At 37.7% G+C, this 144,179-nt stretch overlaps 2 protein-coding genes across 2 annotated transcripts; one reads left to right on the forward strand and one right to left on the reverse strand.

Moving 5' to 3' along the window:
- Window positions 1-44,541: 44,541 nt before the first annotated feature.
- GALNT5 (polypeptide N-acetylgalactosaminyltransferase 5) lies at window positions 44,542-85,862 on the forward strand (the record flags this gene model as incomplete). The annotated part of the gene is made up of 10 exons (XM_080928096.1): window positions 44,542-45,965; window positions 59,155-59,321; window positions 61,289-61,408; window positions 73,263-73,398; window positions 73,945-74,064; window positions 74,685-74,802; window positions 75,524-75,847; window positions 79,535-79,615; window positions 82,661-82,822; window positions 85,722-85,862. The coding sequence occupies 10 exons, from the start codon at window positions 44,542-44,544 to the stop codon at window positions 85,860-85,862; spliced, it is 2,793 nt and encodes a 930-aa protein (XP_080784222.1).
- An 8,912-nt stretch (window positions 85,863-94,774) lies between these two features.
- On the reverse strand, window positions 94,775-99,360 carry ERMN (ermin; the record flags this gene model as incomplete). The annotated part of the gene is made up of 3 exons (XM_080927871.1): window positions 94,775-95,283; window positions 98,440-98,532; window positions 99,120-99,360. The coding sequence occupies 3 exons, from the start codon at window positions 99,358-99,360 to the stop codon at window positions 94,775-94,777; spliced, it is 843 nt and encodes a 280-aa protein (XP_080783997.1).
- Between the last annotated feature and the right edge of the window lie 44,819 nt (window positions 99,361-144,179).

The raw sequence follows: 144,179 nt of genomic DNA on the forward strand, positions 1-144,179 counted from the left end.
TAGCTTCTTCCTTCTAATAACAATTAATGAAATTGTTAATAAGCTACATATATCATATGCTCTTATAGCAATTTACCACAGAGTACCATGAGACAGATTATATTTAATAATTGTAGAAAATGACTTTGATTATCCAATGTTGTGCAACACCACGTAGGTTCTTAAACTTGTACTTCTCAATTAATTCTCCCACTTATTTAATTTATATTTTATTTTATAATTGGTAAGTTGAAACTCTTGGTCAGGTTTTGCCATGTATTTCTAGTTTATTCATTCGGACTGCTTAGATGAGACACATGCACCATGGTCGTCCTGAAAATTACTGCATTAATTTTATTTTAATTCACAATCTCAATGAAATATACTGTTTTTTCTGAAGAACTTTCTCCAGTTACTGGAAAATTCATATGAAGACAAACCATTATTACCCTTTTATACTATATATAAGATAACAGAAAGCACACACATATATACACATACATATACATCATGATTTTGTATGATCTTGTTTTGAAAATATCCTGAATGGAACATTGCACTGAATGTGCACCCTATCCACAAAATGATGTTGAAGAAAATAATTTGTATCTAGCTAATTTATCCATTTGATTTGTTCTCTCTTAAGCCAATTAAATATGTAAGATACCATTTAACCTGGCTCCAGCACTTGGGAGAGATGTCCCACAACTCATCTAGGCAGGAGAGCTGTCTACCTCTCATCTGGGCAAAGTAGGAGAGCTGGCGTGTTGACCAATTTCCTGCGGCAACCTCTGTCTACCCTTTGACAGAGACTGAAGGACTTATTAACGTTTATTTTTGGTACTTTATAAGAAAAGCACAAGGGCTTGTGAGAAGCACAGTCAGCCGTGTTCAGGGTGCAACTTCCTGCAAGTGAGAATCTCAACATCACTGAGTTCCAGTCCAGCAGGGAATCCACTCTTTTTTTTTTTTATTTTATGAAATTAATTTATATGTTATAAAGAGAAATAATTAGTAAAATTGTCACACGCCCCACTTCCCGCCGGCAGGAATAGGCGTGCAACAACAGGATTCTTCTGTGAATAACCTTTATTGTACAACACTCTGAGCACCCCCCCCCCCCGGAAGAAAAATGCACTGCTTATATATGCCTCGGAGAGTTGTGTCGCCACCTGATTGGTGTACTCTCCAGTAGCTCATTAGTATGCCCTGAGACTGGGCTGTGACATGCGCACTATATCTCTTGGGCTGGGCAACAGCTCTGTTTGCTGAGCCATCAGCGGGAAGCCGGCGCCATGTTTGGGTGCAGCACAAAGGGCTCTTAACATAAAATGTTAAACATTGTACAGTGATCAAAAATCTTTTTTTTCTTAACGACTTTATTTTACAAAACAAAGATAAATGTAAAGATTTTAAACATTTTTTTGCTTAAAATTATACATTTTTGTCAGTACTGTTTTTTCAGACATTAAAATATTTTTTACATAAAACCATGTGAATATATTTTTTAGTCAGTACTTGATTTTTTTCAAGGGCTTGACAGTATGCATTGAAAACCTAATAGTTGCAATAAGCGTGAAGTACATGCAAAACAAAATGCAACATGGAAATAGTCAAAGTCTTCTTGTTTTGTAAATATATATATATATTTTTGTTTTCTTTATTTCTTGGACTTCATACAGTCTGTGAGTTGTTTCTGGGGGAGTGCAAGCCTCTGGGGTTAGCATCCCACTAGGGAATCCACTCTTTAAGGTGTCTTTAGCCCATTTCCATGAGAACATATCCTATCTCATTTGAATTACAAGGGGATGAATGGCATTTGAAGATATTTTTGGAAAGCATCCAAATCAAGACACAAACATGAAGTTACAAAGCATCTAAGTTAGAGGAATTGCTGCTCCCAGCATACTGTGTGTTCCCAGAACTTGTCTGGGCCTGCCAGTCTTGTCTGCTTCTCACCAGACTCACAGGCCGTGATTGTCCTTCTCTGCTCTAACCAAACTTCTGCAACCACGCCCAAACACTTCTTGGATGGTCTGATATTGCCACGAAAGGAGACCAAGTATGTGTTCTCATGAATTGAGCGAAGGTTGGCTGAAGGAGCACAGTGCAATGCCAAGTAGTCTTGGTTAACGTGCTTTTATATACTTTAAATTATTTAGCTCTCCTACTAAGGCCTGTATAGTATTACCACTAGAAAAACAGAGAATTTTAGATAAGTGGCTCAGCAGATAAAGGTGCTTGCCACCGAAGTTGATGACCTGAAATTAATCCTTGAAGCCCACAGAGTGGAAATAGAGAACAAATGACTGAAAGTTGTCACTGATTGTGTCCTGTGCATTATAGTGAGTGTGCACTTATACATAATAAGTAAGGAAAGAAGAAAAGAAAGTGAGGAAGAAAAAAATATAAAGAGAAAGAAGAAAAGCGTGGGAAAGTGGTAACTCAAGAGTTCACTGAAATTACTTTCGTGAGAAATCATCTCCAAAATTGGTATTAATATTAATTTCATACTCCTTAAAAATTACAGAGCATACATTGTCTTCTAAATATCATTCTCTTTTGCATCTTGTCCCTACACTATGAGAACCAAGGCACACCATAATTGCAATCCTGTAATTTCTCAGAAACCAAATGCTAAAATTATATAACACTCCCCCAAGGAAAGAACTTGTATGTGGGATGAGACAAAAAGGGAAAAGAGGAAGCTAGTGGATTGGGAGTAAAAGAAAATCATTCCATGATTACATATCTCAGAAGAATCATACCCAAAGCTATTAAACTTAATCTTCATGTTACTGCTGTATTAGCAACAGCAGGGAAATGACTATATATATATGCTGGGGTAGCATCACTGTGGCCATGAGCACTGAATGGGTTGAATAATATGACCCTAGAAAAATCTGAATATGCATAAATATCCATGTTAGCCTGAGTGAAGCATATAGGGTATGGTTTTAAATTCTCTGTCCCATTTTATAACTTCCCTCTTCATTCACAATCCCTAAGCTTTTAAAGTAACGTACCCCTTCCTCTTTCTTTGTTGTCTTCCTAGCTCTTCCATATTTCATTTTTTAATAATGATACAGAGGAAGGAGAGGATCTGCTGGGGATGACAAGAGCCAGCAAAGGGTGGGTCAGGAATAAAGGAGAATAATGAGAGAGTGGGGATATAATTGCACTGCATTGTCTGCATGTATGGAAATGTCAAAAAATAAAAATAAAAAAGAAGCCTATGGAGAAGTACTAGCTAATCCCTCCATCAAAGTTGACTATGAGAACTAAATGTTAGAGGACTGCACTAGCCCTGACCCATGAAGACCACAATAAAAATGAAGAGAGAAGCAATCTGGCAGAAGCTGACTGCAATATGTGAATACCAAAGTTAATGTTGTGCTCCCTTTCAGCCAAATAGAAAATTAGATAAAATGCTTTTCTCTATCTCTATCTATGTCTCTTTGTTGCTCTCTCCTTCCATATTATCTTATCTCAAAACAAGTGTCTCAGGAGTGAGAAACAGAATCATCAGTGCCAGAAATTAACACAGCAACTTTAAATCTACTCCTCTAGCTAGACCACAACCCCAAGACTACCCCTCTTTATTTCTGTAGACTTTCCCTAAAATAAGCACTCACTGACTTTCACTGACCTTGACAGTGGTTAAAACAAAGTTATTGGGTGCAAAATTTTTTAAATTCCACTCATTGACTTTTGGTGAGAAATCTGATTCCAAGCTGTCAATGACAAAACATGCAGACATCTTGCTTTCCTTGGCAACCACTCAAAATTCAGCAGTTTGGTAGCTATATTCATTTATAAGGAAGGATGGGGCAAGTGTCATGCAAGCGACCAGTATTCCTATGCATCTCTGAAGTACAACATAGACCAGCATGGTACATTAACTCTATGGGTACAATAGCGGTATACATGCTGTGCTGTTGACCAGCAGCTCTCTAGTTGGTCTTAAGACCTGCTCAACAAGGTAAATCATGACCAATACTGAGACTTTACACAATTACCTGATCCTGGTGAGGCTATAGATCCTTGAGGAGAGCCTACAACCATCACATTACTAAACCAGCAAAATTCTTTAACTGCATTCTAAATACTTATTCTTAGATACACAGATAAGAGTAGCTCTCACCCTTCATCAAAGAAACTTCTCTTTACAATAGATGGAGACTATTACACAAAGCAACAACTAATAAAAATACAAAAATCTGATTATGTGGTATCTAGCCCCAATGGATTTATATCTACAGTACAACTACTATATCAAGGGTTGAAGTACATTTGAGTAGCAGGGAGTGGATTGAAAGATGCCAGAGGACTAGGAAATCAGCTGTGAAACTCTCCCCTGGAAATGCCATTGAAGGTACATTGATGACATCTTATCAACATGGCTAACTAGGACAAGATCAAAACAAGGACATCAATATGCATGCTTACATGGGAGAGAAGGCAATCTCAGGGGTCTCAACTCTCAGGAGAAATGACCCTCCCCAGAGAAGAAACCACCAGCTGGTTATCTAGCACCAAGTGATCAGCACTGAGATCATATACAAGCAAGTACTAGTATACAAACTAGGCAGGCTGTACTAATATATTTAAATTACATATGAATAATATATAATTATAATTAACATATATAATTATATATTTAATAGTTATATATAGTATAATAACTAAAAAGATGTCATGAATTAAAGAAAGCAATGTGAGAACATAAGAAAAGTACATAGAGAAAGTAAAAGGGAGAAACTTATTAAATTAAATTAAGCTCAATTATTAATAAAAACAAATAAAAATAAAGGGTAGGGCAGAAAAATTAGGGCAATGGCTTTTCTCACTGGTATTAGTATCCACTGCATCAAAGTATCCTGATGGAAACAACAGAAATCTAACATGTCTAGCATAATCAGTATCAACTTAAGAGTTGCTCTTTGAAAATAAGCAATCTTATCTTATTGTTTGAAAGATTTATTCTATTTTCCTGATGTGAAATCTCAACTCAGGTCTACAATAAGAGCAGCAAGGGCTCATAACTGCTGAGCCATCTCTCAAGCCTCCAAAGTCATTGTTTTTACTGGTAATTACCAAACTGTTTTTGAATCTACAGGAATTTACAAGGCACGTAGAGTCCCTTCCCCTGCATAAATTCTTTCTAATGTACTTAATTTCTGTATAAGGAGTCTTCTGTCTTTCCTAGAATTCAGCTGTTATTTCTCATTAGTGTTAATAGCTGCTGATTCTTACCTGCTCACTTTCAGTACAGAGTTACCTGGTTAAGGATCTGAAAGCTTACCAGCATCTTCTCTGGAGATGCTTGCACTGTTGTTCATCATTTACATAGCTTTTTCATTGACTCTATGATCCGCCATTTGGTTTTAGGCTATGAACTAAAATCTGCCTTCTGGATCCACTGAGGTTCACCATACTGCATATACTATCGTTGATTGTTCAGAGTGTATCATATTTAAGTAGAATGGCCTCCATTCTATTAACATAAATAAGGAAAAAGGAGTTGCCATAAGTTTAGTATATAGCCCAATAGCCTTAGAGAGACACAAGCAGCTTTGAAAGCATCTTAAGTTCCCACCAAAATTAGCATTTAAAAATGAAAAACATTTCATAATACCCTCTTAAATCTGACCAAACCAAATACACACATTGACCACAAACCCTTAACAGAAAATTTTAATATACAACAGGATTTAAGGTGTTTATCATAGACTTCTTCTTACTGACTCTCCATCTTTTCTCCTTTTCATATCAACTGAGCTGAGTTTTCTGAATCAATGACTCCAGATTGATGACTCCTGACTTTACTTGTTCTTCTAGCATTTGAGCTTCAGTTTTGCCAAGGGAACCTGGTTTAGACACTTGTCTGGTTTTATTCCATGGTCTTTTGTTGATAGAAATTTCTTGTTACAGAATCAGGTTTGGGGCAGGAAGCCTCAGATAGAAAAGATGTAAATGCATATATAATCATAGAAGCACACAAAACCATAATCTTCTTTTGATATAGAAAATAAACACCTCATCTCCAGGCCAAGTTCCACTCCAAGTGGCCATTTTTATCAATAGAAGGCAAATTATCTTCTTCAAAAATGAAAGGGCATGAATAATAGGTGACTAGAAAAACGTACTTGGGAACCTTTTTTCTTTTCATATCTATTTAAATACTTTTGAGAGGTTGGGAGAAATGTCATCAGAAACCAAAGAAAAAGGAGAAAAGGCAAATGAGAAGAAAGTAATGTAATCAGAAACAAACAAATAAAAGGTGACTTGGTTGTGTAATAAGAATGTTTAATTTTCAAAATTGCCAACCGTAACTTTCAATAACCGACTGAATAGTTTATAAAATAATACAGGAAAACAGGGGTATGTTGATGTGCCAGTATTGGTTTCCTTATTTCCTGTTGCTGTAATAAACAATCTAACCAAGGCAATCCATGAGGAAATATTTCGTCCTACAGATTACGGTTTATCTTTGAATGAAATTAAAGTAGGAAATCCAGAAGAAATTTGGAGCAGAAATCAAGCACAGGAGAGAGAGAGAGAGAGAGAGAGAGAGAGAGAGAGAGAGAGAGAGAGAGAGAGAGAGACAGAGACAGAGAGACAGAGGGAGGGAGGGAGGGAGAGGGAAGGAGGGAGGGAGGGAAGGGAAGGAGGGGGAGGGAGGGAGGAAGGGAAGGAGAGGGAGGGAGGGAGGAAGGGAAGGATAGAAGGGGAGGTAGGGAGAAAGAAAACAAAGAGGCAGGAGAGAAAGAAAAAAATAGGCAATCAACTTTGAAGATCTAATGAATATCAGCTAGCTTGAACGAACAAAAGTAAGTGAAGTAATATTTGTAGCCTATAATGTGTTACAATGCATCATGTCTTGGAGAGATTGAGAATACAGGTAAATCAAGAGACTTATATTAACACCCTGATTGCCAACATTTTGATTCTGGTGACCCATGGGAAGAGAGCAGAATAGTATGAGATTTCAACTGTGACATTGGCCTGTCTTGGGCAGAGGTTGTGACTAAAAACCCTAGGTTCCCTTGGGACAAGCAAGCATCACTTATAACAGTTGGGGTTGATCAAATTCCGTGAACTCTATCCCAGGACAGATACTTTCTGTGGGATATCTTGAATATCAATGGCCACACTGGGTCTAAAAGTAAAAGGGGGCAGGCAGAGCTGACTGTACCATCATAGAACCTGGGCAGATTCTAAGCAGAGTTTACTCCCTGTCTAAGCCAAACACCCAGGCAGAAATCCTGTGTATGTGGTAACTCACAGAAACCATTTACCTACAAGCTTTATGAATCCTGAACATGCATGAATTCACAGTGGATCACAACTGATCATAAAATATATATATTAAAGAATAACTCATGGTGGGTTGTGCTACAAATACAGGTTCATGCTTAAAATAGTGCCTAAAATCATGTGTAGTAGCATTCTGGCACATTTTGAAATATCAATATTCTATGTTTGAGATAGTTGTAAGGATGAAGCAGTAAAAAAGAGAGAAGGAACTATAGGAAAGCCACAAGGTAGTTTCAACAGACACCAGTAGATGGACTGTGGGCTAGCAAACAGATACTTAAGTCTTAATTTGGCATTCTAAACATGGGTATCAAGGAAGCCTCCATCTTGGCAATGGTCCTGTGGGTGTGGACTGTCATAGATAAAAGGCAAAGTCCCAGGAAGCGAAACCACCATCTACCCACCTGTAGTACAAAGCCTGTCTTTAGCCAGGGTCAATTGAAATACTACACTTACTGGTTAACTGTGAATTTTCCTCTCTTGAAAGCAGCCCTCTTGACTTAATAAAATAAATCTGCTGAATCAATGAAAAGACCATCCAAATTTGACATTTTGAACAAAAGCTAAAAAGCAGGACTGCTGAGTCTAAAGGCAGATTTAGTCTGAAAACAGGTAGAGACCAATGTACATTGTTTATAAGAGGTGGAAAGATTTTTAACTCAAGTGATTTAACATGGTAAAACTCTTTCTTTATAAACAACATGCCTTCCTAAATGTTCAAAATCCACCATCCCTTGTTAGACACAAGTCTCTCCAGTTTAGATGATCCTCCAATGTTGTAATTTTGATTTTTAAGCTGATTTGCATACAAAAAGCAAGCCATATCTTAAACAGACAAACAAAACATTTTGTTTGAACTAGTATGAATTACCTTAAAACATGCCCTAAAAAAGATCACAAAATAATTTTAAAATTCACTAGAAACCCAACAGTTTGGAAAACTATTAAGGAATACAACAGTTGGCATATATGAGAGTTTTCCTTTTTAAGTTAGCTCAAAATGTATCTGAGCTCAGCATCCTTTGAATCTCCATATAGGAATATACCTGCTCATCTTTGTAGCACCAGAAAGTGGGCTTTATTTTTGTAGTTTGAATTTCTAAAAGAGTATCACCATGTCTTTCCTGTTCTCTTTTCATGTTCTCAGGTCTGCTGAACTGGGCAACAAAAAGATGCCTATTTCCCGAGTCCTGGAAATCGCTTTTAAAATATTTAAAATTTGAATAAAAAATAACATGAACCAAGTTTTTAACTAATAAGAGAGTGGTAGTCTGGTGTCCTCAGTGCAAGGTCTACTCTGGCATCCCTTGCTGTGTTTCTCTCTTGGGCTGGTGATGATGTGTTGTAGGGTAAGTATAATAGGGAGGCCCCATTGCAAAAGAACAGGCAGGATTTGGCTGTAGAGATGGTAGAATGGGATGTTCCTAGGCTTTCTTTTTCCTAAAGTCAGACAAGTCAATTTACTGGTATGGGTAGTCAGAACAGGCAACTCTCAATTCACTCTTTACAACTAATGGGTGACTGAGTTTCTACTGGCATGTCCAAATGACAAAGAAAAACAGCAAAAATAAAAATAAAATGTTTGCATCTGTGCGGTACCACCTACATCTGCCTACAGATCTCCATGACGCAAATTGAGAATAGAGTGCGTGTGTGGCTAGGCAGAGGGGGCTGGGGCTCAGAGTGAGAATCTGATTGGCAGCAACACATGTTAGTGGGCTGAATGATGTCTGCCTGATAAACAACATTTGGGTTCTCTGCAGGAGGACTTGGAAAGAGAAGCTGCTCAAGAGGAGCCACAGACCCTCGGGGAGCAAGCTCAGGAGAAAGCAAAATAGAATTCTGTTAACTACTGTTGGTGACTGTTCCAAGATGAGGCTTTGCTGGTCATTGCTCTCTTGGGCGGAGATAAAGAAAGAAACAAAACTCTTTTCTTCAGATAATCATCATTATGCTGGAAGGAGTGTGATGGGAAGTCAAAAGCAACTATAAAAATGTAAACCTTGGAGAATTTTGAAAACATTCAAGATAGTATTCCTCTTCCACAGATTCATCTGGATTAACACTAATTCCACGCTGACACGTGAAGGTTTATTTCTGTCCTACGCTGTGTGTAGCACATTCAAATACACTGTGCATTTATTGAATTGCTGTCTGAAACAGCAATAGTGGTAAACTGAATTATGATTCTAATAAATTGCCCAGTGATTACTGTGTATGAAATCCCATCTTCTGAAATGCAGTGCACATTGTGGGTCCCCCTTAATCATTGCTGCTTTTTCTTGGTTTTATGCATTATCTGACTCTCCCAGACAATTTTTGAGAGGGATCAGTGAATTTCAACAGCACTATGCCAATCCTAAAACCAAAAAAAAAGTCTAGCTTTTTCTACAATGTGTAACACTTATGAGCAATTTGTGGATGTCCTTTATCAAACTAAGAGGCTCTTATCCTCAGAGTTTGGTAGATCTTTGATTATGAATAGGAATTAAATTCTAGCATAGGCTTTTCTGCATGTTGAGATGACCAAAGATTATCTTTTCTTTGCTAGTTTGCTAATTTGTAAAAGTTACTGATTTTCATTCCAAGAAAAAAAAACTAGTAATTACTAATATGACTTCCTTACGTACAATAGTATGTTTAGTTTGCTAACAAACATGCAATGGGTAAGAAGTTTAGTTAATGATTAACTGCACTGATGTTGACGGTAGTCCCATGAGATAGCATCATCTAGTGATGTTATTTTCTTATTTACATTCATGTTTCTTAATCCTCCTTGCATATTGTCAGGTAGGTTTTGCTTAGGAGTACTCCAATCTCACTTAAATGTTCAACCTTATTCCCTGTCTTTGCTCACAGTACTGTATCTTTTCTTGAACAGCGTGTAACAAATGGCATTTAAACATACCTTAATATCATTTATCTCTACACTTAATTCTCTTTATTTACCTGCTCTATGAGCTTTTCTTCTGTTTCTTTCTTTTGACCACCAGGTACTGTGCTGTATAAATCTCTCTGTAGTGATTCCTCTCACATTTGTTCTGCCATTAATCACCCTTTACTTCAGTATGGGTAAATCACCACATTTGGAGATGAACATTTACCTTTTTTGATTTTTAGATATTCTTTTGAGTTATGTTTATTTCTAACTTCCCACATGACTTTAATCATAATTTCTTGGGCAACTAAAATGTTGTGATGTGTGATGTTGTCATTATTTTTTTGTGTGCACACTGCAATTCTCATGGTCCTTTTTTATACTCGTGAGTTATATGAAAGTTTGAGGGGTTAGATTTATTTTATTACTTTATTCAATTAAATGTTAAATGCTGTGTCCCTTCTCAGTCTCCTCTCCAAGAATCCTCTACCTCATCCCCTCCCCTTTGGTCCTAACAGGGTTCTTCCCCACCTAGCCAATCACACTTCATACCTTTAGCATCTCCCTTGTGTGGGGCATCAAGCCTCCACAGGAACAAGCACTTCCCTTCCCACTGATACCAGATAAGGCAACTCTTTGGTTGTTGGTTTAGTTTCTGGGAGCTCTGAGAGGTCCAGTTATTAGATACTGTTGCTCTTTCTATGGGGTTGCAATCCCCTTCAGCTTCTTCAGCCCTTCCCCTAACTCTTCCATTGGGGTCCCCAGACTTATTCCAATGGTTAGCTGTGAGTCTGTGAGTATCTGTCTTAGGTGCTGGCAGAGCCATTCAGAGGATATCCATACCAAGCTCCTGTCTGCAAGTACATCTTGGTATCAGCAATAGTGTCAGGGTTTGGTGTCTGCAGATGGGATGGATCCCAAGGTGTGGGTCTCTGGATGGCCTTTCCTTCAATCTCTGCTCATTTTTGTCCCTTAAATTTCTTTAGACGAGAATAGTTCTGGGTTATAAATTTTGAGGTGGATGAGTGGCCCCATCCCTCTACTGGGGGCCATGTTTATCTACTGGACTTGGTCTCTTCAGGTTCTAACTTCCTGCTGTTGGGTATTTGGGCTAATGTCATCCTCACTGGGTCCTGGAAGACACTTGTTTTCCTGACCTCTGGGACTTTCCATTGGTTCCCCAAGTTTACTACCATCCATGGCTACTTATTTCTATTTGTTCTCCAGCCCTTTGCACTTCTCTCCTGTTTCTTCTGATACTTGGCCCTGCCTCCCATTTTTTCCTTTGCCTCCCTTCTCCCACCCAGATCTCTCCTTCCCTCTGCTTCCCATGATTATTTTATTCCCCCTTCTCAATGAATTAAAAACATTCAGACTTAGGCCTTTCTTATTGTTAAACTTCATATGGTTTTTAGGTTGTATCGTGGGTATTCTGAGATTTTGGTCTAATATCCACATATCAGTGAGTACATTTCATGTATGTCCTTGGGTCTGGGTTACCTCACTCAGGATGATATTTTCTAGTTCCATACATGTCTGAAAAATTCATGAAGTCCTCGTTTTTAATAGCTGCATAGTACTCCACTATGTAAATGTACCATATTTTCTGTATCCATTCTTCCACTGAGGGATACTGGGTTGTTTTCAGCTTCTAGCCATTGCTAATAAGGCTGTTGTGAACATAGAAGATCATGTGTCCTTGTTATATTGTGTAACATTGTTTGAGTATAAGTCCAGTAGTAGCATAGCTGGGTCTTCTGGTAGAATTATTTCTAATTTTCCAAGGAACTGCCATATTGATTTCCAAAGTGGTTGTATGAATTTGCAATCTCACTCACAATAGAGAACTGTCACCCTTTATCCACATCTTCACCAACATCTTCTGTCATCTGAGTTTTTGATCTCAGTCAGTCTGATTGGTGTGAGGTGGAATCTTGGGGTCCTTTTCATTTACATTTTCCTAATAGTAAAAATATCAAACATTTTTAGGTGCTTTTAAACCATCCATGATTCCTTGATTGAACATTTTTTAAAGCTCTGTATCCCATGTTTAATTGAGTTGTTTGGTTTTCTGGAATCTAACTTTTTAAGCTCTTTGTATATTTTAATAGTAGCCCTGTATCGAATGCAGAGTTGGTAAAGATCTTTTCCAAATCTGTAGGTTGTTGTTTTGTCCTATTGTCGGTGTTCTTTGCCTTACAAAAACTATTCCATTTTATGAGCTCCCATTTGTCAATTGTTGATCTTAGAACCTGAGCCATTGGTGTTCTGTTCAGGAAATATTCCCCTGTGCAAATGTGTTTAAGGTTATTTCCCACTTTCTCTTGTATTAGACTCAGCATATCTGGTTTTATGTGGAGGTCATTTATTTACTTGGCCTTGACCTTTGTACTAGGAGACAAAAATGAATCAATTTGGATCTTCTATATGCAAGCCCATTAGATCAGCACTATTTGTTGAAAATGCATTTTCCCACTGTGTTATTGTACTGGCTTGTTTTGTGTCAACTTGACACAAACTGGAGTTATCACAGAAAGAGGAGCTTCAGTTGAGGAAAGGCCTCCATGAGATCTAGCTGTAACGCACTTTTTCAACTAGTGATCAAGGGGGGAGGGCCCAGCCATTGTGGGTGATGCCATCCCTGGGCTCGTAGACCTTAGTTCTAAAAAAAAGCAGGCTGTGCAAGCCAAGTGAAGCAAGCCAGTAAGTAACGTATCTCCATGGCCTCTGCATCAGCTCCTGCTTCCTGACCTGCTTGAGTTCCAGTCCTGATTTCTTTTGGTGATGAACAACAATACGAGAAGTGTAAGCTGAATAAACCCTTTCCTGTCCAATTTGCTTCTTGTTCATGATGTTTTGTGTAAAAATAGAAATCCTGACTAAGACAGTTATTTTGGCTTCTTTCTCAAAGATCAAGTGAATATAGAAGTTTGAGTCTATTTCTGGGTCTTCATTTTTATTTCACTGATCTACCTGTCTGTCTCTGTACCATTACTGTGTGGGGTTTTTCACTACTGCTCTATAGTGCAGCTTGAGGTCAGGGATAACAATTCCCCCAGAAGTTTTTCTTATTTTTGAGAACTGTTTTTGATATTCTTGGATTTTTGTTATTCCATATGAAGTTGAGAATTGATTGTTCTATCTCTGGCAGAATTGAATTGGAATTTTAATAGGAATTGCATTGAATCTATAGATTGCTTTTGCTAAAATGGCCAATTTTACTATGTTAATCCCACTGATACATGAGCATAGGTCATCTTTCCATCTTCTAAGGTCTACATTTTCTTCACTCAGTTCTTGTCATATAGATCATTCACTTGGTTGGTTAGAGTTAAAGCTATATTATTTGTGACTATTGTGAAAAATATTGTTTCTATAATTTCTTTCTCAGCTTATTAATTATTTGTGTAGAGGAAGGCTACTGATTCATTTCAGTTAATTTTATATTCATTCACTTTGCTGAAGTTATTTATCAGTTGTAAGAGTTCTCTGGTAGAATTTTGGGGGCCATTTATGTTTACTATCATATCACTCACAAATAGTGATACCTTGATTTCTTCCTTTCCAATTTGTATCTCTTTGACATCCATTTGTCGTCTAATTGCTCTGGCTAGAATTTCAAGTACTACATTGAATAAATAGGGAGAGAGTGGGCACCCTTGTCTATTCTCTGATTTTAGTAGGATTGCTTGAAATTTCTCTCCATTTAATTTGATGTTGACTGTTGTTGTGCTGCATATTGCCTTTATTATGTTTAGTCATGGGCCTTGGATTTCCAATCTCTCCAAGACTTTAAACACGGAGAAGTATTGCCTTTTATAAAAGGCTTTTTCAATATCAATAGGTGATCATGTGGTTTTTTTTTTTTTGAATGTGTTTATATGTTGTATTACATTGATAGATTTCTTTATATTGAATCATCCTGCAACCCTGGGATGAAGTCTACTTGATAATTGTAAATGATCATTTTAATATGTTCTTGGATTTATTTTTTTGAGAATTTTATTGAGTATATTTGCATCAATATTCATAAGGGAAATTGGTCTGAAGTTCTCTTTCTTTGTGTGTGGTTTAGGCATCAGAGTAACTGTGGCTTCAAAGAGTTAATTAGGTAGTGTTCCTTCTGTTTGTGTTTTGTGGAAGAGTTTGAAAAGTGTTGGTATTAGGTCTTCTTTGAAGGTCTGATAAAATTCTTCATTTTTTTGGTTCAGAGACTTTTAACAACTGCTTCTATTACCTTAGAAAGTATGGGACTTTATAAATAGTTTACTTGATCCTTATTTAACTTTAGTATGTGGTATCTGTCTGGAAAAGCATCCATCTAGATATTCCAGTTTTGTTGAGCATAGGCTTTTTTAGTAGAATCTGAATATTTTTTGAATTTCTTTAGTTTCTCTTGTTATGCCTCCCTTTTCATTTCTGATTTTTGTAATTTAAATAATGACTCTGTTCCCTTAGTTTGGGTTTACCTATCTTGTTGATTTTTTCAAAGAATCAGCTCCAAGCTTTGTTGATTTTTTGTTTCATTATCTTTGGTTTTTGTTGTTTTGTTTTTTTACTTTTTATTGGTTGACATCAGTCCTGAGTTTGATTGTTTCCTGCCCTTTACTCCTTTTGGGTATGTTGCTTCTTTTTGTTGTTGAGCTTTCAGATGAACAGTTAAGTTGCTAGGGTAGGATCTCTCCAGTTTCTTTATTAAACCACTTAGTGCCATGAGTTTTCCTCTTAGCAATGCTTTCATTGTATCTCATAATTTGGGGTATGTTATGCCTTCATTTTCATTAAATTCCAGAAAATCTTTAATTTCTATTTTTTATAATCAAGTTATTATTGAGCAGAGAGTTATTCAGTTTCCATGAGTATGTGTGCTTTCTTTTGGTTTTGTAATTATTGAAGACAAGCCTTAGTTCATGGTGATCTGATAGAATGAGTGGGATAATTTCTGTGTTCTTGTATCTGTTGAAACTTGTATTATGACTGATCATATGGTCAGTTTTGGAGAAGGTACCATGAGTTGCTGAGAAGAATGAATATTCTTTTATTTTAGGGTGAAATTTTGTGTAGATATCTATTAAATATATTTGTTTCATAACTTCTGTTATTTTCATTGTATCTCTGTTTTCATTTCCATAACCTGTCCATTGGTGAGATTATGGTGTTGAAGTTTCCCACTATTATTCTATTATTATGTCTATTATTGTTCAATATGTGTTTTGAGGTTTAGTAACTTTTTTTTTTTTTACAAGTTTGGATGTCTTTGTATTTGGTGTATAGATGTTCAGAATTGAGAATTCATCTTAGTGGATTTTTCTTTTGATGTGTATGAAGTGTTCCTCCCCATCTCTTTTGATAACATTGAAAGTCTATTGTATTGAATATTAAAATAGCTACCACAGCTTGTTTCTTGGAACCATTTGCTTGGAAGACTTTTTATCAGCCTTTTACGCTGAGGTAGTGTCTGTCTTTGTCACTGAGGTGTGTTTCCTGTTTGCGGAAAATTACTGGGTCCTATTTATGTTTAAAGTCTGTTAGGTTATATCTTTTTATTGACAAATTCAGTCCATTGATGTTGAGAAATATTAAAACCTCGTGTGTAGGACAAATGGAAACAGCCACCTATACATGAATGTCAGGGGTCTGCACAGCTGTAAAGGCATGTCCTGCAGGAGGAAGTAAATAATGACTGCCTGGGATCACAGGTTGCCAGCCAATCAGGAACTGCTATTTAGAAGTGATGTTTTCTTGGGACCAATGGGGTGAAGGTGGAGTAATTGAAACTTGTGGCAGCATTCAGATTAGATTGATGCAGTATTCTCACCTGTTCCCAGAGTCTGTGTAATTGATTCTGTGCCATTTCCCTCCAACCCCAAGTGCAGATAGTATCAGGCATATAGTAGTTCAGGGCACAGGCAACAAAAGTGATTGTTGGTTACTGTTATTTTTATTGTTAGAGATGCTAATAAGTTTGTGTGGTTCTCTTCTTTTGGATTTGTTGTGAGATAATTAATTTCTTGGGAGTAATTTCCCTACTTGTGTTGGAGTTTTCCTTCTGGTATCCTCTGTAGGGCTGAATTAGTGGGAAAATACTGTTTAAATTTGGTTTTGTCATATAAGATTTGTGTTTCTCTATGGTGATTGAGAATTTTGCTTTGTATAGTAGCCTGTGATGGCATTTGTGTTCTCTTTGGTTCTGCATGGCATCTGTCCAAGATCTTCTGGATTTTAGAATCTCTGTTGAGAAGTCTAGTATAATTCTGATATGTCTATCTTTATATATTACTTGACCTTTTCCCCTTACTGCTTTTAATATTTTTTTCTTTGTTCTGTGTGTTTAGCGCTTTGATTTTTATATGATGGGAGACTTTTCTGGTCCAATCTATTTGGTATTCTGGAGACTTCTGATACATTTATGGCAATCTCTTCTTTTTTTTATAAGAAAGTTATCTTTTATGATTTTGGTAAAGATATTTTCTGGTATTTTGAATTAAGAATTTTTATTCTCTTCTGTTCTATTATCCTAAGGTTTGGTCTTTCCGTTGTGTCCTAAATTTCCTGAATGTTTTGGCCTAGAAGCTTTTTGTACTCTGCATTTTCTTTGACTGCTATGTCAGTATCTGCTATAGTGTCTTCTATGCCCAACCTTTTCTTTTCCACCTCTTGGATTCTGTTGGTGATGCTTGCTTTTATATTCCTGATCTAGTTTTTAAGTTTTTCATCTCCAGAGTCGCCTCCATTTGTGACTTCATTATTGCTTCTATTTTCTTTTATAGATACTAGACAGTTTTGTTCAATTCCTTCGCCCGTTTGATTATGTGTTTCTGTATTTCTTTAAGAGATTCAGGTGTTTCCTCATTAAGAGATTTTATCTGTTTATCTGTGTTCTCCTGTATTTCTTTAAGGGAGTTATTTATGTCCTCCTTAACATCCTCAATCGTCTTCATGAGATGTTATGATTTCTGGTCAGAGTCTTTTTCTTGAAGGTAAGTTAAGCTATCCAGGGCTTGCTGTGGTAGGAAAACTGGCTTCTGATGGTGCCAACTGTCAATGGTTTCTGTTACATTTGTTCTTATGTTTGCCTCTCACCATCTGACTCTCTTTGGTGTTACCTGGTCTTGCTGTCTTTGACTAGAGCCTGTTTCTTTTTATAAAATGGTGGAGCTCTGTGAACTGGCCTTCTGGGAGTACTCTCTGTGGTTAGGTGGAGAAGCCCTATATGCCAGAGTTAAGACAGGCCTCCTGTGAACCTGGATATGGTAGCTCTCATGGCATATGTTCACACATACATACATACATACATACATACATAAATACATACATACATACACACATTAGGAAAGGCAAGAAAGAAATGCTACTTATTTAATTTATTGTGGCAAAATGAATATTCAATAAAATGGGTAATGTGAAATGCTTATATATGTGCAGGCTAAATGTTACAAATGCTTACTACTTTTCTAATAAGACCTTATTTTGACTCCTAGTACTCCTTCAAACAGTTCACAACTACCTTCAGTTCCAGCTCAAGGGCATGTAATGTTCTTTTTGGGTCTCTGCAGGTATTTTCACTCGTGTGCATGTAACTATCCATTTCCCACAACACATACCAATAATTAAAAATAAACATAATTTTAAGATAATATATATCTGTTAGTGTGCAATCAGCAGCACTTTCTACAGATGCTTCATCTTGCAAATCTTACACTCTTTTTCCATTATATGATAGCTACTCAGACTCTTCCCACTAACTCCTGCTGGCAACTACTCTGCTTTCTGTGCTGATTTATTATTTTGCATTTCACAACTAAGTAAAATAATATAATCCTTTTGCTTCTTGGTTGGCTTATTTCACTTAGCTTTATGTCCTTAATGTTCTTTTTGATGTTGTGGTTTTTAAATATTTGTATTGGCGTGAAGAGAGTAGCAAATACCTGTGAGTAGAGATATAGATGCAGAACTCAACTCAGGTTTTATTTTTGGGAACACTGTCCACTTCCCTTAACATAGAGATTCTCATTGCCTTGGAGCTTACCAGCTAGGCTAAATTGGTCAGCGAGTCCCAGGAGTCTGCTGTTTCCACAACACTGAGATTATACACACTACCATTACCTTGTCTATATTAATTTTGTGAATTCTGAACTTTATACAAGTAATTGTATATGTGAGGAAATTGTTTTATCAACTGAAGCTTCAAGCAAGTCTCCTACCTCTTCTATAGCTAAGTAATGTTATTGTGTGTCTATATCACATGCTCCCTCTCTATTTTTATATTGATAAACCATGGCTAATTCCATGTTTTAGCCATTTTGAATGATTGCTATGAATTTGCAATAATACTATTCTGAATTAACCTCTGCTTGCAGGCATGCTGAGATGCATGCCTCACAGTAGAACTGCTGGAGCATATATCATTTTTAAAGCCATTATAGTTTTCTATAGCACCTACTTGACTTTCCACTTCCACCAGTCTGGCATAAGTGTCCTAATTATTCCACAAGAAAAGATACATTTTTTTTTTAAAAAAAAGACATATGTTTATTTTATTAATTTAAAAGTTTTGCATATTTTTGTGTTCACCTCAGAAAGTACCATGTTTATTCTTCATGTATCAACTGTCTTTGGCTACTTTTCTCATCTTCTGAACAGTGTAAGAACTTTGAACAATTTTAATTGAAATCCCTAATCTCCTCTATATTGTATGCCAATGTTGTTTGATATTGTAATTCTTTTTATATTTTACACTAATGAAACTGCATTATTATTCCTGCTGCATTTTACAGCTTTATTAATTTTTTTTGGTCCCTATTCTCTTTCAGATCTCAAAGTTTATACTCAGCAGTCTCATGTCTCAATAATATCTCCAGTAATGCCTGTTTGCACAGTCTGTCTGCTATGAATCATTCCCCTATGTAGTCTTTGGAATTGTTTATTTTCTGAAGATGTTTGGTTTGGTTGAAGTTTTCTTCACTAGCTATGGAATTTTATATTCTTATTTTTTTATTTTGTGGTTTTAGAAATAAATCAAATCATCTCTGATTTCATGAGAGATGATCTTGCTTTGTTTGCTTGTTTTGTTTGGAGAATTCAAAACAAAAGATTCTCCTTCAATTCCATCTCAGGTTTTCCTATTCCCTCTCACCTTCGGCTACTTCAGTTGACTCTTTCTTGTCATTGTTGTTTAAATTTTATACAGTTTCTTAAACCTTTGGCTTGATGACTTTTGTCAGTTTTGGTAATTATCATATTCACTATGTCCCTTTTCTTCTCTTAGTACTGAATGAAACATTCATTAACCCTTCTCTTGTGCTCTCTAGTCCTTGTCAATTCTCTTTGTATTTCATTTTTTCATCACTTTGTCTCTTGACATCTAAACAGCTTCTCAGTCTCTCAGTCTCTTCTAGAAGCAAGTTTCCCTTCCAATATTATCTTTTAAAACGGCTTCACTCGATTCCCACCAAATTTTCTCAGCTTTATCTCATCTTGTTACCCACCCAGCTCAGATTTTGAATTCAAAATAATTTAGGCAAATTTTGCTCTTAAATATTTTAATCATAATAATCTGGATTTCCTCACCATGGACATAGATCTTATATATCTTGCTACTCTGGTTTTACACTTACAGTACATAAATAAAAACTTACTAGGTTCTTAGACAGTATCTCCCTATAGGTCAGTCTTCATCCTGAACTTTGAGAAGACATCCAAAGTTAAAATAAAATCATGTAAATAGCATAATTTATTAGATGTTCTTAGTGTGTGTGTGTGTGTGTGTGTGTGTGTGTGTGTGTGTGTGTGTGTTAATCCTAATGCCCAATGTTTGAGGAAGCAAAATATACCTGGCTCTCCATGTGTTGAAAACTGAGATATTTGTTTCAGTGTCTTTGTTTTCTTTCTCCAGTGCCCACTGTGACCTTGTCATTGCACTTTGGGGAGCAGCAATGACTCAAGACAATCTCCCTTTGCCTATGAGGCTATTAATGTGCTAGAAATTAGATAGGAAAAATTAAAATGTTTTATGCCTTGTATTAAAATATCAAAATTAGACTTTAAACATTGTGAAGATATAGTGGAGATTATGCTTGTGGTATTTTATTCACCTATCCTTTAATTCACATCACCAAAGTTATGCCCTAAGATCTCAACAGGATATACATATAATAATACCAGCTAGTAATAATCAGCAACCCCCAAATAGCAAATATTTCCCATAAAATTATGTACCTTATAGACACTGTCCTATTTCTTCTCCATGAAAGCTAGGTGACAACTTGCCCATAGTCACGGTTAAGATCAAAGTCTTTGATGTGAAAATCCATGCTCCAGGTGTAGACATGAGAAATGAAAGTATGCATAACACTTCTTTTCAAACTTTTGACTTTTCTCTAGTATTTTATATTTTTGTAATTTAAATAAATAATTCTGTCTCCTTAACATTTGATTAATTAGAAATAAAAGTAATAGTTGGCCCACTGTATTCCTGTATTAATGTCTATGATTTAGAAGATAGGTAGACATGAAAGGCAATGGAGAATCACAAAGTCAGGGAAGAACTGTGGGAAAGGAGGAGGAAGCCTTGTCAGGCCAAACAAAAGTGATCAAGGCATTGGTCAAAAGAGTAAGCATTTATCATTCTTACTAGCAACCAGTAAGTGTTCCCCATTCCCTGGATCCTCTCCAGCATGTGATGTAATTTTCAACTGATGATGGTCATTTTAATTACACTAATATGAAATCTTAAGGTAGTTAGGATTTTTATTTCCCTAATGCATACCTAACATAGTACCCAAGGGTGTTAGACAACTTTCAGCATTTCTTAGCCATTGGTGTTTCATCTTTTGAGATCTCTGTTCAATTCACACCCCATTTTGGATTGAGTTATTTGTTTCCCTGGATGTTCCAATATTTCAGTTCTTTACATATTTCTTCTTTCCCTCCTTGGGAATTCTCCTGCCAAATTTCCTTAATATATATTTGACTATTTATATATGCCTCCATCAGCCATGTTTAGGAAACATCCAGAAAACCAGAACAAAAAGTCATTCTGCTTTGATGTCTCAAGTATTTAGTTTCAAACACTATGAAAGAATGAAGACACTAAGAATAAATGAATAGCCCTTGCATGCGGACCAAAAGCTCAGGCTATTTGCCAACAGGGACAGCGAAGATTCAGGGATGTAGGCCTGCTGAGACTGCACTGCAAGTAGCCGGGTTGCAGAGAGGGCTAGGCCGGGTGGACAGAAAGCACGCCCCCCCCCCCAGTGGTTCAGGGGAGCAGGAACTCTGCCATAGGGATTCGGTTTTCACTGGGAAGGCCTTTTTGTGCGGGTCAAATGCTCAAGCCATATGCCACCTAAAACAGCCAGCATCCAGGGACACGGACCAGGTACACGGGAGAGAAGGGAACCAATCACTGACAGCAAGACCACATATAATCTCAGACAACAAGATGGCAAGAGGAAAGCGAAAGAACTTACCCAATGGAAACCAAGATAACTTGGATACATCAGAACCAGGCTCTCCAATCACAGCAAATAGTGAAATGCCAAACACTCCAGAAAAAGAAGACTCAGACCTGAAATTGTACCTCCAGATGATGATGGAGATATTAAAACAAGAACAGGAGGAAAAGAATTAAGAAATAGAAGATTTTAAAGAGGAAACACAAAAACAATAAAAAAAATCAAGGAATTAGAAGAAAACAGGACGAAAGAGATGAAGAAAATGAAGAAGGAATTTAAAATGGAAACAGAAACAATAAAGAGCACACTAAAAAACACAACCCTGGAGGTAGAAAACCTAAAAAAGAAATCAGAAGTCACAGATGCAAGCATCTCCACAGACTAAAAGAGATGGAAGAGAGAATCTCAGGAGCTGAAGACAACATTGAAAACATAGACAAAACAGTCAGAGAAGATGCAAATGGCAAAATGCTCCTAACCCAAAATGTCCAGGAGAACAAAGACACAATGAAAAGACCAAACCTAAGAATAATAGGAATAGAAGGGGGCGAAGAATATCAATTAAGAGGCACAGTAAATATTTTCAAAAAAAATCATAGAAGAAAACGTCCCTACCCTTAACAATGAGAAGACCATGAGCATAAATGAAACCTACAGAACTCAAAATAGAGTGAAGCAGAAAAGATATTTCTCCCGACACTTAATAGTCAAAACTCCACGTACCCAAAACAAGGAAAGAAACCTAAAAGCAATAAGGGAAAAAGGTCATGTAACACATGAAGGCAGACCAATCAGAATCACATGCGACTTTTCAACAGAGACTATGAAAGCTAGAAGACCCTGGACAGACTTTTGCAGACCTTAAGAGAACAAAAGTGTCATCCCAAGCTGCTATACCCAGCAAAACTCTCAATCACCATAGATGTAGAAACCAAGATATTCCAGGACAAAACTAAATTTACACAATATCTGACCACAAATCCAGCACTACAACGAATTATAGAAAATCCAATACAAGGAGGAAAACAACATCCTACTACAAAAAAAAAAAAAAAAAAAAAAAAAAAAAAAAAAAAAAAAAAAACACCTAAGCAAGAAAACCAAAGGAAGAAAGACACACAGGCACAATTCTACCTCTTAAAGCAAAAATAGCAGGAAATAGCAACCACTATTCGTTAATATCTGTTAACATAAACGGACTCAATTCCCCAATAAAAAGACATAGGCTATCAGACTGGATACATAAACAGAATCCAGTATTTTGCTGCATGCAGTAAACTCATCTCAGGGACAAAGACAGACACTATCGCAGAGTAAAAGGTTGGGAAAAAACCTTCCAAGAAAACGGTCCCAAGAAACAAGCTGAAGGAGCCATTCTAATATCGAATAAAGTAGATTTTCAAACAAAAGTTACCAAAAAAGATAAGGAAGGACACTTTTTACACATTACAGGGAAAATTTATCAGGAGGAACTCTCAATCCTTAACATATATGCTCCAAATACAAGAGCATACATATTCATAAAAGAAATCCTACTAAAACTCAAAAAATACATTTCACCCCACAAAATAATAGTGGGAGACCTCAACACCCCACTCTCATCAATGGACAGATAATGGAAGCAGAAACTGAACAAGGACACAGTGAAACTATCAGAGTTTTGAACCAATTGGAATGAATAGACAACTACAGAACATTTCATCCTAAAACAAAATAATACACTTTTCAGCACCTCACAGCCCCTTCTCCACAATTGACTATATGATTGGCCACAAAACAAGCCTCAATAGATATAAGAATATTGAAATACTCTCATGCATCCTATTAGATCACCATGGACTAAGACTGGTCTTTAATAACAACAAAGACAACAAAAAGCACATATACAAATGGAAACTGAAAAATGCTCTATTCAATGATACCATGGTCAAAGAAGAAATAAATAAGGAAATTAAGGATTTTCTAGAATTTGATGAAAATGAAAACACAACATACCCAAACCTATGGTATGAAATGAAAGCAGTACTGAGAGGAAAACTCATCATTCTGAGTGCTACCAAAAAGAAACTGGAGAGAGCATACACGAGCAACTTGACAGCACAGTTGAAAGTTCCAGAACAAAAGGAAGGAGATATACCCAACAGGAGTAGACAGCAAGAAATAATCAAACTCAGAGCAGAAATTATCTAAATAGAAACAAAAAAAAAAAACATTCAAAGAATCAACAAAATCAAGAGCTGGTTCTTTGAGAAAATTAACAAGATTGATAAACCCTTAGCCAGACTAACTAGAGGATAAAGAGAGGCTATCCAAATTAACAAAATCAGAAAAGAAAGTGAAGACATAACAACTGAAACTGAAGAAATACAATAAATCATCAGATCCTACTACAAAAGCCTATACTCAACAAATCTGGAAAATCTGAAGGAAATGGATTAATTCCTAGAGATATACCACAAAATAAATTTAAACAAGGACCAGGTAAACCATCTAAATAATCCCTTAACACCAAAGAAATAGAAGCAGTAACCAAAAGCCTCCCAACCAAAAAAGGCCCAGGTCCAGATGGGTTCAGGGCAGAATTCTATCAGACATTTATTGACCACCTAATATGAATACTTTCCAAACTATTCCACAAAATAGAGTCAGCTGGAACACTACCTAACTCATCTTTCCAGGCCACAATAACCCTCATTCCTAAATCACACAAAGACCCTACAAGGAAAGAGTACTTCAGACCAATCTCACTTATGAAAATTGATGCAAAAATACTCAACAAAATTCTTGCAAACCGAATTCAAGAACACATCAAAATGATAATTCACCGTGATCAAGTAGGCTTCATCCCTGGGATGAAGGGATGGTTTAATATACAGAAATCTATCAACATAATCCACCATAGAAGCAAACTCAATGGAAAAAAAAAAACATGGTCATCTCACTAGATGCTTAGCAATCATTTGACAAAATTCAACACACATTTATGTTAAAAGTCTTGGAAAGAACCGGAATCCAAGGCCCATACATAAACATAATAAAAGCAATATACAGCAAACCAAAAGCCAACATCAAACTTAACAGATGGAAACTTGAAGCAATCCTATTAAATCAGGGACTAGACAAGGCTGCCCATTCTTGCCCTACCTATTCAACATAAAGTCCTGGCTGGAGCAATTAGACAGAAAAAGGAAATCAAATAGATACAATTTGGAAAGGAAGAAGTAAAAATATCACTGTTTGTAGATGACATGATAGTGTACATAAGTACCCCAAGACTTCCACCAGAGAATTCCTACAGCTGATAAACAAGTTCAGCAAAGTGGCTGGATATAAAATTAACTCAAACAAATAAGTAGCCTTCCTCTACTCAAAGAATAAGCATGTAGAGAAAGAAATTAGGAAAAAGATACCCTTCACAATAGTCACAAACAATATGAGATACCTTGGTGTGACTCTAAGTAAGCAAGTGAGGGGACTTTATGACAAGAACTTCAAACCTCTAAAGAAGGAAATTGAAGAAGATCTTAGAAAATGGAAAGATCTCCCATGCTCATGGATTGGAAGGATCAATATTTTAAAAATGGCCATCCTACCAAAAGCAATCTACAGATTCAATGCAATCCCCATCAAAATTCCAACGCAGTTCTTCATTGAGTTGGAAAGATCAATGTGCAATTTCATATGGAATAGCAAAAGACCTAGAATAGCAAAATCTATCCTCAACAACAAGAAAACATCTGCAGAAATTACTATCTCTGACCTCAAGCTATATTACAAAACAATTGTGCTTAAAACTGCATGGTACTGGTACAGAAATAGGCATGTGGATCAATGAAATAGAATAGAAGATCCAGAAATGAGCGTCACATATATGGTCACCTGATCTTTGACAAAGGAGCTGTAAACATTCAATGGAAAAAGGACAACCTATTCAACAAATGGTGTTGGTCCAATTGTCACTCAGCATGCAGACGAATGAAAATAGACCCTTTCTTATCTCCTTATACAAAGCTCAAGTGTAAGTGGATCAAAGATCTCCACATTAAACCAGATACACTGAAACTATTAGAAGAGAAAGTAGGGAAAACCTTAGAACACATAGGCACAGGAGACAATTTTCTGAACAAAACACCAATGGCTCAAGCTCTAAGGTCAAAGATTAACAAATGGGACTTAATGAGATTGCAAAGTTTCTGTAAGGCTAAGGATATTGTCAAGAAAGCAAAACAGCAGCCAACAGAATAGGAAAAGATCTTTACCAACTCCACATCAGATAGAGGCCTAATATCCAAGGTATACAAAGAACTCAAGAAGCTATACACCAGAGAATCAAACAATCCTATTAAAAAATGGGGTACAGAGCTAAACAAAACGTTCTCAATTGAGGAATATGGAATGGCTGAGAAACATCTAAGGAAGTGCTCGACATCCTTAGCCATCAGGGAAATGCAAATCAAAACAACCCTGAGATTCCACCTCACACCAGTCAGATTGGCCAAGATCCAAAACTCAAATGACAGCAGATGCTGTCAAGGTTGTGGAGAAAGAGGAACACTTCTCCACTATTGGTGGGGTTGTAAACTGATACAACCATTCTGGACATAAGTCTGGTATTTCCTCAAAAACTTGGACAAAGTACTACCTGAAAATCCAGCTATTCCACTTCTGGGCATATACCCCAGAGACACTCCAATACACAACAAAGACACATGCACCACAATGTTCACAGAAGCTCTATTTATAATAGCCAGCAGCTGGAAGGAACCCAGATGTCCTTCAGAAGATGAATGGATACAAAAATTGTGGTACATATACACAATGGAATACTACTCTGCCACCAGAAACAATGACTTAACCAAATTTTTAAGAAAATGGTTGCATCTAGAGAATAACATCCTGAATGAGATAACCCAGTCACAAAAGAACAGACATAATATGCAGTCACTGATAGTGGGATGCTATCCCCAGAGGCACAGACTGCCCCAGAAGGAACTCACAAACTGTGTGAAGCTCAAGAAAAAAAAAGAAAACAAAACAAAAAAACAAACAAACAAAAAAACACCATTATGCTCAATCCTTACACAGGAAGAAAAGGTAGACTTATTCCGGGTTACATCCTGTTTTACATGTACTTTTTGCTCATTGTAACTAGTAAGACCTTAATGCAGAGTATCAACCCTTAAAAAAAAAAAATAAGAAAAAAAAAGCCAAGCACTGACAAAAATGTATTTGTATACATTTATGCAAAAATGTTTAATTTTTTCTTTTTCTTTGTTTTTTAAAATAAAGTTTAAAAAATAGAAAAAAGAAAAATCATTATGCTTAATCTTTACACACCAAGAAAACTTTGACTATTTCCAGGTTACATCTTGTTTTACTTTATGCTCATTGTAACTAGTAAGATTTTAATGAATACTGACAAACCTTCAAAAAATAAAGTACTGACAAAAATATTTTTATATACTTTTATGCAAATATGCTTTTAGAATCTGTACATTTATCTCTTTTTCTTAAATAAAGTTGTTCAATTAATAAGAATAAATGAATAAATGAATGACAACAGATAAAAGGAAAACAAAAAATTCAGATATAGCTGGGTTGTGAACTAATTTCCTACTTTAATATTACTCATTTTAAATGTTGGAAGCCTAGGAACTGAGAGCATCAGCAACTATCAGCACAACACTGGCATACTGTGACTTTAAATGAGGAAGCTATTTCTGTATTAAGATGAAGGATGAAGCATTTTAGAGATAAAAGTATATTTCTTCTACATACAAAGGTCTTAATTTAATTGTAACTTTTTATTGTCTTTATCTTTTCATTTAAAATTATTTTCTGGAACTGGTGTGACAAATTATTCAGCAAAATAATAATAATAATAATAATAATAATAATAATAATAATAACAGTAATAATAATAATAAGGCATTTGCTACTAATCTTGGCTACTTAAGTGGAATCCCTGGGATTTACATGGTAGAAGGACACACACATATACACACACACACATCTACCTCTATGTAAATATAAATGCATGTAATAATAAAGTATCCTCAGGTTATAGAAGTCCATTGAGATGGATAGTCATTAGCTCTCATTAATTTTATATGTGGTGCTTTTATTTTTGTCAGTTCTTTTGGATAAAGTTTCACTTAAAAATTTTAAGTGAATAAGAGAATAGAAAAGGCTTTTTAGAAACAATGACACATTCCATCTGTTTCTAATTTCTTCAGGGCTTTATTATGAGTACATATTGAACTTTCTCAAGTGACTTTAACACATCTATCAAGATGGTTCTGAGTTTTCTGTTCTTATGTTTATGGATACATTGTATTACATTGATATATTTAAATATATTGAGCCAACCTTGCATTTTTTGTGTGAATTTTAATTGATAATGATAAATGATCTTCTTAATGTGTTCTTGAATCCAATCTTAAACAGCTAAGAATTTTTTAAAGATTTATTTATTTATTATATAAAACAAATATATATATATATATATATATATCCCTGCTATAACACTCTCAAGCATATACTTCAAGGACTCCATATCCTATATGAGTCATTGTAGTATAACTATCCATGGTTATAACAAAATAAAGGGTCCAGTGTGGATACTCATCAACAGAAGGGCAGAGAATTGATTTTGGCAAATATATATAACATATATAACAAACATAAACCTACTTGTCTCGAGCCCCATGTCCCACCGGCAGGAACAACGTGCGACAACAGGATTCTTCTGCGAACAACCTTTATTGTACAGCACTCTGAGCAGGGGACCACGTGGAAGGAAAATGCACTGCTTATATATGCCCAGGAGACTCGTGTCGCTACCTGATTGGTGCGCCCTTCAGTAACTTATTAGCATGCCCCGAGAGCGGGCTGTGACATCTGTGGTATATGCGCACTATGTCTCTCGGGCTGGGCAACAGCTCTGTTTGCTGAGTCATCGGCAGGAAGCCGGCACCATCTTTGGGTGTGGCTCTCAACACCTACTACCTGATAAAAAAGGAAAATATGATATTCTGGGGGAAGTGAATGGGTCTGGGAAGTGTTAAGCATGGTGCCTCAGACTTATGAAGATTAAAAAATTGTGCTTTCATTTTTATATGCAAATCTTAACCTTAATGTTGAGATATATATATGAAAGGGGATAAAAAAGTAGATATGAGCAATGGGTCTAGACTGGAAACCAGGAGAAGAAGAAAGAGGTGTTAACACGGAAGTGGAGTAAATGGGCCATGTGTGACATGAAAGCTGAATATACAAGGGGGAAAAATGAAGAGTAACAATAAGTAAAATTTTTTATTTGAAAATCAACATTTTGAACTCTAGTGTTTCTATTCTAATAAAAGCAAATACAAACAAAAACTGAAGAGAGAGAGGGACAATGCCATTGAGCCAGACAGCTTTCTGAGGTCAGCAGTTTGGCCTACCATCAGTAGCTTTTAATAGGTATCACAAGACTTCCCTCTATACTATTACACTTTGTCCTCCTGGCCTGAAACCTAAAAACCATTTCTATTACTGTGGCCAAACATTCTCCCGGAAAGTACTGTAGACTAAGATGCTCCATAGATATGCACACCATGAGTGTTTGAACAAAATGTCCTCCCTTGAGGAGAAAGTTGCCTTTACTATGGACAAGCCAATTAGTTCAGACCACATGATTGTAACTGTAAAATAGTACAACAGGTCCTGATTTCAACACTCAAGGATGAAGCATTTATAATTTAAGGGTCAAATTACTCTTTAAGTTAGAGACCATTCAGAATGAGGCCAAAAGCTCTTACTGCTATGACTGAAGTGGTGACCAAATGCTTGACATAACACAAAGGAACAACAACAAAATGATAATAAATTTCTCACATCAAGGAGTTTGGTGATCTTCACTGGATATGCTGACCTCCTAAATTGATGGTTTTAAATCTATAGGTGATAACTCCTTTAGAGGTCAAATGACCCTTTCACAGGGTTAGCTTAGACCATCAGAAAACCAAGATGGTCTACATTATAGTTCATAACTAGCAAAATTACAGTTATGAAGTAGCAACAAAAATAGCTTTCTTGTTGGGGTTATTCCAACATAAGAAACTGAATTAAATGACCAGAGTATTAAGAAGGTTGAGAGTCACAGTTATCTGACTGAAATGAGAGCCATGGTGTTTAAAATTTTAAAAAGTAGTATAGGTTTTGATTTACATATAAAATTTGCTTTTACTACAAATGAGAACATGCAATCAGTGCAATATTATCAAGTACAAATAGTCTCAACACTCTTCCAACACAACTCCACTCTCCATGGCTCAGTTGAAACTAGCTTTAAGTCAAGAACAGTATTTTATTTTATTGTAGTCACCATGGCTTGGTAGAAAGAAGACTGTGATGAGCATCACTTTGAGGAAATAATGAGAAAGCACAGATCAAGTGTCTTGTTTAGGGTTTCCATTGCTATGAAGAGATACAGTGACCAAGGCAACACTTACAAAATACAATATTTAATTGGGGCTGGCTTCCAGGTTGTAAGGTTCAGTCCATTATCATCACGGCAGGTGATGCAGCAGTGTCTAGGTAGGCATGGCACTGGAAGAACGGAGACTATTATATCTTGTTCTGAAGGTCAACAGAACACTGGCCTCCAGGCAGCTTGGAGAAGAGTCTCAAAGTCCACTCCCACAAGGATGACATGCTTCCTCCAAAAGCCCACACTTCCTCAGAGTGCCACTTTCTGGACCAGGGATATTCAAATCACAATATCAAGACAACATAGAATAAGACAGGCGAAGCTGAGGCAGACAAATGTTTTGTGCTTATGAACATGCAAAAAAATTCAAGAGCATCATCTTTAAACATTAATGAAGTGATTGGTAGGATCTTCTGTATGATGAGATGAAGATCCTATTCAACAATTTCTAGGAAAGCAAATATTACATCTGAAATACGTAAAAGTGAAAAAGAATTTGAATCATGATGAAGTCAGAAGTTCCACAGCTATAAGTAACATTGTGAACATACTAGAATGTAGGAGGGATGCTGGATTTGTCCATCTTAGTGTGGTTTGATAACTTCTTTAATTAAGACATGAAAATATAGCCATTTCTGAAATTTGTGTTTTGAAAAATTATTTTTGAGAATGTCATAAATAAGTACAGTTTTTTACTTCTCCTCCTTCCAATTCTTCCTATGTGTTTCCCACTCCTCAAAATCATGACTTATTATTCTTAATTTGGAATTGTTGCTTATGTATGTATGTATAAGTGTATTAGGTAAGTATATATGTTTATAAATATAATGCGCCAAGATTATTTAATGTTGCTCATATGCATCTAGAGGTAGCCTGTTATGTCTGGATAACACATTAGGGGATCAACACTGGAAGAAATTAATTCTCGATCTCCTAGCAACCATCAGTTGCCTATAGTTTTTCTCCTAAGACTGAAGCCCTGAAGGCAGAATCCAATCATTCACATTGGCATGTCAACTGGTGTTATCATTTTTAGGTCTTCTTTAGGAAACCATACTGTTGAGATTTCTTGGGTGTAGCTTCAAAATGAATCCAAATGCAGCAGACAGAAGAAATAAGAAAAATTAGAAGAAATTAATAGAAACAAAGAAAATCTTACAAAGACCTAACAGGTGGTCTTAGAAAAGGAAAACCTTATCAAGAGATTATTGGCCTAAGGAACCAAAGGAGGCAAAGATATTACTCAAATGAAAAGAATTAGAGATGAAAAAGATGACATGACAGAAAAAAATGAATTTCAACAAAGTAATTATTCAACTTACCAAAGTCCTTAGATTGAGATTTTAGAAGAAACCAGACGTCCTTGCCTTTGTTGACTTACATTAAGTTTAAACATTAAAAAAATTTTGACACTCCTGGGTGTGATGGAATTCACCTGTAACCCAGCACTGGGGAGGAGGAAAAAGAAATTATTGCCCTGAGTTAGATACTGTACTGGCCTAAAACAAACAAACAAGCAAACAAAACTAATTATTTATTAGAGAACATATGGTCTTTTCATTTCAATGGTATCTTTCTTAAAGATAGAAAGAAAGAACAAAAGAAGGAAGAAAAGGAAAAAGATAAGAAAGGAAGCAAGCAAGGAAAAAAGAAAATGTTAAAGTTGAGTTGAAACTTAACTTATTGTATACTTAACCTATTGGAAAAAATGTAAGTTGAAAATAAACAAGAAATGAGAGACAATGAAAAATTCCCAGTAGAAATATCATATGCAATAATCCTCTTCTTGGAGCATCATGCTATTGAGCCAATAAAAGCCATTAATGTCTGATGATAAATTAATAGGATAGATGATGTAGTCAGTCACTGATGTGTTCCTGGCAGGTTTGGCTGGATTTGTTACTGTTAGAAGACAGTTGCCTGAGTCAGGCAATCTCAGGAATGACCTCCATCTTTCTAGCAGCATCAAAACTGAGTTCATGTTCTCAGGCCCCAGAGCCAACTCATATTCTGCTTCTTCGGGTGTTTAATGTTTGTCTGCTAACTAGTAAAGATTGTAAAGAGGAAACTTGCCAGTTATATAAACTAAGGCACACAAGTCATAATTACATTGCCTGTTATGACTTAATTGACTACCCGCAGCCTGTCCACTCCAGGCCAGTAGTCCACCACAAGACCACCAAGGCTATATGAATCAAGGGTCTTGAAACTAGGTGACCAGGATAAGGCCCAGTTGCCAATGCTTATCCCCTTGCTTAATCCTGTGTGTTAAAATGTGATTGGACAATGCTACAGCCCACCCTGCTCCCACTTGCTTTATCATCTCATCCTTTGAGATACTGTGCAATTTGTCTTCAGGGTCACAGTTCAGCTCCCAGTCTGTTCTGTGGCCATGATCCATCAGTAGCAGCCTGAGTACAATAACATTTTGCCATCTGCTTAAATACTTACTAAGATGAATGTTCAAAGATGCAGTCAGCTTGTGAGTTTATGCTGTTGTCCCTGGCTGGTCACTTTTTGCTCCCCAATTCAAATAATGATCTGGCTTTTGCTGGACTCTTGTGACTACTTGGGTCATTTTGGTTCCTTGAATTCCACAGTTATAAAAGATAGAGGCAGATGATGGAAACCCATCATATGAGACTCACACCCACAAAGATGTGTCAAATGTGAAGCCATAGGGCTAGAGTCTTGAGACCACAGAAAAATTCAAGAAGGTTCTTCCCTGCTGAAACTAACATAGCCATTTTAGGAGACATTAGAAAATCTCAATACAGGCCAAGGTGGATGAGGAAGCACCTGTAGCATAAGCCCTGGCTCCTGCTTCATTCATTACAAGCTTTATTTATTTCCGTTGACCTATCTAACACAAACATATTCTTCTGTGTACACCTATTACCTGTGACATAAAGCTTTCCCTAGCATCTATCACTCATGGATTCATAATGCTAATCCACTAGTCTAATACATTTGACCTTAAGTCATATTCTTTACATTCCTCAAATAACAGAGCCACTTTAACTTTTAAATATTTGAACAATAAAGCACAGATTTATAAATGACTTATTCTGAAAATAGACAGAGTTATAAGTTAATTGAGACTATAGGGGTAAATCAGGACTATAAGGGCTCATGGACATATTAATATATCAGTGAGATCAGGTCTATCCAATAACTTGCTGGGCACAAAGAAAAGGAATAACACCCTCATTAAATCCCATAGTGATGGAGGTAAAACACTGCATTGGAATGACTCCATACCAAACTATCATCTGAAACCCATTGTATATATTGAGGACGAATAAGCAGAGGATTCCTTGACTATGACTAGAACTTTGTCTCATCTTGGTCCTTTTGGTTGATGCAGGCTACTTGACTCTATGTTCCTCCATCTATTCACACATCTGGATCTCCACCAGAGCCATTCACTGTTCTCTGACTAGTGTTTGGCCCTTCTTTATCTAGCAGTTGAACTCTGCAGTGCAGGTTCACCCTCAAACCCTGACTCCAGAAGTATTCAGTGCCTTCTTTCTCACACCACTGCTCAGATTCCTTATCTCATCATTCCAGATTCTCTTCACACACTGCTGAAACTGTTAGAACTCTGTAAGAAAAGTTCTGATACTTCTCAATATATATTCATAAAACATTCTTGAGTTCATAACAGTCATGACATAAAACAAATTGTATGGTTCTGTTCTGACTTGTATGTTTACTTATGTTTCCTTCCAAATTAGCTGGTCAAATGGGAAGGGGAAATTATTTAAACAGATGGGGAAACTGAATAGAAAATATTGTCATTAAACCAAAGCACACATAATTAGGAAGCATCTCTAATCTGTTTTCACAAAACAAATTAAAAATAAAAAGCAAACAAACTGATGTCAGGGATTTTTGTTCTAAAACAGTTTTTATAGCATTACTCTCCTTTAGCGGATTCCACTTAATCAAACATGCCTTCTCCCAGGATAATCATTAAAGTCTGAGACTATGATGTTGCAACATTAAACAATCATAAAACACCTCTTTGTCCATGTGTTAAAAATTGTAAAATATTCTCTATCAGTGTAAGAGTAAGACAAGAGGCCCTTCTTAGCTTCCATAGCTCCTCATGAAGGGAAGCTATGGCTGTGTTCACTCTGAGTATATGCATATGTATTTATCTGTGTCAACAGTGGGAGGATAGGGGGAAATAATTGAGTCTTTATTTGCATATATAAGCAGAGATGAAAGAGACCATTAGTTAAGTTCAATCTTCTTGATGTCAGTGCATGCTTAAGTTTGGAGTCATATAGCACAGAAGTTTTATAACTTCTTTTGGTGTTCCTATTTAAATTTTATCCCTTCCATATACTATTTGACACAAAGAAGGATTTCACACTCAACATGAAATATTAATCTAAGTCATCTTATATCAAATAATATCAGAAAAAATCAAAATCCTTGCCAACATTTGTTGAGCATCATATGTCTTCTTTGAACACCTACCTTTGTGAAACCATTTATCTCTTCAACAGTGTAAAAAGGGCATTCATTAACCTTATTACACAATCGTTAGAGCACTTATTCAAATCATAATGCTAAAAGAGGTACACACCCGAAACATAGAATCTATCTCCCTAAGTTTCTCTAAGCTGTACATAGGGATTTTGTTGTTATTTGGTTTAACATGATACTTTATTGAGTGTGATTGACCAGCACTTTGCAAGATATTGAGGATCCCTTCCCCTTTCCAACTTAATAACCAAGACTGATCCCAAGCATCACCATTTCTAAACATCTGCTTGTGAATATAAATTTTCCATGTTAGAAATACCACAAGCCAGATTTCACAGGCAATATCCCATTCAGTTGAGGATTCATACTTGCAAACAACACATCGGCAAATGTATGTAACTTATAGATACTCAAGGATTGAATAACTCTATTTTCTTTTTCAGCATCCCCTCTGCCTTCTTGACAAATGTTCTTTTGCTCCAGTTCTTATGCACGAAAGCCAGGATTTTTTTTAAGGAAAAAAGAAAAAAATTATAAAACACAAAAACTGTGAGAAGAGGTGGAGGAAACTGAAGCAATATAGAACATGGGCAGAATAGTACTGGGGCCTGTCGAGTCAGCAGACTGAAAGAGGCAAGCTCAAAAGACCAAAGATTGACGCACATGTGCTTGGTCCTTCTATTTTGTACCATGAAACTGTCCTCAGGTTTTTACCTCCAGCTACATCTTCCCAAAGGAGGTGCGGATGTCTTGTATTTGTTGGGCTGTTTGAAACCTCTCTAAATCGAAAAATGTCCCCTTACAATTTCTGTGACATTTGGCTGATCATCCTCTGCCACATGTCACTTCCAAGAGCAGACATATCATCAGCTACTTTTAGAAAGAATCTACATCTCTTTTCTTTTGTCCTAATTGACAGAAAGGCATCTCATTAAAGACATCTGCTGTGCCTCAGCCTCTGTTCTACCCTCTGGAACCATATGGAATGAGCTAAATCCTCCCACATGAGATTCCTCTGAAATTCTGAAGTGGCTGTGTTGCCTGAGTCCTCCTTTACCCTAAATAAACATATGTGGACCGTATGATCTGTCCTTTAAAATCACCATGCCTGGTTGCATGGCCAATGTCCTTAAAAGACTGACTTCATTTTCACATTTGTTGTAATATCACACACACACACACACACACACACACACACACACACACACACATTATATATGTATAGTCATATATGTAGTCAGCATGTGTTTTCTGTGTATAGTTTGTACTAACTCCACACATAAACTTATGTATAAACATGAATTTATACACCCAAGCATTAACTAGAGTTTATACTTACATAAAAATTCACATACACAGCCACATGCATATGTATAAAAGTTACATGCTAAAAGCTCCTCCCTCTTAGGTGCTCCTATGTGCCTGTATCCAGTGCAGTCTATTAATTCACCTTTCTATGGGCTTATTTCATTCCTTCAAATGTAAGATGAGCGCTTTGTATCTGCACCTAGATGGCTTAGCTCAGTCAGAGCAGTATGCACACTCTGCCATGTCTGCTTAGCCCTGGGTGGATCTCCATCACATTCCAAAACTGAAAGAAAACACTCAGATACTTCACAAAAGAAGAGCCTAATATCACTGCCCGTATGTAATAATGTAATAAATAATTGCTGATCATAAAAAATAACTGTAAACTAAACACCAACCTTTTTTTCATAGCCTCTCTGCTTCTTTTCCAACTATACCTGCTTCTTTCTTTTTTCAGGCTGTGTTAGGTAGATGCTTGTCAACCTGACTTGGGGTAAAATCTTCTGAGAGGAGAGAAATTTAGTTAAGAAAATGTCCCCATCAGAGCGCCTTGCATGCAAGCCTGTGGGGCACTTTATTGTTTAGTGATTAAAATAGGAAGGTCCAGACCAGGATTAGCAGTACATTCCTGTGAAAATTGCTCTGGGATGTACAGTAAAGGTAGCTGATCTCCAAATAGAGAGAACATTCATGAAATTTGTCATTCTGGGTCTAGATTGCCTCATTTATTATGATCTTTTCCAACTACATTTTTTTTTACATACTTAGGCCATGATTTCCTTTTCCTTTACAACTTATTAGTAGCCCATAGTTTATATGGGCCATAGTTTTATCATCTATCTATAATCTATAGTGTATATGGGCCATAGTTTTAGTATATATTCATTATTTGTTCTAACAACATTTAGGTTGATTTTATCTCATAGCTAGTATGGGTAGAACAACAACAAATGTGTTCTGATACTTGTGGCTGACAAAGTATCTGTGGAGTAAGATATTGAATCCCTTGGACATATGACAAGGCATGTGAGAGCTGGGTTACATGGTAATGGTCGACATTTTCTTTTTTTGAGGACTCTCTACACTGATTTCTATAGTGGTTGTACCAGTACCTAATTCTACCTACAGTGAATGAGTGTTCCCTTTTTCTAACATTCCTTCTAGCATTTGTTGTCTACTGTTTTCTTAATCTTTTCCATTCTGAATTGTGTAAAATAAAATCTCAAAATTGTTTTTGATTTCTCTAGTTGTTGGGATGGTGAGCATTTTTGAGATGTTTCTTAGCCATTTTTTTTCTTTTTTGTCTTTTGAGAACTCCCTGTTCAGGTCCACGGTTCATCATTTTTGATCGCCTGCTTCTTCTGAGATCATTACATACTCTGGGCAGGAATCTCCCGGAGGTCACAATGTGCACCTAGGAAAGAGGCTCTCCCATTCTGTGGGCTTCCTCTTTCACAAAATTCATTGTTGCTTCATTTGTAGAAAAGCTATTAAATTTTATGCAGTCCCACCTGTCAATTATTGTTTACCTTAATTCTTGGGCAGACCTACTCAACGTGGGTTATACTGGAGACCTACCTAACTATCCAGGGTTAGAGAATGCATTTGTCTTGGAGGAGAACCTACAACAATCACCTTACAAACCATAACTACATTCTAAATATTTGTCCTTCTCCCCACAGATAAGTATAATCCTTAACCCTTGTCCAAGAAACTTCTCAATGTAACAGATGGGAACTATTACAAAAATCTATAATTAACCAAAAATCCAGAGTTGTGGAGCACAGTCCCAGTGAATACATCTATAAAACAACTCCTACTCAGGGAACACTGAAGAAGGTGGAGAGAGAAAAGATTGTTAAAACCAGACAATCAGGGACTTTGCTGTAAAATTATGTTTCCAAGTAATGTCACAAGTTACACTAATAAGACTCACCAACAGGATTTCCTAAACATGAGCAAAATAAAAACAACAATAGATATGATTAATTGAATGACAAAAAGACCTCAAGGCACCAACCCTGCACAAAGAATAACAGGCTATCAAGAAATGCTGAGACCTTGGGGAAGAATAACACCATTTGATTATCTAGTACCAAATGGTCATTCCTGGAAACAAAGATACAAAGAACATTATATAAATTGACCCAGTTATATTTAGGAGACACACACACACACACACACACACACACACACACACATATATATATAACTAGTGAGTTCATCATTTCATAATATATGTCAAAGCATCAACATATAGACATGCAATTTTCTTATATAGTTGAACAATTATTTCAGTGGTTCATCTACAGATAAAAACTTTCTATAAAATATAGGAATATATATATTCTCATCTATAGCTTTATAAATAGAGTTGAACAATAGGATAAATATTTTAAACCAAACCCAAATATTAGTTACCAAGAATATTCCCTTATAGACAAGAACCAATGAATTGTCTGAGAGACTGACTTGGACAGTGTTTAAGTTACTTTTCTATTACTAAGAAGAGAAACCATGACCAGCACAACTTATAAATGAAGGCATTTATTTTGGGTCTCACTGTTCCAGAGGATTAGAGTTCATAACCAGCATGGCGGGCAGCACGGCAGCAGGCAGGCAGGCATTTGATCCACAAACACAGGGCAAAGAGCGCTAGTGAGAATTTTTGGTGTGGACTTTTGAAACAGAAAATGTCACCCAGGGACACATCTTCTCCCTCAAGGCCACACCTTCTAATTCTTCCCAAACTGTTCCACCAATGGGGTTACCAAGTATACTGGCTGGTTTTGTGTGTCAACTTGACACAAGCTGGAGTTATCACAGAGAAAGTAACCTCAGCTGCAGAAATGCCTCCACAAGATCCAGCTGTAAGACATTTTCTCAATTAGTGATCAAGGGGGGAAGGCCCATTGTGGGTGATGCCATCCCTGGGCTTGTAGATTTGGGTTCTATAAGAAAGCAGGCTGAGCAAACCAAGGGAAGCAATCAAGTAAGCAACATCCCTCCATGGCCTCTGCATCAGTTCCCTGCCTCCAAGTACCTGCCCTGTGTAATTTCCAGTCCTGACTTTCTTTGGTGATGAACATCAATGTGTAAACAAAGTGTAAGCTGAATAAACTCTTTCCTCCCCAACTTGTCTCTTAGTCATGATGTTTTTTGCAGGAATAGAAATCCTAAATAAGACACTAAGCACTCAAACATATGAGCATGTAGGGTCCATTCTCATTCAAACGACTATAGATGGAAAGCCATAAAAACAGGTGCTAATATTTCTAAGATGCTGCATACTCATTGAAGGTTTGAGGCTAGAGATAAAGGTTCATTTGCCATGTTCACACTGAGTGACTGTAAGGGTGATTCTGTGACACTCATTGTGGACATAGAACAAAAAGGTTCATGTTCTATTTTAGTTACAGGGAGTCACCCAAGAGACTTTTGTTCTGGCTTGGAAAAATCTAACGCTGTGGGTTTCAATGTCAAAAGACCCGCCTAGAGCTGAATGCTCAGAAAGTTCTCAATAGATAGTTCTTGTTAAGGTTGCACATTTAGGCAAAGCTACATGATATTGGTGGGGCAGTGTTTCTGCTCTTATACTCCTTTATACCTATCAGACAGAAGCTAGAATAAATCTTTATGTCTAAATACATAGTTCTAACCATGTGAAAATTGGAACAACATTCTTAGAAACTTCCCAAGTATCATTGATATAATTTTATGCATTTACACTAATATCTACTCTAAATAAATATGCACAGAATTTTGAGAAATCATGTAAGCAAATCTTCCAGGACTAACCAGCTTTGCTTTCTGTACTTACTTCTCTTTCAAAGGACTCAGGTTCAGGTCCCAGCATCCACATTAGGAGGCTCACAAATACCTGTAACTTCACTTCCAGAGGATTTGAGGCTCTCTTCTAACCTCCACAGACACTGTACACACTTTGTGGTCATTTGTTGAGAAATGCCCACTATTGTCTTAGTCACCTGAACACTTGGTCCCCAAGTGGTGACACTGTGTGGGAAGATTTATGCACTGGAAGAAGTATGTCCCTGAGGATGTTCTTTGAGGGTAGAAAGCCTTCTCTACTTTTGTTTCTTCTCTGATTCATGCTTTTTATTAAAGATGTGATCTCTCAGCTTCCTGTTCCTACCACCATGCCTGCTGACTGTTAGCATTAGCATGTTCTGCTCTTCCCCATTCCTCTAGAAATGGAAGCTCTAAATGAACCCTTTTCTCCTCTATGTTGCTTTGGTCATGGTGTTGTATTAGAGCAACTGAAAAGCAACTAGTATGTGTGTGTGTGTGTGTGTGTGTGTATATATATATATATATATATATATATATATACATTCATATGTATATATAAAACTTCTTTCTCATTGTCATAATCACACTGGTCACCTTAACTGAGGTTCTCTTTTCCCGTGGAGATCTAGTTTGTGTCAAGCAGATAAAAATAACTAGCACACATATACTTTACCCTCTTATACTATATATTATCACTAATAATTATGAAATCAAATGTATAAGCTCTGAAAATACTGAAGATGCTCTTCACATACTATAGTACCAAATATTCAGCCAAATTTTAATTACTTAAGATAAAATAAGTACACCTACCTCACTAGTATGTGAATTTGCTTTTGTCTTTAATAAGTGGTATAATTATATGCATATCAAAGAATTGCATTCAGATATGTTGCTTTAATATATATGCCCCCACATGTAAATTTTTCTTTGGTGAAGAAATTAAGAAGCTATGAGTTCCAGAAACAGCTCTCTGTAGCATTCAGCTACATGGACAAGAGAATCACACTGTGCTATCTCCAAAAGCCTGCTCTTCCAAGCCCCGTTGTAAGGCACTTTGCTGCTCTTCATTTTCATATCCAGATTACAGAACAAGCATTGTAATTTTATCTTTCTCATGTGCTATTATTGTAAGGACTAAATGTGATACTCAAAGAAAAGAGCTGAATGAAGTGCTTTGGTACATAGTGTGGGAAACACACATGTGCTAAAGCCAGAGTCTATGTGCTGTTTTCAAAAGCCGTGCTTCCACTAAAGCCACACCAGTCTGTCTTTACATCCATTTGTTTGTAAATGTATCGGTATTTTATGGTTCAGTATTTCTTCTCTGGACTACAATATAACAAGACAACATAATTGCATTCTAATTTTAGCCTTCAAGTTTATAAATACACTCTTTAAAGAAGATCCATACTTCCTGAACTATGTTACCCCAAAATCTCAATGTTGTTTTTTCATACTAGACACTGTATATTAATACCTCAAATGTTATTATCTCTCTATGTCCACTAAAGCCTATGGTGTCTATAAAGTTAGCAAGTATGTGTGTTTTTTTTTTTCTATTACACTTACTTACGTCCCAGGATCTACTAAGAAGAGCATAAAAATAAAGCCATATGTAGAGAAGAAACAAGTGAGATCTAATGCGATGGGTCATGTGGATATTGTAATCCAGAATGGGAAGGCAGGTGCCAAACAAAGGGGAAAATCAGGGGCTAAAGAAAACTATTCCACATCTGCATTATCTCCTTCTGAGAAATGTATGGAACTTGTTAAACCACTGTAGAAGGCAATGAATAAGTATAAGGAATTCAGAGTCCCCCCCACCCCCACCATGCCACGTTTACCTCAAAACATAAGATTATTGGTTTTCTGGAGTAAGGGACATCATATCGTCCCAGGGTTTCTCAGAAAATTGCTCCAGAGCAGTGGTTTCATACTGGATGCCCAGTCTTTATAACTAGAAACAGCAAAAGTATATATTCTGAGTCGCATGTATTGTAAAACATAGCTATTATTAGGTATCACTCTGAGAAGCAATTTTACAAAATGAGGGGGTTATATTCCTATTTAATTTCTCATTGCTATGATAAAATACCCCAACAAAAGCAACTTAAGAGAGAAAGGATTTCTTTGGCTCACAGTTGCAGTGTGATTCACACCATTGTCTGGAATTCAAGATGGCTGGTCACATTCCAACCTCACTCAAGACTGAAGAGTAGAAAATGCATAGCCGTATGCCAGCGTCTAAGTCATGCTCCCCATTTATTCAGTCAGTCTCTAGCCCACAAACTGGCAATGCCCACAAACACAGTGGGGCTTCCCACCACAGTTCACCGAGAGAGTTAAGAAAATTTCTCATAGCCTCAGAGGCCTGTTTACCAGGAACTCCTAGTGTTTTTTTCCTAAGTTAACAGCAGTAAGTATCATAAGGCTATAGCCAAGGTTACCCAGAGAAACATAAACAACAAATAGAGTGTATAGACAAATGAGAGATAGACAATAGAGGACAAGGGACCCAGTAGGAGTATTGTTTCACAATTATGGATGCCAAGACTCAGTCCCATAGTAAGCTTGCCATAGTTAGAACTAGAGGGTTGGCAGTGTGGTACCATCCAAGCTGCAAAGCCCCAGAGGCAGATAAAGCCATTGGTGTAGTTTCCGATCTAAACTTAAGGGCCTGAGAAATGAGGAGGCTGCTGTTGTAAGTCCTAGAGAGCAAAGGCTGGAGAACGTGAAGTTCTGATAATTGAGTTCAGGACGAAATGACCACCCTGTCTCTAGAAGAGGAGAATAATACATTTCTTCTGAAATTATCTAAAGTCCTTCTCTGAACTGCTGACACCTGTTTGTGTCTTTCTTCTTCAGTTTACCGGCTCAAACGCCAGTCCATCCCAGACGTATCTTTACTGAGACACACAGAAGTGATACTTTATCAGCTATCTGTGTCACCATCCTTGTGGCAGCACTCAAAGCCAGCCTGGAGGAAGACTGATGCTGGACCAGCGTGTTACAAGTTCGACTTTACATCGAGAAGACCTGTGAATTTCTAAAAGGCCTAATACAAGACAATAAATCATTTCTACTTTCTGCTTCTCAACGGATAGTGTCTAGATGAGATAGGAGATGAGGCATGTCTCTGAGGAATTTTCTAGATCGGGATAACTAAAGTGGGGAGACCCACTTTGAACATGGGGCATCCCTTTCTATAATCTAGTATAGAAGGATATAAAAACAAACAAACAAACAAACAAAACAAGCTAAGAATATGTTGGCTTTTTTTCTCCATGCTTCCTGACTGCAGATGATACATTGTGATTACCGGACTCAATCTGTGGCTCCATGATTTACTCGCCACCCCTTCTAACTGTGAGGCCAAACAAGCCCTCTTTCCTTAAACTGCTTCTGTCAGATGACAGCAACAGATAAAACATCCTATAGAAAGGGATTTCTGAGTGACTTCAAGGTCAAATCTATGAGGTAACTACTGGCTTCCCAGGATCACTCAGAGTCAAGTCCAAGTCTTGACATAATAGTCTCACTGCTCCATAACTTATTATATACTGATATGAGAATATGTCTTAATCCATTCAAGTTTCTATTTAAAATTATAATAGACTGAGTGGTCTTTACTCAGTATAAATTAATTTCTCACAGCTTTGGAGGTTAAGATATTCGAAAAGAACAGACATGGTGTCACGTGAGACCTTGTCACTAGGTTTCCTCAAGAGTCCCTCTTGTTGGGCCCTCACATAGTGACAGGGGCAGCTCACTTGGCTCTTTTGTAAGGACACTAATATAATACATAAGGGCTGCTTCTTCCTTACCTCAGCACATTCCAAAGACTTTACTTGCTAATATCACCCCATCGGTGATTAAGGTTTCCACATTGAATCTGGTGGGGACACAAGCATTCAGATCATAGCAAAGTATCCTGAATTTTGTATAAAAATATGACAAATTATGCCAGTCTACTAAGGCTAAGGATGGGAGAAAAAGATGGACTAGTGTAAAAAAAGAGAGTAGTTGACTTACTTACATAGAAAGATTTCTGTACCTGTTTGCGGAATCCTCCTAAGTAGCTAAATACCCCTCTCTGGCAATTAGGCTATAAGACAGACCCTTCTTTAATCCATTAACCTCTTAGAATTGAAACATTAAGGTCAAGAAGTAATTGCTCCAACTAAGCACTCAAACATCTGGGTAGCACAGGGTTAATGAGTAGGAGCGGGGGTAGGAGGGGTTACAAACCAGGAACACATGTCCTCTAAGTTAGTTTGCTTTCTGTTTAATTGCCCTTAAAACACACACACTCTCACATAGCACAGAAGGTGAGAGCTGAAGGAAGTTTGCTGGGTACTGGCTTGAAAGGTTTTCCTTCTGAGACTTGGTGTTGAGTTACAGCATGCAAAGCACTGGGAGGAGAGAAGCTGCTGCCGCCAGCCCTGTCCTAACCTCACTTTTTCTTGGGTTCTTGGGCTTGAAGGGGGATGCACATGGGCTCTCCGAGACAAGATGCAAAGAACTATCCTGCAGCTGCAGCTGACTGTTCCAGGAGTCACCTGGAGCCAGTGTGTATTAGGGTTTAGCCAGTGCCCGGGAGCGGGCACAAATGCTTCGCTGTGAAATGCCACGCAGGCAGAGAGTGACAGGCAGACTGTAAGGGCTGAGCTTTTCACCCTTGGATGGCTGTTTCCTGCTAGGTTCAGAAGAGAGGGGCCTTGCTCCTGCTCCTGCTCCTGCTGCTGCTGCTGTTACCTCAACTCTTTCTCTCTCCACTCCAGGTAAGCAGAGGGCAAGCTGCAGCAAGCCTTTGTACGATGAACAAGATCCGAAAGTTTTTCCGAGGAAGTGGGCGAGTCTTGGCGTTTATATTTGTAGCTTCTGTCATCTGGCTGCTCTTTGATATGGCGGCTCTCCGCCTCTCATTCAGTGAGATCAACACAGGGATACTCAAGGAAGATATCATGAGGAGGGAACAGACAGGCTTCAGAGTTGAACCAGACCAAATGAAGATCCTTTATACCAGCATCAGAGGGATAAGAATGCCCCGGGATGGAGTGTGGGGCAAAGAGAACTTTAGAAAAGCTGAGAACCGTGTATTCAAGGTTGAGGAGAATACAGACCAAGTCCAGAGGAAAGGGAAAATGCAGATCCTCCTGGGAAGGCGGAAGGCTGTGCCTTTGTGGCATCTTGCACATCTGCAAACCCTCCCAGGGATGCTTCCCATGCAGAAGACCCAGGGGAGAGACAATGAGCCTGAAGTCATCTCCCAGCACACGATGATCAAGCAGACCACAGTGCTAGGGTCTGAGAAGACCCCACTCACAGCATCAAAAGGAGTTGCATTGTCCAAAGTATCAGAACATACAGAAACCTTCGATAAAAAACAAGAGGCCCCAAAGAATTATAATCTCAGCAGCGATCCACCAAAGCAAGCATCTGAAAGGGTCCTGAATAGAACCATCAGTGTCAGGACTGAGAGATCAAAGCAGCAATCACAGACAGTAACAAAATCGAGGATGTCCTTTGCCAGCCCTCAGATCCTGAACTCTGAGGAAGTCACAGTCATAACGAAAACTGAGGCTCAGCGTGAAGATCTAAAACATGAAGCCTATAGAGTGCTACCACTTCTTAAGTTCACTGCTGATGTGAGCCATTTAAAGAAGCAATCTATAAACGACACACGGTTAGAAGAATTGCTAGAAGATGGTGGGGCCAAAGTGGCACCAGAGAAGAAACTTAATTTCTCTGAAAGTCACATTGTGATTGTAACTAAAGAGGAAGACCCAAAGACAGACATGGAAGAGATACCTAATTCTGAAACCCAAACTATCTTTCCTAAATTACTGGGTGAAAGCCAAGGTAAACATATCCCCAGGAATCAAAACAGGACCTTGTCCTCTCTGCTAGCTCTAAAGAGAGCAGTGTCTCAATCCAAGCCCACCTTAACCGGGGGACTCCATACAGTAAGAAGGAACTTGACTGCCGAGATCCCAACTGTGGGACACCAGCAAAGCCGTGCAAATATCTCTAAAAACCCTGGAAGACACCAGGTGTTCCGGATCGATATGACCCTTTCTCCGAGGGATATCAGTGCTCCCGGTCAGTTTGGGCGCCCTGTGGTCGTTCCCCCTGGAAAGAAGAAGGAGGCTGAGCAAAGATGGAAAGAAGGAAACTTCAATGTCTACCTTAGCGACTTGATTCCAGTGGACAGAGCCATTGAAGACACAAGGCCTGCTGGGTAAGACCCATTTCTCTTCTCCCTCCGTGTGCTAAGCACTGTGCTCATGCACAGAAATCTTTTATTGCTATTTCTTTTTGTGTGTGAATTTTGACCAGCTAGGGAATTAATTTGACAGGAGTTATTTGGTGGTAGCCAAATAGTCTACCCCCCCCCCCCGCGCATACAGGGAAAAAGTCTACTATCAGAAATGTACTGTTCTCTCTTCTTATGCTCACATCTCAGCTTCCTTAGCTTTCATTTTCTTCCATTTGTTAAAAAGAAAAAACTGCTTAAATGACATGTGTTCACTACCCATTGATTAGCGTAGCTCTAATTCCAGCTTGATGTTCGGTTCCCTAAGCCAAGCCAGCCTGGACAGTGGAACCCGAATGTCAATTTGAGCAAGTGTAGTACATAAACAATGGCCTTTTTTTTTTTTTTTTTTTTTTTTGCCAGGGGGTGGGGGAGAAGGTGGGGGGGAGGTGGGGGAGGGGCTTCTTCAGAAAATGTTTCTTTTGTACCTAGGTAGTTGGGGCGGGGTTTCTGACAGGATTTTCAGAAAGGAGGCATGCACAGATGAATCTTTGCTCCTGGTAGCAACCCAATTCTTGATCATCTCTAGCCAGGTAGTAAAATGCAAGGCATAATTCCACTGTAAGAGTGAGAGTGGGAGTTCTCATTGTTCTCATTGCTTCTCCTCGGCTCGGCAGGAGTGCTTTGGGCAATGTTGGTCTCTACCCTGATAAGCAGCCTCCTAAGTCTCCCTGAAGTTACATCTTAGGAAAGCCATACGTGGTGAGGACTAGGGGGAGAGATGGTTGTTCTCTAAACCCAACAGTCCTTTTGTTGGTGAGAATAATACACATTCCTGCATTCTGCCATGTGGGGCAGTAATGTTGGGAACAGTCGGGAGCTTCGGGAGCAGGCTCAGAGTGTCTGCGTTACGGGAGTCTGCACCTATGAAAGGGAACGTTCCTGAGCCTGAGAAAGGAAGGGTCTCTAACCTGACTTGTTGGATTAGGGCACTCATGTAATTAGTGTCTTCCTAATGCTTCCCATTAGATGTGAATCACTTGCCCACTTTAGTAGACCCCTAAAGCTTCCCAACGGACCTTCACATTCAGTTCTTCAAACAATAAAACTTAATCCCCCATTGCAAAGTGGAGTCAGTCACAGAAATGATTCCAATTTGGTTTTGGACTCTCTTTGGTATATTTATGAGTGAGGATACTTTTAGCCCTGTGTTCACTACCCATTAATTTGTAATGTAGCTCTGATTATAACTTGATTCTCAGTTCTCTAAGCCAAGCCAGCCTGGAGGCTGGAATCCACAAATGGCAAGACTGAGACTTTGAACATGTGTAGTAGATAAACATTCTTTGGCTTCTTCAGAAAACGTTTCTTTGGAGTCTATGTAGTTGGGGCAAAGATTTTGACAGGGTTCTCAGAAAGAAGGCATGTATAGATGACCCTTTACTCATGATAGCAAAAGAAGTGTATTCATTGTGATGCTACTGTCAAAGAAGGCAGTTTGATCTCTCAGCCATTGACACAGAGCTATTATCTATGTGGCAGTGGCTTGTTGAGACTAGTCACTATGCTCTCCATACTCCCATGAGAACACAATAATATTCCCAGAGGAGGGAACTGAGGTCCTAAGAACTTTGATGTCTCAGATCACTGACCTAGTTCTTTTAAGAGAAGCAATTAAAATTCACATTCAAAGCTCTCTTTCTCCTGTCTCTTGTATATATTATTTTCCAAAAAGAACTCTAAACTGTTAGCCCAGCTATACCTTGAAATCCCACATTTTGCAATATTGAGCACTGGCTATTGTATTCCACAAGGAATTCAGGAAAAGAAAGTCTCTTTTTTTTGGGCAGCTTTGATAAAGTGGATCCCTGGTGTCCAGCAGATGGCTACCAGCCTGGGGAAGAATCAGGTGGGGCACAGGAACACAGGATACAGCTCTAAATAGAAAAAAAGGAAGTATCAATGTGTGAGGCCAAGAGCAAACACTAATGCTATCACCCAGCTGATTTATTGAAGGTCCCTTGCTTTCCAGAGCTTGTTAATTTATAATTTCATTTGGGAAACTGGAGTCCTACAGCCTAGGAAGGTTGCAATTGGACTCTGTCTTCTTCAGAAGATTGTGCAGCTGCTCTTTCTGAAATTGACACGTGGGCTTGAGATGATGAGTCAGAGAACATGTAGTCAAGTCCCCTCCCTCTTGCCACACAAACCGAACCACCTTGGATAAATATGCGGGTGTGTGTGTTTGTGTGTGTGTGTGTGTGTGTGTGTGTGTGTGTGTGTGTGTCTGTCCCTGTCTGGGAAAGATGCCTCGCTGGTGCTCTGTCCCTGACCCCAATCAGATGAAGATGTTAGACATCAGAAAGCCTACATGTGAAACCCTCAAAGAATTTCTGGTCCTTCTGTACTGTTCTTCCTTAAAGAAGGATAAATCATTTTTCTTTTAATTTACTCACACTTCCAAATTATTTGTTAGCATGAATACATTTAAAAAACAATACTAATAAAAATATGTGGTATTTTTAGGTAGGCAGGATTTGGAGGAAGGATATTTTGTAGTGTTTTTAAAGCTTTAACAATATTTTTCTTCAGCTTTGATCAAAATTATCTAAAATGTCTTAATCATGCATATAATAATGTTTAAAATAATAAACTTTAGTTATTGTACAGAAAATTATCATAGATATAGTAATAAAATATATACTTTCTTGCATGTGTGTGAGGGTAGGGTGCTAGTAGAGCCAGGCCTAATAATTAGCTTAAGTGCAGACCACCATAATCTTCGAATTTCAAAACATTAGGAATAAGTTCCAGATGTTAATATTTTAAAACAAAACTTCTCTTACAAATTAACACAGCGAATGCCGTATTATAATTTTCTGTTGAATATAGATGGAAAAGGGATTAAAAGCCAGGATTTGAAACATTCAAATTTCAATTTCATTTCCCTCAGCCCAGATAATGACTAGCTTCTAGTTAACTTCTTAAGGATAAACTAACTGATTTGCTAGAACAAGGTTGACATTGAGTAGAAGAGACAGGGTTGCCAGGACAACATCTCCCACTTTAGCTTTAAAGTTAGAATCTCTTTTCCAAACCACCTCTTTCAGCTTCTTTCATCTATAATTCAGAGAAACAGTTCTCAGATATTACACTATCTCAAGGTCTTATCCAAAAACATAGGACCCCTCTCTGCCACCACCACTGCTCATATTGTGTTCTCAGGGTTGTCTACAACCTTTCTGGTAGTAGATATCTATTCTGGTTCACATGTTGTGTTTCCTAAGACACCTCTAGGGTCTCTCAAGGAGGTTCCCTCAGCACTGGGGACCCAGTTTCAGAACACCATAAAGATATTTGTAGTTGATATGTATAGGCATGTATGTTTATTGACATGAGTGTGTGTGTGTGTGTGTGTGTGTGTGTGTGTGTGTAGGCTTGAAGTTAACCCTGGCTGTTTTCAGTTGCTCTCTGCTTCGTTTATTGAATAAGGGTATCTTGTGGAATCCACAGCTTACTGACCCAGCTGGCCAGCTTGCCCTGGAGATTCCATCTCTGCTTCCTCAGTCCTGGGAACATAGGCAGCCATCACTTGGTGGAATCCAGCTCTAAGCATTAATCTTTATGTTTTGCATAGTAACTTTTTTACCTGCCGAGCCGCCTCCGCAGCTCACATGGCTATTTTATTAGTTGATTTCTCCACAGTCTCCCTCTGTGACCTGCTTACATGGCCTCACCATTTTTACCCTCACATGCTAACACAATATTAATCAGAATCCCAGTGTAGCATACCTAGTCCTGGGCCATGACCTAGCTACAACCATTAAATTCCAATAGTGTTGAATGTATGCAGCCTTCTTCTCACCGAATCACTTTGGTTCCTCAGTAACAAGAGCCTTGAGCATATTTTTGCCTCCAGATAATGTTCCAGGCCTCTGTGGAAAGGTTTTGAAATTTTACTTTGTACTTCCTGAGGGTACGGCACAGAGACTCACATTCCAAAGATAAAAGTTGGCACAATACTCATTTTATAAGCATATTTCTCTGAAACCATTCTCAAAATTAATGCTGCTGTTAAACAATAAATCAATAACAGGTTTCAGTTCAGATGAAGCTTATAACAAGTTACCTCATAAATTCTTCATTATGTCTTGATTTCTCATGTTGAATATGTTCAGTGTATCACCATTTGGCTTAAGGTATCTATGTTCTATTTTATACTAAGTTAATAACTGATTCATGTTTATTCATTAGTACATATTTTTATTCTCTTAGTTTTGGTTTCAATGTTTTGACGTTCAAGCAAGGAAATTGCTCTTGTTTAGATATTTTTCATTCAATAAATAAAGTGGGATTTCATTTTCACCTAGAATACTTACATTTAAAAGATATCAAAAACCAAATGTTTTTGACAGTTATGTTAAACTACCATATTCAGTCTTTCATAAGTAAAAACTTAATCATTGATGTCTTTGTTCTTAGTTCTTGAAGGTGTTTGCATCAGCATTAATCAACATTCATACATATTTCATATGCACATATACCACATGCATCACACACATACATATATATACACATACACAAACACACACACAAACAAACACATACCTATTGCTGAGCCGAGGTCCTTCCTCTCAAAAACAGGGCCATTCTATTTGGAAAAGCCTGTTTTAAAGCCTAATGGTTAAAATAGAACTCCAGAAGATAAATTATTTTAAGAGTCCACTTCCTGAATCTATACTTGGAGAAAGAAATATTTAAAAGAATTTTTTCCGGTCAGCATTTAGTTGTTTAAATATAATAAGAATAGGGGCTGGAGAAATGGCTTATCAATAGAGACTTATCATTGGTCTTGTGGAAGACACAGATCAAAACTCTAGTACCACATGGTGACTAACAATCATCTATAAATCAAGTCTTAGGGAGTTGATGCCTTCTTCTAATATACAGGGACACCAGGTACACACATAGTACACCCCCGACACACACAAGTACACATGTGCATGTATAAAAGCAATAAAAGTCACAATGCCCTCATCTATGTCTGCTGTGTAGTAACAGTGCTCAAGAGTCTTCCTTAATGCTGGCTGCTGCTACAGAATTCTGTAAAACTCTCCCACAAGGCCGTTGTCTTTGCTGCCTTAGTTCAGAGCTGAGACTGGGAAGCAATTCTTTTTGACAAACATAAGAAGCAAAGAGAATAGCACTGAGTATTTCCTACAAAACTGCCAAAATTACTAAGGGTAAAGTTTCTGGAGTCTTAATGTTGACTGTAGAAGCTGAAGAAAGCCACCACTAAAGTAGGAGGAAGATGGGGAGGAAGACAGACAGCAGCTGATCATAGACCCTCCCCGTCCCGAGGCTCCTTGAATGTTATCATGCTGAGAGAAAATAAAATGTTAACGTCAAATAAAATTCAAGGTTTTATTTTCATACTGATGAATATTTGTCTTAGTGTATTGGGGTGATTTTGTGACTAACAGTGACTGGAAAACATCATCTGGTAGATGGGAGAAGCTGTGCTATTTCCCAGCCAGGGACGAAGCCATCAGTGATAGGAAAAACAGCACCTAAAAGGCTTCCCTCCTGATTTCACATGTAAAGGTGAAAGCACTCAACTATGCTTCTTCAACTGCATGTGTATTGGTGCACGCACACTTGCATGTGTATATGAGACGGCTTGGGGCTCTGTTTCACAATTTAGAGAAAGAGAGAGCAAGATAAGAAGGAAAGTATACATATATATTATATACATACATATGAAACACACACACACACACACGTGTGTGTGTGTGTGTGTGTGTGTGTGTGTGTGTGTGTGTGTGTGTTTAAAAAGCAGAAGCTAGACCATGACAGGAATGGTTAAACATGGCTGAGAAATAATTCTGAAGCCTTCATATGTCTCTCTTTGTCACATTCACCACTAACATGAAACAGAAAGACAGAGGAGGGAAAAAAATGCATCTCAACCATTAATTCAAAACAAAGAAAGTTGTTACATGGATCCTTATTAATATAACACTGAGGAAATTAAAGCAGGTCAGGGCACATCCTCCCAAATGCTGCCCTTGGGAGGGCATAATGATTAGGTACAGGACTTTAAGCCTATTCATACAACTTTCACAGATATCTCAGCCAGGGCCGAATTTAACCACTTTTTTATCAAATAGTCGATGTAATATTTGCCCTGGGGCCTCCTGTCCCACAACATAATTTTCTGTCCTCCCTGGCTGACCTGTTCCAACAGAGCTTTTCGAAGAGAAGAATGAATCTGCACACTTTCCCGAACAAGGGTAAGAAAACTTAGAAAAAAGCAGCAATCTTTACAAACCTTGTTTTGTTTTCTTTCCAAACTAAATGGAGATACTTAGACTTCCCTGGAAGAACATTGCTATTATGCCTAACTCCAGTACCTTTAAATGGGCTTGCCTTTGAAATGTGCATGGCTGTGAGAGAGAGGAGATGGAGAACTGAACATTGGCCAAGTTCTTGCCACTTGAATTCTTATTTTTTCTAAGGGGAAAAAAAAAAATCAAGGTTGTTATGGTCACCATCACCCCAGCTTCATCTACAGAGAACCTGGGGCATTCACATTATGGTGGTAATTCAGGCAATGGCCATTGACTTCATCACACAATGCATACCAAACTTTATTGTTGGCCAAGAGCCAGCAGACTGGGCCAGGCAGCTGTTACCCTTTATCTTTCATGCATGTCATCTCATTTTACTGATAAAACAGCCATGACAGACTGATAATGTATTACATCTCCTTATTAACAAATAAAGACATAAAATAAAGAAATAGATGTGTATACATACACATACTACCACCCCCCTTCTCATGTGCACACACAGAAAGGCAAGAGTTCACAGCTCAGCAGTGTTGGGTTGGATACCAATGCTTAATCTTATGATTTGCCATCACTAAGTGCAAATTCTGCTTCAGCAGTCAGGTTCCTTCTGACTCCAGCTAGTCTACCTCATCGTATTCCTAGGCGTCTTTTGTTTGTCAAGGTTCCTTGTGAAGGAAAACCTGCGTCTTGCTGAGACTCATGAGAGTCTACTCTTATGAGTTAACTCTATTAGACAGTGATACGTGTGTGTGTGTGTGTGTGTGTGTGTGTGTGTGTGTGTGTGTATGTGTTTGTCTGTTTAATAATAAGTACTTGGAGCAGCAGTAAGGGTAAGAACCTGCCCTGTATGCTTTAGAGATGAGAACAGTCGAGGTGGATAAAGGAAACAACAAGCGGGTTTGAGATCCAGCAGATTCCCCGGCTTCTCCCTTGACTGCTCTTTCCACAGGCTTCATAGCATCCTTCTTTTGATTCCTTGTAGTCATATGAGTTTTGAAAAAAGAATTAAGATCTCTTTCTTCTTCATGTGTAAGTCAGAGGTGAGAAGGAAAAATTCCAGAAAATAATGACAAAGGGTGAAGAGCCCAAGGTGACACACAGTAGGGCATGCAAGACACATGGCCCACAGATGCCCTGCCCTCCCCCTGGGATTATTTCTATTTTAGAACTCCACCATCTTAACTTCTGCCTCTATCCCAGTGTTACCCTGACAGCTGCCTGCTTAAAATAGACTATTGTTAACATGGCAAGTGTTGGTGTTGGTGGGATGGGTTTGTGAGCCGGAGTCCACTCATTCTGATGACACATTCTTGCCTCTGCAACTGCAACATCACCAGGATAAAGGCTGTAGTGGGGAGTGGGGAAGCTGCCGTCAAAGTTCTCAGTCAGATGATTTTAACCAAATGTCAAGGATCATTTACCCTAAAAAAGAACAAATCACAAAAGTGAAATTCTCATATCCCTATACCCTCTTATCAGCGGGTGGCAAAGAGGCCCAAATAATTTTAAGGTCTCAGGAAAGAATAGAATTCCAGACACAGCACCTCAGCTGGTCACTTGATTCTCCTGATGCTCCTGAAGATACCGGAGCTTAGAGAGTGAAGGGCACCTAAGGCTCCCATGAAAACTGTGGTTGAATTGCAAATGCAAGTTGAAACATATTCTTCAAACCTTCTGTTCAAACCCATAAAAGAATGAGATTTGACCTTCATGATGTGTTTTGCCTCTGCTGGAATAAAATGAAAAATTCATAGAAATAAAAGAATGTTATCATTCCCTCAGTATTCTGATTGTTGAAGCCGGAGCTTTTTGATAGGCTCCATTCAAATCAAGTCAATGGCCAAGGACCTAGCACACAGAAGCTGAGGAGGTAAGCCATCAGTGTTAGAGTCTCTTGATAAATGAGGGAGCACTTGGTAGACTCAGATTAAATCCTGCCGGCGACAGGACAGTGCTCCAAATCAGAACCCGTGAGTCAAGATAGAGAAATGTTTTCAGGTCTCACACAGGCTTTTCAGCGTGAGGCTTGCCTGGTATTTTTATATCCATTGTTTCATGAAATCTGCACTGCTGTTCTGTGATGCAAACATCATAGTGTTCACCCTAAGGTGAAGGATTGCTATAGCAATGCAAACCAAGACTCCCCTAAGCAAAGGACCTTGAGTAATTTTAAGCAGAGAACTGGACTTAAAGATTCTAAACATATAGTTTGTGTAATAAATGATAATTTAGAAAATAAATCATAAATTCTTAATCCCCAAAAAGTTTGCAAACTAAATATCATGAATATAAGTTTGACTTCAGTGGCAATTCCATCTCCTGCAAAAGTATCAGAAATCTGGACTCTGAAAAATCAGAAATGAAAAAATAATTCATTTTACTTGGGTTAGTGGAGAATAATTTGAAGAGGTTCTGCAACCTATAGAATCTAGATAAAATTGGATAGCTGCCTTTTTTTTATCTGCATTAAGTATTACTAATGCTGAGAGCTGGTCTGACCTGTTGTATCTGTAAATAAACAACAAAAATATTAGTTTGTTATACAATTGGCATATGTTTAATCTGTTTACTTATATAGAAGACCGTGCTTTTAAAAGTATGTGACCTAATACTGCCCAGTGTTAGGCACAAGAAAATCTTCCAAATGTGTATGTATAGGAGAGAGTTCTCCTTTGAATTCCAGAGCAGTCTGAGTTATCTTACACCAAAAAAGCAAAGCAAATTACCTGTTGCTCTTTTCTCATTGGAAACCTTGATTTCAGTTGCATCACAGGAGAAGGGGTTACAACTAAAGCCTAACATTTTTAGGAGTAGAAGTACACTTTTTGAAGTAAGGAAATTATATATTAATTCTATATTACACAAATTAGGTGTTTAGAATCTCTAGATCTAGGGGCTGGAGAAGTGACTCATCTTCCAGTGTACCATGATGTGGTTCTATTTTCAGCATCATAGTGGCAGCTCATCACCACCAGTAACTCTATTCTCAGAGGTCCTGTCATGTTCTTCTGACCATATGCTAAGCAGACATACTCACAGGCAAATATTCTTGCATCTAAAAACTCATAAAAAACGTTTAGAATATATGTGCAATGATTAAAAATTACCTGACAAAAAACTGGGTCTTAATCCTCGAATCTGTTATCACACTCCTACCCCATCTCAAAGGAAAATGCATTCTATTCAAGCTTTAAATTTAAGCTCTACTCCAAATCTCTGTCCACGCATCCATCCATTCAATATGATTGATCAAAACTTCAATTTGTGCAAGACTCCTAGGAGCATGTGGTAATACAGGAGCAAAGCAGATTTGACATACGTTCAGGAATTCTGGGTGTAGAAGAGAAGGAAACAAAATTGACAGATAGATGATGTGAAAGAAATTTGGGTAGCTATAAGAGAACAGTAGAACAGCTGGACTTTGGCAGGGTGACTGACAAAAGCTCTGTGCTGGCAATATTGACTCTCATGCCCAAACAAACTGATGAAGCTGTCTACAAGGGCGTGGGGATTGGGGCTCACTGGTGAGACAAAACTGCAGTCCCAACTCTCAGAATCACCTGCTTAGTGGTTATGAAGAACCAGTGTTAAGCTAAGGAAGAAACTGAAGGGAAATAGCCTCCAGGCAATGGGTAAACATTACAAGAGTACGAAATCTCAGGAGACCAGGAAGATATCAAGATAGACTTAAAGGTATAGTTCATGTCCTTAAGGTTGGTCATTGTAAGGAGAACCTGCCCACTTTATATATTTTTTAAAGATTGATTTATTTTATATGAGTACACTGCAGCTGTTTTCAGACACACCAGAATAAGGCATTAGATCTCATTATAGACAGTTGTGAGCCACCATGTGCTTGCTGGGAGTTGAATTCAGGACCTCTGGAAGAACAGACAGTGCTCTTAACTGCTGAGCCATCTCTCTAGCTCCCTTTGAATGATTTCTTACAAAATAGTCTGTAAATCTGTCTGTTTCTACATGCTATCTTAACATTTCTCTAAGTTATAACTAAACCAACTTTTGAGTTAGGGGGAGAGGAGTCCCACATTTAAAACGTATAGATACTCTGCCTTCCAGAAAAACAGCTATTTTCTACTTTGAATCATCATGTCCCTTCAAACATTTATTTACTTCTGAATTCACAGTTTGCAGCAATTCCTTACATGACAAAAAGGTGAATGCTATGTGGCATAACCAGTAATTATTAAGTATAAGGCAGAGGCTGGCAGAATCTGGTCAGTCATGAGAGAAACACCTGGAATTTTTGTCTTGAAGATGTCAATAGAAACAATGTGGACATGAAGGATGTTTGTGAGGGGCAGAAAAAAAGTGATGCACCCTGCAGAGAATGTTCCTACCACCCTTGTGGACATTCATGTTGTTCTGAAAAGATATTGCTAAAGATATGGGCTTGGAAAGTGTTTCTCCTGAAGGCTTGCAGTGATTAAGTGGCACATTGGGAACTGGAGAAGAGGCGATGTGTGTTATGCGGTGGCAGGGAGCTTAACTACATTGTGTCTTATAACACAGAAAAATGAACAGAAATTGGAGGTGATGAACTTGGACATTGGTTAAGAAATATAGCAAGCATGGCACTGAAGGTGTCACCTGGTATCTTCTTTCTACTCAGCAAAATACAAGAGAAGATAGATGAAGTATGGGAAACTTTGGAGCAAAAATCTTAGGTGTTATAGCAACTGCAGGTAATTAATATAATCCTTAAATAAAGTCAGGAATGCTCATATTTTATAGAAATTCTAATGCAGGTGCTCTTTGTAGAGAATAAGATTAATTTAAGCAGCCTGCTATTTTACATTAACATTAGAATTGGATTAAGACATCTGATTGAAATGTGTTATTTTGACTTTGCAGCACCTGAAAATGTAACACATGTTCATTTTAGCCCTCTAATATTTTCTTAAGTTAAATCACATACTATAAGGGGGCTGAAATAGCTTTAATGTAGGAACTTACATTCCCAAACAGATGGGTCAGCGAACTGTGAGTTATTCTTTTTTCTCCTGTTTTGTTTATGACAAGGAACCTCAGTTTCTGTGCAAACTCTCTGCATCTGTTTCTGGGGTTGAAGTTGGGTGTGATTCTCCCAGGCCTTTGTATATTATGTTAATCAATCACTTTAGTAAAAGACTGAAATTAGAGTCCATATATATATGTATTTTATTTATATATATATAAAATCAAGACAAGTTTTTAATCCATGCTTTATAGTTGGCAAATTAAAGTGCAAAGAAGTTATGTAATTTCTTCAAGCCAGTAATTTTGGATAAGTGATATGCAGCCATATGTTTATTTTATTCCCAATCCAAACTCTGTTAGTACAGAAAATCACCATAGACCGATGAAATGAAAACTACATCATGTTACATTCCCCTGAATCTTATAACCAGGAAATGATGCTGGGTTAGTCACTGATAATCCTGTGCTTCATTTTGAATCATTTAAAGAAGTATATGATAATATATTACACATTGCATCTCACGTAATTGCCACAGTATTGAATTAAACTATGTTACAACAGTACATTGACAACCATAAACAAAGAACATGCAAATACTGCTTGTTTAACTGTAGCATTTACTTTTATCTGTGTCTTATTTATTACAGTAACAAAAATGAGCCAAGGGACTTGACAAAAGCTCTGGGTCTCACAAATGTTATATCTGCTGCTTGCTATGTTTATTCTGACGACCTAAATGTCTATGGTTACTTATAGGGCCAGGTTAGGCCAGAGTCTAAGTCCCAGATACAGAAGTGACTAACAGCATAACCAAGAGCTGGTCTATCCAAGACTTCAGTCATTCATCCTGTTAAAAAGGGAAAGAGGTCTGAGTTTTACCTTGAAAAAAGGTGAAGTACTTAAGCATTTATTCCCATGAACCATTGATTATTATTTTACTAAGAATGGGTGTGTTCACAGAAGGGCAAATACAATATGGACAGTCTCACTAGGAGTTGCCCTATGACAGGGACATAGCCAGATACAGAAAATGCCACAATGAGGTAGCGATGAGCTGCAGAGCCTATATGAGACCACAGCCAGCTACAGCCCACCAAACACCTGCTCCCTCTTAGCCTGCCTAGCATCTCCACGCCAGCAAAATGACTTCAAGTATTTTTACTTACTTATTACTCTGCAGACATCGCAGAAAGGGCTTTCAAATAGAGAAGTGGGAGAGAGTGTAATTATTTGGTACATGTACATTGTGCCAAAAATACTTTTGTATGCTAAATGGAGTGAAGGATATCTCTTTTGCCATTTTGCAGATGGCTATTTATATAGGCAATCATAAACCTCTTAGTGACACTAAATAACACAGAATGCTCCCTTCCGGTATATAATTTAATAATGATAGCAAGAGTTTCTGCTTAGTAAATGCCTGTGCCGGGAACTTTGCTAAATAATTTCTATGGAGATCACTGGGCTCTGAAACTCTAAGAGGAACATTACCTTGTTTGGAAGATGTGAAAACTGAGGCACAGAAAGAATAAGTTATTCAAGTTAATTTCTTGGCCGTGGGATTAAAGTAGTCTAACCTACAAAGGCCCATCCTTTACACTTCAGCGTCATTCCTTCAGAGGAGGCCTCGTGTCTGCCATTGTTAGGCCTTTCATCAGATGCTATCGCCCATGCAGACAACAAAATGAAAACGGTACTCATATAAACTGGTGACTTGTAGATATTTGAATGTGTGTGTGTGTGTGTGTGTGTGTGTGTGTGTGTGTGTGTGTGTGTGTGTGTGAGCATGCACCCTTGGTGATCACAGTGGCATAACTCTCTCACTGTGATTATCCTGGCCCAGGTGTGCAGAGCAACTAGTTCACAATGACCTCCCAACCACCAGCATCATCATGTGCTTTGTGGATGAGGTATGGTCAGCTCTCCTGAGGTCTGTGCACAGTGTCCTCAACCGCTCTCCTCCACACCTCATCAAGGAGGTCCTGCTGGTGGATGACTTCAGCACCAAAGGTAAGAAAACCTTGGACTCTATCTTAAAAGTTGATGGAAGGCAATAGCTGCTTTGTTTATCAGGTAATTTAATGAAGCTTAAGCATTTATAAATGCTAAACCATCATTTCATCCACAGCCATGAAAGCATGAATCTAAGCATACTTTTTACTAATTGAAGCTAGAGGAATGGCTCAGCAGTTAAGAGCACTGACTCTTCTTCCAGGGGATCTGGGTTCAACTCCCTGCACTGACATGCTCAAAATTATTTGTAACTGCAGCTCCAAGGGAAACCCAACACCCCTTTCTGCCCTCAACAGGCAATACATGAATGCTCTACCTAGGTGAACATGTAGGCAAAACGTTTGAACACACTAGAAATCCATCTTTAGGAATATCACTGGTAACCCAGGGGTCTGCCTTGCTACATGTCTCAGCCATTCCCACTGGGACCTACCTGCTTTGCAGGAGTTCTTTTCATACTTCAGGTGGTCATTTGAGTCCAGAAGATGATGAAAAATTCATTTGTTCATGGACTATAATGAACTAAATCCATCATGTTCATAGAATTATTTTTCTAGTCAGTCACCAAAGTTAAATTCTATGGAAAGCAACAAAATAGAAATCCCTCAGCTGCCTCTGAAGAGGAAAGAAGATCCTGTGTGCAGGAAAGCTTGGAGAAGACACATTGTCAAAGGCTCATAGCTTTTTTGAACTAGAAAAAAAAAGAAAAACAGCACTCAGGTGGTAATGTTCGTGATAGCCAATCCTTGGTCTGTAAGCATGATAACATGCATGTTATCTTTGCCCCCTTGCTGTCACCATGGCCACAGTGAACCCAAGCAACAGGGAGATGCCAGAAGAGATGGAAAAGTGATAATGAGTGATTTGGATACTGTACACAGAAGTATCAGCCAACCACCAAGCAGATCCACCTTTTGTTTTCTTGGCTTATTTTGTTGTTGTTTGTTTTTGTGAACCCTGAGTCTTGTTCAGTTTTAGGGTCCTCTTTAAGAAACACACACACACACACACACACACACACACACACACACACAGGGCACGCATGCATGCATGCATGCACATACACACAAGTAATAAGAGATGTGCTGTAAATACATTTCAGGAAAAATCAGTGTAGTGGCACATATCTGTAACCATAGTACCTAGGGGCAGAATTGGGAGAACCAAGAATTCAAGTTTAGCTTGGAGTATATTGTGAAATTCAGTCTCAAGAAAAGAAAGAAAATATAGAAATGATTCCTACCTGATAGAGTCATCAATAGCTACAGAAGTGATTGTATCTATATCCTTAAACATTTCTAAAATGTTCCTTAGCTGAACCCCTCTACAGCCCACTTAGAAATAAAAGTGATCTAAGATGAGGTGGAGTCCTTGGTCCTGTGACTAAATCTCTTGTGGGCCATAATTTGGTTAGGCAGGGCTGTACCTATGAACATAGCAGACACTGTGTAGCTGGTAGTTCCTTACACCGTATCTCAGGCTGATTTCCTCAGGCTATACATAAACCAGTCAGGGCTGCTTTCCTTCCCATGGTGAGAATCACAGGCCAAGAAGCTGCCCAGAGACAAGTCACCTCAACCATGCAAGTCCTTCTTCAGAATGGAGACCTCAGCTCTAGTTGTTGCTCTGTACAATGAGTGATCCTTAAATGTACTCTTTCATCACCAAGAAGTGTTAGTGAGAATGGTAGCTCTTAACCACCCAAAATTGTACTGTCTTCTCAAAAATTTCCAAATTTATACATGCAAGTCAGGCTTCTAACTCTGATTTGAGAAATTCGTTAGTTTAGAATATTGAGCCCACATAAAATATTTTCAGAAAGATGACATCAAATAAAATTATAGGCCAACAGATAAAATTTGGCAACTAGAATTGCATCATAGTTTTGGATTCGAAATTGCAAAAACACCCTGGGTAAACCTAGTTAATTAAAGTATTTTGGGTTTGTTCTTATCCTCATATAGACTATCTAAAAGCTAATTTGGATAAATACATGTCTCAGTTTCCAAAAGTTCGGATTCTTCGCCTCAAGGAGAGACATGGCTTGATCAGAGCACGACTGGCTGGGGCACAGAATGCAACAGGTAAGAAACTGCACTGCCCCCCAAAATTGCATTTATCATGACGTTGCTTTAATTTATAACATTTTTCAACAAACAGAATGTGAAAGAATATAACCAGACATATCCACATGTTCCTATATAGATATTAATTTCTAGCTATATGACACAGAATGTCACAGACACACACACACACACACACACATACAGAGACACAGAGAGAGACAGAGACAGAGAGACAGAGAGAGAGGCATAGAGACAGAGACAGAGATACAGAGAGAGACAGAGAGAGGAGAGAGGGGGAGAAAAAAGAGGGAGAGAGAGAGAAGAGAGAGGGAAAGGAGGAGAGAACGGGGGATGGTTACATTAACTGCGTTTTATGAGCCTTTCTAAAGGAATCCAGAGACAGTATAACACCATGGCACCAGGGCACTGTACACCTAAGTTTTCCCTGAGCATTACAGAAAATAATAGGGAGATTATTTTAAATAAGTATACTTTTATATTGAAAACCAGCAAGTGCCTATAAATGTCCTTGCTGACTTTACTCATTATTCCCAGTGGCTTTCCTTTTTTATCATTTAAGCAATTATTTATTTATTTTATGTATATAAGTAAACTGTACCACACCAGAAGAGGACATCGAATCCCATTACAGATGGTTGTGAGCCACCTGTGGTTGCTGGGAACTGAACTCATGACCTCTAGAAGAACCACCAGTGTTCTTTTCTGCTGAGCCATCTCCAGCCCACTCCCAGTATTTTTCAATTCAAGATCTTTTTATATTTCATCTTCTTTGGTTATTTTCACTCTTGGTAGGTTTAGCTATTTTAAATTCCCAGTCTAGTTACCTCACACCTTGCATTGACATACTGTTGCATTATTTTAATATTGCAGACAATATATTTGTAAATTGACCATGTTCTTAATTCTTAGTTTTCATGTCACCTGTAGGATAAATAACTAGTTTGCATGTGGTCTATATATACAGTTTGACCACAGATCACAGAAGTTCCCTATTTCTTGTTTCTTCCTAACCCGTTAGGCTATCTCAATATTGGGTTATACTGAGTTAAGATATCAGCTAGACCGCTCCCTTGGGAATTGGAAGTAACTTGTGGGCTAATCCTGTTTTAGAAGATTAACCCAGTGCTCACACATTTTGCAGAGGAATTTAATATACACAATTGTTCCTTGCTTGCACCAATTATTAGAATGATGGCCTATAAAACAGCTTTTTCTCTATTGTTTCTTTTTTAAAGCTGGCATTTGTGTGTAATAAAGAGAACTCTTCCAGATCCCATCTCTTTTCCTCCCCTTTCTCCTGTTTTACCCAACTCTCCTCCTACCCCTCCCCTAACCTTTGATGCCCTTCTGATGCCCCTGCAACTCTGGTTCTGTAGAGAACTCCTCTCATTCTCTCAAGCTGGTCAGTGAGAATGCAATTACCTGCATCCAGACATCCAAATCTAGAGTCTGCATTTTCATTGACTACATTTTTTATTGCTTGTGGGCATTTAGTGACCACTCCCCCTCTAGAAGCTCTGGCATTGCCTGTCTTCATCGATTTGGAGAAAATAAATGCTGAGGCTAGTCTTACTTCCTTGTTACTGGACCCCCAACATGTTCTTATCATCCCATAGGTTTGCTCACAGTGCTGAGTCCTTTGTATATTAGTCTGGGTTCTCTAGCTGACAAGAACTGATAGACTGAACATATAGTAGAGGGAGGTTTTAGAGTATCTTACACAACACAGTAGTTGTGTATTCAAACAGTGAAGAATCTCAGAGCACAGTCTATGAGGCTGAGCATTTCAGTTGTCTCAGTCTGCTACTAAAGGGCTATAGAATTCCTGAAGAGTAGTTTGTTGTTGGATTGCTGACTTTTACTAGAAAGATAAAACACCAAATCTAGTCACCCAGATAGGGAGTCCGTCCATGAAGTATGGATGCAACCAAAATTCAATTTCATGGACTTAGGAGTTTTTTTTTTTTTTTTCAGTGTAATTTACAGGTTTGGGATGAGGGGTTACTTACAGGAGCAGAAATAAGTCAAAGACAGATGCATCACCAAAGCTTAATCCAGCATGAGGGATGGCTGAAAAAAGCTAAGAACTTGGAGCACACTGCACAACCTTCAGAGAGCTCAGCAGTTGGAGAGAGGCCTTTTCTGGTGGCTCAATTGGTCTGAAACTCTTCCAAGTACCACAGATGGTCTTTGTCCTTCTAGAGATGGTCTTCTTCACCTGGCCTCTACTTTTTCCAGGCAGCGGGATTTGTCTGAATCTCCTCTCTAGAGACTTTTTTTTCCTTACCGATTTATTAAAAAACAAAAGAGGGATACAATTACAGATCACAGATTTTTAAAGGGATTTTGGCATGACATTATATGAATAATTTTGTCAGTACTTAATTCTTTTAGAGGTTTGATCACATGCACAGAAATCGCACTAGTTACCATAAGCATGAAGTACTTGTAGGACAGAATGTAACACGGAAACAAATTTCTTGTTGGGTACAAATTAAGCATAATAATCTGTGAATACCAAAAATAGCCACAAGGCTATTATCTTAGCTCTTGGATTACTAATTATTTAAGGCCCAGGTGTACTACACCCTGAGAGGATGCTACACATTTTTATCACCTAAGCAGGACCGAGGCTTTCTTTTTTATTTTGGCCTTTGTTTTTCTTGAACTTCATATAGTCTGTGAGTTGTTTCTGGGGTGTTCAGAGCTTTCTGGAGTTAGTATCCAATTATCAGTGACTGCATATTATGTCTGGTCTTTTGTAATTGGGTTATCTCACTCGGGATGATAGTCTATAGATTCATCCATTTTCTTAGGAATTTTATATAGTCAATATTTCTAATGGCTGAGTAGTACTCCATTGTGTAAATATACCACACTTTTTGTATCCATTCATCCACAGAAGGACATCTGGGTTCTTTCAAGCTTCTGGCTATTATAAATAAGGCTGCTATGAACATTGTGGTGCATGTGTCTTTGTTGTATGTTGGAAAGTCTCATATCTCCCAGAAATGGAATAACTGGGTCTTCAGGTAGTATTATAGCCAATTTTCTGGGGAACTGCCAGACTGATTTCCAGAGTGGTTGTACCAGTTTACAACCCCACCAACAGTGGGTAAGTGTTCCTCTTTCTCCGCATCCTTACCAGCACCTGCTGTCATCTGGATTTTTGATCTTAGCCATTCTGGTTGGTGTGAGGTGGAATCTCAGGGTTGTTTAGATTTGCATTTCCATGATGGCTAATGATGTGGAGCACTTCCTTAGATGCTTCTCAGCCATTCAATATTCCTCAATTGAGAACTTTTTGTTTAGATCTGTACCCCATTTTTTAATAGGATTGTTTGATTTTCTGGTGTCTAAATTCTTGAATTCTTTGTATACCTTGGATATGAGGGCTCTATAAGATGTGGGGTTGGTAAAGATCTTTTCCAAATCTGTTGGCTGCCATTTTGTTTTCTTGACAGTGTCCTTAGCCTTACAGAAGCTCTGCAATCTCATTAAGTCCCATTTGTAGATATTTGACCTTAGAGAACTAGCCATTAGTGTTCTGTTCAGGAAATTTCCCCCTGTGCCAATGTGTTCTAAGGTTTTCCCTATATTCTGTACTTATAGTTTCAGTGAACATGTTTTAATGTGGAGATCTTTGATCCACTTGCACTTGAGCTTTGTACAAGGAGATAAGAAAGGGTCTATTTTCATTCTTCTGCATGCTGAGTGCCAGTTGAGCCAACACAATTTATTGAATAGGCTGTCCTTTTTCCATTGAATGTTTACAGCTCTTGTCAAAAATCAAGTGACCATATATGTGACAGTTCATTTCTGGATCCTCTATTCTATTCCATTGATCTACTTGCCTATCTCTGTACCAGTACCATGCAATTTTTAGCAAAATTGCCTTATAATATAGCTTGAGGTCAGGAATAGTGATTCCACAGATGTTTTCTTGTTGTTGAAGATGGATTTTGCTATTCTAGGTCTTTTGTTATTTCAGATGAAATTGCACATTGCTTTTTCCAACTCATTGAAGAATTGGGTTGGAATTTTGATGGGGATTGCATTGAATCTGTAGATTGCTTTGGGTAAGATGGTCATTTTTACAATGTTGATCCTTCCAATCCATGAGCATGGGAGATCCTTCCATTTTCTGAAATCTTCCTTGATTTCCTTCATCAGAGATTTGATGTTCTTGTCATACAGTTCTTTCACTTGCTTAGGTAGAGTCAGACCAAGGTATTTCACATTGTTTAAGACTAGTGTGAAGGGTATTTTTTCCCTAATTTCTTTCTCTGTATGTTTTTCCCTTGAGTAGAAAGAGGCTTTTGTTTGAGTTAATTTTATATCCAGCCACTAGGCTGAACTTGTTTATCAACTGTAGAAGTTCTCTGGTGGAATTTTTGGTGTCATTTATGTACACTAGCATGTTATCTGCAAACAGTGATATATTTACTTCTTCCTTTCCAATTTGTATCCCTTTGATTTCCATTTGCTGTCTAATTGCTCCGGCCAGGACTTCCAGTACTATGTTGAATAGGAAAGAGGAGAGTGGGTAGCATTGTTGAGTCCCCGATTTTAGTGGGATTGCTTCAAGCTTCTCATATGATGCTGGCTATTGTTTTGCTGTATATTGCTTTTATTATGTTTAGGTATGGGCCTTGGTTTCCTGTTCTTTCCAAGACTTTTAACATGAAGGGGTGATGAATTTTGTCAAATGCTTTCTCAGCATCTAGTGAGATGACCATGTGGTTTTTTTTCTTTGAGTTTTTTATATGGTGGATTACATTGATAGATTTCTGTATATTAAACCATCCCTGCATCCCAGGGATGAAACCTACTTGATCATGGTGAATGATCATTTTGATGTGTTCTTGAATTCGGTTTGCAAGGATTTTGTTGAGTATTTTTGCATCAATGTTCATAAGTGAAATTGGTCTGAAGTACTCTTTCCTTGTAGGGTCTTTGTGTGGTTTAGGAATGAGGGTTATTGTGGCCTCAAAAGATGAGTTAGGTAGTGTTCCATCTGACTCTATTTTGTGGAATAGTTTGCAGAGTATTGGTATTATGTCGTCAATAAATATCTGATAGAATTCTGCACTGAAACCATCTGGACCTCAGCTGTTTTTGTTGGGAGGCTTTTGATGACTGCTCCTATTACTTTAGATGTTATTGGATTACTTAGATGGTTTACCTGGTCCTGGTTTAACTTTGGGATCTTGTATCTGTCTATTAATTTATCCATTTACTCCAGATTTTCCAGCTTTGTTGAGTATAGGATTTTGTAGTAGGATCTGATGATTTTTTGAATTTCCTGAGTTTCAGTTGTTATGTCTCCACTTTTCTTTCTGATTTTGTTAATTTGGATACTCTCTCTTTGCCCTCTAGTTAGTCTGGCTATGGGTTTATCAATCTTGTTAATTTTCTCAAAGAACAAGCTCTTGGTTTTGTTGATTCTTTGAATAGTTCTTTTTGTTTCTATTTGGTCAATTTCTGCTCTGAGTTTGATTATTTCTTGCTGTCTACTCCTCTTGGGTGTATCAGCTTCCTTTTGTTCTGGAACTTTCAACTGTGCTGTCAAGTTGATAGTGTATGCTGTCTCCAGTTTCTTTTTGTAAGCACTCAGAGCTATGAGTTTTCCTCTTAGTACTGCCTTCACTGCATCCCATAGGTTTGGGTATGTTATGTTTTCATTTTCATTAAATTATAGAAAATCCTTACTTTTTGTCTTTATTTCTTCTTTGATCATGCTATCGTTTAATAGAGCATTGTTTAGTTTCCATGTGTATATGGACTTTTTGTTTTCTTTGTTTTTATTAACGACCAGCTTTAGTCCATGGTGGTCTGATAGGATGTATGAGAACATTTTAATCTTTTTATATCTATTGAGGTTTGTTTTGTCACCAATTATATGGTCAATTTTGGAGAAGGTGTGGTGAGGCACTGAGAAGAAGGTGTATTCTTTTGTTTTAGGATGAAATGTTCTGTAGATATCCATTAATTCCAATTCTTTCATAATCTCTGCTAGTTTCACTGTGTCCTTGTTCAGTTTCGGCTTCTATGATCTGTCCATTGATGATAGTGGGGTGTTGAGGTCTCCCACTATTATTGTGTGGGGAGAAATGTATTTTTTGAGCTTTAGTAGGGTTTTTTTATGAATATGGGTGCTCTTGTATTTGGAGCATATATGTTAAGGATTGAGAGTTCCTCCTGACAGATTTCCCCTGTAATGAGTAAAAAGTGTCCTTCCTTATCTTTTTTCATAACTTTTGTTTGGAAATTTACTTTATTCGATATTAGAATAGCCACTCCAGCTTGCTTCTTGGGGCCATTTGCTTGGAAGTTTTTTTTCCCCAACCTTTCACTCTGAGATAGTGTCTGTCTTTGTCTCTGAGGTGAGTCTCCTGTATCCAGCAAAATGCTGGATTCTGTTTATGTATCCCATCTGATAGCCTATGTCTTTTTATTGGGGGAATTGAGTCCATTTATGTTAACAGATATTAAGGAACAGTGGTTGCTGTTTCCTGCTATTTTTGCCAGGTTGTCTTGGTTTCCATTGTATAAGTTCTTTCGCTTTCTTCTTGCCAGTGTATTGTCTGTGATTATATGTGGTCTTGCTCTCTTCCTTTTATCTGGGCTACCCTTAAAGCTGTTTGTCTACATTTAGGGTCGATCTTCCCAGTTCAATTAACTTGTTGAAGAAATTGCATTGTAAGGTACCTAGCAGTTTGTCTTTTTGGTAATTTTTGATCCCGACAAGTTACCAACTAATGTTATCTATCATACCTTATAGTAGAAATTGTAAATGAATGACAAATGAATCACAATAGCATTGGTGGTAACTAAGATTTTTTTATATTTTTATTTATTCTCATTTATCAATTATGATATTAAGTATTAAATTCAAGGTCTGATACATGTAAATACACAGGTTATGAGCTATGTGACTAGTGTAACTTTAGTGGTTCTTTTTACCATGTTTTCACTGGACAAAGTAATATTTCATTATGAAATTCTATGCATGTGTATCACACTGATATTTCTTATTGCTCATAATCTGCCCCTAACAGACTATGAAAATTTAAATGCCTCTCCAAGGCATTAATTTTCTTAGGATAGTAAATCTATGAATAATATAAAAATATAATAGTTAGCAAATTATTTAGAAAAGAAACTTATCAACTGACATGTAGCTGAAAAAATTTACATCTGCAAGTGTGGCCCACAGATAGGAGCCAGTCACTTCTGAAGGAATGAAGTTCTTATGTTCTGATGAGAACTGACCAGAGGAGTGAGTGGTAAGAGGTTCATTTGGAGGAAAAGACAAACATAAAACTTCTATACAGTTCTGTATGCCAGGCTGTAAAGCCAGTGAAGGTCAGTGAAGAGAGAGCTAAATTGTCTGATTTGCATTTTAAAAGCTTAGGCTGCCTCCATATACAAAATGGATATTAGAGAGATGAAGGGAGAGGAGAGAATTCAGTTAGAAGGCTATTACAGTTGTCCTGGACCAGAGAGAAACAAGGGCAGCTGTACAGATACATAACTTACACTGGGCATGGAAGCTGCAGGAGGCACCATCAGATAAACCATGATGAAAGGGGAAATAAGAAAAATTTAAAACAAAACAAAACAAAAACAACAACAGCAACAAGAACAACAAAATGCCTTGAGCTGGAATCAAAGCCAGTTGATAGATCATGTGACCATAACTGGAGGAGTAGGTGTAGCACTGAGTCCTTTATACCCTGTGTTGCCTTTAAAATGAAAATTAGACATCCATGAGGAGAAACCTAATGAATACAGAGTGAAAACTATGCTACTTATCAATGAGAATTCTCCCATCCCACACAAAGATCAAAGTAGACTGACAATAACCTTCTAAACAGTCCAACTATTAGACCGTGGTATGAGGTGGGCACTCTCTTCAGTGAACTTTGTTAAGAAGAGTGGCCATCGGTTGCAGTTCTCTCCAGAAATCACCATCTTTGAGTTTATTGAATCCAAATGTACAATCTGTGTCTCACATTCATCAATACCCTTGAGAACATTGACTCAGTGCTGTTGTGGTAAATGTCACACTCTTTGACACGGGCTTCTGTTAAGAAATAGGCAATTCACATTACAAATGCATATGTGACCACAGAAGAAACCTCCTCAAATATCATTTGCAGTACATTCTATCTTTCTATTTATGTTAGTGGAAAGTCCCACCATATGGACTGAGTGCTTCCCTAAGGTTCAAAGACCTCCATCTGGATTACCCCAGCTATGAGTATCTGAACTCCTCACTGCTCCTAGTAAGAAGTTCTGCCCAAGGAACCTAAAGAGGACACTCCTGTCACTGATAAGTGTTGCAGTTCTACCCCATTGTAGGTCATGGTAAAACAAATTTGTTTAAGATAAAAATATTTAAATGTTATAGAATACCACAGGTCCATTTTAACACTTAAAATAATTATATATGTACATACATGCGTACAACCCGCCCTCCTTATACATCATCTATGGATTCAATCAATTTTGGATTAAAATATTGTTTTAAAAATTCATGTGTACTAAACACACTCAGACTGGTTTTTCTTGTTATTATTCCCCAGATGGCTTGGTATCGCAACTACTTACATAAGGTTAGGTATTATGAGTAATCCAGGGATCACTGAAAATATGCAGGAAATATTATACTATTATATGTAAGCAAGCAACTTCAGTGCTTGAGAACGGTGTTATGCCTTGTGAATACTGAGAGAACACTGCACATTTTAAACAATAAATAATAAATTCATAAGTTATCTAATTTCTATAGAGATTGAGAACATTTATTTTCACTTTACACTCCTATCTCCTATGAAATGCATGATTTGAGCACAATGATCTGAGCAGTGTTATTGGATGGACAATCTCTGAGACCTTGGAGAAAAACAGAAGGTTTTATCACAATAGCATTGGTAGTGTCCTGACTAAGGATGATCCCTCTCTTCTGGAACCAAGCCTAACACCTGTGTTAAGTTAAAGAATAGCTTTGAACTAGACAGGATGACCTACTAAGTGTATCTTTCTCATTACCCTGAACATTCTCCATACCTGTAAGCAACCATAAGTTGGAAACTGTAAAAGGTCTGAAGACTCCTTAAAAACCAGAAATTAAGAAAGATGCTAAGCAGAAATATACTGCTTCAGAGAAAGAGCTAAAAATTGAGAATATGAGTTCAGTGTCTACATGGCTTTGTTTGTCCTCAAATTATTCACCTAGTAAAATTAACGGGGTGGGGGGGGACATGCATCTGACAAGGATGGGTCTAGACAATCAAGAACACAGAACAATGAAATTCAGACTATTTTCCCTGAAGGATTAACTAGCCTCTTTTGAAATATGAAAGGATAATCTTCAAAATAATCAGCAGCTAAATGGTCCTCTTAAAATTAGTAATGGCGATGGTGCTCAGTGAGCTCAGGGGTCTGAGTCTAATGCACATACAAAGGTTATATCTATAGCTCCTGGCTGCCTCAGGATTTCCAAAGGACCAGCCAGGATGCAAGATGCTATGGGTAGAAGAGCAACAATGTATTACTAAGAAGTATTCACCAAAGAAAGGTGGGGCAGAGAGCACAGAAACTCCTCAGTGAGAGTTCTGGGTCAGATTCTCAATCACTCCATGATACGGCCCACAGAAAAATTCTCAACATTGCCATTAGCATCCCTATACTTGGTTATCGACGTCAACTACCCACCCCCCCCCCCAAAAAAAAAGAAAACTCTTGATCTTCATCAAGGTTTCCTGAAAAGCACTAGAGGGCATTATTCTACACATTCCAAAGTCTGTTTCTGCTGCAGGTTTAAAATGCCTCAGTATTACTTCAAGGTTATTAAGTAAAATTAAATGAAAAGTCAAGCCCATGTTCATCTAGAAACCATAAACACAACTGTATAGCGCTAACTACTTGATGATACAACAGTGTCCATGCATGGGGTGGAATGTCATGGTCACAAAGGAGCTAAAGGTATTTTGCACACTTTGTAACTTGAAGCTGGCCATTTTTAAATCTCCTCCTCCTTCTCCTTCTTCTTCTCCTTCTTCTTCTTCTTCTTCTTCTTCTTCTTCTTCTTCTTCTTCTTCTTCTTCTTCTTCTTCTTCTTCTTCTTCTTCTTCTTCTTCAACATCTTCCTCCTCTTCCTCCTCCTCCTCCTCCTCCTCCTCTTCCTCCTCTTCCTCCTCCTTCTTTATTATCATCTTCCTCCTCCTCCTCCTCCTCCTCCTCCTCTTCCTCCTCCTCCTCCTCCTCCTCCTTCTTCATTATCATCTTCCTCCTCCTCCTCCTCCTCCTCCTCCTCTTCCTCGTCCTCCTCCTCCTCTTTTTCTTCTTCTTCTTCTTCTTCTTCTTCTTCTTCTTCTTCTTCTTCTTCTTCTTCTTCTTCTTCTTCTTCTTCTTCTTCTTCTTTTCTTCTCCTCCTCCTCCTCCTCTTCCTCATCTTCTTCATCTTCTTCTTTTAAATGCTGCTGTTCATAAACCCCATCTCAAAATGAGCCAGCATTCCAGAATATACAGCTCTAGAAACCAGAAAAGTATGCCAGGTTCAAACCAAGATTGTGTTAAGTTAGTCTGAATTTGAGTTTAAACAATTCATCAAAAAATAAAGTAAGAACCATTAGCCATTTGTTTGGAGTAAGTATTAGTTAGATTGTGAAAACCTGCAGTAGGGTAAAGCTCAGAGGGCACCAGTATTTTTGTGTGTACTTCAAACTTCCCACCATTTCCTCATGCCTCTTAGTCTCTGCATCAGCACAGTCAAACATGTGATGATCCCACCACCATTAGAAACACTACCGGGATGCTATGCATGGGACTCCTTCCTTTCTTATCTAACACAATCCCGAGATTGTTATTTTAAAATAAAATATCTGAAAGTGGAGCAATGGTAATCCGTGTGTAGGAGATTCTCCTCTTTCCCCAAATAAAGCAGTATAAAATTCCAAAATATGTTTCAGGCAGGTGCTTCTTCCCTCAGGTTCTGGCAACAGATGAATGAGAATATCAGCTAGGTAGGATCTGGGCCAGGTAGGGAGGGAATGCAGATTTAGAGCCCCATCTCGAGCTATGTAATGAGTTGTTTCATACCATTACACGGCACCCGAGGTAAATTACTTTGGAATGCTGCCCTAGCTAGTTGTTCCTCCAATTTTTATCTCTTAAGTAGGAATTAAAATACTTCTACATTTCAAGTTTGTAGCAGCAAAAGAGATAAGGCCACCTGGTAGAACAGAGGCACTTCATGGTAAGACTTGCTCAAACATGGTAAGACATGGTAAGACATGCTAACTGAGCAGCCAGGTCCTGCAGTGGTCAGTGAAAATGATAATGAGACTGAAGGGAACTTCAAATGAATCAGCGTCTCTCAGACTGGCCTGTGGGCATATATGCAAAGCACTTTTTAAAGAAATGATTAAAGTGGGAGGAACCAGAGGTTCCACTCCTGAGTACCAGTTTAAGTTGTATAGGAAAGCAAGCTGAGCAGGCTTTGGCTTCCAGCAGGTGGTGATTGCATCATTTAAACCAAATCAACTGTTTCCTGCCCAACATGCTTTAGTCATCATTTATTATAGTAACAGAGAAGCAAGCGTGTCACTAGCCTCTCCATTGTTTCTAGTCATGAGTGGTGCTGATGCCACAGAGTCTCTGTCCTCGAACTCTCTCCATATTATTACAAAAATGAACTTCTAGGAACCAGGAACTCAGTGACAAGAGAAGGCACCCACGTTCACAGTCATGCCTCTCAAACCATCCCCAATACCTTTAATGATGATGTATATGTACTTGCTGCGTTGGATTTTCCAACGATTCTCTTTTGAACTCTCTACAGGCGATGTACTGACATTTCTGGACTCCCATGTGGAATGTAATGTGGGCTGGCTTGAGCCCCTTCTGGAAAGAGTTTATTTAAATAGAAAGAAAGTGGCCTGTCCAGTAATTGAAGTCATCAATGACAAGGACATGAGGTAACACTACCATACCTTAACACCAGAGAGTAATAGATTAATGGCTGTCACATGTGCTATGTTAGAACCTAAGAGGCATGGCCTATTCACCCAAAAAAGTGAAAAGACATAATTAATAGTTTGGGTTCAGAACCTATCAATTCAGTAACCTGTCTTGCCAATACACCAATATTTACCTGGTAATAAATCCAGCTGCTCATTATAATATTCATCCCCTTTGCTAGTCAGGTAAACTCCCAAATATTTATTTTTCTCAGGTTTCTAATCATACCCATGTAGACTTTACAGAAAGTATTTATGTTCTTCTAAGATGTTATTTCTTCTTAAATGGCCAGTTTAGACTGAGAGATGAATTTAAGTTAAAACAACTATCTTTCCATCCAACCACCCATGGGAATCACATCTATAAAAGGGGACAGTGCAGAATCATAAGTATCATCTACTATCCTATACCTGAACTGGTCACTAAGCTGTGTTGGTGAAGTCAATAAATAATCTTGAAAGCTGCATTTGTGAATTTTGATTGTTTGATTTGTTCTGAATTAGCTATATGACAGTGGACAACTTCCAAAGAGGTGTCTTCACCTGGCCCATGAACTTTGGCTGGAGAACAATCCCTCCAGATGTTGTTGCAAAAAATAGAATTAAAGAAACAGATATAATAAGGTAAGTGTGTGAGACTGAAGACTAGACAGCAGTCCTAAGTCCTTTTGTAAAGACGGAAAATAAGTTTAAAAAATATATACTCTATTCTGAAAACCAGCAAGAATTACAGAAATCAATTAGGCATGATGGCATGCACCTATAATCTCAGCACTGGGAGCCAGAAGCAGGAAGGTGGCAAGTTTAATGATATTCTAGGCTGCAATAGTGAGATACCGTCTCAAAAACAATAGCAAAAATTATATCTCTATTCAAGACTTTATCTAAACAGGCAGTTTCCTGAGAAGCTAGTTTGCTACCTCCAGCCTCAAATTCAATTTGAAATGTATCTAATTTAACACTGACCCAGAGAAATTCATAAAAACCCCAGGGGTTGAGTCATATAATTGAGGAATGAGAATCATACTTCCACCTATGTCTCTTCCAATTCTGATCAGGCTTAATTCCCATGAACCAAAAGCACATAGATGAAGCCAAACATTTGGCTCCATGCCAAGACTTCCCAGCACCTATCCAGAAACTCGTCCAAACTCTCACATACCCACACAGAGGACCCATTCTAGAAGCTAAGTTGCCATGGGAATAAAGGTTTAACACAATCTTTTTTTTTATTATTATTGTAGGTGCCCAGTCATGGCAGGTGGATTATTTTCCATTGACAAAAGTTACTTTTATGAACTTGGAACTTATGACCCTGGTCTTGATGTCTGGGGTGGAGAAAATATGGAGCTATCATTCAAGGTTTCTACTACTAATTGTTTCTTCTTATTATTATGTTTTCAAAGTTTATGTCTTCAAATGAATGTAACTCTGGAGGTCTTGACCAAGACCTGTTTTTGAATTGGTTGTCATGAGCCTACAGGTCTCCTAAGGAAGGGAAAGGTGATCAAATGGACGTCCATAACCATTCCCTGGTTCAATCCAAATACATGTGACATATTTTATATACTGGGATTCCATAGAGATTTCTTTAGAAAAGAGAGAGAGAATTTTGCATAGATGATTAGGAAAGGAAAATAGTCTACTTAATGGATCAGAAAGCAGGTCACCATATACAAAATTACATAAGCCTGCTGGATTTTCTTTTTTTTTTTTTTTTTTTTTTGTGAAGATGCTTTTTAAATTGGATATTCTCTGTATTTACATTTCAAATATTATCCCCTTTGCCCCACTTTCTTACCCCCACCCCCTATTGCCTTCATGAAGGTGCTCCCTCTCCCAACCACTCTCTCCCATCTCAGTGTCTTTTCTCCAATCCTTGCTCCTCTATTTGTCCCATTATTTCCTTCCATGAGTGTTTTTCTCTCTCTTCTAAGAAGGACTGTGATTTTCTAAGTAGCAAGCACTAGTTAGCAGGCAGGGGGCAGGGGAGTGTCCCCAGATAGTTCGGTGGCATCGTTAATGCCTGTGCTTTGTGAACCCACCACTTGATAATCAGTGCTTTTCACTGACTCATTCCCAGGTGTGGATGTGTGGTGGTGAAATTGAGATCATTCCCTGTTCCAGAGTGGGCCACATATTCAGAAACGACAACCCATATTCCTTCCCCAAAGACCGGATGAAAACGGTGGAACGGAATCTGGTGCGGGTTGCGGAAGTCTGGCTTGATGAGTACAAGGAACTCTTCTATGGTCACGGGGATCACCTCATAGACCCAGGGCTGGATGTGGGCAACCTTACCCAGCAGAGGGAGTTGCGAAAGAAGCTGAAGTGCAAAAGTTTCAAGTGGTACTTGGACAATGTCTTCCCTGACTTGAAGGCGCCCGTTGTAAGAGCTAGTGGTGTGGTAAGTTAGCATGACCATTTGCTAAAACAACAGAAACTCCTTCAAGCATGCATAGGAAGGAATGACGTATTATACTCAGCAGCAGGCATGGATGCCACCAAGAGAGAATATAGATAGATGAGCGTTGTTAGAGGTAAATCTGAGGAAATCTATCATATGTCACGATGACTGATAACTAAATATCACATACCTACACTGCACAGAAGAGACCAGGCAGTATGTCAGGATGCAGGCTTCATCTCTTCCTTCACAATTTGACACTGAATAGAGAATAAGGATAATAAGAAAGCAAAGTATGGATACAGGATACGATGGCTCTTATTAAGGAACAGGGCAGGAGTGCTGATGCCCTTTTAATGTGTGTCCTCAAAAACTCCCGTTAGAATCAGAAGCCAGGTCTATGACACAGTGTCGAGCCATCTCTGAGAGAGTGACGGGTGGAGGAACAACTTTGACACAACTCAGGACAGACTATGGTAATCAAGATATGGCAAGGTGGATGCTACTGTTGGGATAAATGGTGAAACATAGGAGGATAAGCAAGAGTCAGCTCATGCAGATCTTTCTATATTTCCTTTCTTAGTTAATGGGTTGAATACAAGTTTTAAATAGAGGGGAAAGGCAAGCTTTAATTGGGCTCTAAGAACTTTCAAAGAGATGTTGAAAATAATAAAAACAGTCCTGGCACTAAGGGTAAAGTGAAGCAAGTAGTTTGAATAGGACACGGTGCAAAGGGCAACTTGGAGAAGCTGAGACCCTGGGGACAAGAAAGCCTGGTTTCCACTGGGGAGTGCAGTTCCTGTCACTGCATGTGACACACTGGTTCTCCACTTGAGCTCATGTTTATGTTTGTGTTTAGTCTTTTAGTTCATGTTTTTATGTTTTCACTCATATCCCTGACCCTATGTTCAGGAAGTTCTGCACCTTGACTCTCAGTAGAACACTGATCTCTGGCTCTTCCTAGGAAATACATGTACAAACCAGCCCCTTTCCCAGCCTGTCAAAGGTCCTGATAACGAAGACTTGCTAAAAATATAATGCTGTTGTGCCTACTATGGAAATCCAGGGAGGGTATTAAAAACAGGAAAGCATTCTGAATATTTGTTCTGATTCTATAAAATATAATCAATAAATACATGCTACCTGGCTTATTTATAACAACGTGTTGTGAACAGCTCCCAACAGTTCAGCAGGATTTGGGGTAGGTCAAAGTATTCATCAGCTACTTTAGATAAATAAATAGGAAGGACAGATAGGCCTTAGACACATCAAATGCATCTCTCACATGTTTAAATTTCATTCTCTGAACAAGGCTGACCACCAAAAGGCTCAATAAATTTCTCTAGAGAAAATGGCAGTAGCATTCATTACTGGACTTCAGCCACCAGAGGGTGCAATCAAACTATCTTTTGATTCCTTTGTAAATTACCACTGAGCTTTGAAATGCTCTCCTCAAAAATAGATTTGCCTGCAGATGCCTGTACCCTAATGCAGAAAAATGCTGTGTATGTATTTCACCAGACCCTTTTTTTGTATTTTTGTCCTTTTGTATGACTCAAACAGACAAATATTAATGAAGATACCATTTCCTCTTCTGGCAATAGTGTTACCATTTTAAAATTTTGAGGTTTTTTTTTTTTTTTTTTTCCCAGTTAATACTAAATATAACTCAATAGACCATAACAATAAGGAAGAACTTACAAAAATATAAATATCTATGTATTTCTTGATTTTCTAAACATTCAAACTATATGCCTTGGAATTCATGTCAAATTAATGTTTTTTTTATTGTAAGTAATTTCCAATAAAGTCAACAATATATTAAGTCAGTAAAAAGCATCGTTGACACTGCTTTTTTATTAGAATACTTCATTAGCAAACAGCCTAATCCCTAAGATTAAAGATTATGTAAACAAGTGTCAGAAATTTCCACCTTCGACATTGGGAAAATAAAATAATTCAACACAGGAAGTATAAAATCTACTGAATACTTGATGTTTTTTAACTTGAGGTAGTTTGTATGAAGACCCAGGGAGATGCTTTCTCTCAGCATCCAGTGCCTTCCAAGGCCTGCAGGAAGGAACAGTTTGAAATCAAAACAAAGCAATAAACTAAACTAGATAAACTAAGCCTTCCCAAACCATATTCTGCATAATGCTAGCTGAGCATCCAGGAGTTAAGTAGATCTGAGCCGAGAGCTGTGTTCTCGAAGATTCTAAGAAGTTCCCTGAAGTTGGAACACCGCTGTTTCGTTCTCCACACTACCCTGCTCGTACCTACTGAGGGTAAATGTGCATGTATTTGTCATGTTAAGCTGTGAATAGAACACTTTGAAAAAAAATTTTTTAATGGAGATCTATCCTCCTAGAATCGGCTCTGTGTTCCCCTTTGTCAGAAACTTTAGAAATTTCCAACCAATAAACACATAGATTACAGTTTTATTTCAAATCCAAACAAAGGTCAGTGTGAGGTTTCAGATGCCCAGAGAGACTCTAGCTTCTATTCTTTCTCCCTGAGCTAGTGGATCAAGCCATTTTCTTAGAACCTACTAGCAGAAGGGGGTCTTTGTGTGGAACAGCTCAGTTCCAGCTCTGACTTGCTCATACCCACACTCCACACACCCCACATTCCCACACCCATCCCCATATGTTTCTGCGGGGACATCCTTCCTACTTACCAAAATTGCAGAAATCCTCATGGCTTCTCTCTCCATTTCTGGCCCCACAAACGACTCCCTACTTATTTTCAAGCTAAGCTATGCATTCACAAGTACAAACCAACCCACTAGACACCCTGCTATAAAATCTGATGATGCTGTAGCGAACATGGCTTCTGTGTTGCAGCACCCCAGAACTGGAGCTCTGTGTTGAGCACCATAAAGGCATAAACACAAATATGATCACTATCTCCCAAGCTTATCCTGTTTTCATGGAATGCATATACCTCTCCTCTATACCCCAGTAAATTAAAAATCCCAAATTGCATTATTAACCTACCATCTTGTTGGTCCTTCCCAGCACGTCAAAGAAATCAACCCTGTCTGCATTAAATGGTGATTGGGAGAAATGTTTCTCCATACCTGACCCTGTAAATCCATTAAAAACTCCAGTCTGCCAGAAAGGGCCTTCAGGTTTGGCTCCGTTTTAGTTTTCGTGACTTTCCTGTAATGAGTCTGAGCTTGACTGAGTCATTAGAGAGAGTCTGCCAGGGAATTAGCTGGAATCTGCTGTTCTCTGAAGGACCCAATCTATGATTTAGTACCTAAGTTATCAGATAACTTAGAGGGGTCAGCCAAGGAACTCAGCTTGAAATTGAAAGTGTGGACACTGACTTTAAAAATATCCATTGAGATAAATTTCAGCCCTACCCTCCCAAGTTCCTACTGTCCATTCCAACTTTGGCACACTTTCCTTCAGCATCCCAGCAAAGAGTTAATGGCAAGTTAATATCCGTTGCCACTGTGACCAAATCACAGGCTTACACTGACAGCTGTGCGGTGACAGGGTTATACTGTGTCTCTGACAGAGAAATGACTAAGAACATCATATAGGGCAGGCCTTTGCTAATCTATTGACTATCTTTTAACCTTATGGTCTTCTACTTTCTATTTTCTAGGTGTGTCTGAGGGTTTTGTTGTACATTAAGATATGTCAGTCCTTAATGCCCTTTTTGTATTGTGCTTCCTAGATTATTAATATGGCCTTGGGCAAGTGCATTTCCCTGGATAATATCACAGTCATCCTGGAGGACTGTGATGCTAGCAGCCAGGTAGGCTCATCCTGGGTTCTCTGTCTCTTTGTATTGGCCTTGAATAGTGACTGACTGGCATCAGTTCATATGACATTTGAGCTCCATCCAGAAAAATTCAGATTTACCAATGCCAATGGGATTAATAGTTTGATATAAGGGAGTGCTACTCAAGTGGGAAGCAATGACGGAGAAATTTGTTGCTACTGAAGTCCTTGCTCCATAATAGATTTATTCTTGGCTTTTCTTTTTCTGTTGCCAAACTAGCTCAACATACACAACGTCTTAAACTTTTTTTTGTAAGAGGCAGTGAAAACAGTGTCTATCTCTAAAGCTGAAATGAGTGTGTAACACGCAGGGACTGATAAGCGCAGTCTAATGGTGGGTACTCTGTTGATATTGGACGTAGTGACAAAGACAAAAATGCCCAAAATACAGCTGACAAAAATGGTTCAGTGGGGCAAGGGGCTTGCTAGACAATGTGAGTTCAATCCCTGAGACCCACATGAAGGTGTACCAAAAAAAATCAATTTCACAAACTCCTCTGACCTTCACATGCCAGCTGTGACCCACAGGCCTATGTGTCGTATACATACACACATACAACTATAATAATAAATTTAAAAGTTTATCAACAGATAATGTAAAAACCATGTTTCTGAGCAGTCATCCTGAGGAGGTAGCATTATTTTCTGATTTCATTCCTCTCCCCAACTTTTCTACTTCTTCTAAATTTCAGTGGGGTTAGGGACATACCATAAACAATGATCCTTGATGAAAAAAAAATCTTTTAATAAAAATGATCCCAAAAATCATAGCCCAGTGAGAAAAGTGTGGGGCCAAGAGGAAAAGAAAAGAACTACTCCTGCTGTAGTAAGCTCCAAATGATCACACCTCTCTCTCCAGCACCTGCACCCCAGTAGAGAATGGTATCTGCTTTGGATGATAAGTAGGACTCCTAGGAACACTGATTCATGTGTACAAATCACCACCCAGCAGACTGAAGATCACACTTTGGTATACAATCCTTTCATAATGGTGTCCTTGGCTTGCTGAATTATTTCTTCATCCTGATTAAAGCATTGTGGCTTATCCTTTCAATCTCGTCCTATCTCCACATCTTATTCCCAAGTTGCCCTTAGAATAGAAGGCATATCTGTCAGTGTAAATCTTCTGTGGATTGTAAACCAGAAGCCAAGGAAACATTTTCATAACTAAAAAAAAAAAAAAAAAAAAAAAAAAAAAAAAAAAAAAAAACAGAAAAGGATGATAAATTTAAAGAATCAACTGAAAAAAATGACTGCTTATTAACAATTCAAATAGAAGAAAGTCATAAATTATAGAAAAGCTAACTACAGAATTAGTCTAAACTATGTTAAAATATTTAATAATTTACTCGATTAAAACTATCTCTATAGGAACTTAGCATATTTGTAAAATCAATATTTCACTGAAAATCCAACTTTTGTTCTTGAATATCAAGGAGTTGGGATGGAGAGTCCATCACACTTTGAACCTTTAGAGCTTCTCTTGCCAGTAGTTTGTTTTAATAATAAAAAGGACAGGAATGTAGAGGAAGTTAGTTTGATTGGGTCAGAATTGATAAGGTTTAATACCAGACTTGTATTCATCTAAAACATCTCAGAAGGAATGAAATACTTAGCTTCACCTTCAATTCCTGTCCCTTGCAAGTCTTCTTAGATTTTTACTGTTATATTCTTTCTACAGTAATGTTCAACTCATCTTAGTAACTCTATAACCTCCTAGTCTGTTGTCTCTCCTTGCTTCTCAGACACTGAAAACCAAAGGAATCTCCTTGGGAATCTTTTAGGTGAGTCTGACCTACAAGGTCCGTAATGTTCTGAGTTCTGGCATTTCTAACTAGTGTCTGGGTGACAAGATGGTGGTGCAGGGACTACTCTTTGAGTGGCAAGATGTACTACCATTTTTTAATCTAGCCTTATAGTCAAAATTAAATAAACTTCAAGCCAGTCATAGGGACACAGGCCTATAATTTCAGCTGTTAGAGGGGCTGAGGCAAGAATTATATAACAATGTTAGGGCTTTCGTAGACTACATAACAAATGCAAGGCAATCATGGCCTACTTGGTAAACTTTGTCAGAAAATAAATTGTACAAAGGGATCATGCAACTTAGTGATAGAACACCAACTCCAGAACTCATGAACTCAAACATGTAGCTCAGTGATAGGACATTAACCTATCATGTGCAAAGTCCTTGGTTAGATGATTAATACTGCAAATAAACGATACTCCAGTTATATTATAAATAATTCATAGAGGAAAAGCATTTCAATAGTCTTTTCTGTCCTGTACTTCCCTGCTCCCCCCATGGCAAACTTCCCAAAGGTCAGAGCTTTAGAATAAATGAATCAACCAACCTTAAATTATTTTGAAGTAAGCCAACTTATTTTTAAAGATTGCAAACACTCTTCAATTACCTGAAGCCATATTTATTTTAGACATTGTCAACTCCTTCAGTCTGGACTTACCCTAGGAATTGATCCTATGAATTGGGAGATGTTACATGGTGCCAAAGACACATTTAAATAACTTTCTATTTGTTAGAATAAATCAACTGGAGTCCAAATGAGAGTCTGAAAAAAAGAAGGTATGATAATTTCCACTGAAGAAATCTAAGGCTGAACTTTGACCCTCATAAAGCCACTGATGGATAGGGATCTTAACTGCATGGTGATATACACACTCCAATCCTTAGCCCAAGATTGCCTGTAATTCACAACACTGGAAATAACATCCATTTTCAGGGATTTACTTAGTGCAGTATCAGCATTCATCACTTCCGGTAACATTTATTGAGAGCATACTGTATACAAGACACATGAAAATTATTATTGAAACCCTGAGAGATAGTCTTGTTCTCCAACATAACAGTGAAAAACTCTGACAGTGGGCAGGTAAATAGTGCCCATACCTCATTGGATCAGAGTGCTCGTGGTCTTGCCTATTGCTGATAAAAGGCTTGGCAACTTCCTCCGCCTCTGCTTGCTAACTGAATGGTCTTTCCTGTTTCCATCCCCTACAGCTTCAACAATTTAATTACACCTGGGTAAGGCTTATTAAGCATGGAGGGTGGTGTGTGGCACCCATCCCTGATAAAGGATCCCTGACCCTGCACCCTTGCGATAACAGAAACAACAGGCTTAAGTGGCTGCACAAATCAGCATCCGCCTTTCATCCAGAACTGGTAAGCATATTGGTACCATCATCCTAGACTCTAAAATTCATTTAGCTCAAACAACAGTGACATGCATATTGCTGAAACTTATTCTTATGGGTGACCAGAAGAGTGTAGAGGTGGAATACATGGGCAAAAAGGAAGAGACTGTATGCTTCCTATAAATTGTCTAGAATGAGTCCAGTTCCCCTTTCTGCCCTCTTCTAGGAAAGGGATATTTTCCCCACCTCTGTGTGGATCCACAGATAAGATTCTCCAAGCACTTCAGGGACTGATTAAGGGAGGATTAAGATACTGTGTGTCTCTTGCCAGCTTTGCATTTAGTGATAACACATCAGCTTGCTGAGAATGTCTGCACCACAGTGGTTAACTTAACAAGTTTCCCCAGGGCCACTGCCTTCAATGTCAAATTCCATACAGTTTCTCCCCATTGTGTTCAAAGCAGACTCAAGGTCATAAGCTTCATCTCAGAATCTTCAGATGCTAGGACTAGTCTCAAGACTGTCTTCTCAAATTTCTGCCTTCTCACTAGCAAGCAGCCACCCAGTGTCTTGCAGGTACTAGTGTAGTTATGGTTAACTTTTGAACATGCCAAGGGGAGACTGTCTTGATGATGTTAACTGGTGTGGGAAGACTTAGATTCCTCTTGGGTGAGACTATTCCTCAGTAGGAGAGATGCTGAGCTGTGGGAAGTAATGGAAGCTGAGAACTATACAACATTAATTTCCTAAACTCTGTTTACAAAATGTGACTAGCCCCACACAACTCCTGTCACTGGGAAACTCCCCACCCATTATGTGATGTTGTCTTGAACTGTGAGCTGAAATAAACTGTTGTCCCTTAAGTTGTTTTTATTTGTATTATATTACAGCAACAGAAAATAAAGTCACCAGGCAATATAGAATTCATGATCTACCCAGAGCTGGTCTTAACAAAAAGTCGTTTTATTTGAGGGGTATCCCCACTGGTTAGGGAATTCTTCTTTTGATGACATATTTAGACATCCCCCCTCTCTGACATATTATATGACATATTTATTTTTACTTATTCTGATTATTGTCAGCTGATAGTACCAAATTGATTAGCATATAAACTATTTTTTTATTTTTCAAACTTTTGAGAAAATTTCATGTTATTTATCAACTAAATTACTTCTTCCTACCTCCTACTCCATTAGCCCATCAAACTGAAGGTGGAAACAAGGGGGCCAGAAGGAAAGGGGGACAGTGGAAATCGAAACATTCTTTGTGTGGATAATAAGTGAATGTTGGAAAGACTGTACAGTGAGGTAGTGTGTAAGTGTAGATTATGCACAGGAACTGATTAGAAAAGGTAAGGAACCAAGGTAACAAAAACTCGAGATCTAGGGTTTGCTACATCGATGATTTCTGCATTTCAGCCCCTCTGAGTCTAGATGTGTGCTAATGGCCAGAGATGAATAGCCTGTAATTGACTAACCCCCACCCTCTCTGTCTCCCTGTGAGTATGTGTCTGTCTCTCCTTTTTCTTTTTCTTTTTTTGACAATTATCATACAAATTATCTTAAAACCCTATCTATCATTTTAGAAAAATACCTTAAATAATTAAAGGAAAGAGGGTAGAATCATCTCCATTTTACAGGTCTGAGGTCATCTTAGGTGGGCCTTGTTGTTGTTTAGGACCTGTGGATCTGCCAAGAAACCTTATCTCTCAAATACTTTACCATCTCCCTATAGTTCCATCCTGGGGACCAGGTCTTTAACTGATCAGCCTTGGGGGTAGCATTTAAGACATTGCTAGAGCAGTCCCTAAGATATGTAAGCCTTAAATAAGAAGAGAAATGGAAAGGAACTGTGGATAACAACTTCCTTTCCAGAGTTTGACTTTAGATAGAAATGACTAATTAAAATTACACATATCTAAATTTGCATTTATAAGTGCTCTCTAAGTCAGCCCTTCCCTGATGCTCTGGACTTTGCCTCTCACTTTAGTGCCAGATTTGGAGCATATAATCCTCCCTGTCAATGGTCTTTCTGTGTCCTTTGATAGGGAATAAATGATTTAGTTACCTCCGTCATTCACCACAGAACACTGTCTAGAGAATGTTCAATGGCTTGCTCCAAGGCTACCTATTCTGCAGAACCTTAAATATATACAGGGGTCATATTGCCAAGGTTTCATAAAAGTCATAATATTTTATAAGAACACATTTAAAATGCTTTAGCACAAAATCATTCCCTTTCTTGGTGAAAACTTTGATTATATTATTCTATATTATATTAAACCAATTTATTAAAAGCTAAAATTATCATGGTCCTATTAATGGAAAATTGAGGTTTACAAGTTAAAAACTGCAAACCATAGTTGATGCTAAGTAGATTAGCTCTCACTTTTAATAAACATAGAGAAATATTAAGGTCATCTGGAATACCCTTGTCTTTTTCTAACTAAATCTGGGCACTGGAAATTTGGCATTCTCTATTATCAGATAAGGAGCTCACAAACAAAATGTGTCATTTCTAGCATTTGCCAGTACCAGTGAACATTTTAGGACATGGGCTAGATTAATAAATAAACAAGTTTGCTCTCTGTCATTCTACATGATTATTTTTCCTTCCTTTGCTAACATCAATGAAGTAGCCACCCAATATATTAAGTGACCATCAGATGATTTTCCTTTAACTAACATAATTATCAGCCATATCACCACTTGCTTCCTGATGAAGAAAAATATTACAGTTGGAGAGAAGTTAGATCACTTGGTTTAAGACAGAGAAAAATTTGATGTCTTCCAAAGCATGTGCTCATATCCCTAATTTAATTCAGAAAACTTCCTAGGGGATTGAAAATATAATTTTCTTATTAGATCTTCATATCACTGTTCTCATGTTTAGTCTATAACTCATTCCCATATCTTATTTCTCTTCAGGTGGATCACATTGTTTTTGAAAACTATCAGCAGTTGTTATGTTTGGAAGGGAATTCCTCTCAGAAGACCCTGAAACTCGCTTCTTGTAACCCAGTGGAACCGCAACAAAAGTGGAAATTTGAAAAATACTACGAAGTGTAAAGGGAAATATTTTATCTAGTTAAGCCACTAGATTCTGTGAAAATAAAACCAAACTTGGTGACTGTATTTTTCTCCATAGTAGTTTAAAATTTCCATTTTAATAGCATCTGAATGGAAGGCTTTTGAAAAAAAAAAAAAAAAAAAAAACTACATTTGAATAGCCAACTCAGGGAAGCAAGCTGCCACTGGCCACTGGGCTGCCGTTCTTCAGCACTGAGTGGCCTTGGGAAGTATCTGTGTCCTGACATGTTCTGGACTGCATACCACACGTCTTCTTCACAGACTCTCACAAGTAACTGGAATTGGAAATGTATAATGTCATGCCCATGACTGCAGTCATGACCCACATTCTGATTTCATCAAATCCATCTGCATGGATTCCCACACCTGGAAGACCTAGCTCGCTGTACAGAAACACTACCTTGTTGGAATAGCTTCTTGTTTACCTCGCAGCATGTAGCAGTCTGATCAGTTCTCCATGACCCCTCCTAGTGGAGATGTTGATCTAGATGACTAGGGAGTTTTCTTCTCAATCTATAGGTGGGGGCATTTTAATTAAAAACGAAAAAGCCTTAATGTACTTAATTCTATGTATTGTTTTTGTTCACTTTGTGCTCTATAATAATGATGTATTTTTTTTAAAACCTGAACCATTGCAGTAAGCTCTGAGATTTCTGTATTTTTCAAGGTAAAAAGGAGAAGATGCTGGGTCCCAAAGCACTGGATTAGCAAAACCTGGTACCTCAGCATTGACCATCTCCACACAGAGTTAAATGATAGAGTTGCTATCATTAAAGCAGAAGTGAGACCGACGAGTAGGACGGAACTTAAAATAGAAAAACAACAAAAATACAACTATTGATTTAGCAATAGTAACTTGGACGAAGTATTCTAAGAAATCGATTCCCAAACATGCCAAAGTAGACACAGATTTTAAAAGAAGGTAAATGACGTAAGCAGCTTTGAGGGGAGAGAGGAGTGAAGGGTTGTCCCAGACCTAGAAATAGAAGAAAGAGGATATAGTGCTTCTGATGGGAGAAAATGGAGAAGGCCCTTATTTTCATGGACCTGCAGATGACAGAAGCCAGCCGTGTGAATTTAGGGGTTTCCATATCCGAACTAAACTCATCTAAAGTACACCAATCCTTAGGTGTCACTAAAGAACATTTAGAGAGCAGGGTCTGCTGTAATCCTTTTGGTAGGAAAACAGATGTTAGGAGATGGATTGCCTGCCTGATAACTCTCACAGGCCACTGTGAACAGAGTAAGAATTCAGGTCTCTGGTTGTGGCTCTCACTGTTGTTAGCACTATGACTCCTGGTACACCATTGCCTATAGAGGTCATTCAAAGGATGTAAACCAACTTTTCTAATGGAGTCGTGCCTTGCAGGGTGGCCTTTGCCTATGCTTGCTGGTGGACTTAAATCTCAGTGCATCTAAAAACTGAGCATTTTTGGTGGGTTCTCTCTTGGAAAGTTTATCTTCCAATTAATTACAAACAAGCACGATTCTCTGTGAGTAATGGAAAGGAAAAAATTTTCCTTCAGCATTTACAGCACACACACACGGCGTATTTAAGATGTCTCATTACAGAAACTGATGATTAGAGGTAAGATAATAATCTGGAAATGAGATAATTCTTACCACAACAGCCATATGGAGAGAGAGAAGCCACAAGTCTTTGCTAATGGACTGGGTTGGTGACTAAACAATACAATGTGGCTCATGTCACCCAGTCACTTTCATGTGACAGACACCTTGAATATGCCCCTGTCCATTGGTCTACAGAGTGTATATTTTATCCAAGAATAGTCTCCTCAAAGAAAAGTTTTTTTAGCAAAAGATAAGTCTTACTTTGGCTAGATCCACCCTTGGATGTGAAGAAAGTAAATGTTTTTTTGTTTTTGTTTTTTCCCTCAAGAGAACCTCCTGTGTCTTCTGCTCTGTGTACTATCCCACTTTACTTTGACATACTTGTTATATAAAGCTACCTCTGAGAACTGTCGGTAGAACAAGGGCTTTATATATAACATCATGTGTTTATTTGGGGGTAAAATTGTACCAAACTTTCTACCATACATTTCCCATTTACCCCAAAAATGAAAGGAATTAGTCATGAGTTAAGAATCTGAATGAAACCAGTCTTGAAAGAAGGCTTGCATAATGTGTATACAACTCACAAAACTACAAGAAATGTGGGGAAAAGAGAAAAATAAACTAATTTTCATTGGATGCTTATACCCTTTTGGGTTTCTGTGTGCTCATCTTTTGGCTTATATACATCTTTCTTCCCTCCATATAACGAGGACAATATCTATTTCTTCCTTATAACTGAGGAAGGATATGACTACTGCATTCACAATAGATAAAAACCCAGTGACCATTTTATCCAGTGTTCCAATTCTCAAATCTACTGCCAACATTTGTAAAAAATATTATTAATAAATTATTATTTACATCCCAAATGTTGTCACCCCAACCCCCGTTCTCCCCTCATAGAGTTTTTTCCACATTCCCCCAATTTGCCTCAGGGAAGGTACCCCTGGGTTATATTTCCTCCTTGAACTAAGCCACAACCAAAAGTATACACAGGCTGGTCCAAGGCCCCAGAACATACATAGCAGAGGACTGCCCTGACTGGATTCAATGGGAGAGGATATGCCTAATATTGTAGAGACTTGATACCCCAACAGTTTTTAAGAAGCACTGTCTCTGGACACAATTTTTTGGAGACCAGAATGAATATAAAACTTCTACTATAGAATCCTTTAATCTGACTAACCTTTGATGGAACACTTTGTGGCCCAAGTGAATTCTTTGGTAAAAGAATGGGGATTCAAATTTCCTTGACGTGGCTTAGGTTACTGCCTTTTGTTAGAAATATGACTATGTGTCTTGTCAACTTAAATACACAGAAGCCTTGTTAATATATGACAGAACTAATTTGATCAAAATACTAACTTCCTGAACACTGGAAGTCCTTCCTCACCCTTCAGCACACACAGCAGCTTTGTCATTCCCACACTTACGAAGAGCTCCCCCCTCCTCTCCCGTGGGATGACACAGCTGTTGTTGCTGCAATGCTGTTTTATCACTAGCGTCAAATTTTCACAGTTCTGCTTGCTGACATTCAATTATCTGTCATTCACGGGACTGCAAAACCTCCCTGTGCTATGATCGCAATGCATCATTAGCTTCTCCCTTATTACGTTGGAAGCATGCTTGTAGCTGTTAGAAAACCTTCTTTCTAATGTTGGCTTAAGGATTAGAGAGGGTCAGGGACATCACTTACAGTGAATAGGATTTCAGGATTCTCAGCCTGTCCTGATTTCATGAATGGCTTACAATGATTTTCAAGGAGCTCTAGGGCAAGATGAGGAGGGTGAGACAAGCCAGGTAGCACCAGCTTGCTTCTGGTTGCTAAATACTTCTGCTTTTTTGTTGAATACAGCCAAGAAGTCACATCTTGTCCAATGACCATAATAATTTGTATAAAACTATAAGAAATGAAAGAAAGTGAATAATTGTCATTGAATGTTTATCCTCTCCTAGGTTTTGTTCATGCTCATGTTATTGGTTTGTATATATCTTTTTTCCCTCCACATGATGAGAAAGGTGTCTGTCCCTTACACCAAGGAAGGATATGATCATCCCATCAACAATAAACAAAACCCAGTGACTGTTCTATCCGGTGGTCTCAAAGGTATTTCCACTACAGCATGCCACAATCCTTCTTTTTTTTAAAGCAATAGGGTTACCAATGAACACGAGCTCTGGTAAGGCCCCAGATTACAGATTACTGGTTTAAAGATTAGGAAGTGAGTTTGGGTAAAAAGCTTTATGGTCTCTCATTAATGTTTTATAGCAGAAAGTCAACCTTAGACCTTTCTAATTGAGCAGCTGAAGTGCAGATGTCTGTGGAAACCCTTGTAGGTCTTGTAGTGATGTACAGCCTCGATGTGATGTAGGACTTCTGCTTTTCCATCTCCTGAACCAAACTGACAAACAGAAATGTAGAGAGCTCCATGAATCACAGTACCAACCTCCCTTCAAGTCTTTAAGCAAAACAGACAAATGGTTCATTTTTTTTAGCAGAAATGGAAAATAAAATTTCAAAATACCCTTCAATTTAAAACACAAACAACAGTTTTTAACATCAGCTCACTTTACAGATTGTGTCGTAAAGATTTTACAGCAGCTGCACAGGGTATTTGTTATTGTCACATGCCAGCTGCCCAGATGAAGAAGAAAAGCTACCCAAAGCTATTGGGAAGAATGTTTGTTTTTTTTTGACAAATGTTCATTCCATGGACATTTTGCATAAGCCACGTAAAGTGTTATAGTCCTTTCTGAGACTTGGTGGGTGGTTTTTCATATGTTGAAGTGCCTGCGTATGAAAGACAGTGAATCTACTGAATGGTGAGGCAGATTTAATATCTCTGTTTTAGCCTGAGGTGTTCGCTGACAGTGCTGTCTCCATCAGGGTCCCTTTGCAAGTTTATGTGAGTCATATTGAAGAAACAAAATGAAAATTCTCATTTTCCAACATGCTGCCTGACTTTGAATATATGGAGTTTAATAATGCCGATCACCCTCACCTGGGTGCAAATACATTTATTTATATTGACAGATGCTTGCCAGTTCAAACATGATGAGCACAAGTTCACAGATAAAGCCTTTGTATTAGAGGTTAAAGTTCAAACTTTTGATAACATAATAAAATAAATATTTTAAGCTTTTCTTGACTATTTGAAGGTATCAGTTGAGAGAATATATGCCTTGTGTATAGACATGAATTGTGCATCTATTCCATACATTAAAATGGGAAGGGATAACAATCCTTAGGTCGCTTGTTATAGCATAAAGGAAGCAAGTAATGGCAAGAGACAGGGGAAGCCATCTGAGTTCAAGTGCATTTCCCTTGGAATCCTCTGCAGAAAGAATTTCGTATGGATTTGCTCTGCCCACAGTGTCTCCATTATTGAAAATCACATAAATTACATTTGTGGAGTTTGTAGAATTTTTTAAAACCCTGACAAGGTTTTCCTAGCTTTGTACATACTAAGTGTAGGAGTTGGTCCTTAGAGAGAGAAGTGGGAAGCAGCAAGAGAGGATCAAAGGAATGTTTTTGCTATCGATTTCCTGAACGAGTTTGTTAATGGGGGCACAAGAACAAATCATAGAAGAAATGTTTGGGTTAACTGTATTTTTCTAAATAGCCACTTCTATTGCTTCTGATCAACTGAGGTTATTATAGAAAAGGAATCAAATGCAAACCTTTAAATTTATAGGGAAAAACATCAAAATTACTTTTAAACTTCATTTTCATTTATCTCCTGAGCTGGAAGCAAGTTAATAGTTATCCCCAGTTTGTATGGTGTTTTACCAGTTATCTAGTGATTTGACTTCTGTTACCCACTACACATGCTCTGTGTGTGTGTGTGTGTGTGTGTGTGTGTGTCTGTGTACATGTGTGTCTGTGTGTATGTGTGTCTCTGTGTGTGTATGTTTGTGTGTGTGTCTGTGTGTGTGTCTGTTTGTGTGTGTGTTTGTGTGTGTATGTGTGTCTCTGTGTGTATGTTTATGTGTGTGTCTCTGTGTGTGTGTGTGTGTATTCACACACTACTATATTGTTTGGCTCAGTCTTCCCATGTCCTTCAAGAGTTGAACACACATTATGCTCTTTATATTATGTCCTGACCTGCTATTTTAATATTGGAAAGCATAACTTTTGACATTAGATTTTATAACCCTCTTATTATAAAGCAATGAAAGTTCAGGCTTCAAGGTTGTTTCTCTCATATCACTAAGTAGAGTTCCTATTTATTATACTCTAGAATTTCATCCTCCTCTATAATTACTTATTTTAAATGTTTTCCTTGGTCACTTCTGTTGAATGTATACCACAAGTAGTACCTTATGTGAAATGCAGAAACATGATAACATGATAGATGTGTCAGATGAGCTTGAAAGTGCATTGCCTTGAGGGCTACAAAGACAGATGTGTGCTTTTCATGTCGTTGGTGCCAATATGCATTGAAAGCAAACTCTCATTCTCTTCTCAAAGTGATAGAAAATTTCCATGCACATTATGTATCTAACCACCAGAAGTTCTCACAGTTTCACATATAAGTCACTTAAAATCTTTTAGAAATAATGTGCATTCATTGTAGTTGGGTGTTCTCCTGATTTTTGTAAAACCGGGTAGCTTGATGGTCTATATAGCTGTGTCCATGAAAAAAAAAAAAAAAACTCTCACTACATTCTAAATAAATATAGGCTGAAAACCTGAAACACTGAACACAAACTTTTATTTAAAGGCAATCAGATGGGAGAGTTCTTTATTCAACAGCAGGTAGGTGTATGATAGGTGGACAAGTAGATAGATATTATTATATAGATGATAGATATATAGATAAATACTGAACCAGACAAATTCCATGTCCTTAAACATAGCATTAAATTAAAAGTAAATATCATTTTCACAAATACATAAAGCTCTTATTAGTCCCCATTCATCTGGCAGCAAAAGATAATTAAGTTATCTAAGACATGCCAACAGTCGCACAATCCCCATCCAGTATAAGGTACCAGAATCCTTCCCAACCCTGAACCTTGAACAAAAAATCTCAGCTATATCTTTATGGGTGGGTATCAATGAATAGTGACCCAGATGAGCTTAACATATATTAACATACCCCATGCAATCTGAACAAAAACTTTCTTTTCTTCTAGACTTCACAGACCCAAATATCCACCTACCATCACCATGTTATCCAGGTGTTAACTCTGGCCCTGATGTACTGTGATAGGACAAAACAAAGTATAATAATGTCACTAATGCTCTCCTGTGGTTGCATTGCTTTGTCCTCAAGCAGAAGTGATATCCCGGTTGTATGTACCTTAACACAGTCTTTGTGGACAGAATGTTTCATAATTGGTTAATTTTGTGGACACAGTTGAAGTCCGAGGTTATTGAGTACTATAGATGCTAATAGCTTTGATGTGCCTTTAACTATACACTACCCATCTCATGAAGTTCCATAGTAGCACATCTCCATCTCACAAGCCAACTGACACATGGGTAGATCGACAGCATAGTCCTATTATATAAAATTGGACTTTGAAGTTAAGTAGAAAATGGCAGAACTCATCAGAAATCCAAGAAAGCACACAGGCTGTCTCTATAGGATAATCAAAGGCTCTAAATTAAAAGAGGAAGCTGTGTCAGTCCATCCATCTCCTAGCCAAATTTATCAATAAAGACAACATTTCTCTCAATTTCTCTCAGAAAATGCACATTTGTCCTACATGAAATTAGCAGGCTCAACCCTATAAGGGGACCAGATCTTTTACATGGTCAGGTTGTAAAAGATTGCTCTGAAGAATAAAAGAAGCATACTAATTCAAACTTAAATTAAATACTTTTAAATACTACATAATAGTATATGATACTATGGAAGTATATTACATGACCAGGAAGAATTAAGGAAGTTGCCATGAGAACGTGTGGGATTTATCACACATAAATAAGCAATCTTCTAAGCAGGACTAGCCCAGGTTCTTACTGAAGAATGAGACTGAGAATGAAGCAAACAAAAGGATGAATAGCACAATAGGGGATGTATTACAGCCAGACAATGAGGAATTGTCTTTCTATTTGGAACCAAATGATATTCTTAATCTTTGGTCACAGAAAGTTCAGAGCAATATATATAGAATCAAAAAAAAAAAAAAAAAAAAAACTTGTGGCATAAACTATCTGAGAGTATAAATATATTCTTTCCATAAATATTCAATACATGATTTGACATGTTGGCTCCAGTAACACTCCACAGGTGCAGTTTTAAGCTTCTTGAATTTGGCTTTGGTTCAATAAATTATATATTCTCTATGACTATCAGCTTTCTCCCTAAGTAGCTCACACCCTACTTCTAAAATAGTCCAAGATAATTATTTTTCCATTTTCATAGTAACTAGTACAGTTATGACTGCCAGTGTCTCTCATTTCTAAGGAAAATAAAAACAGTTTTGAGATACTGCTAATACAAGAAATTGTGGTAATCAAGTAAAGCCTTTTCTGAGGATTGTGCTAAAATTGCCATTTTTATTTTTTAATGATTTTCATTGTGCTAGACAAGACTTTGTTTTCAGCAACAAAAATAAAACCATCCAGTACAATTCTCTAGTCTATGGCTCACCAGTCAACGAGGCTTCTCTCTGGATCAAGTTCACAATGGTATTAATTCATGTTGAAGGCATAAAGCCGGCACAGGCACTCAGCAAACAGAATTCTGACTGGCAATTGCTTAGCCTTTTAGTGAGGAAATTCACTGAACTATTGCATCTAGAAATATCTGCTGAATTTTTACTCAGTAGATGCCAAGGAAACCGACATATACATGTGTGTGTGTGTGTGTGTGTGTGTTTGTGTGTGTGTGTGTAATATATATATATATTACAATGAAAAGAAAGACTCTATAAAACCATGTTTAATGGAGGTGGGGTTTAATTCTAGGCTTTTCATTGGCCTGAAGAAAGAAAAACACCAAAAGAATTGTGAAAGTCACATCTACGATTTTCTCTTTCCCTGACTGCCTCTCATACTATTGCTAATTTTAAAGAGAAATCCTACCAAGCTTGGCTCTGGGACACTGCTTACCTGATGTTATATTAGCTAAGTTTTTTTTTTTTTTTTTTTAAGCAGAAACTCAAGAATTAATGTAAAGGTTGTTGGTTTGAAGTTACCAGAATGAGTTTTGTGTGTGGTTATTTCCACCACGTTGTTTTATGGTGAAAAAGACAATAAGCTTGCACATCTTGCAAATAAGGCAGCGGAAGACATTTCAGCAGAAGGAAGTTAGAAGTTAGCTTGTCTTTAGTGCTGCCGACATTTCTCAGTCTCAATTAGTTTACAAGTGCATCATTGACTCAAACTCATCAATTCTTTGTTTGGTGTTACCTTTTCTTATTTTCCGATAGGATATTGTGTTGTATCTGGAATAAGAATTCCTGGCGATATCTCCCTTCTTTCCTAACACCGGCTGCTCATCTGGGGTCCCAGGTGGGGTGCTGGGACTGCTTAATGGGGAGTCCTCCCTTGCCAGCCTTTCCTCTTTTAATGGAGAACCTTCTCTGTATTTTCTTTTAAATTCTATTACTTGAACTTCATCTTCCTCCTCAGCACACTCATCAGCATCTTCCTCATTCATTTCTTCATTCCAAACTTCTTCTTCCTCCTCACATGTAGAATGCAATATGTCAACTTGACTAGATTTCTGGAAACCCAGCCATTCAATTTCAGTTGCCTGGTGGGCTGTGCTCTCATCTTCTCTCTGTTCTTGATGTTGGTGGACAATTCTTTCCTTCTGTCTACTCGCTTCCGGGTTACTGCTGTTCAGAGGAATCTTCCACGGATGTCCTGCAGCAAAATGAACCAGTGGGTGAGAAATGCTGAGCTTTCAGAGCACCTAACTGATACTGAGTAATACTCTAAACCATTCTTCTGGACAATGAGATTCCAACTTGTGTCTTTTGGACCATGACTCGGCATTGCCTGATAAGTTCTAGACAGTCAAATAGATTTCACAGTCCAAAGGGTTTGCAAAACACAGCATTTCATATAGTTAAATAAATATCTCAGCGTTTAAGTTTTTAAAAATGCTAATGAGCATTACGTGATTTTAGGAATGTCTACAACACAAACACTTTTGACTGGAATTCTATTGCTATAGACAAGTGTATTTAGTAGGCTTACTGTTCTTTGAGGCACACTTAAAATTTTTCTCTTGCAAAAATTATATGTGTGTGTGTTTATGTATATATATATATGTATATGTATTCAGATCATGCATGTTTGTACATGTATGTATTTTATATAGGTATATGAGTACATACTCAGTAAAATGTTTGGATTTACTTCACATCAACAAATACATCCCAGAGGACAATGCAAACAATACCTTGGGCTAAAATACTTTATTTCTGTGTATAAATGATATTAGCCCATATCTAGTCACTGAGCCATAGACACTGTCTCTGAGTGGGGATAGAAAAAAATGGCTCATTTGTTAAGAGAACTAGTTGCTCTTGCAGAGACCCAGGGTCCAGTCCCAGTATTCAGCATCACACAACCATTCCTAACTCCAGTTCCAAGGGATCTAGTACCCTCTGTTGGCTTCTCTGGGGACTAGGCATGCACGTGCTTCACAGATACCCATGCATGAAGATCATTCATACACATAAAATAACACCAAAATTTTAAAAATATGAAAAGGAGCATAGGGAGGCTAGAGAAATGGCTTAGTGGTTCCAGGAACTTCTTTCAGAGGAACAGGTTCCCAACGCCCACATGGTAACCTACGATTCTGTGTCAGCCTATTTCTAGAGGATCCAATGCTCTCTTCCCACCTCTAGGAACCAGGTGAGAGATGTACACATGCAGACAAAACACTCGTTATGCATAAAATAAAAATAAAGTGTTTAAAAAAGGACAGAAGATCAAAGGTCCCTAGATATTCAGAGCTCAAGAATCCATATGCAGGCTACTAAGTTCTCCTGTTGCCCCAAATGACAGCAGAGTAAGGTGTCATTTGGTCCCATGTTGTGGCTTTTAGAAGACTTAGAGCACTATAATTTGTTTCTAAACAGCTGGATCATATTAACACATTTCACCAGAATTTCTTGATGTATAAGAACAAATGGCAAGAGAGCAGAAGATTTTCTGAACTTACACACATAGCAACCTGATGTGGAAAACATTACCTAGTCATAGAGAACATGACAGGAGCGTGTGACTTTGCCATTCTCTTCCTATCCTACAAGAGCCTATAAACAAGGTGAACAGCTGTTGCCAACTTCTTTCTCCCTACAAAGTTCTCCCTGTAAGTCTGTTCTCATCCAAAGCTCTTTTTCCTCTGAGTCTAAGATTCCGTGGACCATGATAGAGACATAAGCATGAATTACCACCCATACTCATCCTAAACAGCACCTGTCTACCTGACATTCTTTACATTGTAAACAAGTGTACACTGGAGATTGGCTAATATTGGGTTGTGTTTCGGTGTGTATTCCCACCAATAAAACAAAACAAAACATACACACACTCTCTCTCTCTCTCTCTCTCTCTCTCTCTCTCTCTCTCTCTCTCTCTCTCTCACACACACACACACACACACACACACACACACACACACACACACACACACACTGATATTTTACCCATATTCAAAACTCAGGCCCAAAACTGCCTTCCATTTAAATTGATTAGTGTTTTTTTTCTCAATATTTTTAGCATCTTATTTTGGCAGGCATATTCCCTAAGGAGACTGTATAGCTGCATGAAAGCCAGCACCTCTGTCGTAAAGTCGAAGTGTGCTGATTTAAGAGGGAAAGGGTGTGACCAGAGGCAAGTTCACTGGTGACACCATGTCACATAAGAAGAGAGTCCCACCACTCTCCACTTGATTGAAAGACACAGTCCTAGTAACCTTTGTTTGCAGCGGATCTCATTACCGATAAAGAAGCTGTAGGTGGACGGCTGAGCACTGCCTTGATAGCCTAACACGTTAAAAGCAGAAAGACTAGAGCAACGAAATCACGTAATTTATTTTGTGTGGTCTTCACTTTTACCCCTGCTTGTGCTGAGATGGTCCCACTGTGATTCCTCTGAGATCCCAGCTATTGCTTTCCTATAGCTGCTCAAACATTGGCCAGCAGAGAGTCTGGGAGTTGTCTAGGCAAAGGACAGACTCCTAAATTCCCAATAACCTCCCTGTTCTCTTTAGCATCATTATTTACCTTGTGCTCTCATATCCCTTGGGGGTCCCTCTTTGTTTTGCATGGTAAGATCCTAAACTAAATTGGTTAGGTGCCACATGCTGGCTTCAATCTGAAGAATAAGCTATTTACAGCTTCTAGAGAGGGAAGGGATGATTAATTAATAGATTCTGTCCTGCGCTGAGCTCAGAAACTATTTGAATGTAAATATCTTCTTAGAAGAAATGTTTAGAGGATTTTGTAACTTTGTATACTGACTGTACTTGAAATTTAGCACTGCTGCTTCCTTGGTCTTTTTCTCTCACAGTTGTGTAAAAATGATAAAATTGTTTTTCTCACTCTGGGGCATTTTTTTTCTTGACAAAAAAATAGTTAACGATTCTATACTTCTTTCAGATAAAATTTTCCCATATAGTAGCTGGTTTTATAGTTATTTTAGATCAAATATCAATAGGAAACTTTAGACTAAACCTATTTCTTAACCATCTCAGCAGCTGCCCAACACCCATCTGGAGCACCAAATTAAAGGGAAAGCTTGGTGTAGTGGGCTAGCCTATCAAGACATAGCTATCAGTTTGTCATGCCGGGAAGTCCGATGACCCGTACAGTGTGGGGCATACGTCATCTAGAAACCTGGGTAAGGTGATGCATGACTCATGTATGTGCCCTTAGCAGCTTGAAGATTTTGAAGTCATCGGTGGGAACGGTTTCTGTACAGCACACCTGCAATACACACATCTTATACAGTGATATCAAAGCCAGCCAAACAACTGTGCTGGGAAACGAAGGTTCCCATTACCTTCTTGGAAAACCGTGTCTTCTGAACTTGTTTCTTGGAGAGAAAGATCTTTGATGGCCTGGTGAACAACAAAGAGGTTCTCTTCTGGGTTTTCTAGGGAGAAACACAAGTAATGTAACAGTTCCAGCACACATGGTTAAAGGTTCCCAAATCATCCTATTATCATTCTAGTTTTCTAATCCCTTTAAAATTTGATTGCGTTTGTTTAATAATTTGTTTCCACAATGATGATAATCTCTCATCTAATATAATTATATATATCATATGTACATATAATAATGTATAATATATATTAGATGGATTAGGACCTCTTTAGACATATACAGAAAGGGATATTACAATTCTGAGTAATTTTTTCAAACAACAATGGACCTGTGGTTCTGATAATTATAGCTGTAGTTAACATTGGATTACGACTTAGAAATTATGTAACAACACAGTAAAGGTGGCGACTTTTATTCTGTTTTCTTCCAGTGAAAACAATCTGGTTCAGAAGAGAAAGCAGCAGAATTGCAGAGCTCTCAGACAAGCCTAAGTTATGAGTCAGTATGGTAGGAAACCCCTATTGGGAAAAGGAACAATATTTCTTGGGTTTAGCTTATTCATATAATATTTGTTAATATATTTTTTGAAGAAGTTTGTAAGTCAAAGCAATTAAACTGAGAAAAAAAATACTTTACCATGGAGAATCTTCTCATCCTCAGACCCTCTGGGTAGTAAGCTCCCTGTAGTGTTTTCACTTTCTTCTTGATTTTCTTTTGCAGGTAAATCTTCAAGACTGGGCTCAACCCTGTAGTATGGCTGGGTCTCTTCTGCATCAGTTGTCTCCTTCCCAGTTTGACTGCTGGGATGTTGGCCATCCTCAGGTGGTCTGTCGCCATTGCACTCGGTCCCTCTCCGTGTCAGAGGAGTATCTGTCATGGTGTTCACTGAGGTCCGATTTAAGGAAGCAAGAAGAAAGTGAGGGAGAAGATCTTTGATCAGCTCTGGTTCATACAGTTCTAAAACCTAACCTAAAAACAAACTCCCAGTCTGACATGCAATATCAAGATTCTTGCTAAAGGTTTGCAGGGCTTGGAATGAACATGATAGAATTTGTCAGTTTGGTTACCAGCCCGGGAACCAAACCCAGCCAATCAGCAACGTCCCCACCACCTCCCAGCTCTGGTCTCAGAATTAATGTTGCCTTAGATTTGCATAAACAAGCAATGTGAAGCAATCAGCCTTTTGTGTTGGCATGCAGAGGGGGACTTGTCACTTGTCAGCCCCCCCTCTGGGAACAGAGATTTTTGTCCCTTTCCATAATGGCCCATTGTAATTTTCCTTGTAACAGGAGCCACAATTGTTCCTAGGCTTTAATCCAAAGAGAATGACCACCTTGAGGCACATTAGTTCTGTGCAGCCAGCTTAACATTTTCGAACAGATTTGGTTCAAGTAAAACCTCAGCTATGTTGTAGAGACAATGGCATCATTTCTCATCTATTAAAAAACATAAAACCAGCTTTTCAAGGACCTGTAAACATGACAACTGGATTGTAAGCGACTTTGGCAACAGATTTCACGGTGTGCTCTCAGGAAGCTGATTTTCCAGTTTCCTCGTGTCTACAGGAGCCTACCCTGTCCATTAAAACATTGGTATAATTTTCCCATGAACTTTTCCCTTGCTCCAATCAGAATTATCTTTTGCATGCCATGCTGCTATCTGTGATGCAGTCTGCCTGCCAGTGATTGGGTAAAAGCAGTCTGCTGCTCACACCCCTATCCCTTTTAAAGGAATACATCTTTCTCTTTTCTGGATGACTCTGCTTCCCCAAGACCAAGTTTTTGGTCTGAGCAATAACTCTGAGCCCCCAGTTTCTGGCTAATGTTTCATTCCTTTGATGATTCCTTCCCTAACCCACAGTTTTTCCTCCAGAGTTTAATTGGTTTTGATTAACTAAGTAATTTTACAATGAGAAATTTTAAATTTTTATTAGATAGCTTATGCGTTTACATTTCAAATATTATCCATTTCCTGGGTTACCTCTCTGCCATACCCCCTCACCCTGCTTCTATGAGGATGATCCCCCTTCCACCCACTTCCATCTCACCACCCTGGCATTCCCCTACACTGGAGAAATGAGCCTTCACAGGACCAAGGGCTTTTTCTCCTATTGATGCCATTCTTCTGGTACAAATTTGGCTGGAGCCTTGGGTCCCCGCATTTGTACATTTTGGTTAATAGTTTATTACCTTGGGTCTGGGGTGGGGGGGCAGTTCTGGTTGGTTGATATTGTTGTTCTTCCTATGAGGCTACAAACCCCTTTAGCTCCTTCAGTCCTTTCTCTAACTCCTCCATTGGAGTCTACATGTTCAGTCTGATGGTTAGCTGCAAGCATCTTAATCTGTATCAGTAAGACTTTTTACCAACTCAAACATAAACTTCATCTGAGCAGGGTAACAGAAGATCACTTACTTTTGTTCTCATGCACCACCTGTCTTAATTTAGAGAGACAAACAGTCCTGGAAGACATGAAGACATTCTAAAGAGAAACATTTGTCCTTCCTTTCAATTGTCAGACTATTAGACAGTAGTCCCCAAGGAACTGGAACTTTCTTAAGACTTTCATGCTGAAATGACAAAACGACCAAGGAAGCCGGGTCTCAGCCAGAGAAGGCACCTGTCTCCCAGGAAGAGTTTTCATACAATTCTGTAAAGTTATTAGACCACTTTGCAGGAGGCAATGGAACCATGACTATGGCAGGTAAAATCACACCTCAGCCAAGGCTACTTGGCAGCACTAAGAATTAGCTCCCATTTACCCAAAGGTCATGTTAGCACCTCAGGATGAACTTGAGTAGATCACTGGATCTTTCTTTTTCCTCCCACATTGAATAACTTTTCTCCTGCTCTTACACATGACTCTTCAGTTGATCTACTAATGAGACTACTGCCTAACAACTCTGGCAACAGGTATTCAATTTTTAAAATTCACATATGTGCATGTCTGAAGAAGTAAGTCTGTACCTTAGTGAATAAAAAAATATATATTTGAAGGCATTTTTATAGAAAATCAAGAATATAAATGGGGGGAGGTGATTGTAAATTTTTCACTTTTAAAATTGTGTCTAAGACTGAGAGAGAAAGAGTATCCAAATTAACAAAATCAGAAATGAAAGGGGAGATATAACAACAGAATCTGAGGAAATTCAATAAATCATCAGATCCTATTACAAAAGCCTATACTCAACAAAACTGGAAAATCTAGAGAAAAATGGACAACTTTCTAGACAGACACCAGGTACCAAAATTAAATCAGAATTATATAAACCAGCTAAACAGTCTCATAACTCCTAAAGAAATAGAAGCAGTCATCAAAAGTCTCCCAACCAAAAAAATCCCAGGACCTGATGGGTTCAGTGCAGAATTCTATCAGACATTTATAGAAGACCTAATTCTAATACTCCTCAAACTATTCTACAAAATATAAACAGAAAGAAAACTACCCAAATCATTCTTCAAAGCTAAAATTATGCACATACCTAAACCACATAAAACCCAAAACCAAAAAAAAACCCCAAAACTTCAGACTAATTTCCCTCATGAACATCAATGCAAAAATACTCAATGAAATTCTTGCAAACTAAATCCAAGAACACATCAAAAACAATTATTCACCATGACCAAGTAGGTTTCATCCCAGGGATGCAGATATAGTTCAATATACAGCAATCCATCAACTTAATCCACTATATAAACAAACTCAAAGGAAAAAAATATGATAATCTTACTAGATGCTGAGAAATCATTTGACAAAATTCAACACCTCTTTATGTTAAAAGTTTTGAAAAGATAGGAAATTCAAGGACCATACTTAAACTTAGTAAAAGCAATACACAACAAATCAGCAGCCAACATCAAACTAAATGGTGAGAAACATGAAGAAATGCCACTAAAATCAGAGACTAGACAAGGTTGCTCACTCTGCTCCTACCTACTCAATATAATACTGGAAGTCCTGGAAAGAGCTTAGAAAACAAAAGGAAGTCAAAGGGATAAAAATCGAAAAGGAAGAAGTCAAAATGTCACTATTTGCAGATGATATGATAGTATACTTAAGTGATCCCCAAAATATTCCACCAGCAAACTTTTATAGCTGATAAACAACTTCAGCAAAGGGCTGGTTATAAAACTAACTCAGACATATCAGTAGCCTTCCTCTGCTCAAAGGATAAACATGCTGTGAAAGAAATTAGGAAAATGACACCCTTCATAATAGTTACAAAGAATAATTTATACCTAGGTGTGACCCTAACCAAGCAAGTGAAGATTTATATGACAAGAATTTCAAATCTCTGAAGAAAGAAATTGAAGAAGATCTTAGAAGATAAAAAGATCTCTCCCATGCTCATGGATTGGAAGGATCAACATTGTAAAAATGGCCATCTTGCCAAAAGCAATCTACAGATTCAATGCAATCCCCATCAAAATTCCAACTCAATTCTTTGTAGAGTTAGAAAAATTTGCAAATTAATTTGAAATAACAAAAACCTAGAATAGTGAAAACTATTCTCAACAATAAAAGTTTTTCCAGGGGAATCACCATCCCTGACCTCAAGTTATATTACAGATCAATCATGATAAAAACAATCATGATGAAATAGAATTGAATACCCAGAAATGAACCCACACACTTATGGTCACTTGATCTTTGGCAAAAGAGGTAAAAACATTCGATGGAAAAAGCACAGTCTCTACAACAAATGGTGTTGGTTCAACTGGCATTCAACATGCAGAAGAATGCAAATCAATCTTATCTTATCTCCTTGTACAAAGCTCAAGCCAAGTGGGTCAAAGACCTCCACATAAACCAGGTACACAGAAGCTAATAGAATAGAAAGTAGGGATGAACTTAGAACACATAGGCACAGGGGGAAATTTCCTGAACAGAACACTAATGGCTTATGCTCTAAGATCAAGATTAGACAAACAAGAACTCATGAAGTTGCAAAGTTTATGTAAGGCTTAAGACACTTGTCAACAAGGCAAAATGGCAGCCAACAGATTGGGAAAGGATCATTACCAATCCTATATCTGAAAGAGATCAATATCCAATATATATAAAGAACTGAAACAGTTAAACTCCAGAGAATCAAATAATCCTATTACAAAATGGGGAACAGAGCTAAACAAAGAATTCTCAACAGAGGAATACCAAATGGCTGGGAAGCACATAAGGAAATGCTCAACATCTCTAGTCATAGGAAAATACAAATCAAACAACCCTACAATTCCCCCTCACACCAGTCAGAATGACTAACATCAAAAACTCAGGTGACAGCCAATGTTGGCAAGGATGTGGAGAAAGAGGAACATTTCTCCATTGTTGGTTGGATCACAAGCTGGTACAGCTACTCTGGAAATCAGTCTGGTAGTTCCTCAGAAAATTGAACATAGTACTATCTGAATAGCCAGCTATTCCACTCCTGGGCATATAACCAAAAGTTGCTCCAACATCTAACATGGACACATGTTCCATCATGTTCATAGCAGCCTTAGTTCTAATAGCCAGAAGCTGGAAAGAACCCACATGTCCTTCAAAATAAGAATGGATACAGAAATTGTGGTACATTTACACAATTGAGTACTACTCAGCTATTAAAAACAAGACTTTATGAAATTTGTTGGCAAATGGATGGAACTAGAGACTATCATCCTGAGTGAGGTAACCCACTCTGATAAGCAGATACTAGCATCCAAAGGCACTGAATACCCAAGAAACAATTTAGAGACATCATAAAGATCAAAGAGAAGGAAGGCCAGAATGTGGATGCATCAGTCCTTCTCAGAAGGGAGAAAAGTACAAGGTCAAAGAGAGAACCAGGGATTAAAAAAAAATCATTCCGAGGCTGCCTCACCTTAGGATCACACATATGCAACCATCAAACTCAAACATTATTGCTGATGCCAAGAAATGCTTACTGGCAGGAACCAGATATTGATACCTCATCAGAGGCTCTTCCAGAGTCATACACATAGAGTTGGGAATGCTTGCAGCAAATCATTGGACTGAACCCCAAGGAAAGAACTAGAGAAAGAACTGAAGGAGTTTAAAGAGTTTGCAACCTCATTGGATGAACACTATGATCAGCCAACCAAACCGTCCAGAATACCCATGGCTCTAGTTGCATATGTAGCAGAGGATGGCATTGTCTGGCATCAATGGGAAAATAAGCCTTTAGTCCAGTGAATGTGCATTTTTCCAGTGTAGGGAAATGCCAAGGCACTGAAGTGGAGAGGATGATTGGGAGAGGGAACACCTTCATAAAAGTAAGTGGAGGGGAAGAAGGATGGAAGCAGGAGGAAAGGGATAACATTTGAAATGTAAATACAAAGAATATCCAATAAAATTATATTTTAAAAGATGTGCCTAAGAAGGCTGAAGAGACAGCGTAATGATTAAAAACACTAGCTGTTCTTCTAGAGGACCTGAGCCCAATTCCTAGCACCTAAACAGCTGCTCACAAACATCTGTAATTCTAGTTTCAGATGATCCAACAAATGTTTTTACTAGAAGCAGTTATGAAAATGGTTCACAAAAAATGAACAAAACACCCATACACATAAACTAAAATTTAAGTTTTTAAAAAAATGTAACATTGCATTTAAAGATGATTCCATTTGATTATATGTCAGAGACACCAAACAGGTCACTATGACATCATCTGTCCCAGGAAAACATCTCTAAGAGAGATGGCAACTCTGCTTTCCTGTCATCATCCGCTCTTCTCTCTCTAGCACACCACTTGGTAAATTAGTAGGATGCTACATAGTTGGTAAGCCCACTGATAACATGGGGTAACTGGGGTTGGAGCTTTGATTCTCACCACAGGGAGGGTTTAACTTATGTGTTAGGGAGCCAGAATCTCAGACTCCACATTTTATCTCAAGAATCTGAAGAATGAAATTAATGAATCACCCAAGGGTGAGTTTAGGAAAGTTTATGGAGACCACAAGAGAAAGGTAAAAGGCAGAGTTCCTGTGTGGCTGGAGATGAACCAAGGAAACCTAAAGAGTATTGAGATGCTAATTTAAGGACAGTTTACAGAACTAATAGCACAAACTATGTGAGGCAGGGGAGGTGTTCTGTCCAGGTGGTCCTGCTGCAATGTGTCTCCTTCTACCTTTAGACAGCTTCCTGGCACAGGTGCTTCCTGGGGGGGCGGGGAAGCAACCATGTACCAGAACTCCCTCTAGCATGCTTGGCCCCAGTGAGGTCAGAACTGCAAACAGGACCAAGGACATTTCCAGCTTTGAGTCAAGGAAAACAATTAAGACTGTTCACTCACAGGATCTCTGCCCCTAAAAGTGTTGGATGAATGTTTCTCTCTTTTGCTTATCACCTTTAATGGGGCATACTATAGATAAAACTACATGCCATCTGTGATCTTTGCACAGATGTTTGTATTCACCACAGCTCCCATAAGGATCCTTCATCAACCACCTTGGCATATGTGAGAATAGTAGCCACTAGAGGGCAGTAGAAGGCCTAAGGCAGTACCAACCCTTCCAGAAGGCAGAAACTGCTGGAAACAATGAAGGGTTTGTCTTCCAAAGAAATAACCAGCAAGCCTATAGATGAGGAAATATTGAAGGGAATCTATGAGGGTATACAGGAACTGAAACATAAGTTCAGGACCAAGTGGGAACATATTAAACTCTATGATCCTTAAAAGAAAGAAGTGAACCACATTCAACCTAAAATCCAATAGCAAAGAGAAATATACAAATGCACACATTAGTTTTAAAGGTCTTATTCTCAATCACTCCCAGTGAGTTCTGCCAAGGACCTCATTTCAAAACCATTACAAAGTTTACAGATTTTAAATGTAGTCTCTACTACTTCTAGGTGTCTATTACCTCTAGTCAAGTATATATATCCATGTACCCTGGTATTCATTTAATTTACTTTATTTGCATATTTTTGTTTTTCTTTCTCATAGATGCTTTAACTATTTGTGGACTTAAAAGTGTTTCAGGTCTGCAGAGTGAAAAATCAATGAAGGATTTTGTCAACTTATGCTGACCAGACTTCACTTCTGTAGAAAATATTTGGTAAACTGTCTTACAAAATAATGCATACCAGGTGAGTAGGGTATAATGTACTATTTTTTCCTATATATAAAAAGAAATGTGAGCTATCCTTTGTGCCAAGATGATCTGACTATTAAATGAAACATATTATTTTGTCTTAACAGAGGTTAGCTGTCACCCATACTTTATGACAATACATGATTTAGTAGGTCTATTGCAATCTGGACTGGTAGAATTTTTTCTTTTTAAAGTTTGCATCCCAAGCACAGTTTTCCCTCCCTCCTTATCTCTCTTATCCTCCTCCACAATTCCCTTTAATCTTCCCATATCCATTCCTCCTTTGTTTCTCTTCAGAAAAGGGCTAGCCTCTATAGATATATATCAACCAGGTATGGCATATCAAACTGCAGTAGGATGAGGCATCTCTTCTTCTATTAAGGCTCTACAAGACAACTCAATACAGAAAAAATGTGCGGTAAATATTAAAAAGTGAATCTGCTACTGGTCTGTGGGGTTTCACTCCTCAGGAGCTCTCACTCCAGGAGGTGTGGAGCCCAGCACCTGGTCTCTTTCTCTAGGCAGTTACCAAGTCTTGCACATATACATCTCATTCTTCAGGTCACACCAGATATGCATGTTCCAGCTGCTTCTCAGCCATTGCTTTCACACCCTGTCCTCCACAGCCCTGTAAAATCATGAATCAACAATCAATAACTTATCAAACAGCTTTATATGTTAAATTCTTAATCCACAATCCATCCACACAATAAGCTTACAACCAATTGACAAAGATATAAACCACCCACCTAGATAAGATAGATTGACCTATAGAAAGTTATTTCTTTCTAAGTTATAGAAAGTTATTTCAATTTTCTTGTGTCTGTTGAAAGTTGCTTTGTAACAAAGTGTATTGTCAGTATTAGAGAAGGTTGCATGGAATACTAAGAAGAAAACATATTCTTTTGTGTTTGGATGAAATGTTCTGCTGCTATGGTCAAGTTGCATCATAACATTTGTTAGTTCCATTATTTCTCTCTTTAGTTTGTCTGGATAACATGTCCATTAGTTAAAGAGGGGTATTAAAGTCTCCCACTACTAGATGTGGTATTAGATGTATGATTTAAGCTCAGTAATATTTCTTTTACAAATTTTTGGTGCCTTTTTCATTTGGGTTGTTTAGAATTAAGATGTAATCTTGGTAGATTTTTCCTTTGGTAAGTATGAAGTGTTTTCTTCATTTTTTTCTGATTAATTTTGGTTCAAAGTCAATTTTGATATTAGAATGGCTATGCCAGCTTCTTTGGTCCATTTATTTACTTGAAAATCTTTTTTTTCTAACTCTTTACTTTGAGGTAATGTCTGTCTTTGGTGGTCAGGTATGTTTCTGGTATGGAGTCAAATATAAGTTACTGTTTTCTTATTCTGTTAGTCTGTGTTTTTTATTGGGAAATTGACTCTATTGATGTTGAGAGATATTAATGAGAAATGATTGTTAATTTCTGTTATTTTCATGTGGGTGAAGGTAGTGTTGTGTGTGTATGTATGTGTGTGTGTATTACCTTCCATTTATGATTTTGCACATATAAAATTATTTATTTCCTGTATTTCATTGGGTATATCTAACCTCCTTAGATTAGAATTTTACCTTATAGTTTCTTCTGTAGGACTATATTTCTAGATATATATTGCTGAAATTTGGTTTTGTCATAGAATATCTTGTTTTCTCCTTCTATGATTATTAAAAGCTTTGCAGGATACAGTAATATGGGATAGCATCTGGAGACTTTTAGAATCTGCAAAACATCTCTGTCCAGACCATTTGGGCTTTTAGAGTTCTGTTGAGAAGTCAGGTATCCAATAGATCTGTCTATATATGTTGCTTGTTCTTTTTCCCTTGCAGCTTTTATTATTCTCTCAGTGCACTGTATAGTTAGTGTGTTTATTATTATGTGACAGGAAGACTGATTTCCTGTTCCAACCTATTTGGTATTCTGTAAGCTTTTTTTTATAGGCATCTCTTTCTTGAGGTTAGTGAAATATTCTTCAATGACTTTGTTAAAAATATTTTTGAGACATTGGAGCTGGGAATTATATTCTAATACTATTATTCTTAGGTTTTGTCTTTTCCATGTTTTCCAGAACATTTTATCACAAGAGCTTTGTAGATACAACAGTTTTTTTGATAAATAAATATTTTTTCCTATCTTCTCTTCAATTCCCAAGATTCTTCATTTTAGCACTTATAGTCTGTTGGTGATGCTGTTCCTGTTTATGTATATAGATTTTTCAATTCTAGAATTCCCTCACTTTGTTTTTCTTTTTTTCCCTTACAACTTAAAAATACAGAGATACGTGTACAGAATATTAAAAGCATTTTAGCATAAAGCTATATGAATATATTTTTGTCAGTACTTGACTTTTAAAAGGTTCGATAGTATGCATTGAAATCTTACTATTTGTAATGATCATAAAGTATATGTAAAACAAAACATATCATGGAAATAGTCAAACTTTTCTTGGTGTGTAAAGATTAAACATAATGGTTTTTAAATATCAAAAATTTTCCACAAGGCTATCTTCTTAGCTCTTGAGTTACTAATGATTTAAGTCTAGGTGTACCCCACTCTGAGAGGGTGCTATACAGTTATTGTGGTTTTTTTCTAAAAAGGACTGAGACTTCCACTTTTTTGACCTTTCTTTTTTTGAGCTTCATGTGATCTGTGAGTTGTTTCTTGGGTATTCAGAGCTTTCTGGGGCTAGTATCCAATTATCAGTGACTACCTATTAGGTCTGTTCTTTTGTGCCTGGGTTACCTCATTCAGGACTCCTCCCCTGTTGGTGGGGTTGTAAGCTGGTACAACCACTCTGGAAATCAGTCTGACTGTTCCTCAGAAAATTGGACATAGTACTACCTGAAGACCCAGTTATTCAACTTCTAGGCATATACTCCAAAGATGCTCCAACATACAATGAAGACACATGCTCCACCATGTTCATAGCAGCCTTATTTATAATAGCCAGAAGCTGGAAAGAACCCAGATGCCTTTCAGTAGATGAATGGAAACAGAAATTGTGGTATATTTATACAATGGAGTGCCACTCTTAGAAACAATGACTTTATGAAATTCCTAGGAAAATGGATATATCTAGAGAATATCACAGTTAGTTTATGTTATTGCTTTTATTTCTATTTTCAGATCTTAAACAGTACTTCACTTGTTTGCTTTTTCTTGGCTCTCTTGACATTCTTTGAGGGATTTATTTATTCTTCTTTAACGTTTTGTCTTTTCCTTGATTTCTTTAAGGGGTTTATTCATTTCATCCTTAAGGGCCTCTATCATTCTCAGAAAGTTGATTTTGACATCTTTTTTATTGTATTTCAACTATATTGGAATATTCTGGTTTTTCTGTCATAGGATACATAGGCTCTGACTGTTATTGATTGTGCTCTTACACTGCTATGTAACCATCTGAGTTTGGGTTGATTATAGGTCTAGGTACTGATTTCTCATTTTGTCTTTATTGAATGGGTGTTGTGTTTCTTGGTTTCCTCTTTGATCTCTGGGTGTTGTGATTTGGATTTCTTACAGCCTGTTGACCTCTGAACCACTAGCGTATCTCTGAACAGATTAGGGACTGAAATATACCAACTTGCTTGATTTTTGGGGCTACAGGGGGTTTCTATTCTTCTGACTGACTTTGGCTTTCACATGAGCAACTGGACACTGCTGTCACTGGGGGCAGCAACCTGGTCATAGGGTGAATGGTTTGATTGAAGGGGGCAAAGGCAGTGAGCCTTGGGGAACTGAGTCTAGGTAGTCAGGCAATTTAGTTGGTAGGCAGATCACTCAATATTTTGACTATTATGGTCTGTACCTGAGCAGCTGGAGTCTGCTGGGATGACTGATAATTCTGTTTTTTAAACATATAACTTTTTATTTTTTTTAATTGAACAACTATTTTTACAAAATAAAGATAAATATACATCTTTTAAGCATTTTTACATAAAAGTATATAAATACATTTTTGTTAGTACTTGATTTTTCAAAAACTTTGATAGTATGCATTAAAATCTTACCAGTCACAATGAGCATAAAGTACATGTAAAACAAGATGTAACCTGGAAATAATCAAAGTTTTCTTGGTGTGTAAAAATTAAGCTAATGCTTTTTCATTTTCTTTTTTTCTTATTTTTTTTAGCCTTTGTTTTTCTTGAACTTCATATAGTCTGTGAGTTGTTTCTGGGGTGTTCAGAGCTTTCTTGGGTTAGTATCCAATTATCAGTGACTGCATATTATGTCTGTTCTTTTGTGACTGGTTTATCTCACTCAGGATGATATTCTCTAGATGCAGCCATTTTCTTAGGAAATTCATAAAGTCATTGTTTCTGATAGCTGAGTAGTACTCCATTGTGTAAATGTGCCACAATTTTTGTATCCATTCATCTACTGAAGGATATCTGGGTTCTTTCCAGCTTCTGGCTATTATAAATAGGGCTACTATGAACATTGTGGTTCATGTGTCTTTGTTGTATGTTGGAGCTTCTCTGGGGTATATTCCCAGAAGTGGAATAACTGGGTCTTCAGGTAGTACTATGTCCAATTTTCTGAGGAATCGCCAGACTGATTTCCAGAGTGGTTATACCAGTTTACAACCTCACCAAGAGTGGAGAAGTGTTCCTTTTTCTCTGCATCCTTGCCAGCCTCTGCTGTCATCTGAATTTTTGATCTTAGCCATTCTGGTTGGTATGAGGTGGAATCTCAGGGTTGTTTTGATTTACATTTCCCTGATAGCTAAGGATGTCATGTACTTCCTTTGATGCTTCTCAGCCATTTGATATTCCTCAATTGAGAACTTTTTGTTTAGCTCTGTACCCCATGTTTTAATAGGGTTGTTTGATTCTCTGGTGTCTAACTTTTTGAGTTCTTTGTGTACCTTGGATATTAGGACTCTATCTGATGTGGGGTTGGTAAAGATCTTTTCCCAATTGGTTGGCTGCCATTTTTATGGATTCCCTACTATCTCCAGTATGTTGAGCAGGCAATATGATGTCCAATCCCAATAATATGCAGACATCATCTGTGGAAACATTGAGTTGCTACCTTATATAGTAAAGGGATTTTTGCATATAAGATTTAAAATGTTATATAAGAGATGGGGAGATGTTCCTAGATTTACAGATTGTATATCATCACAAATACTCTTAATGGAGGAAAGCAAAAAGATCAATGCAGGTATGAGGAGATACACCTAGAAATAAAACCTTACACTGACATGGGGCCCACTAACTAACAACTGAAATAAAGATGTAAACTACTGCAAAGATAAAAATAGGTTATCCTTTAATGTCTCTAAATAAAGAACACCGTAATCACCTCTTTGCTATTATATTTCTAATATAAAGAACTGAATAAGAACAAATTAGTCCTGTTTGTATGCATTAAATGTGTGGTAATTTGTTAAAATGATAAATGAAACACATGATCAGCCAAATGCTGATCTTCTAGCTTCAGTATTATTGTCTAGAGGGAGGCAGAAAATTCAGCTTCTGTGATCATTTCCAGAGTATGGATTTTTTAAATCCCAACTATTTTCATTATTTCTTGTTGACTAAAATAATCTCTATAACAACCTTATGTGTTCCCCATCATCTTATCAATCACCCACATTTGTCTAAGTTTATTAAACACTACATAAAATTCATAAACTGTTCAACATGCTAGAAATTTTCTAACAGTTCTCTAAAAGTTCAATCTTAATTGGAAGCCTGTCTCAAAATCTGAAGGTACAATTTGTCACAGTGATGGTCATTTTGACATTAGGAGTGGGCAAATTCTGTTTCTTATCATTTGTCTTTTGATGCAATCCCACAATCTAAGGTCTATAATCTCAGTCTCACCCATGGTGCTCCTTCCTTTGGAATCTTTCATTAGTTGAAAATAAAAAGGGATTTTACCAAAACCTAATACGAGCAATAGGATGTATTCTGGATTCTTGAACGTTCTCTCTCTGTTCTCTCACAGAACTTTCAATCTTTTACTTCCTTTATATTGGATTTTTCTAAAGTAGATGCTCCACATATCTTAGTAAATAGTTATCTGGTAATTTTATCTTTAAAAGTTTTTAGAGAACTTATTTCCCATCAATTTTATCCCAAGCACAGTAATGGCCCCATTGAGCTAGCCTGGGATACTGATTAATTCATGAACCTACTGTGATAAGTAGAGGGGATAGACGATCCAATTGTCTAGTACTGGGAAGGCAGGACAAATGGCCATGAAAAATGAGAATGGCAAACAATTGATAGGCACTTCTAATAATAAGAGACTGAGGTCTTAGGATGAGGAAATGTCTCAGTGGGTAAAAGCACTTTCTGATGTAAACATGGGGACCTGAATGAATTCTCAGTATTCCCATAGAAATGATGACTATGGCAACCCATGTTGCAGGACTGAAACTAGAGGCTTGTTAGACTGACAGCTTAGCCAAAATGGTGAGCTTCCAGGTAGTGACCAAGCTTGCCTTAAAGAGATAAGGTGAAGAGAGTTCAAAAAGGACACTTGATATCCTTCTTAAGCCTCTGTTTCTGCAAGTGCATGCAAAACTGCACACAGAGTGATGTGTGTGTGTGTGTGTGTGTGTGTGTGTGTGTATCTCCATGTAGTACATATACACAACACATAAACACAATATACTGCAATGTTAGATTCCTCATATGTTAAAGGTAGATACTAATATTAATTGTTCCTTAAAGCTCAAACTAACATAGGGAAAGGGTTTAGAGCAACATAACATAATAGGTATTTATTCCACATTTATTATTATTTTACTATTAGTTGAATTGGCATTACTTATACTACTTTAGAAAATTATGCCTCACTATACTACACTACACTACACTACACTACACTACACTACACTACACTACACTACACTATACTGTACTAAACTGCTCTAGAAAAGTTGCTTAACCTTCATGAGATCCATGGGTTCATCTGTTAATAGAGATGATGGCATTTGCTATCTATTGTCCCAGTTAAAACAACCCAGGGACAGAATACTTAGAATAATGGTATATGATGGAGATCCATTAATAGTATATATTTTTATAATTTTTAATAGAATAGAATCATTAAGCCATATCTCATCAACATTAAATGTTCACACAGCAAATTCTGATATTTGCGTTCTGTAGCGGGCTTGAGTCAAAGTTCTGGGAGCTTATTTTGCACATCAGGAGGCAGAATGGGTGCTACAGTGGATAAGAGAGGGATGCTGAGATATGTCAGTTGCCAAAACAACCTGGCAGGTATCAAACCTATATGAGGTGTGGTGCTTTAGTTCTGTTCTTTCTTCTCAACCCAGGAACATTCTTTTGAAAAGCTCATCTTGGGGGATAATTGTAAAGAATATTGTTACTTTTCCTACCCAACAACACACATTCAGATGGATATCATGGCTTTCCCTTGTTTTTCTTTCATTGAGGGTAGTATGTGATTACCATGTCCATACCTACAAATGACTACTATAAACAATGTAGGAGATTGACTTGGGAAAAGCCTACCTTGGGAATCTAGTTTAACAAGGTGTAGACTTCAGCCCATATGTTTCTCTCACTCAAACTCATGAAGTTATAATATGAACTGTAGAATTTTTTAAGCATCACAGAAGCCATATGTTTGTTTCCATGTTTTACTTTAAACTTATATTTTAATATGTTCTTTGAGAATTTCATATACTCATATAATTGCATTTTTGATTATGTTCCCCCCACACTCTTCTCCCAACTCTTACATCTACTCCACCTAACCTCTGCCTCCCAACTTTGTTTCTACATAAACCACAAAGTCCAAATTGTACTGTCTATATACCTCTGAATGCTGAGCCTTTCTCTGGATTGTGGTCAACCTGGCAGGACCCACACCCTTGAATAAAATGGACTCTCCCTACCTCAAATATCAACAGTTGTAGATAGTTCTTCAGCTAGTGGTAGGATTCCTGAGCCTCTTCCAGCTAGGACGAATTATTTTAAGTAACACAGCCATTGTATACATATGAAGAGGGAAAATCCAATCCAAAGAAATTTCGTATTATTCTCTTGACCCCCATTTTAAGTATATTATCTGAAATACATAAGGAGGACAGGAGGACACCCAGGGAGCTCGACATTCTAGAATTTTTATCTGGACAATTAGAACCCTGTCTTACTTGTGATAGAGTTTTTTGTTGCTGTATTTTCTTGAGTATGCGGTTGATATATGTACATGTGAGGTCATGGTACACACACTTATGTGTGTGTACCATGCTACACACACTGATGTATGCATACAGAAGTCAGAGAAGAATGTTGGGTATCCTGATTCATCAGGCTTCATTTCGTTTGCTTGAGACAGGGTCTGTCACTGAACCTGAAGCTTGGCTGGCAGCCAATAGGCCCTTCTAGCTTGCCACAGGATGCTAGTATTACAAGACGCAGGGCCATAACTGACTGTTGTGTGCACTCTGGAGATCTAAACTTGGCACACCATGCGTGCACAGCCAGCATTCTTACCTACTGAGCCGTCCTCTCAGCTTGCCTGTCTGATTTTAATGGGATGGTTTGTTTACTCACAAAGACTCTGTAAGTGCTAAAAAAAAATAGAAAGCGAATTTGTCTGGATATTTATAAAAATTGCAGAAAGCATTTGTGCACACAGACTCCTTAGTAGTTTGAGAGAATTGAATAATCCTCTGGGGGAAGCAGAATTGTATGAGTGTAGTGTCTCTGTCAGCATTACCCATCTCAACTATTTTGGATGTCAGTATAAAAGTTAAGGCAACATGTTGTTTTATCAAAAGAAGGCAAGAAAATATTAAACATGTTTTCCTTAAGCAGAGGAGAAGTGAATCTACAGTGTTTTAGCACCTGTAGGGACATTTAATGATGTAAGCAGAACAGATTATTTTTAGGCTGCATCTGTCAATTTAGCTGAGTCAGGTTTTGGGAGTAAGTAGGGAAGATTTCCTGGCGTAATAGGGTCTCCTGTCAAGCCTCTGAGTTGAGGAGCACTCCAAAGCTGTGTGCAGATCCTACCGACTTTTGAATCACGTGAACAATAGCAATATGCCTGTATGTAATGCTGACGTTGTCACCTTTCCAGAGTGGAGGCTGGAGGGATGACTCAGCAGCTAAGGACACAAGGTATTCTAAAGAACCCAAGTTCTAGACACAGTAGCTATGTCTTATGGCCCACAACCACCTGTAATCCCAGATCCAGAGGATCAGTTGTCACTTGCCTCCTTGGGCAGCTGAAACCATGATGTGTGTGTCACAAGCATGCATCTAAGAACACACACACACACACACACACACACACACTTTAAAATGAAATAAATCTTGAAGAAGAGGAGGAGGAGAAGAACAAGGGGAAGAGATGATGACAGAGGTCATGATGACAATGACTCAGGTTTATCAGGACTCTGGGTAAAACCACTTGCCACAGTAGCCTACTGCTTTGAATCCAATCCCAGAACCACATCAAGATGAAAGGAAAGAACCAACTCCACAAACATGTTTTCTGGCCCTCATATGTATCTTGTAGCATACACATACATATGTCATCTGAAAACACACAAATAAATAAATAAGTTAATATTTAAAAAAAAAAATAAAGCCACGTAGCAAATGCACTAAAAGCCTTTCAGAAGACAGGCCACTGGGAAACATGTTGGGAAAAAAGTGCTGCACAGAGGAAGGTGCACCATAAATTGAAAATAGACTTCCAGAATTGTGCATCTGCACCACTGTAATAGCCATCTATCTGGTCTCCCTTCTCTGTCATCTCACTACACCAGATTAGCATGCTGACAGCAAACTTCTAACTTACAAGCAACAACAAAACAGTTCTGATGAGGCTGGAAGTCTTATAGCACATTGTCTAGTTTAACAAAGCTATGTGCTTGTAAGATTCTCTATTTGCAAAAATTCTGCAGGGTGGGAGGGGAGGGAGGAAGAGATATACATGCAGAGAGATAGAAAGAAAGAAAGACAGAGAGACAAATATGAGAGAGACAGTTTCATCCCACAGAATTCCTCTGGTGCTTTTAATGCTAATAGACAGTCTCCTGAAAGCACAATTCCTCAATTTTTCTTTCTATTTGTGTTTGCTTGTTTTGCTAAATGTACTTCATTCACTTTACATCCAGATCACTGCCCACTTCTAAGTTCCCCCACCCTTAGATAGTTCCTTCCTCGATTCCTCCTTCCCTTCTCCTCTGAGAGGGTGGAGTGCCCCTCCTCCCTTGGAATTTCCCCATCCTGGCACATCAAGTCTTTGCAGAGCTACGGGCACCTTTTACACTGAGCTCAGGAAAGAGTGTCCAGTTAGGAAAACCGGATCTACAGACAGGGCAACAGCTTTAGGGATAGCCCCCAGCCCTGTTGTTGGGGGACTCACATGAAGAATGAAATGAACATTTGCTACATATGTGCAGGGGAGGGGTGGGTCTAGTCTGTGTATACTCTTTAGTTGGTGGCTCAGTTTCTGAGAGCCAGCTAATGTCCCGGTTAGTCAACTCTGTTGATCTTCAATGGAGAGGAGCTTCTGTCCTCTTCAAGCTCTTCAGTGCTTCTCCCAACACTTACATAACTCTCCAATGCAATATTTGACAGTGTATCTTTGCATCTGTTTCAGTCAGCTATTGGGTGGAGTAGATCCTCTCAGAGGAAAGCCATGCTAGGCTCCGGTCTGCAAGAATAACAAAGTATCACTAGAAGTGTCAGGGACAGGTGCTTATCCATAGGATGGGCCTCAAGTTGGGCTGATTAATTGGCTATTTTCCTAGTCTCTCCTCTGTTCTCCATCCATACATTTTTTTTTTTTTTTTTTTTTTTTTTTTTGGTAAAGAGTATATATTTCGGGTGGAAAGTATTTTGGATGGAAAGTTTTTGGTTTTGGGGGTGGGTTGGTGTCTCTATGGCTCCAATGGGGCTACTGCCTGGCTACAGAAAGTGGCGTCTTCAAGTTCCATATCCCTACTGCTGTGAGTCTCAGATAAGGTAACTCCCATTGATTCCTTAGAGTATCCCTCATCCTAGGTCTCTGGCATGTACTGGAGATTCCCTCCTGCACAGCAGCAGATTCCCTTTGTTCTCCTGGCATTCTGATACTCTCTCCTGTCTCACTACTCACCGGATACCAAATACTCCAACCCTTCCCTGTCCTCTTTCACATCTAGCTTTCTCCCTCCATCTTACTGCTACAACCATTTCCTCCCCTCCCCAGTCTAAGTGAGAATCAAGCATCCCCTCTTGGGCCTTTCTTGTCTAACTGCTTTGGGTCTGTGGGTGGCTATCCTTATCTATATAGCTAACATACACTTACACAAAAGTCCATACTAGACCTTACGGAAAACGGGTTACCTCACTCAGGATGCTATTCTAAAATTCTATTAATTTGCTTAAAAATTCATAACATCTTTATTTTTAATGGCTGATTAGTATTTACTGTGTAGATGCACTACATTTCTTTATCCATTCTTCAGTTGAGAGACATGTAGGTTGTTTCCAGTTTCTGAATGTGACCAAGCCAGCTCAGTCAGTCAAAAGATTCTCCAGGGAGGGAAAAAAACTGACAGACAATGCTATAACATGAACCCAGCCAGTTCTGACTTTTACCCTGTAGTACAAATTGAGGTCAGGGATGGTGATTCATGGAGAAGTTCTTTTATTATTCAAGATGGCTTCACCTATTCTGAGGTTTTTGTTTTTCCACATGAAGTTGAGCATTGCTCTGTCATGCTCTGTAGAGAATTTGTCGGTATTTTGATGGGAACTGCATTGAATGTATTTTTGGTAACGTGGCCATTTTTACTATGTTAATCTTATGGATACATGAGCACAAGAAATCTTTCCATCTTGTGGTATCTTCTTCAATTTCATCATCGGTTTGAAGTTCTTATCATATAGGTCTTTCACTTGCTTGGCTAGAGTTATACCAAGATATTTTAATTATTCATTGAAAGAATGCTATTTCCCTAATTTCTTCCTTTACTCATTTATCACTTGTATAAAGGAAAGCTACTGATTTTCGTTTTAGTTAATTTTGTAACCAGTTACTTTGCTGAAGTATGTTTATCAGCTATATGAGTACTCAGGTAGAATTTTTAAGGTTGCTTATATATGCTATCATATCATCCACAAATAGTGATACAACGAGTTCTTCCTTTCAAATTTTTATCATTTTGATCTCCTCTAGTTGCTTTATTGCTCTAGCTAGGACTTCAAGTACTATGTTAAATAGGTAGGGAGAGAGTGGGCAGCCTTGTCTTGTCCCTGATTTTAATAGAATTGTTCTTCATTTAATTTGATCTTGGTATTGACTTCGTATGTATTGCTTTATGTTTACATATGTGCCTTATTTCATTGATCTCTCTAAAATTATTAATGTGAAAGTGTGTTGATATTTCAAAGGCTTTTTCACCATATGATGTGCTAATGTGTTTTTCTTTCATTTTGTTTATATAGTGGATTAGGTTGATGGACTGGACTGTCTTATATTGAACCATCCCTGAGTCTCTGGGAAGAAGAGATTTTCTTGGGTGATTTTTTGATGTGTTTCTGGATTTGGTTTGTGAGTATTTTATTAATTATTTTTTGTTGATCTTTATAAGTAAAATTGCTGTAAAGTTCTTTCTTTGTTGGATCTTTGTGTGGTTTAAGAATCTGGATGACTGTGTCCTCATTGTATGAGTTTGGCAGTTCTCGTTCTGTTCCTATTTGTGTAATAGTTTGAGAAGTATTTGTATTAACTCGCCTTTGAAAGTCTGGTAAAAATGGGCTAAGACTATCTGGCCCTGGGATCTTTGGGTTGGGAGACATTTAGTGATAGCTTTCATTTTCATGGAGAACATAGGACTGTTTAAATCGTTCATCTGATTTTGATTTAACTTTGGCAAGTGGTGTCTGTCTAGAAAATTATTGATTTCATTAAGACTCTTCCATCTTGTAGAATGTAGGCTTTTGAAGCAAGAACTAATGATTTCCTCATTGTCTGTTCTGAAGCTTCCCTTTATATTTCTAATTTTATTTTTTGATACTGTCTCTCTGTCTTTTAGTTAGTTTGGCTAAGCTTTATCTATCTTGATGAATTTTTCAAGGAACCAATTCTTAGTTTCATTGATTGTTTGTCTTGTTTTCTTTTTAAACTTATTTTATTGGATATTCTCCATATTTTCATTTCAAATGTTATCCTCTTTCCCCTCCTGCTTCAACCCCACACTTGTTTCTATGAAGGTGCATCCTCTCCCAATCACCCTCTCCTCCTTAGTGCCTTGGCATTCCCCTACATTGGGAAAATGCACCTCGCTGGACCAAAGGTCGATCTCCCATTGATGCTAGACAATACTATCATCTGCTGTAATATGTGTAACTGGAGCCATAGTTCTCTCCATATGTGCTCAATGGTTGATGATTTATTCCATGTCAGGTGTGGAAGGTTTGGTTTGGTTGGTTGATAATGTTGTTCTTCCAATGAGGTTGCAAACTCTTTCATCACCTTCAGTCCTTTCTCTAGCTCCTTCATTGAGGTTGCTGTGTTCAGTCTGATAGTGGGCTGCAAATATCCTTAGCTATATCTGTATGACTCTGAAAGAGCATCCGAGTAGGCAACCATGTCTGGTTCCTGATAGTAAGCACTTCTTGGCATGAGCACTAGTGCTTGGGTTTGGTGACTGCATATGGTGTGCATCCCCAGATGAGGCAGTCGGATCTTTTCTTCAATCCCTGCTGTCTATTCAAACTTGTATTGATTTAAGCCCTGACTTTGTTTATTTTTTGTTCTCTGCTCTTCTTAACATATTTGCTTCTCTTCTTCCTCCTCCTCTCCTGTCCTCTCCTCCTCCTTATTCTAGAATGTTCTCCTGCAATTTTAAATTGGTATGATATAATTTTCTAATTTTTTATGGAGTCACTTAATGCTGTGAATGTTCCGCTTAGCACCAATTTTATTGTGTACCATAAATTTAGGTGTGTTGTGTCTTTCTTTTTATTATTTCTTTAATTTCTTCCTTTCTTCTCTGAACAATAAATCACTGAGTGGAGAGTTATTCAGTTTCCATGAGTGTGTAGATTTAAACCATAATGATCTGATAAGATACCGGTGTTATTTCAATTTTCTTGTATCTCTTGATGCTTGCTTTGTTACTGACTATGTGGTTAATTTTGGAGACTGATCCATAAGGTGATGAGAAGAATTTATGTTCTTTTATGTTTGGGTGAAATATTCTATAGATATCTGTTAGGTCCTTTTGATTCATAATGTCTATTAGTTTCATTATTTCTTTGTCTAGTTTTTGTCTGGGTGTCCTGTCAATTGGTGAGAGTGGGGTGTTGAAGTCTCCCACTATTAATGTGTAGGGTATGATGTTCAATTTAAGCTTTGGCAATGTTTCTTTTACAAATGTGAGTGTCCTTTCTTTTGCATTACAGATGTTAAGAATTGAGATATTACCTTGATAGATTTTTTTCCCTTTCATGAGTATTAAGTAAACTTTCCTGTCTCTTTTTTGATTAGCCTTGGTTAAAAGTCTATTTTATTAGATATTAGAATATCTACTTCAGTGTGTTTCTTGGGTCCTTCTGCTGGAAAACATTTTTCCAGTCCTTTACTCCAATGTAATGTATATATTTATGGCTGAGGTGTGTTTCTTATATGCAGTAGAATGATAGATCCTGCTTTTGCATTCATTCTGTTAGCCTGTGTCTTCTTATTGGTGAATTGAGTCTATTGATGTTGAGAGATATAGCTGGTGATTGTTTACTATTGCTATTATAATGTTGGTGGTAGGGGTGGTGGTATGTTTCTCTCTCCACACTGCACATCCCTGGGCTCTCTCTCTCTCTCTCTCTCTCTCTCTCTGTGTGTGTGTGTGTGTGTGTGTGTGTGTGTGTGTGTGTGTGTGTGTGTGCATGTGAGCGTGTGAGCATGTGATGTGCGTGTGCGTGTGCCTGTGCCCACTTTCTAGGATTTGCTGATATGGAATTACTTATTTCCTGTGTTTTCTTGGGTGAAGTTTGGTTTGGAGTTTTTCTTCTAGTATTTTCTGTAGGACTGGATTTGTGGACAGATATTATTTAAATTTGGATTTGTCTTCAAATATCTTCTTTTCTCCATTTATGGTGACTGAAATTTTTCTGGGTATAGTAGTCTATGTTGGCACTTGTGGTCTTTTAGGGGTTGTATGATATCTGTAAAGGCCCTTCTAGCTTTTAGAATATTCATTGAGAAGTCAGGTGTAATTCTGATAGGTATACCTGTGTGTGTAACTCAGCCCCTTTCCTTTTCCCTTTTAATATTTTTCTTTGTTTTTATATTTCCTGTTTTCATTATTATGTGTCAGCAGGTTTTTCTTTTCTTGTCCAGTCTAATTGGTCTTCTGTAAGCTTCTTGCATTTTTATAGGCAACTTTAGGTTGAGAATATTTTCTTCCATGATTTTTTAAAAAATATTTTCTGGTCCTTGGAGCTATGATTCTTTACTCTCTTCTATTCTTATTATTTTTTGTTAGGCCATTTTAACGGGGGTATCTTCTTTCTTGTTTGGTTCTTCTTAAGTCAGAAGTGGAGGAATAGCATTAGTGGAGGTAAGACTTGGTCTTACAAGATACTTAGGATTGCTGAACAACAATAAAACATTTACCTGCCTCAAGTCCAAGTCACTATGCTTTACTAGCTGACCTGCCTACTCTAATTCCATCTGAGGTGAGAAACTGTTTAGCCTCTCATCATAAAACAAGAGAGGACTGAATGAAAAAATCTATTGCAGGTGCTCCTTTCTCTGGTGAATTAACAAGAAACCACTCTGGCTAAGCTGTTTAACTCTTACTGAACCAGAGAGGAAGGAAATAAAAATAATTAAGATGCTTTGTACAAGCAAATATGCACAGACAAATACACATGTAAACATCCATAGACCCACACTCTGGCCAGGCCTGACTGTCTGTCACAATCAGCTCCACAGGTGTTTGTGCATGGCCCAGACTAATTGCTCTTCTATAAGTTTCTTACATTTTATAGGCATCTCTTTCTTTAGGTTGGGAACGTTTTCTTTCTTCTATGATTTTTTCATACATACACATATACCTACATACAAATGCATAGACAAACAAACACATATGTATGAATTGATAGATGGATGAATGGGGCAAATCTTTCCAAGTCAAATCATTCAACCAACAATTTTATTTCTTTCTCTGGTCTTTTTATATCTACTTATGCAAAAAGTTTTTTAGAAGATTAATTACCTCAGAGATAAAATATTCCATAAAATGGGAATTACAGAAGGATGTTGATATTAAGTTCAAAGCAGTGTTTCATTATAATATACTCATTAAAAATTCAAACCAACAGTTTTGGCAAGGCCTTATCTTGTAATAGTACATACCTGTGACTTTATCCTTTATTATGATTGTTTTTCCTTGAACAAAAAATTGTCCCAAGTCTCTCTTTCTTTTTAATGTAAAAATAAAAGTTTATTGCATTTCTTATTTTGCTACCTTTTTTCACTATTCTGAGAAATGGGCACATTTTATTCATGATTCCAACTTCATTGATCTTTATAGCAACTAAGACCATCTCTAAAACCTTATTCTTAAAATTATTTGAATCATATCAGGAATTCTATAGGTTCATTATTTATTTGTCTATATAGCTTTACTATAAGAAAGTACATATTCGTAGGTCTACAGATATCTGCTCAAAAGAATGGATCAATACCTAGTAATCATTACATATTTAATAATAACAGGAAAGGCATATTAAGGAGATAATTTACTAATTTTTAGCTTCTCTTAAAATGGATCCTGGCAGTCTCCTCATGACAGTCCTTTTTCCTAAATGTTTTGTGGCAGGAATTTTTAGAGTTAACATTCTTTGACTGATGTTTGAATTTCTTTTATTGTATATTCTATGCCTCAGATTTTCTCTTCCATCACTTGTATTCTACTGGTGATAGTTGCATATTGTTCCTGTTGTCTTTCCAAGGTTTTTCATCTCCATAATCCCCTCAGTTGGTGCTTGTTTTAAATTATTGCTTCTATTTCCATTCTCCGGTCTTGAACACTTTTATTTATTTCCTTCTCCTCTTTAGGTATAATATCCTGTATTTCTCTAAGAGATTTATGCACTTCCACTTTTAAGTCCTTTATAATCTTTATAAGATTGGATTTAAGGTCATTTTCTTGTGTTTTTGGTTGTGTTAGGATGTACAGGGCTTGCTGCAAGAGGGAAGCTGTGCTCTGAAGCTGCCATATTGCCCTGGCTCTTGTTATGTTCTTTTGAGGGCCTTTAGCCATCTGTTGGCTGTGGTCCCTAAATTTTCATGTTGCAGTAGGTATTGGGAAGGGGCCTAAGCTCAATGACCCTGAAGTGGCAGGCCTCTAATAGATACCTTTGAGCTATATATTTTCTGATAAGTACATCTATATGTGTCTGGATCAGCAGCTCTGAAGGAATTGGGCAGAAAGTTGACAAGAGAATGCCTTCTCTACTTTTAAACACCAAAATTTGAGTTCTTTTCCTTACCTTCATTATGCTGCTTCCTGGCATCACTGGTTTGCCTTGGTTTCTATGTCTGGAATGCCTATCTCCTCACATAGCATAATATCCTTTCCACTGTCTTGCCCAAGTCAGTGCTACTTATCAAGACCATTCTCAAACGCGTTTGCCACAGATCACTATGAAACCTGTTACCCAAAGACTACACTTGTACTTTTCTTTAAGGCCCCTTGGGCAATATATTTTCATATTGTTTAATGGTAACTGATCATCCTGCTTTGCTTTAGTAGTTACACAATTAGCTACCTTTTGTTTAAATAGAAATATAATCAACCTAAATCATATTGTCATGGAAACTGTATATTATCTCGGGCAAATTCTTTTAATTGTTTGGATCATTATGACATGTGATTCAAGTACTCTTCGTGTAGTTTTGAAAATATTATATCATGTGATAAAATATATGCAATTTCAGGGTCTACAATGCTAATTATAGGGATATAGACTTATCATTGCAGGTGTGTAGATGTTTCTGCATTTATGCATGGACAAACAGAGCATCCATCCTCTGGACTGTTATGTAAATACGCATTTAGTTGGTAATAAATAATTTATTCTGAGGTTAGATTGTGACATGAAGTTCATTTGAAATATCCCCAGCCCCAGTTTCCATTGTTTGTATATTGATTTGTTTGTCCATATGTTTGTTGGTGTAATAAAGCTGTTTCTGTCTTCTTAAGTTTTAGAGATTCTGGATTGAAGTGTTGTATTTTCTTACAGAGCAGGAGTGTGGTGTGGATTTAGATGAAGCTATACACTGGAAAATCAAGTTTGAGTTACCAAATTCCGTCCACTTTAAACCCACACACCAGTATTCACCCACACTCCTAGATAGCTAGTGGACAGACTTGTACATTGGGATATTCAGTCTTGCTTGCCGTGATCAGTGTTATCTTTGACTCATACAATGGTAACTATTCACAGCAAAATTTCTCAGGGGAAAAAGGTGTCAAACAAGAAAGAACGTACATTCGGACAGATTGAAAACTCTCTGGCATGATCAGAGTCTGGCCAGACATACCTGATTCCATCCTGACCAATAATTTAACAAAGACATTGCACAGGCCACAGCACCTGATCTAAAAGTTGAGCACACAGTAGAAGTTGCCCCCCGAGACTGCTTGTGGCTGTTAAATAAGATGCTATTCTGAGAGATCACTGGCTATGTACAAGGTATGCTTATAGACAGAATTATTGCTTTCAAGAAAGCAAAAGCACACCAGGCTAACTCTGTTTTACTTTCTTCAGTATTCAGCTGGCCTGCCCGAGAATCGTCTGGACACCTCATTTAAAACAGTCTATTTCTAGTCAACATCCTCTTGTGTTCTGATAGAATTGAGTCTCAAAATGCACATTATAAGCAAGTACATGGTACTTCTGTCTCTGGTGCACATGTTATAACAAGCAATGATGTGTTTCCTAATTTCCAGCCCATAACCAAACTGGGAGAAATAAAAGGCAGCGGACTTCTTGGAGCAGAAAGCTGTTGCCTTTTATTTTTACATTCATATTTTTTAAAAAACTGGGAACCATGAGACAAGTAAACTTCTCAAAATAATGAAAATAGTGATAAGAATATGTAAAAAACTTACTGTGAGCCAATCCTTACTCAAAGTCATTTCCACATGCTTCCTCAATCTTTCCAGTATTCTTCTGGGAATAGCTGTTTTCTTATAGAATTTTATCAGTGAAAATATTGGAGTTAAAAGACTGAGGGTGAGTTGCAAAGGTTTTCTGTTTGGTGAAAGCCAGAATTTACAGCAGAAAGTGTGATTCTAACATAAATCTGTTCTTTATTATGAACATAGCAAAACTGGGCTGGGTGTGGGGTAAGTAAGTTACTTTCTCACAAGCACACAGTGCTGGGTGTGTGGGTAAGTAAGCTACTTTCTCACATGCATGCAGTGCTGGGTGTGATCCCAGCACTGCAGGTAGAAGCAGGAGCATGAGGATTTTGATATCATGTGTGCTGAGTGGCGATTCATGTCAGCATGAGACACATGAAATGCTGTTTTATGTGTGTGTGTATGCATGCATACCTGAACACACACACACATGCACACATACATACACACACACTGCCTAAACATAATTTTTCAAAATAAGTGAAAATAGTTCTGTTTAGTGGTGGATCCAGGTAAAAGGTAAAACCTATGACAATGGCTTACAACTTACCCATTTTCCTAATGAATTCTGTCTCTGTCTCTCTATCTCTATTTATCTCTGTCTCTGTCTCTCTCTCTCTCTCTCTCTCTCTCTCTCTCTGTGTGTGTGTGTGTGTGTGAATATACAATAATTTATCTTAAATGAGATTTGCCTCTGTTTTCTTCCTTTATATTGCATCATCCTAATGCTGAATTCTCACTGTTAATAATTCTTTAGTTCAGTGTTCATGGGTATATGAAAATTATCCATAGATTTGTCTGTATGTCTAATAAAAATCAGATACATAATAAAACAAGCACATGCATTATAGCAATAAAGGTTTTATACAAACCAAAAGGATCAAGATGTTACAGGCAATCTTCCTAAGACAGGCTGGGTTTGAGAGAAATAGTTATGCATGAGAAAGAACAAGGCTTATACCTACTCTTCCCATCTACTGTACGGCATAGTTTGATGGGTAGCATCCCCCAGGCTATATTGTCTTGAGATTTTTTTTAGCTGAGAACAAAAGTAATGCCTATAACAGGTTTGAGAGCAGAACTTAGAAAGCTTCTTATCCCTTCTTTCCAAAAATCCTGAGGGAGAAGAGAAAAATGACTCAGAGAATATGATTCAAGATTCAGTCATGTTTAAAGCAAGATCAGGCAATCTCACAGTGGTTTTTCTTTCTCACCTCACCTCTAATTCCTATTCTTCTGGCAAACTGATTTGGCTATCTCTCTCTCTCTCTCTCTCTCTCTCTCTCTCTCTCTCTCTCTCTCTCTCTCTCTCTCTCTCTCACACACACACACACACACACACACACACACACACACACACATACATGTACAGATAAAAGATACTAATGTTCATAGCCCATTTACTAGAGAATCATCTGATACATGTGAAGCAAATTGTTTGAGGGGAATTCTGTTGTGAGCCTTGCAAAGATGATGCCTGACAGTGCAGCATCGTGAGTATCTGGTCTCTAACCTGGAAACTTAGAGAATGAGTTAGAACCTGAGATGTCACAGACACACATAGTGCCCTGTTACTGAACATACACTTAATAAACATTGTCTGGGTGAAGGCACGGTTTTTTCCAACCACCTTCTTTACAGAAAAAATAATTCAATGCAGAGAGAGAACCATGGCTCCAGCTGCATATGTAGCAGTGGATGACATTGCCTGCCTCCAATAGGAGAAGAACCTCTTGATCCTGTAAAGGCTCATTTCACCTGTGTAGGGGAAAGCCAGGGTGTTGAGGTGGGAGTGGGTGGGTGGGAGGACAAGCATCCTCATAGAAGCAGGGGAGAGAGATGGGAGAGGATGGAACCAGGAAAGAGGATAACATTTGAAATGTAAATACATAAACTATCCAATAAAATGGATTTTTAAAAAGAGAAAAGCACAATGCTCATGAAGATGGGGCTCTTTGAGGCAAAATGGAAGGAGGGAAAAACAAGGGAGTAGGGAGATGAGATACATCAGCCTTTCACCTGATGCCCCCCTTCTCCAGCTTCCTCATTCATCCTTTGTGTGTCCTGCATCTTAAAGAGCTGTTGCTACCTTTACAGTACATCAGCTGACTCTAATATGGAACTAAAACACATTATGTGTTGAATTAAGAAAAATGTGAACATTTCAAATTTCTTCATAATAAATGAGTTTTCCTTGGGTTTAAGCTGCTTTTTCTGTAATGAGGGACTGCATTTATTCACCCTCTCTGGGGTTCATAGTCTTTAAAAGTTCTCAAGTTGCTCGGTAACTTGCCACAAGCTGTTCTTGCTAGTTAAATCACATAATTATCTCTCACACTTTTCTCAGGGCCACAGATGGGAATAAACTTGACATACTATACAGAATTTGTTCATGGAGATGCCACAGTTACCACTAAGACCACCTGCCTTTTGGACCAAAGATACTTGAGAGTGATAGAATCTACAGAACTGTTTAGTAACTATTTCTCTTACAGACCATCCACTTAACACAGGACATCTAGGCATTAATATAATATTAACATAATTAATATAAATAATGTCCTTTAATAATAGGGAATGTGGTACTTCAAGGGAGTGTCCTCTAAATGTTTCTGAGTTCTAAAAACTTTTTCTTGTGTAGAGCTGAACTTTCATGCCCTATTGCTTCCATATATTAACTGTTCTTGATTGAACCCTTTGGAGATGCAGAATAAGTCTAGCCTGTCTTCAACCTGACAATCCTGTAGATATTTGAAGACAGCTTTCCTACCCACCCCTTTCTCTCAAGTTTCCCCTTTCCAGGATAAACATTTCTGGTTCTTTGAGCTGTTTCTTCTATAGCACTACATTGTATGTCTTTGCCCTGCATACATTTTCCTCTGAACATGTGATTATGTGCAAGCTGTCAGTGGGCAGACATGTTAGTACACATATACATGTATATTATGTATGATTCTCGAGAGACTGAGTATTAACATATTAAACTATCACTGTTATTGATACAGAGCTTTGGGTCTGGTACTTGTCTTAAGTGGACACCTCTATTTTCTGAGACTCTTCTGATATCAGTAAGAATAGCAATAGCTGTTCTTTTCTGATTAGTCATTCCTGAAGTCATAAGTTACTAAATATTTTAAGTTGGGTTTATTTTTAAGATTATTTTTAAGACAAATGCCACCCCAAAAATAGAAAAAAAATAGTTTAACTAAGTATTTCTGACCTTGAGTCATTGCTACTGTGCCCAAGATAACACATGTTTGTAACATTGTTCTCATTTAATTTCTTCAGCAAGACCCTTCAAGGGATCATTATCCATGTTCCATGCCAGAGACAAGTGGGTCCTTAGAGATCCTGGTTCTTGTTCATCACTTCTTAATTTTTAAATGCAAAACCCAGGAGGCAAAAACACATCCATGCTCAAAGACATGTGGACAACACTGCAGGCTTTGGCCTTTTTGGAAACATGGTGAGCTCAAGCAACGCTAATGTTTCTAGGTTCTTTGCAAGAACAGGCACCCAAGGACAAATGTTGAATCTTAGCTTGCTGTAAGACCTTATGAAGTCTCACTTTTTTTCAGTGAGATTTTTCTCTGTATTGTGGGTTTCATGGGGCAAGGTAATCTGAGCAGATGTGCAATAAGGTCATAGACAATGTCAGGGGATCAAGAGTTTTAAGATTGAAGATGATGTGAATTAAAGACATAATTAAATAAAATTAACTTTCTTTTAAAATGATAACTATGAGGTTTCTGAGAATCCATTTTTAAATTAAAGAGTTTCTAGAATGAACCATAGTAAGTAGGTAACTGGAATTTGTCTCTGAACCTTGGAAGCTTTAAAGAGTCTAACAAATCTTTTCTTGTATTTTCCCCAAATTTACATTGGCACATTTTCTTCTGAGAATGTTTAGTGAATCATTTTTTGGATGGACTATGAAACTGGATTTCTTATAAAAAGAACTCAGTCTTGATTCAATACTCAAGAAAGGTGGTTCTCAACCCATGATTGGTGATGCCTTTGATGGTCAAATGACCCTTTCACAGAGCTCATATAAACATAGATATTTACATTATAGTTTGTAACAACAGTAGTGACATTACAGTTTGAAGTAGCAAGAAAAATAATTTAATGGTTGCCTGTCACAACCTTAGGAATCACACAGAAGAGCCACAGTATTAGAAAAGTGGAGAGCCATTGTCCTAGTTGGTAACTATTGGATTGTTATGTCAAACTATAGCATTGTTGCTGTTGGAATGTTTCCCATGTCTACTTAAAAATCATGTTCTCCATGTAGGAAAGCTTTCCAGCTCTGCCAAATTAATAACAAACACTGTGACCTTACAATTTTGAAGAGGAGGCACAATTGTGAGCTTTTTAATAGATTGTCAAGTACCACTGTCTCCTGGGGACACTTAAGAAATTGATTCTGTTTTGAACTAAGGTTTAATTAAGAACTAGTCTATACTTCTGCCAAGACTATCTTTTTGTTGCATTAGTGCAAAGGCCATTATTTTTCCCTATAATAATAACCTGAATCTGGTCTTATGGTAACAGTAAGATTGCTGGTACCATGTCAATACAAAGTATAATCAAGTTCCCACTAATTATTTCAGCAGAACCTCTAATCCAGACCATTTACCAGCAAGTGAGAAAAGGGATAAAATGAGAATAAGATTCAAATAGACAGAGACAAGAGAATGTATTTTACACATTTCAACTTGACCCTTTAGTGTTTATGTAAATCTTCCTACATCTCTGATATTGGTCTCATGATTAGAAACTCAGATAAATTATCTCCTGATTTTCAAGCAGTGGGGACTAAACTTTGTAAGTATAACTCTTCATGTTTTTTCAAATATCTATGATACTCTTTGCTAATATGTCCAAAATGACTAAAATCCCATTTGTTTTTATCATCATCCATGGTAAGAAAAATGGGTTCTTGGACATCAGCTTGGTGCACAGAGTAAATACAAGGTTGTTAGTTTTCAAATAGAGAGAAAAGTCCAGGCATTTACCCCACAAGGGCAGCCCTTCCTACACTTTTTCCTCCCTCTATTTATGCCAGTTGCTTTCTTTTCAGAATTTTTAAATCTGGGGAAACCAACTGTTTTCTATACCATATTAATAAGCTCTTCATGACAAACCAAGTTATAACGTAGGCAGCATGTCCTAGAGAACATGTTCAGGAACATGTCATGGCACATGTCTGGTTCTCTGACATAAGCAGAAATAGTAATTAACAAGTAGGCAGCATATTACTCCAAAATAGGTTTTCTCTGTGGCTTCCCTTTATTGTTAGCTTACCAAAGGCTGTATGGGTAACAGTCTAAATATTTTATTTTAATGTGCTACACATTAAGCTCCTGGGAATTGTTTCATTGAGTAGCCGAGAAGCTAGAGTAAAGGTTTTGCTGGCAAAGGAATAGATTATATAACTATCTTCATATTTATAATACCATATTTGCTTGAGATATCTCCCTGCCCCAGCTAGCACATAGAAAATTCTTCATCTTAGTAGGAGATCACATTCATTTTTTTCTATTAATATACAATATTCCTTAGGTATTCATTCCATCTGCAGTTGCCCAGGGTAGTCATTGAATATAAGTATACTTATAATAATACATATATATATAATATATATTATTGTAAGTATATAATATAATATATGGTAGCTGAGCAATGAAGTCAACTGATAGATAATTCCAGACAAAAATACGTATTATAGCAAAAGGAAGCTGAACAGTAGAATAAGAAAAAAGCAAGAGAGATAGGAATCAACGAGGACTTACATTGAGTAATTAATGTAGACTCTTGCAGAAGCAAAGAGTCTAATGGTAAGAAGACTCCCAGAGAGTAAAGGAAAATAAAAGAGAAACATCCTCAGTGGTGAGCATAGTTATCTTTCAGGAAGAGAAGACAGTGTATGTAACACAGGGATATCAGAATGAAGTTAGAAAGCCAGCATATAAACAGGGGCAGACAATAGATGTGCACTTGTGAGAATGAGTGTTTAATACAATCCAATTCAGTGGGCAGCAATCAGATAAGTGAGTACAGTGGTATGATCCAGTTTCTAGTTTTGAAGTTCAATCTAGTTATGCACAGATGGGAATAGAAATGAGAAAGCAGCCATTCAGGTATTAATTCATCCCTGCGTGCCCTGCCACTGCAGAGTGGAGGCAGAAGCGGTCACTTAGTAGCTGGCCGGATTTTTACAGGTATTTTGGCAGTAAAAACAAAAAAAAAGTTCTTTATGTGTCATTTAAAATAGAGGAATCAAGGCAGAAATTCTTTTATCTGTTTTCAACTGCTCTCTGAGCTTGGTATTATGAGTTCAAAGCTACCCATAAAAACCAAATATAAAGATGAGAGTTGACCAGATGTACAGAACAATATAATATATTGTGGGACCCTTGCAAGTGTTGTTTCTAGTTTTTGTGCCCATGGTAAGCAAACAAGGGATTCCAGGCTTGCTGCATTCTCCATTCATTTGTGATGTTTGAATTTGTTATTTTACTTCTGTTTACATTCTACACATGATCATACACTTCTTAACGTTCATTAATTCCCACCACCAGATGCCTGAAACTCAGTAAAAATCTGGTCCACAGCATTTGCGGACAATGCACAAGCAAGAAAAAATTTAGAAAATGCTTGTGACAAAACAATGGCATAAAATATAAAAGGGGAGAGCTGAACCATGCCTGGAAAATGCAAAGAAAGAGCCTTTCTAATCATCAGCTCTTTGTACTTTTGAACTGAGCAATTTTGAGCTGATTGGGTTCAAAAGGTGGCCAAGACTGACGAAGTACGTGCCTTTGTTAACAGTTAAATTTAAACTGAGTCTCTCAAGAAAGGCATATTTATAAGCCCTCTAATGAGCTTCTCAATGGGAAAAATTGAACTTAATCTTTTGGTTCACTCGGGGAGGTTCTCTTAGTGAAAGCGAGTCTGGTAAGCCAACTTTTAAAAGATGCTGAAAACTTAGCCCTAAACCGTGGCTGCTTTAGCCTCTCCTCTCTGCTCTTCCCATTCTCTTTGTCAGGTAGCTGCAGACTGTTTATCGGGCTGCCAAGAAATGCAAAGGTTTGCACCTTCCATAGAAAGATTTTTAAATCATTGCGTTGTGCGTGTCAAAGCTCTGTACTGCTGAAGATGTCACACAAAGAGCTTGAGCTGCATTTGTATCACCAATATAATGCCCAAGAATCTATTTCCTTAATGAAAGAATAGAATACAATCTCAGACGAAGGGCTTGCAAGTAGGATTGTCTAAAGTTTCCCACAGAAAGCCTTCAGTCTGTACCTCTTAATAAACCCGATAGATGATGCAAATAAAATTCAATAAAGATGTCATGAAGGTAAGCTTCAGTTATAGAAAATTATATAAATCTTTATTTCTATCAGTAGATGTAACTGTAGTGATGTGGGGGGGGGGGGGATAGGTCATGTTAGCCACAGTGGATAGAGTGAAAGCCATTTGAAGACTTTAAGCTCTAAACAGTCTTAACCAGTTACTTAAGATTTTCTGTTGTGAATATTTTGAATAAATAAAAGCATCATTTTAGTTAAAATGTAGATATGATGTCACCAACAAGTGATAATATAGAACTGTAGTTAAATAACCAAGGTAATTTGGATAAACTAAGAGGTAGATGAGTAGGGACATTTGATGCTATAAATATCATTCCTTTTCATTAATTCTCAACAAGCAGCAGCATTCCTCTCTGGAATTTAGAATCAGGTTTTACCATCAGTAGAAGAAAGGAAGGTAGTTATCCACAGATGAATATGGACAACAGGGTTAGAAAATTGGGTATTATTGGAAAACAATGTAAAGTAAGGAGTTAGAAGGACATGTTTGCCTTCCCGCCATATGACCAACAATGTGATCTGAGGTCTGTTACTTAGCAGCCTCAGTGTTCCTTGGTGTAAAATGAACATTCATATTTCTATCTCATGGGGTCTGCACTAGTCACTTTTTGTCACCATAGACTAAGTACTTAGTGAGAGTAAAGTAAGCCGTAAAGAGTTTATTTTCAGCTTCTTTTTTGACCACACAGTAGAAAATGACAAGGAAGCTATGAGGGAAAAGAGCCTGAGGTGCACACAGTCAGGAAGCAGAGAGGTGGATCCTGATACTCCGCACACTTTCTATTGATATAATTCCAGAATCCAGCCTATGGAATGGTGCCATCCACATTAACAGGTAAGAGGCCCCAGACCTTAGTACAGCTGGTTCCATGCTGGAGACACCATTCTGACTATAAAACACAAGTGTATCCCTCAACACCTGCCAAAATGGAAACAACACCAAGTCCATAGTTTCCAGGCTCAGGAAAGTTCCTAAATGTACAAACTGCAAGTTCTTTTGGCTTCTGTAGTTTTGCTTCTTGTTAGCTGTTCTTGCTAACCGAATGTGTCAGCTAGGAGGTGGGCTTTGTGCCTAGACAGCAAAGAACAGTAAAGGTCTGGGGTACATGATTCCAGAAACTTCTCTGTGTAGCCATCAGCAGCAATAACGGCTTCTTTTTTGAAATTTTCGAGTGTCTGTGTGTCTCCTCGTGTATTTCATTCAATACTCAGATCTTGCTACAAAAATTCTGCAGAAAATTCCTTACAGACATACCCAAAGGCTGAAGTTTACAAGTTTGTGGAGAGAAACAAATGACTTGGCAGTAGCTTGAGTTGTGTGAGGATTTCTATGGGGCTCCTTTGGCTAACAACTCAATATGACGTAATTAGTATTAAAGAACTTAAAGCTGGCTGGGATGATGCACCCTTTAATCCTGGTGCTCAGGAGGTAGAGACAGGCAAATCCCTGAGTTTGAGGCCAATCTGATCCACAGAACAAGTTCCAGGACAGTCAAAGCAGCAGAGCAAACCTGTCTCAAAAACAAATCAAAATAAACAAACAGAAAAAGAAGTTTCCACTGTTCTAAGTTTCTATATGACCCCTTAGTTGGTCCTCAGTTGATTTTCTCCCATATTTCCTTCTTTACCTTCCTCTTCCCTCTCCTTTGCCTTTTCATCCTTCTGTTCCCATTCATCTTCCCCATCTCTCCATAACTGTATATTTCCTCTTACTTGGAAAATGCTTTCCTCCCCCTGAGTTCCTGACTCTATACCTAACCTCCGTGGTTATAGGGATTGTAGCAAATGCATGCCATATTTGACTCTTTTGGGGTCTGGGTTAAATTACTCTGTATGCCTTTTACTAACTCCATCCATTTATATGAAAAATTTATGATTTCATTTTTTAAAAACATTTGAATCATATTGCATTGTGCAAATGTACCCACATTTTCATTCTCCATTTATCTGCTGATGGGCATCTTGCAACAAAACCAAAAGAAGGAGACCACACAAACATATTTCTACCTATAACAACAAAAATAACATAAAACAACAATCGTTATTTCTTACTATCTCTTAACATCAGTGGACTCAGTTCCCCAATAAAAAGACATAGACTATCAGACTGGATATAAAAACAGGACCCAGAATTTGGCTGTATACAGGAAACTCATGTCAACAACAAAGACAAACAGTACCTCAGAGTAAAAAGTTGGGGGAAAAAAACTTTCCAAGAAAATAATCTCAAGAAACAAGCTGCAGTAACCATCCTAATATCACATAAAATAGATTTTTAACCAAAAGATATCAAAAAAATTAATAAGGACACTTTTTACTCATCAAAGGTAAAATCTATCAAGATGGACTCTCAATCCTGAACATCTATGCACCAAATACAAAAGCACTGGCATTAATAAAGAAAACTATACAAAAGCTCAAAACATGTATTGTACCACACACAATAATAGTGAGGGACTTCAATACTCCATTCTCCTCAATGGACAAATTATAGGAGCAGAAACTGAGCAAAGACACAGTGAAACTAACAAAAGTTATTAACCAAATGGCTTTAAAAGACATTTAAAATATTCTGTCCTATAGCAAAAGAGTATGTCTTTTTCTCAGCACCACACGGCATCTTCTCCAAAATTGACCATATAGTCAGTCACAAAACAGGCCTCAACAGATACATGAACATTGAAATACTCCCATGTATCCTATCAGATCACCATGAACTAAGGCTGATTTTCAATAACAACAAAAACAACAAAAACCCCACATACACATGGAAGCTAAACAATGTTCTACACAAAGATAGCTTTGTTAAGAAAGAAATAAGGAAATCAATGACCTTTTAGAATTTAACGAATATGAAGGCAAAACATACCCAAACTTATGGAACACAATAAAAGCAGTGCTCAGAGAAAAACTTCTAGTTCCTGAAGTTATAAAAACTGGAGACAGCATACACTAACAGTTTAACATCACACATGATAGTTCTAGACAAAAGGAAAGAAATACACCCAAGAGGAGTAGACAGTAGAAAATAATCAAACTCAGAGCTGAAATCAACCATATAGAAATAAAAAGAGCTATACAAAGAATCATCAAAACCAGGAGCTGGTTCGTTCAGAAAATCAGTAAGATTAATAAACCCTTATCCAGATTAAGTGAGGACACAGAGAATATATTCAAGTGAACAAAATCAAAAATGAAAGGGGAGACATAACAAAAGATACTGAAAAAATTCAAAAAGTCATTAGATTCTACTATGAAAGCATATACTCAACAAAACTGGAAAATCTAGAGGAAATGGACAATTTTCTATACAAGTACCAAAGTTAAATCAGGATCAGATAAAGCATCTAAGCAGCCCCATAACCCCCAAAGAAATAGATATTGTCAAAAGGACAAAATAGCAACCAAAGATTGGGAAAAGATCTTTACCAATCCTACATCTGATAGAGAACTAGTATTTAAGATATACAAAGAACTTAAGAATTTAAACTCTAGAGAATCAAATAATTCTATTAAAACTGAGATACATAGCTAAACAATGAATTCTCAACTAAGGAATAGTGAATGGGTGAAGAGCACCTAAAGAAATACTCAACATTCCTAGTCATCAGGAAAATGCAAGTCAAAACAACCCTGAGATTCCACCTCACACCTGTCAGAATGGCTAAATTTAAAAATTCAAGTGACAGCAGATGCTAGTGAAGATGTTGAGAATGAGGAACAGTCCTCTACTGTTGGTGGGGTTGTAAGCAGGTACTACCACTCTCTAAATCAGTCTGGTGGTTCCTCAGAAAACTGGACATAGGTATACCACTCTTCTTCATATACTCAAAAGAAGCTCCAACATCTAACAAGGACACATGTTCCACCATGTTCAAAGCAGCCTTATTTATAATAGCCAGAAGCTGGAAACAACCCAGATATCCTTCATCAAAGGAATGAATACAGAAATTGTGGTACATTTACACAATGGAGTACTACTCAGCTATTAAAAACAATGACTTCATGAAATTCCTAGGCAAATGGATGGAAATTGAAGCTATCGTCCTGAGTGAGGTAGCACAATCACAAAAGAACACTCATGGTATGTATTTACTGATACCACCCCACAATGTTCAGAATACCTAAGAAATAATTCGCAGACATTATGAAGCTAAAAGACAAAGAAGGCCAGAAGGTGGATGCCTCAGTCCTCTTAGAAGGGAGAACAATCCACTCATGGAAAGAAATAATGGGACAAATAGAAGAGCAGGGATTGGAGAAAAGATCATCAAAAGACTGCCTCACATGGGGATTCATCCTATATGCAGTCACCAAACCCAAGCACTATGTCAATGCCAAGTAGTGCTTACTGGCAGGAATCTGATATAAATGTCTCTTTAGAGGCTCTGCCAGAGCCATACTGATACAGGGGAGGATGCTTGCAGCTAACCATAGGACTCCAATGAAGGCGCTAGAGGAAGGACTGAAGGAACTTAAAGAGTCTGCACCCTTATGGGAAGAACAAAATTATTAACTAACCAAATCCACCAGAGCTCCCAGGGACTTAAACACCAACCATGGAGAGACCCATGGTTCCAGGAACTTATGCAGCAGTGGATAGCCTTCTTTGGCATCAGTGAGAGGAGAGGACTTTGATCCAGCAAAGGCTCATTTTACCAGTATAGGGTAATGCCAAGATGCCGAGGTTGGAGAGGAAGGTTGGGAGAGAGAGCTATTTCATGGAGGCAATGGATGGGGAGGGGAGATGGGATTGGCAAAAAGGAGATAACATCTGAAACATAAATACAGACAATATCCAATAAAAAAGTAAAAAGCAAAATAAAAAAAGAGAAATGTACAGTGGTTGACATTTAGCTATATCTATAGATCAGCCACCATCAGAGGGTTTCTGTCACACATGGAGATTAGAAATGACTTCACAAAAGCACCATGAGAAATCTACAACAATGATCAGGAGTTGGGTTTCTTTCCCAAAGGAATGTTTAGTATTGTTGATATTTTCTTTGACTTGCTCAGTAGTCTTAGCTCTCACTCTTAATCATTGTCAGAGCACATAGAGAAATTCATATTTTTTTGTGTGCATCCAATCACAAAGTATAATTCTTTGACTGTTGTGGGACATTCACCAGAAAAGACTGTTTAAACATGAGCTTAGGCCAGTAGAATCTAGTCTAGTATCCAGTTTATTATAACACTAGGTGTTTGGGATCCCAGGGTAGCCCTGATCCTTTCTCAGGGTGAGCTTTTAAGCACAAAATCCATGTTCTTAGTTTGGCATAGTTCAGTTAACAAGAAGAGTTAGCCAAAAGTTATAGTATGGAAACAAAAAAGCAAGGTTAGAACATCTTGAGACTGTCACAAAACTATTTGACTTTGGTGGATTATTAGGCCTTTGTTTTAGTTTCAGCAGGAGATGTTGCCTATATGCTGAGTTTTATAGCCTGAAGGGTACTTGTACCATGAGTAAGTTGTATTAAGGTCTGGAGGCTATTAAGGATCTGTTATATTGACCCTCCATCTTAAGTCTTTGTAAAATATTTTTGGGGTGTGGTCCTCTGCCACTGAGGTCTATTGGGCAGCATCTCTGAGGCTTTGTGCTCAAAAATCTGTATTTGACACACTGCTGGCCTGTGGTTGCTTTAAGGCTGAAGCTCAAACAGCTTAGCTCAACTTTGGGACAGCCAGTTTCATGTATTACTTTTTAACCACATTATGTTTTAACCAGAATGGGTCTGTCTAGTTTGTAAGCACATTAAGAGAGTAGTACCCTGTTGTAAGAAAATGACAACCGGCTCTTCCAATTCAGCTCACTGAGAGAGAGACAAGACTCTCAGCCACCATCAATGTCCATGTTCTTCATTTTTTATTTTAAAGGAACATCAATATTTTCGTTAATCTCATTTTTCTTCATAACACAAATGGTAGCTGATAGGGTAAAGCAGTCCCTTAATTAAAAACAAAAAAACACTGTATTTTCTGGTCAACTCTTTTCTTCCTCATTTTCTCTCTCTAAAATAGGAATAAAGATGGGACACTCAACCCATTTTATTAACTTCTGAACATTTCAAGAGAAAATAATTACAAAATGTCATCCTCCGCACGAAGAAAAAGCAATCATCTCTTCATCATCCTCTATATAAGTGTCCTGAGAGGTGGTTATCACGTGTTGATTAGTGTCACATCATTGTCACCACAGTGCAAGATTTCTTTTCACTGTTAGCCTGAAAAGTTTACCTTAATCAGTGATCACATAGAACTCCAGGCTAAAGAAGGACATTTCAGCATTGAATTATATTCTGTCATGTATAAGTACCAGATTCTAAAGAATCAGTTGATCTGTTGATGGGTACTACAGATGACTCCATGTTACAAATACTGTACTAATCAATGTGGGCATGCTGGCATCTCATTGGTACAATGATCTGTTGTTCTAGATATCTTCTAGAGATTCTAGTTTTTGTTTTGGTTTGTTTTGTGTTGCTTTCTGCTTGGTTAGATTAATTACTTGACTGGGAGATGGGGTGTTTCCACTGCTTATGTTAATGGGATTAGAAAAGGTTGTTTTTTTATTTTTCAATATTCCTATTGTGGCAAGTTTATCATTAGCATATAGGAAAGCCATTGATCTTTGTGTGTAGGTTTTGTATCTCTTACTCAGATGACGTATGTATCAGATTGAAGAGCTTTCTCGCTTAGCCATTATAGGCTTCTCATTATAGGCTTTGTATATAGATCATAGAACTTTTATTTTTTATTCCAATTTGTATTCCTTTTAAATATCATTTTACATATATTTCTTGATTTGGGTGGGGAGTAATATCATGTGTACCACAGTAAAATACAGAAATAAAAACATAAGTTGCTATAATAGGTTTTTCTTTTTAATCATGAGGGTTTCAAAGATCAAACTCGAGATGCAAGGCCTTGCATCACCTGCCTTTACTTGCTGAGATCTCTCCAGCCCTGTGTTTTTTTAATTATTTTTCTTGCCTTACATGTGTACCTAACACTTTAAGTACTGAGTTGAATAATAGTTTGGAGGCTAGGCACTCTTATCTAATGTCTTATTGTAGAGGTAATATTTTCTTCCATTTAGAATAATGTTGGTTATTGGTTTGTCATACGTTGTTTAAATTGTTTGAACCATGTTCCCATTTTTCTTAGTTTCTTCAGAACTTTTATCATGAAAGGGTGTTGATTTTTTGTCAACATAATTTTCTCTATTTATGTTTTGATCTTGTGAATGTTGTCCTTAAGTGTATTACATTTGCTGATATGCATATGTTGAACTATCCTTACATGCCTGGAATGAACCCAGTTCATTTGTGAAGTGTGATTTTATTAGCAAGTTCTCTAATTTTGTTTGAAAATACTTTATTTAGAATTTTTATGTCTGTGTTTATTTGTGTTTACTTTGTGTCTGTTTATTGTGTTTTATTTTTTTCTATTATTTTATGTCTTTATACACCTTTATTAACTTTATAATCTGTGTTCATATTTCAATTAATTTAGATGTATTGGTGTTATCTTTTACTTAACAGTTCAGCAGAATCTGTATCTGTTTCTGAACAGTCAAAAGTCTTTGTTTCTTTGGTTAATTTTTATTATTATTTCAATTTTATTTATTTGCAATGGCAAAATTTCTTTTGTCATTCCACTTTTTTGTATTAATCACCTTACTTTGTTGTATTAAGTCACCTAACAAGAAAGTCAGGGACAAAAGGCTTTACTTTACTCTTCAAAGTTCAGACTGGCAGGGAGATTATTTCTTTGTTATCATCTTATTGGATATTTTCTGTATTTATATTTTAAATGTTATACCTTTTCCCCCACTTCCACTCCCTCCCATTGCTTCCATGAAGATGCTCCTCTCCCAACCACCCTCTCCCACCTGAGCACCTTGGCATTCCCCAACACTGGGAACACATGCCTTCACTGGACCAAAGGCCTCTCCTCCCATTGATGCTAGACAATGCTATACTCTGGTACATATGCAACTGGTGCCATGGGTCTCTCTGTGTGTACTCATTTGTTGGTGGTTTAGTCCCTGAAAGCTCTGGAGGGTTTGCTTGGTAGATATTGTAGTTCTTCCCAATGGTTGAGGGGGATTATTTGAACACCAAATTCAGAAAAGCAGAAATCAAATCAAAGCTACAAAGTATAACTTATGTTATAACAGCAACTGGCATTTTGGCAATACCTTATTTATAACTGTTCTGAAGAAAGTGGTCTCCATCACCTGGGATGCTCAGCTCTGTGGTACAGTGTGTACAGCCTTGGCTAGACATGTGTCAAAAGCTGTTTGATACTATGCAATTGTTACTTTTGATGAATGTGCAATGAATGTATTTCTTGGGTTTTATGGCTGTGCTGAAGGCATCCTTGTGCACACCCACATGGAGATAGCTCTGTGCATGTGTGTGTGCATGTGTGTGTGTGCGCGAGCACCAGAATGAAAAGCCAGTAGGTAATCATTTTGTCTAAGATATTTAATGCTGAATGTGTACAGTGGATATTAAAATAATAATCTTCAGATTTAAAACCCTGCCAGAAAAATCTACCTGGCTGTCCTCTGAATTTGAGAACTGATGGTCTCCGCCTTTACTTGGCCAGAGTTAGTATTTTAAAGTACCTATGAGTATATTTGTGAACTAATTAGACCAGACCGAGCCTTATACAGTGGGAATATGGTTTTAAATACTGATAGTTTCATTTTGGCTAAAATGATGAAGGCTGCCTCATGAGCAGCCGTAATTCAGAACTTTCTTGTTCCTTGCTGCACGTGGTAAAGAAACGTAACAGAAATCACCAAATAGATCAACTTTGTCCAACTCTATGAAAGGAGAGTATGTTAGGCATATCTAGCCAAAGGGGGGAGCCAGGAAAATGTGAATATACCAAAGTTGTTTAGCCTCCACCTAAATTTTATTAGTCAAGTGATAGATGTTCATATGCTAACTTTCCTCTGTTAGATACAGTGTCGACTAATTCAGGGATATATTCCTTGCAGTGCTTGCCCTGCTTTTAGAGACTAGAGAATTTTGAGATCCAGTGCCATTTACTAAGACATTTCAATAAAATCATACTGACTAAAAAAAAAGGCAAGAAAAACAAAACCTTTGGTTACCTACTTCTTCAGGCAAGGCTTCATTTCCTACAGTTCCACAGCATCACCATCTGGAGACTGGATGTTAAAACAAACAAAAATAAAACCAAGAGCCCACCCAAGATTTTCCTCTCAAAAAGATTTTTCAACACATTGTACAAATCAGTTTCTACTGGCTATGAATTCTCTAAACTGCTGTACATATGGCAATGACTTTATTTCCAATTTCTAACTTTGACTTCTTGTTTAGCACATCTCTGTTTTGAATTGTCTGTGTACATCTTCCGTTTTTAAAAGTTTGTTCCTAGATTTTTCTTTTTGAGGCTACTGTAGTGAGACCAGCTTTCTAAATTATCTCTTCACATCACATATTGCTAGTTCTTAGAAGCACAACTAACTTTATGTTAATCTTGTGCTGGTACAAAGGTTTTGTTTTTGATTCTGGTTTTATATTTGTTGCTTTGTTTTGCTTTTGTATGGAGAGAACTTGTTCTGCTCAATTGTGTTTGACCCATGGTCCTAAAATGCTAGAAACTCATCATGTTGTCACCAAAGGTCAATCAGAGACAGTTAAATATCTTGAGTCAATAAAGATTAAAGACAAGTACTTTTGAGACAGTATGCAGAACAGAAACAAGCATTATTAAGAATTACAGAAAAGTGAGTTATGAGGTGAAAACAACTCTTGAGAATATTGTCTTTCTTGTGAGTAAAGATCCATAGAATTCCTTTGTCTAGGAATTATTACAGGGCCATGACAAAAACAAAAACAAAACAAAACAAAAACAAAAAAATGACAGATGTTGAAGTAATATCTCTTGAGATTAGCTAATTGTCTAATTATCATGTACTGAGTCAATGAAGGGTCTTTGCCCTCTGTGTATGTCTTACTAGCCCAACCGAAGAGATGATCATGTGTGATTCATGTGTAACCCACCTAGTTGGGGATGGTTGAAACCTCCACTTGGTTGGCCTCTGGCTGAGCTTTGTTAGCTGTTGACCTTCACTGTCTGCTCTTATATACTTAGCTTTGATTACTTTCACCCCTGTCTTAGAGTTTCATTGTTGTCAAAAGACTCTATGACCAAAGCAACTTTTATAAAGGATAATATTTAATTGAGACTGGCTTACAGTTTCAGAGGTTCAGTCCTTATCATCATGATGGAAAGATGGCAGGATCCAGGCAAACATGGTGCTGAACAGGGAGCTGAGAGTTTTATATTTTGACTTCAAAGCAGCCAAGAGAGGATTGATGTTCCACACTGGAAGTTTGAACACTAGGGGCCCTCAAAGCCTACCTACACAGTGACACATTTTCTCCAACAAGGCCACACGTCCTAATAGTAGCACTTTCTATGGGCCAAGCATATTCAAACTACCAAAAACTACTGAGCATATCAGCTATGAATTGTTCACATATGGTCATAATTATACTGATGTAATTTTATCTTATTCTTTATTGAGTTTTCTATTACAACTATTATTGGATTCAGCTATTTTCTCTACATTGTTGAGGTGACAATATACCTTTAGTTCTGTATTCTATTAATGTAAGACATTGTCTTAGTCAATCTTCATACTTAGAATCACCCATAAACAGAAGAAGTAAGGTCTTAATTGTCTGTGTTGAATAATCTTTTGTGGTGTGCTTTGAATTCCTTGGTTTGTTACTATCCTTTTTTAAAAAATACTAGCATTTCTTTTCTATTTTCTTAAAATTTCTACTTTTCTGATCACACTGCCCATATGTTTTAACATATTGTCTTTAACATATCATTTATACATGATAATCCTCATACTTTCAACTGTGGTTGCTATGTCTCCAGTCTTGCCATTACAGCATCTCTGCCATATCTAGTTCTCCTTCTAAGGCTTCCTCTTTTTCTTCAAACTATGTACTTTGTTATTTCATGTGTCTTGTAATGATGTCTTTATCACTCAAAATGAAATACTGTGTAA

Source organism: Micromys minutus (assembly GCF_963924665.1).
Source record: "Micromys minutus genome assembly, chromosome: 13".
Classification (NCBI taxonomy): domain Eukaryota; kingdom Metazoa; phylum Chordata; class Mammalia; order Rodentia; family Muridae; genus Micromys; species Micromys minutus.